Genomic DNA, 134,452 nt, shown 5'->3' with positions numbered 1-134,452 from the left:
AGTGGAAATGAGTATAATCAGACACTCAATCTGTAAACCAGAGCTCCAATCTTTCATTTCCATTTAAGAGTAATAATATCCTTCACTTGTGCTTATTTCAGAGTTCGACAGGAACACAAGTCAGGCAAGCGGTTGATCAGGACTTGAATTTTGGGGGAGTGATCAGGACTTCAATTTTGGGGGTATTTCTCAAATAACATTTTGTGATTAGCGCTGATTCCAACTTAAGACACTTTCCTCCCCTTCATTCTCTAGTTACTCCTTTCTCTAGGAAACATCCCATGCATCCCTCTAAGAAACAACACTGTATCCATTCTTCTAGAAGCTTGAAAAGGGATCACCTGGAAGTCAGTTATACACAGGAGCACCTTAGTGCAAAGTTCAGATCTGTGGAAGCCACAAAAAAAATGTAAGGGTTGGAGGTAACCATCCCGTACAGACAGCTCAGTGGTGGGGGCTGGCATTAAAAACACTAAGATGCCTTAGGAGGACTAGCGATATAAAGCTAATGGCACAACACGGGCATATATGGCTGTCCAGGTGGCACATGCCTGGATGTGAGACCTCATGGGTGCAGTAGAAGCAGAAAATCCCTACCTTTGCTGCTGCTGCTAAGTCCCTTCAGTCGTGTCCGACTCTGTGCGACCCCATAGATGGCAGCCTACCAGGCTCCCCCGTCCCTGGGATTCTCAAGGCAAGAACACTGGAGTGGGTTGCCATTTCCTACTCCAATGCATCAAAGTGAAAAGTGAAAGCGAAGTCACTCAGTTGTGTCCGACTCTTAGTGACCCCATGGACTGCAGCCTACCAGGCTCATCCATCCATGGGATTTTCCAGGCAAGAGTACTGGAGTGGGGTGCCATTGCCTTCTTACCTTTTCTAGAGAAGTGCTCTTCTGAGAACTGTTTGAGCATGTAGGTCCCTAAAAATGATTGGGCCGAAACTGACGCAGGAGTCAGCTCTCCAGATTCAGCGTGGCCTGGGAGGAAGTAACCATAGAAGTGGACTAGGGGGCAGATGAGATGGCTGTTTGAACAACATACACATATACCACCTGAGCACTTCCTTGTGCAAAACACTGCTCTGTTCAGACTCTGGAGCAGCTGGTGTGCATGTTCAGTCACTCAGTTGTATCTGACTGTATGTAGGACTATAACCAACCAGGCTCCTCTATCCATGGGATTCTCCAGGCAAGAATACTGGAGTGGGTTGCCATTTCTGACTCCAGGGCATCTTCCCAACCTGGGATCAAATCCACATCTCTTTCATCTCCGGCATTGGCAGGCGGATTCTTCACCACTAGCGCCACCTGGGAAGCCTGGAGCACCTGGTCCCAGCCCCCAAACCTTGGTTGCCCGCCATCCTGAATGCACCCCCATATAAAGCACAAATTCTGTGGCTTCTTTGGACAAACTAGGGTTTTAGTGAGCTCCAAGAAGCAAATTTTGATGGGGACCCAGGCAGCAACCCTTCAAAGACTCAGTTTTATTCTGAACTTTTCCAGAAGAGATCACCTCAATGCCACCTACCCCAAACCCCAAAAATCTCCTGAAACCCTATCCCTCCCAGAAAAGTGTTGGCAGTTTCACCATCTGGCTTTACCTGCCTACAGTGGAGTGTACATTCCAAGAGAAAGGTCAGCCGCAGAGACGAGTAACCTGCCCCTTCGCCACCCACCTCAGGTTAAGAGCTGGAAGGCAGAAGGCTGATACCTTTAAAACTACCTTCTTGTGAACATTTTACAAGGAGGTTCTTTTAATTGCTGTACAACTGACCATTACGAAGCATGTCCTGCCAAGGGAAGCTTAGAATTAGGGGCAGCAGGGCCTGCCTCTTTCCAGAAGTCTATTACATCAATTCCAGCCTCCTGCTAATTCCACTTTTTCATCACAATGGTAACATAAATGGCAATAAAATGTGTCCAAAGGCCTGATTTTCACTAATGTGTATTTTCTCTCATACTGATAATTCTGGCATTGTGTTTTGAAGATCAGAGCTACCTAAATTTTACAGTTCCTATGGAAGAATGAAGGAAATTACAAGCATTCCATAAAAATTAAGTGGAAAAAAGAAGAAAGCCACAAAGCAATCAGGCAAGAAAAAGAAATAAAAGGTATTCAGATTGGTAGGGAAGAGGCAAAATTGTCATTCAATACAGATGACATAGTATATATAGAAAACTCCAAAGACTCCACACAAAAACTCCTAGAACTGATCAACAAATTCAGCAAGGTAACAGGATATAAGATTAACATACAAAAATTGGTTACATTTCTTTACACAAGCAATGAAATATCAGAAAGGGAATGTGAACAAATAATCCCTTTTAAAATCACATACAAAAAGTAAAAGGAATAAACCTCATCAAGTAGCTAAAAGACTTCCATGCTGAGAACTACAAACATTAATAAAGGAAACTGAAAATGATTCAAAGATACGGAAAGATATCCCATGCTCCTGGACTGGAAGAATTAACCTTGTTAAAATGGCCATCCCACTGAAAGCAATCTACAGATCTAATCTGTTTCCTATCAAATTACCCATGATGCTTTTCACAGAACTGGAAAAAAAATAATCCTGAAATTTATATGGAACCATAAAAGCCCATGATTGCCAAAGCAATCCTGAAGAAAAACGACAAAGCAGGAGGCATAAACTTCCTAGACTTTAGACAACACTACAAATCTACTTTAATCAAAACAACATGGTATTCTACAAACACAAAATACAAATACAAAAACAGACATATAGAACAACAGAACAGAGCCCAGGAATAAACCCACACACTACGGCCAGTTAATCTTCCACAAAGGAAGCAAGAATATACAACGGGGAGAAGACAGTCTCTTCAGCAAGTGGTGTTGGGAAGGTTGGACAGTTGCATGCAAATCAATGGAGTTAGAATACACCCCTCACATTATACACAAAAATAAGTTCAAAATGGCTTAAAGACTTAAATATAAGATATGACACCATAAAATTTCTACAAGAGAACATAGGCAAAACATGCTATGGTTCTTGCTTGGTGGTCCAGTGGTTAAGAATCTGCCTGCCAATGTAGGGAACACAGATTTGATTCTTGGTCCAGAAACTAAGATCCCACATGCCATGGATCAACTAAGCCCATGTGCCACAGCTACTGAGCCCACATGCTGCAACCACTGAAGACCACCCGCCCTACAGCTTATGTTCTGCAACAAGAGGCCCACACACCAAAACTAGTTTCTACTTGCTGCAACTAGAGAAAGCCCGCATGCAGCAATAAAGGCCTAGCACAGCAAAAATTGGTGAAAAAAATTTCTCTGACATAAATCATACCAGCATTTTTTAGCCCAGCCAAAGCAATAGAAATGAAAGCAAAAATAAATGAATGGGATCAAATCAAACTTACAAGCTTTTGCACAACAATGGAGACCATGAACAAAATGAAAAGACAACCTATGGACTGGGAGAAAACATTTGCAAATGATGCAGCTGACAAGGGATTAATTTCCAAAATATACAAACAGCTCACACAACTCATTAACACAAAAGAAACAACCCAACCGAAAAATGGGCTGAAGACCTAAATAGACATTTATCCAAAGGAGACATACATATCCAAAGATACCAATGGGCACATGAAAATATGCCCAACATAGCAAATTATTAGAGAAATGCAAATCAAAACTACAATGAGATATCACTTCACACCAGAATGGCCATCATTACAAAGTCTACGAATTAATTAATGCTGAAGAAAGTGTGAAGAAAAGGGAACTCTGCTATACTGTAGGTAGGAATGTAAATGGGTGCAGCCACTATAGAGAACAGTGCGGTTGTTCCTAAAAAAAACTTATGATCCAGTTAACATATGATCCCACTCCTGGGCATATTTCAGAAGAAAATTTTAATTTGAAAAGATACATGCACCCCCGTGCTCACAGCAACACTCTTTACAGGAGCAGGACATGGAGACAGCCTAAATGCGTGTCAACAGATGGAAGGATGAATAAGACGCGGCAAACACACAGTGGAGCATCTCTGAGCTGTAACGAACAAGACAATGCCACCTGCAGCAACACGGATGGACCCAGAGACTGTACGCCGTGTAAAGTAAGCCATAAAGAGGGAGAGAAATACCACGGGGTATCACTTACATGTGGGATCTAAAATACGACCCAAGTGAACATATCTACGAAACAGACCCACCCACAAATAGAGAGAAAAGACTTGCGGTTGCCAAGGGGAGGGGAGTTGGGGAGGGAAGGATAAGGAGTCTGGGATTGGCAGATGCAAATTATTATTACAGATAAACAACAAGGTCCTACTATATAACACAGGAAATATATTCAATATCCTGTGATAAAACATAATGGAAAAGAGTATGAAAAATAATATATATATATAAAACTAAATAACTCTTTGTACAGCAAAATTAATACACTATTGTAAATTAACTATACTTCGATAGCATTTCTAAAAAAGAAGAAAGCCACTGTACAAACCCATGGCCTTCACTACCATATGGCTTTGGGGAGAACAGAGTTGTGAAAGTAGGAAGAAGCAGATTAGAAACATTTCGCACTGTGTTCCCTTTCATTTTAATATCCATGCTTATAATGAATAGTTTTTATAATGAATACTTTTTAACAATAATAGTTGACCAGAGAAGCTCAGAAAGGGCTGGCATTGCAACTAGCTTCTCATCCCCTAGAAAAGCTGAATCATGGCCCCACACATTTATCAGATGCAAAGACACTTTTGTTCTGTGAATTCAGGCAGAAACCCTTGAAGGCCTGGGTTGAGTATCTCACAGTATCAATCACGTGGCAGGAAACAGGTGAGGATGATAATGTGCCTTAAAATAACTGCAAAGGCCAGCAGGCCTGGGAGGCCTTACCATCTCTCCTGGATACTCAGAAGGGCAAGTGCCTCAAGAGAAGCCCAGCTGGGCAATTCTAAAGGCTGTGTACGGGTCCCAAGCTGCAGGATGAGAGTCTGACACACAGGCCTTCATTTGTGCTGGAACAGGATGATTAGGTAAAGAAGGCCAGAATATTTTCCTACTTAGGAATTCAAATTAAGAGTTGCTTCCTTGGGCCTCATACAGCTCAGCACCACTGAGATGCTTTTCATTTTCCTTATTCCACAGAGCCCCTTCCTTTCATGGGGCAAGATTCGGTCAGTCACCTTGGAGATTGGCCAGTTAGCACATTTCCCACCCTGACCATCAGATCAGAGTGTACTGGTCCTTGATTGCCTAGTCTGTCCTGGCTCTGTTTTAACTAAAAGAAAGTGAAACAGAGAAGAGGCTGTTTGTTCTGCCCAACCTTTAGTCCTACACCCAAAGCTAATAAAACTACTAACTTATCAAAAGCGTTGCACCTTACATACACTGGCGCATTTAATCATCATGATAATCTCTTAACTACTACATTCATTTCCATTTACACATGTCACCGAAGCTCATTAAAGCGCAAGTCGCTCAGTCATGTCTGACTCTTTGCGACCCCATGGACTATACAATCCATGGAATTCTCCAGGCCAGAATACTGGAGTGGGTACTATCCCTTCTCCAGCAGATCTTGCCGACCCAGGAATCAAACTGGGATCTCCTGCACTGCAGGCGGATTCTTTACCAACTGAGCTATCAGGGAAGCTCAGAGATGTGTTTAAAACCATAAGCCCAAGTCTCAGTAAGAAGGAGGAAGTTTAAATCCACATAGTCTGACTGCACAACTGAGTGCTTCCTCTTTAAACCTTTCCAACCAGCTTTCTGAGAGGCCCACAACCTCTCTAGGACTTGATGGTGAGTGTAATACGAGAGTAGGAAGGCGACAAGGAACACAAGATGGTAGGCAGAAGCTGGGGTGATACCACCTGTGGTTTTCTGTTGCCTCCGTGTTTGCAAACAATAATCTAAGGAAATCAAGGTAAAATGAAACAATCCATCAACTAGTGAATACATGAACAAAATATGACCTATCCATATATAACAAATATATAAACAAAATATGTATATACAATAGAATACTAGTAAGCAATAAAAGGGCTTCCCTTGTGGCTCAGCTGGTAAAGAATTCACCTGCAATGTGGGAGACCAGGGTTCAATCCCTGGGTTGGGAAGATCCCCTGGAGAAGGGAAAGGCTACTCACTCCAGTATTCTGGCCTGGAGAATTCCAGAGAGGGTCAAAAGAGACACGACTGAGTGACTTTCACTTCACTTCAAGAAATTAAAAGGAAGGAAATACTGATCAAGCTACAACATAGAGGACGCTCAGAAACATTCTGCAAAGTGGAAGTGGCCATATGCAGAGAAGTACTTACTGTATGCTTCCACTTATATGAACTATCCAGAGAAGGCAAATCGACAGAGATGGAAAGCAGATTAGAGATTGCCTGGGACTAAGGTTGAGAGCAACAATTAACTGTAAATTGGCTCATGGGATCTTACTGAAGTGATGGAAATGCTCCAAAACTGGATCATAGTGCTAGTAACACAGGTCAGTAAATTGACTGAAAATCACTGAATTAATTAAACATTTAAGGAGGGGTGTTTTATGTAATTTGTACCTTAAAGTTTCAGATAAATGAGATATCTCAAAAAAAGTAAGTCTACCTATACAAAACTACATCTACTTAAGAAAAAAATTATTGAATCTACATTATGTCAAAAGCACCATTGTTAACAATCATTGATTATATAGGCACACCATCTTCCCACCAGTGAGCTCCTTTTCAGAGGGTTACTCGCTGGGGTTAGTCTTGTCCTCCGCTGGGGGGAGGGAGTGGTGGCAGGAAAAAGTTTTCCCATGGGACTGGCCTTACTAACCAGACACAAAGGACCATGTGTAAACCAAAGACCAGCATGTTCACAATGACTTATCAGTTCCTCCTCTCTGCTTGGGAAGTCTGTGGGAAGCTGAGCTGAATGAGGTCTGGGAAGTGTAGACTCTACAGGAAAAGTCCACTGGGTCATCTCCATATCACCTCCAAAAGCTGCAGTTGCCTGCAGAATCCTGATTACACCTGGCACTGTGAGATTTTGGAAATCTTATAGGACCTTTCACAACTCAAGTTTCTCACCTGTAAAATAATAAGTGCTTCAGAGTCACGAGGGTAAAATATGGGAAACACCTCACAGAATGCCTGGCCATAGTGAGTTCTCACCTGCTCACAGCTATTGCCACCATTCAACAGATTGGCAGCCCACCAGAACATCCTCAGGCAGTGATCAAAGACACTCAGATACTTCTGCTCTTGCTTGCTGAATCTGTTTTCCAGGCTCTGAGCCAACCACCCCACTTCTGTTCATTAGTCTTTCTTGAGCCATGTAGAAAGTTTCCTCACATTCCCATATAGTTCAACTCCAAAGAAGCCATATCTGTAAGTAAAATTTTATCATCAGTTTTTGGACAGTCAGTATTCTGAATGCCCTTTTGGGGTTTGGGGAACACCCCCCTCTAACTGACACCCCATGAGACAAAGCCATTTCCCTCTATAGAAGCTATGAACACCAACATAACTCTCCCAGTCTTCCTATGACCTGGATGCTGTCAACCAAACACCTACACCTACTTTGAGATGTGGACTGTGACACCACAGAACAGGGGCCACTCCACCCTGGAAGAGGGGGCAGCAGTGTCCAGCATTCACGCCTAGTCGTGTCAGTGCCGCGGGCGGGCTGGGTGCCCAGGCATTGGCAGCTGAGGTTGGACCTTCACAGGACCAGTTCTATATTATTTTTGGCATTGCTTCTGGCTCTAGAACCTCTGAGTTGAATTTTCTGGTCCTCCCAGAGAGTCCTCACTAACAAATTTCTTTTCTTCTTGAATAAGCTAGAGTTGATTTTTCCTAATAAATCTGTACTGGAAGTGGTTGCTGGCAGCAGACCCTCAGGAAAATGGGGGGTAATCTGGATATCAGCTCCTGGGCCCAGCAAGGGCAGAAAACAGTGAAACTCCAGCAGGTATGAAGGGATGGTACCTTTTTATGAATACCATAGTGAATAGTTCATCAGATTATCACCTGTTCTGGACAGAACTGAGTCCCCCCAACCCCCACCAACATTCTTACACTGAAGCCCTAACCCACAATATGGCTATTTGGAAATAGGACTTTTAGGAGTTAATTAAATTAGGTCATTAAGGTTAATTAAGATTAAAATAGGGTGGACCCCTGATGCAGTAGAATTAGTGTCGTCATGAGAAACCGGAGAACTTGTGCACTCTCTCCCCACCTGCACTCCGAGGAAAGGCCACGTAGGACAGAGTAAGAAGGTGGCCGTCTACAGTCCAGGAAGAAGCCTCACCAGAAGCGGGTCGGCTGGCAGCAAAACATTTAAGGGATGGGGCTTCCTCAATGACCCTGACCCCCTCTCAGCAGTAGGAGACTCCCATGGCCTGGTTCCAGGACGGTTTTCTTCCTCTTCCCCATGGGACAAAGATTTTTCTTTTTCTTTCTCCAGCCTCATTTGATCTTCACTTGTAGTCTGGGGTGAAAGGCTGCTCTCCCCAAGCAGACACTGCTTTTCTTACCTAGCAGAGATGAACTTGGGCAGGGCTTGGTTTTTTTTCCATAGCAGCAGTTTCTCAGCTCCCTCTAGCCTGCACTACGAAGAGTCTCATCTCAGTCCTCCACCAGTATTGGATGTTCCTTGTGAGCGCTGACAGAGGACCACATAAGCACCTGCTCCTCCTGTGTGTCTCAGGCACCAGTCTTTATATTTTAGGCCACTGGGTTGGCTCGAGTCGTGAACTCCTTATTTCCAAATTCAGACTGAAATTGAAGAAAGTGGAGAAAACCACGAGACCATTCAGGTATGACCTAAATCAAATCCCTTATGACTATACAGTGGAAGTAAGAAATAGATTTAAGGGACTAGATCTGGTAGACAGAGTGCCTGATGAAATATGGATGGAGGTTCGTGACATTCTACAAGAATCAAGACCATCTCCAAGAAAAAGAAATGCAAAAAAGCAAAATGGCTGTCTGAGGAGGCCTTACAAATAGCTGTGAAAAGAAGCGAAGCGGAAAGCAAAGGAGAAGAGGAAAAATATACCCATTTGAATGCAGAGTTCCAAAGAATAGCAAGGAGAGATAAGAAAGCCTTCCTCAGCGATCAATGCAAAGAAATAGAGGAAAATAATAGAATGGGAAAGACTAGAGATCTCTTCAAGAAAATTAGAGATACCAAGGGAATATTTCATGCAAAGATGGGCTCGATAAAGGACAGAACTGGTAGGGACCTAACAGAAGCAGAAGATATTAAGAAGAGGTGGCAAGAATACACAGAAAGTGAAGTCGCTCAGTTGTGTCCAACTCTGTGACCCAGTGGACTGTAGCCTATTAGGCTCCTCTCTCCAAGGGATTCTCCAGGCAAGAATACTGGAATAGGTTGCCATTTCCTTCTCCAAGGGAGCTTCCCAACCCAGGGATAGAACCCAGGTCTCCCACATTGCAGGCAGACGCTTTCACCTCTGAGCCACCAGGAATACACAGAACTGTACAAAAAAGATCTTCATGACCAAGATAATTACGATGGTGTGATCACTCACCTAGAGCCAGACATCCTGGAATGTGAAGTCAAGTGGGCCTTAGAAAGCATCACTACAAACAAAGCTGGAGGTGATGGAATTCCAGTTGAGCTATTTCAAATTCTGAAATATGCTGCTGTGAATGTGCTGCACTCAATATACCAGCACATTTGGAAAACTCAGCAGTGGCCACAGGACTGGAAAAGGTCAGTTTTCATTCCAATCCCAAAGAAAGGCAATGCCAAAGAATGCTCAAACTACCGCACAATTGCACTCATCTCACATGCTAGTAAAGTAATGCTCAAAATTCTCCAAGCCAGGCTTCAACAGTACATGAACTGTGAACTTCCAGATGTTCAGACTGGTTTTAGAAAAGGCAGAGAAACCAGATCAAATTGCCAACATCCGCTGGATCATGGAAAAAGCAAGAGAGTTCCAGAAAAACATCTATTTCTGCTTTATTGACTATGCCAAAGCCTTTGACTGTGTGGATCACAATAAACTGTGGAAAATTCTGAAAGAGATGGGAATACCAGACCACCTGATCTGCCTCTTGAGAAATTTGTATGCAGATCAGGAAGCAACAGTTCGAACTGGACACGGAACAACAGACTGGTTCCAAATAGGAAAAGGAGTCCGTCAAGGCTGTATATTGTCACCCTGCTTATTTAACTTACATGCAGAGTATATCATGAGAAACGCTGGACTGGAAGAAGCACAAGCTGGAATCAAGATTGCCTGGAGAAATATCAATAACCTCAGATATGCAGATGACACCACCCTTATGGCAGAAAGGGAAGAGGAAATAGAAAGCCTCTTGATGAAAGTGAAAGTGGAGAGTGAAAAAGTTGGCTTAAAGCTCAACACTCAGAAAACGAAGATCATGGCATCCAGTCCCATCACTTCATGGGAAATAGATGGGGAAACAGTGGAAACAGTGTCAGACTTTATTTTTTGGGGCTCCAAAATCACTGCAGATGATGACTGCAGCCATGAAATTAAAAGACGCTTACTCCTTGGAAGGAAAGTTATGGCCAACCTAGACAGCATATTAAAAAGCAGAGACATTACTTGGCCAACAAAGATCCGTCTAGTCAAGGCTATGGTTTTTCCAGTGGTCATGTATCAATGTGGGAGTTGGACTGTGAAGAAAGCTGAGCACTGAAGAATTGATGCTTTTGAACTATGGTGTTGGAGAAGACTCTTGAGAGTCCCTTGGACTGCAAGGAAATCCAACCAGTCCATCCTAAAGGAGATCAGTCCTGGGTGTTCACTGGAAGGACTGATGTTGAGGCTGAAACTCCAGTACTCTGGCCACCTCATGAGAAGAGTTGACTCAATGGAAAAAACTCTGATGCTGGGAGGGATTGGGGGAAGCAGGAGAAGGGGACGACAGAGGATGAGATGGCTGGATGGCATCACCGACTCGATGGACATGGGTTTGGGTAAACTCCGGGAGTTGGTGATGGACAGGGAGGCCTGACGTGCTGCGATTCATGGGGTCACAAAGAGTTGGACACGACTGAGTGACGGAACTGAACTGGCTTACTTCAGTTCTCTGATGGATTCAAGAAAAGTTATGACTTTGTGGATTATCTGCCTTTTCTTATTAGAGTGGGAATCACCCTCTTTATGGCTTTCTACATTCTAGGCAGAAGGCAGAAGCCTGAAGCACTTGGATTTAAAATAATGAAATAAAGAAAGTAAACTTCAATCACAGCAAACTTACCACTTTACAACTTGGAATTTTTGTGTTTTGGTTTTTTTTCTATTCAAGTTGCTAGAATCAATCCTTAAAAGCAAAATGTTGACAGCATTGCAATTTCTGGAATATTCTGTGATATGGGACTTCATGAATTTTTGACACTATCCTTAAATACTTTTCCTATAACTGGTAATCTATTGCTTCATGCAATACTTTTAAAAATTAAAACAAAAAGTTCTTCATTCAACTATGAGTAAGGATAAATAAAAATGAGTAAAATATTTTTTGAACATTAATATGGGCTTCCCTTATACCTTAGTTGATAAAGAATCTGCCTGCGATGCAGGAGACCCTGGTTCGATTCCTGAGTCAGGAAGATCCCCTGGAGAAGGGATAAGCTACCCATTCCAGTATTCTTGGGCTTCCCTTGTGGTTCAGCTGGTAAAGAATCCCCCTGCAATGTGGAAGACCTAGGTTCAATCCCTGGGCTGGGAAGATCCCCTGGAGAAGGGAACAGCTACCCACTCCTGTATTCTGGCCTGGAGAATTCCATGGGCTGTACAGTAAGGATAAATGAAAATCTGGGTATAATCTTTTTGAACATTAATATAGAAAGATCAATTTGGATAATATAACTAAATTTAGAGAAGATTCAAAAGTGGCAATATTCATTATATATTATTCTAATATGGTTTTCTTCTTTCTCAAAAAATATATTAATATAAATTAAAACTATTTACTTTTCCTCATTTGCACTGAGATTTTAAGTAATTTTACATACATGAAGTTCAATAAAAGAAAATTTTCACTGTATTTTATTATTATTTCAATGATTCCTGCAAATAATTCTGTAACATAAAGGGTGTTAAAAAATGATCCACTGCAGGTGCTGAACAGATTGGGTATGTTATTGATAAGGAATCAAAAAGGAACAGTAGTTATTGGAATGATTCCTCTATGTTATTATAACAAATAGGTAAATCAGTTGTTATTGTTCAGTTGCTCAGTCGTGTCCAACTCTTTGTTACTCCATGAGCTGCAGCATGCCAGGCCTCCCTGTCTCTCACTATCTCCTGGAGTTTGTCCAAGTTCACGTCCATTGCATCGGTGATGCCATCCAACCATCTCATCCTGTCACCCTCTTCTTCTGCTGCCCTCAATCTTTCCTAGCATCCGGATCTTTTCCAGTGAGCTGGCTCTTTGCATCAGGTGGCCAAAGTACTGGAGGTTCAGCTTCATCATCAGTCCTTCCAATGTATATTCAGGGTTGATTTCCTTTAGGATTGACTGGTGTGATCTCCTCGCTGTCCAAGGGACTCAAGAGTCTTTGCTCTTGACTCTTTTCTCTTCTTCTTGACCATAATACAATTATGTTGCCATTAATTTATTCTTCTTGTTTTTAAAACTTGCCTCAAATCTATTCTGATACTTGTCAAGGGATAAATGAAAAGGAGTATAGGAAGAAGCTAGAACAGAAACAGACCTTTACAAGAAAAATACAGGACTTCCCTAGTGGTCCAAGGGCTAAGAGTCTGCCTACCAATGTAGGAGACAGGCTCAATCCCTGGTCTGGGAAAAGTTCATATGCCCTGGGGCAACTAAGCTCATATACCACAACAAGAGAAACCACCACAGAGAGAAGAAACACCGAGTAGCCCCTGCTCGTCACGACTACAGACAGCCCACGTGAGCAACAAAGACCCACCACAGTCAAAAATAAATGAATACATTTTAAAGAAAAACAAACAAACATAACAGAGGCCTTTTGAACAGAGCTATTTTACACTCAATCCACTTTCCCTTTCTTCTAAATCATTTCTTAGAATAATGATTTGCCTGATTTTCATAGTGGCTTAGAATATGAGCACTAAGACCTAAAATCACCAAAGTCCTGAGGGACTTTTAAGCTGAGACTTCTGATGGCTATTTAGATGCCTCTTATTTTCAAAACTGTGTCCACAAACATAACCTGCGTGCATATGTTTGGCATGGCATATACGTAACACCTTTGGGACCATTTCCACAGGTCAAAATGATTCATAATAATAATAATTTCCATCTGAAAACATTATTGAACATTCAGTTCAGTTGCTCAGTCCTGTCCAACTCTTTGTGACCCCATGGACTGCAGCACGTCAGGCCTCCCTGTCCATCACCAACTCCTGGAGTTTACTCAAACTCCATCGAGTCAGTGATGCCATCCAACCATCTCATCTTCTGTTGTCCCCTTCTACTCCTGCCCTCAATCTTTCTCAGCATCAGGGTCTTTTCCAATGAGTCAGTTCTTCACATCAGGTGGCCAAAGTACTGGAGTTTCAGCTTCAGCATCAGTCCTTCCAATGAATCTTCAAGACTGATTTCCTTTAGGATGGACTGATTGGATTTCCTCGAAGTCCAAAGGACTCTCAAGAGTCTTCTCCAACACCACAGTTCAAAAGCATCAATTCTTCGGCACTCAGCTTTCTTTATAGTCCAACTCTCACATCCATACATGACTACTGGAAAAACCATAGCCTTGACTAGACGGACCTTTGTTGGCCAAGTAATGTCTCTGCTTTTTAATATGCTGTCTAGGTTGGCCATAACTTTCCTTCCAAGGAACAAGCATCTTTTAATTTCATGGCGGCAGTCACCATCTGCAGTGATTTTGGAGCCCCAAAAATAAAGTCAGCCAGTGTTTCCAATGTTTCCCCATCTATTTGCCATGAAATGATGGGACCAGATGCCATGATCTTAGTTTTCTCAATGTTGAGCTTTAAGCCAACATTTTCACTCTTCTCTTTCACTTTCAAGAGGCCCTTTAGTTCTTCTTCACTTTCTGCCATAAGGGTGGTGTCATCTACATATCTGAGGTTATTGGTATTTCTCCCAGCAATCTTGATTCCAGCTTGTGCTTCCTCCAGCCCAGCGTTTCTCATGATGTATTCTGCATATAAGTTAAATAAGCAGGGTGACAATATACAGCCTTGACGGACTCCTTTTCCTATTTGGAACCAGTCTGTTGTTCCATGTCCAGTTCTAACTGCTGCTTCCTGATCTGCATACATGTTTCTCAAGAGGCAGGTCAGGTGGTCTGGTATTCCCATCTCTTTCAGAATTTTCCACAGTTTATTGTGATCCACACAGTTAAGGGCTTTGGCATAGTCAAGAAAGCAGAGATAGATGTTTTTCTAGAACTCTCTTGCTTTTTCGATGATCCATCAGATGTTGGCAATTTGATCTCTGGTTCCTCTGCCTTTTCTAAATTCAGCTTGAACATCTGGAAGTTCACAGTTCATGTACTGTTGAAGCCTGGCTTGGAGAATTTTGAGCATTACTTTACTAGCATGTGAGATGAGTGCAATTGTGCGGTAGTTTGAGCATTCTTTGGCATTGCCTTTTTATTGAGCATTAGTACTCTGCCAGTCTCTGTGCTGGGGTTACAGGTAAAAAAGATGTGGCTCCAACCCTTAGGGAGTAAAAGACTGACATGAAAACAAACTCTGCTAATACAGTGTGATTATAAGCCTGCTATAATAAACCTTTACACAAAGAAGTTAAAGAGTCTGGAAAAAGTTTATTGTGTTTGAAAGAGAGGGACTTCAGAGAACTTTAAGAGGGAAAGATTCAGAAAAGTGACATTTAGTTAAAAAGGGATTTAATTAGCAGGGAGACAGGATATTTCAGACTGGGTTGGAAGATGTGAAGAACATGGATTTCGAGATAGTCTGAATTCCATACTTGATTAACAATGTATACATGCTGCTGCTGCTGCTAAGTCGCTTCAGTCGTGTCCGACTCTGTGTGACCCCATAGACGGCAGCCCACCAGGTTCCCCGGTCCCTGGGATTCTCCAGGCAGGAACACTGGAGTGGGTTGCCATTTCCTTCTACAATGCATGAAAGTGAAAAGTGAAAGTGAAGTATTCAGTCGTGTCTGACTTAGCGACCCCATGGACTGCAGCCTAGCAGGCTCCTCCGTCCATGGGATTTTCCAGACAAGAGTACTGGAGTGGGTTGCCATTGCTTTCTCCGAATGTATACATGATGCTTAGGCAAGTCACATCTCAATGTGAGTTTCTAATGTGAGTAAAAGCAAGAAAGATTGCCTGAAAGATCTCTATGGCTCTATGTACTTCCTCCAGGATCTATTTACAGCCATCTACACTCTAGCCTTCCCTGGTGGCTCAGCAGTAAATAATTTGCTCACCAACATGGGAGATCCAGGAGATGGGGGTTCGATCACTGGGTCGGGAAGATCCCCTGGAGAAGGAAGTGGCAACCCACTCCAATATTCCTGCCTGGGAAATTCCATGGACAGAGGAGCCTGGTGGGCTACAGACCAAAGTCACAAAGGGTCACACACGATCTAGCAACTAAATAACAACAACGTATTTCTTGATTTCTCGTCCCACCAAAAGATAATTATCTTCCCTCTCCCTAACATCTTTAATTCCTCTCTCCCTTATGGCATTTCTCCTTTGGTCACAAAAAGAGTCTGGGTATGAGTTTATCATACCTTAGAAAGAAAGCAAACCTTCACCTGATTCTACTTGGTAATTGCTTTCAACAGCCCAACTTCTCAAGTTTCAGCTCACCACTGTAACTTGCAGACTAGCTGTTAATCCTATCATGTGACCAAAACTGCTCAGACTGGAAGAAAACTAAGAAAATGCTGAAAATAGTTTCCCTATGAAACAACCAGCTCAAATCAGTTCCATCTTTCTGATGCCATTAATGTTGCTGGTGGTGCCTCCTTAGTCCCATTCAGTTCAGTCGCTCAGTCGTGTCCGATTTTTGCAACCCCATGGACTGCAGCATGCCAGGATTCCTTGTCCATCACCAACTCCCAGAGCTTGCTCAAACTCATGTCCATCGAGTCAGTGATGCCATCCAACCATCTCATCCTCTGTTTTCACTGTTCTCCTCCTGCTTTCAATCCTTCCCAGGATCAGGGTCATTTGCAAAGAGTCAGTTTTTCACATCAGGTGGCCCAAGTATTGGTGTTTCAGCTTCTCATCAGTCCTTCCAATGAATATTCAGGACTGGTCTCCTTTAGGATGGCCTGGTTGCATCTCCTTGCAGTCCAAGGGACTCTCAAGAGTCTTCTCCAACACCACAGTTCAAAAGCATCAATTCTTTGGCACTCAGCTTTCTTTATAGTCCAACTCTCACATCCATTCATGACCACTGGAAAAACCACAGCTTTGACTAGATGGACCTTTGTCAGCAAAGTAATGTCTCTGCTTTTTAATATGCTGTCTAGGTTGGTCATAGCTTTTCTTCCAAGGAGCAAGCATCTTTTAATTTCATGGCTGCAGTCACCATCTGCAGTGATTCTGGAGCCCCTCAAAATAAAGTTTCTCACTGTTTTCATTGTTTCCCCATCTATTTGCCAAGAAGCGACGGGATCGGATTTCATGATCTTTGTTTTCTGAATGTTGAGCTTTAAGCCAACTTTTTCACTCTCCTCTTTCACTTTCATCAAGAGGCTCTTTAGTTCTTCACTTTCTGCCATAAGGGTGGTGTCATCTGCATATCTGAGGTTATTGATATTTCTCCTGGCAATCTTGATTATAGCTTGTTTCATCCAGCCCAGCATTTCACATGATGTACTCTGCATTTAAGTTAAATGAGCAGGGTGACAACATACAGCCTTGACGTACTCCTTTCCCAATTTGGAACCAGTCTGTTGTTCCATGTCTGGTTCTTTTGTTTCCTGACATGTGTACAGATTTCTCAGGAGGCAGGTAAGGCGGTCTAGTATTCCCATCTCTTGAAGAACTTTCCAGTTTGTTGTGATATACACAAAGGCTTTGGTATAATAAATAAACCAGAAGTAGATGTTTTTCTGGAACTCTCTTGCCTTTTCTATGATCCAGTGGATGTTGGCCATTTAATCTCTGGTTCCTCTGGTTCCCATTTCATCTGCCCTTTTTGATACCTTTCTTCAGTACACACATAATTCAATTCAAATGACATTTATTAAGTACCTAGTTTAGGTCATGAGTGGAGAAGGCAATGGCACTCCACTCCAGTACTCTTGCCTGGAAAATCCCATGGACGGAGGAGCCTGGTAGGCTGCAGTCCATGGGGTCACTAAGAGTCGGACACGACTGAGCAACTTCACTTTCACTTTTCACTTTCATGCATTGGAGAAGGAAATGGCAACCCACTCCAGTGTTCTTGCCTGGAGAATCCCAGGAAAGGGGGAGCCTGGTGGGCCGCCGTCTATGGGGTCACACAGGGTCAGACACGACTGAAGCGACTTAGCAGTAGCAGCAGCAGTTAGGTCATGACAGTAACAAGATTGTTATCTAAGGAGTTTACAACTTAAAAAAAAAAAAAAAAGGGAGTTTACAGGGAATTCCCTGGCAGTCCAGTGGTTATGACTCAGCACTTTCACTGCTATGGCCCCAGGTTCAATTCCTGGTAGAGCTTCCCCAGTGGCTCAGCAGTAAAGAATTCACCAGCAATGCAGGAGACACAGGAAATGCAGGTTTGATCCCTTGGAGGAGGAAATGGCAACCCACTCCAGTATTTTTGCCTGAAAAACCCAGAGACAGGAGCCTGCCAGGCTACGGTCCATGGGGTCGCAAAGAGCCAAATGTGACTGAGTGACTGAACATACACAAGGGAAATAAGATCTTGCAGGCAAGGCAGTGACAACAACAAAAAGGAGTTTACAATCAGCTGGGTAAACAACTAACAAGGAAATAAGGTAGAATGCGGACAAGTACTGGAACATTTATGCAGTCCTTTCAGAGATCTGAGGTGGTAGCATTTGGGGGCAGACTTGGAGGAAAATATTTCAATTTGTGGAAATGGAAGCGAATCATATCCAAAAGAAGCAATATTAATTTTAAATGCACTGTGACAGAAAGTACAATGTGTACTTGGAGAAACACTGCTATACAGTGAAAGTGGAAGCTATTTTAGTATAAACTTTTATGAAAAGAAAAAAATAAATGATAGTCAAAGAAACAAAAGACTTACAGTGAAAATAATAGTCTTCTGCCCAGCCTTTTCAGTGTCTGATCCTACTTTTTTTAGATAAGCTTTCTCAACCATTTCTTCAGACACTGGCCATCATAATTTAAAATAATGTGCTTTGAATAATTTCTTAGCTCATAAATTCTGGATATATCTACAATCTGCTCTGAGATGAAAATCTGACATTTTACTTGGGGCTTCCCAGTAAGTAGCTTTACTACTTACTGTAGTAAAGTACTTACTTTACCAGCTTCCCAGAGGGCACTAGTAGTAAGGAACTAGGCTGCCGAGACAGGAGATGTGGGTTCAATCCTGGAGTCAGGAAGATCCCTTGGAGGAGGAAATGGCAACCCACTCCAATATTCTTGCCTGGCAAATCCCATGTACAGAGGAGCCTGGCAGGCTTCAGTCCACAGGATCACAAAAAGCTGGACATGACTTAGCAACTAAGCACACACAAAAGCAGCACCCCCCTCATCTTACAACTCAGATTTATCATTGCATGTGGTTAAATCGATTATCACTGTTTATTGCCTTGCAAATGTTGTTCATGAAGTACCAAGCTGTACAGATGAATTGCTATATTTCTCCTCTTGAAAGGATTATTAGTTAACAGTAACACAGCTCTGCAGCCATATTGGAGTTCAAACCCTGAATAAGGCAGTTCTTAGTTGTATTAACTTTGAGCAAGCTATTTATTTAACCCCTCTGCCATTTCCTCATGTGCAAAATGAGCACAGGACCTCCAGGGCTGTGATAAAATTAAATGAGTTAGTACATGTAAAAGTATGTAGAACAATTGCTGGTACTTAGTATATAGCCAGAAAATGTTAGCTATTCCTATTACTGTGGGTTTTGTACTAGAGTTTTACATTTATCTTTCTCCTGTGCTTTTCCAGTTGCTCCATCCATGTGGAACTGTACACCATGGGGCCCCACTCACATGGAAACAATAAACGTGGTTATAAGGCAATGTCTCCATATCTTAGTATTTTATCAAGTCTTTTCTTCGAAGAGTCCTCCCTCCCAAAACCTTGTCCTGCTCCAATAGTTTTTTGTGTGTGTGCTGTCATCATGGGTCTTTCCTGTATTACTGTTCTGGATTAGATTCAGCTTCTTTGACCCCATGTATCTTTATTTCATGATATACTCCAATTTGCTACAGCTTATCTACAAGTAACTTTCTTTTTAAAACATATTATTATACATTTTAAAATCGCACTTATTTTGGGGCATGCTGGGTCTTTGTTGCTGCATGTGGAGGATTCTAGTACGCTGTGTGGGTTTGCAGGCTTCTCTCTGGAGTAGTTTCTCTTGTGGAGCATGCGCTGTGGAGCACAGGCTCTAGAGTGTGGGCTCAGCAGTTTGCAGGCTTCTCTCTGGGGTTGATTCTCTTGTGGAACATGGGCGCTGGAGTGCAGGCTCAGCAGCTGCAGCACACTGGGCTGATTTGCCCTGCAGCATATGGAATCTTTCCAGACCAGGGATCAAACCTGTGTCCCCTGAATTGACAGGCAGATTCTTAACCACTGGATCACCAGAGAAGTCCTATAACCAACTTCTAAAAATGGTGTATATATGTAAAATTCCTAAGTTTTTGTTTCAAAAAGTTTTATTCCAGCCTAAGAAATGACTGACAACTAAATGAAAATTTAGGTGAAAAGAGTTTTTATCAGTGGTTAAAAACTCCTCCACTGACTCCTTGAAAATAGTGTAGTTTTAAAGAAATCTGACGCTATTGGTCCTTTTCTCTTTCAAGGGGCTTTTAGGATCCTTTCTTCTGCCCAGTGCTCCAAAGTCTGAAAAAGATATGTCTTTTTTTTATTGATTACACTAAGCTACTGTTATCTTTCAACCTGGAAATTTGTGTCCCTCAGCTCTACATTTTTCTTGCACTATTTCTTTGATAATGGAACCCCTTGTTTCTCTATCCTCTCTTGGTGGAGTTTATTCTCTTTCTGGGATCAGTTGTTGAAACATCTGGTTTGGTCCATTCCTCATATTTTTGCTTCTATCTTCTCCATTTTGGTTTCATTTTTTCCATTGACACATCCTCTATTACCTTTCTATTCATTCATTCACTCACTCAACAAGTATTTACTGATGACTAACCTACTAAATTCTTCTACATCCCAGGCAATGTTCTGGCAACTGGAGATAAAGTAATATGTGAGATAATCCCAACCCTTAGGTTGGACAAAATTGAAAAGTAGGTTAATAGTGCCATAAAGTACCATAAGAAAAATTAAGCAGTCAGGAGGAGATATGAATGGAAGTAAAAGCTGTTTTAGGTAGGAGGATCAGGGAAGGCCTGACATTTGAACAGCAATGTAAATGAAATGATTATGCAAGACATGTAAGGATCCGGGAGAAAGCATTTCAAGCATCGTTGACTCAATGGACATGAATTTGAGCAAACTCTGGGAGACAGTGAAGGATAGGGAAGCTGGTGTACTGCAGTCCATGGGGTCGCAGAGTCCAGAGTTGGACACGACTGAGTGACTGAACAACAATTCCAAGCAGAGAGAACAGGCTATCCAGGTTGCAAGAAGCCTGGTGTGTCTGATAAATACCAAGAGGTAGTACATCTACAGTAGAATAAGCAAGGGAGAGAAAGTGATTTCCTTGGAGGAACAGTTAGGAGCAGAAGGGGTGGTAGTCACATTTAGTCACATTATGGACATGGTACGGAACATGGGTTTTATTCTAAATTTAGCCATTGTGAACAGGTAAGCACTACTTTATATGTGATACTGGCTTGGTTAGGTAAGTGGCAGGCAACAATAAGTGGAAATCAGAACCAGAATATATGTAAAGGTCAAGCTAGTAAGAGTTGTTAATGAACATGGGCCATTAGGTGGAAAAAAGGAGTAAAGGATGATTTGGTAAGTTTTTGCTTGAGCAACTGGATTAATGATCTACTATTAAACCCCATGAAGAAAGATGAAGGAAGCAGCAGATTTGGGAGGTAATGGAGAGGGAACAGGACTCTGGTTTTTTGTTGTTGTTTGCTTGCTTGTTTTGGCTCCACCTTAGTTCCCCAACCAGGCATCTAACCTAAGTCCCCTGCAGTGGGAGCATGGAGTCCTAACCACTGAACCACGAGGGAATTCCCAGGATTGTTTCTTAACCATAAGTTTGAAATGTCTTACATAATGGTTAAAAGCAAGGAGGTGAGTTGCATGCATGAGTTCAATTCCTAGACTGGATGGGGTATGGAGCCTACAAAGATTTCCTTTTTTTCTTTAAGATAGAGATATAAGAGGAAGTTTGTATACTGAAGTAAAAGAAAAAAAGAAATAATTCAGGAGCAAGATGTGAGTGAAGTCCTTACATAGACTAGAGGGAAGACAGAGTGTGTTTGTAACACCAGAGCCAGGTTCAGTTCAGTTCAGTCGCTCAGTTGTGTCCGACTCTGTGACTCCATGAACTGCAGCACGCCAGGCCTCCCTGTCCACCAACCCCCAGAGTTTACTCAAACTCATGTCCATGGTGTCGGTGATGCCATCCAACCATCTCATCTTCTGTTGTCCCCTTCTACTCCTGCCCTCAATCTTCCCCAGCATCAGGGTCTTTTCCAATGAGTCAGTTCTTCACATCAGGTGGCCAAAGTACTGGAGTTTCAGCTTCAGCATCAGTTCTTCCAATCAATCTTCAGGACTGATTGCCTTTAGGATGAACTGGGTGGATCTCCTTGCAGTCCAAGGGACTCTCTAGTCTTCTCCAACACCACAGTTCAAAAGTATCAATTCTTTGGTGTTCAGCTTTCTTATATAGTCCAACTCTCACATCCATACATGACTACTGGAAAACCTATAGCCTTGACTAGACAGACTTTTGTTGGCCAAGTAATGTCTCTGCTTTTTAATATGCTGTCTAGGTTGTTCATAACTTTTCTTCCAAGGAACAAGCATCTTTTAATTTCATGGCTGCAGTCACCATCTGCAGTGATTCTGGAGCCCCCAAAAATAAAGTCAGCCAGTGTTTCCACTGTTTCCCCATCTATTTGCCATGAAGTGATGGGACCAGATGCCATGATCTTAATTTTCTGAATGTTGAGCTTTAAGCCAACTTTTCCCTCTCCTCTTTCACTTTCATCAAGAGGCTTTTTACTTCCTCTTCACTTTCTTCCATAAGGCTGGTGTCATCTGCATATCTGAGGTTATTGATATTTCTCCCGGCAATCTTGATTCCAGCTTGTGCTTCATCCAGTGGCAGGTAGGCAGATATATTTGATAATGAAAAGATGTAATGCTCCTGGCTTCTCTCTCAATAATACAAAATTAGTTGATTAGTTATGAGTGATTAGAAGCTGTTGGAAATTTGAGGCAAGTATTGAGTAAGTTGTGCAAAAGTCACCTCAGAGAGTGGAAGATTGAAATGATCAGAGAGATACAAGATTCTAGCTAAGTGCTAAAGGCCCACTTCAAAAAAGTGGTTATCAGTTGACTGTGAGAACAATCAGCACAATTGTGTCTTTCTCCAGGTAAAAATAGCCATGCAGATATATGTAGGAGCTGATTAGTCAGAGATGAGACACTGCGAGCAAACAATAAGGGGATGGTTATACCGATGGGCCATGAAATCTAAACTGGATTGTTTAGATTTCAACAAACTTGTTATCAGTGTATCAGTCTCACCTGCAGGAATATGGGATATGGGATTAAAAGTAGTAACTGAAGGCATTTCCCTGGTGGTCCAGTGGTTGACTCCAAGCTTCCACTGCTGAGGGCATGGATTCAATCCCTCGTGGGAGAATGAGGATGCTTGCAGCAGGATCAAAGGAATAGTTACTGAAGATTTTAAATCATATCACTTTAGATATAAATGATCAAAACACACCAATTAAAAAGGGACTCTCAGAGTGGATTAAAAAGATCAAACTGTATATATGCTAGTGATAAGAAATCTACTTAAAGAAATAAATATATTAAAAGTAAAGGGACAGGGACTTCCCTGGGGGTCCAGCAGCTAGGACTCCTCCCTCCCAGGGCAGGGGCTCTGGGTTCGATTCCTGGTCAGGGAACTAGATCCCACACACCACAAGGTCCTGTATGCAACAACTAAGACCCAGCACAACCAAATAAACAAATGAAAATATATTTTTAAAGTAAAGGGATAAAGATATACCATGCAAACATTATCCAGAAGAAAGCTGGAGTGTTCGTATTAATTTCATATGAAGTTTCAAAACTACAAATACTATCAGAGATAAAGAGGAACACTAGAGAATAACAGAGGTCTCCCCGAGATGCCACAACACTAAATGTGAATGCACCGGAAACAAGTGAGCTTCAACATACATGAGGCGAAAATAATAGATATGAAAAGAAAATATATTATGTCCATAATATAGTTGCAGAAGTCAACATTCCTCTCAGTAATTGATAATACAAGTAGGCAGGAAATTAACAAGGACATTGAGGACCAGAGCAACACTATTAACCACCTTGATTAACTGACATTCAGAATATTCTACTCAACGATGTCAAGTTACACTTGTTTTCAAGTACACATGTAACCTCTCACCAAAACAGACCATATGTTCCATGCTATAGACCAAATCTTAATAAACTTAATAAAGAAAATCTGAAACAATATGTTATCAGATTCTAATAGCAGTAAACTAGGAATCAACAGCACAAATATCTGGAAAACCCCCAAACACCTACTATCTAGGTAACCCTTGAATCAAACAGAAGTCTCAAGAGAATTCAAAAAGTAATTCAGTCTGAAAGAAATGAAAATATAACAGTGAAATTTGTGAGATGCACCTAAAGGAAATCTTTATACTTTTTGTAATATACATAGTAAGTGCTTATGTAAGAAAAAAAAGAAAGCTCTAAAATCAAGAACTTAAACTTCTACCTTAAGAAAAGAGCACATTAAATCTAAAGCAAACAGGAAGAACAATAAAGACTAAAGAAAAATTAATGAAGGTGAAAACAGAAAAACAGTAGAAATATTTAAGGAAAAATACTAAATTTACACAATGTCTTCAAGAAAATGGAAAAAAAGGAAACATTTTCAATTCATTTTATGAAGCCACTAATAAAACCAAAGACATAATAAGAAAAATACAAACCAATACCCCTTATGATCATAAATGAAAAATTCTCAACAAAATATTAGCAAACTAAATTCAGCATCGTATAAAAATGATAATACATCATGACCAACTGGGGTTCATTTCAAAAACGCAAAGCTGGTTCAACATTTGAAAATTAATCATCATTTAAACAGGCTAAGAAAAGCTACATGATCATCTCAATAAATGTAGAAGAATATGACAAAATTCAACATCCATTAAGGTTAGAAGGAAACGTTTCTAAATTAATAAAGAACATCTGTAAAAAATCTAGTTAACATAATGGTTAGAGGCTAAAGGCTTTCCCCCTAAAATTGGGAACAATTCAAGGATGGCTTCTGTCACCACCCGTACTCAACATCACACTTAACAGGTTGAAAATGAAGTAAAACTGTCTCTAGTCACAGATTACATTATTGTCAACATTAAAAAAGTACAGGACCAAACGGGGCTGGGGGCTGGGCAACTTCCCTGGTGCCTCAGCAGTCAAGACCCCGCCTGCAATGCAGGAGACTCAGATTCAATCTTTGTGTTGGGAAGATCCCCTGGAGAAAGAAATGGCAACTCACTCCAGTCTTCTTGCCTGAGAAATCCCATGGACAGAGGAGCCCGGCTGGCTACAGTTCAGGAGGTTACAAGGGTCAGACATGACTTAGCAACTGAACCACCATCACCACCACCACCAATTGAGAAGACTCAGGGAAAAGTGGCCTCATGGAGTAAAGCTTCAATTTCATTATGGCAATTCCAAGAATTAGACATGGTGGAAGGATGTGGAGAAGGGTCAAATAGTAAGACTGAGTCAGAATAGGAAATAAGTTTCTTAGGGTTAAAATCTATGTGCTGTCAAATAACCTTTGAGTCTTTGAAAAAGATGAGGAAGATAAAACAGATGAAGGCATGATGAAATTAGTTTTGAAAAACCTCTAGAAGTTATATTTGGTTATGATTATACCTTCTTTCTCGGGATGGGTCCCTTAGGTTGTTTGTGGTGATAAAGTGTGTGACAGGTCATGGTGGTCTTATAAGTATTACAAGGCATTACTCTGGATCTCCCTTAAATCCTGCCAGGACAGAAATAAATTTGAAAGAATTTTTTCTAACTTAATGGTCATTTTTTAAAAAGCTCTTATTTCTTAAAGATTTTTTCACAGCAACTTGTATCGTATGGATCCAAAGAATTCTTCAACATCAACTAGACCTTTAAACTACTCTTCTGTTCCTTACATTGTTTCTACCAGTTTCTTTTATGTTGTCATTTCTCAAACCTTATATCTTAGCTTTGGCATATGGTTAAGAGTGAGGCACTGCAAGACTGTGATTAAGAGTACTATGACTAGTTTATTAGCTACCATCAGATTATCTATCAGTTCCTCAATTTCATTTTATTAATCTTTCCCCTGATTATTTCATCCTTCTAGTTCTGTCGGTACTAAAATGGCTGCTCAAGGCTGCAACACAGCTCGCATTCTGGACTTCTTCATTCCGGAAATAACTAGCTGATGTTGTACCCGCCTTTCTTTTGCATGGCTTACTCCTCCGTTTTGGTGGAGTGTATCATTCAGGTACTTACCAAGAAAGGGGCAATGGAAGACAAAAAGTTCTTGACACCTTGAATATAGGAAAGCATTCTACACTTGACACCTTAGCTTGAAGTAGAATTGTTAAAAATAATTTTCACTCAGAACTTAGAAGCATCGCTTCCCATTCCTGATGAGAAACTTGATGCCATTCTTATTCCCAACTCATTTTAGGGGCCCAATCTCCACATTCTAATCCCATTTTTTTGGACTTTTTCATCTTGCCTTGTTCTGAAACAAATCATGCCTTATCGTGGATCTTTTTCCATCCACTGGATTCATTTTGCTAAGTGCTCTCGAAGTGGCATAGTGTGTCGTGTCCTTAATTATTTTGATACTTTAAGAAATTTGTTAGATGTTAGATCTTCTTGAGTGATCTTTTTTTTAAAAAATCCATCTTTTTGTATTTTTATTATTTTTCATAATCCTTAAACTTGTTTTAAATATATTAACTTGTACTATATTTTACAAAATCTATTTTCTAAAGCATTCTGTAGCTTTTTCATGGATACAATTTCTTATCTTTGAAAACATTCATTTTCAGGTTTTCATCTCTATATTGATTCTGTTTTGGTTTTTATTAGTGCTGGGTCAATCTTCAAAAATCTGGTTTTTTATTCATATTTTAAAATTCACTTGGTGGGGACTCATCTTTCTCACTGGAAAATCTTCAGATGTCCAGATCTCTTTCCAGGTATTTTGTCTAGGACCACTGAGTTTCTACAGAAAATAATCCTCCCTCTTTTCCCCTGAAACCTAACTGTTACTATTCTAGAAACTATGAATATGCCATCCAAATAGACAGAATTTTAATTTATCTTCATTTTCAATTCATGTCTGGTTATCTGTTTGAAGACTTGTTTCAAATTCACAAAACACCGATTTTCATTCCACAGTAAAAGGTAAACTATCTAGCTACCTAACTGCATAGAATCAGACTTTCAATCACCCCTATTTCCAGCTTAAAATCTGATCGCCACATTCAGCAATAATTCCCCCCCCCCCCCCATTTCTAGGTTGTTCTGAATTTTAAGGAGCGAATCAGCTTGCTTCTAAATAAGCATTCCTTCTGTAGTTAATTAGGTTTACACTTCCTCTACTATATTGAAATCAGTTTCTACTCCTTGGTCCATGGTCCAGCTTCCATTCTCAGGCTCCAGAGTTATACCTTCAGAAATATGTCATTTCAGTGGAGTTCTATCAACAAGGCAGCTAGTACTAAAGCATTTGTGGTATCCATTACGTCAAGTCAAAGTCCAGGCAGCATAATTTGTAACAGATAAAAGTGGTAAACTATCCACACAGCTAATAGGGTAACCAGTAAGTAAAATATGGTAGCCCAACTCAATGACTTATTTATAGCTATTTAAAATAATTACACAAGGAATTTTTTTAAATTTTGGCTTCACCATGTGGCTTGTAGTATCTTAGTTCTGCAACCAAGGACTGAACTCAGGCCCTAATAGTGAAAGCACCACATCCTTATCACTGGATTGCCAATGAATTTTTTTAAAAACTGTGATTATCAGTTTTAAAGTCAAACACTGACAATCACAGAGCATTAACCTGTGTAAAACCATACAGCAAGGAGAGAATATCCAAAAATACTTAATTCTAGGATGCAGGGTTAAAACTTTTTGGAGTCTAAAACAAGAAATATGTGTATAGAAAACCCAAGTTCTCAGTCAGACAAATTTCTTATCATTTCCAGGCAAGTCAAGGCCTCATTTTTTTGTATCTAATTGGAAGTGAAGAGCTATAGGATTTTCAGACCAAATTAAGTATTACGATTAAGGCCAGGCCCAAATAGAGTTAATAAAGAAAAGGTGCAAACTATTCAGGAAGCAGCATTTTGTTAACTGTAATAGGAAGTGGAGTAGGAAAAGGAAATAAAAGTATGAATAATTTTATAAAAAGGGATAGTGTCAAAAAACCTCTAGACCTATAGAAAGAAATAAACAGTGTAAGGAGGTATCCTTGGGAAGAGAAGCTTACTCATAGGACCAGTGAAGAGAGTATCATCACTCTGCTGAATTGAGCTGAAAGGGCTGGGGCTAGAATGTAACTTGAACAAATTAAAGATTACCATTTAGGGCCAAGGTCTTTGCCTAAACTCCCTACATATGTCTTCCCGTACAGGCATTCTTTCCCTTCCTACCCTCCCTTCCAGAGGTTCACAACCTTGATCTTCTACTACATCTTGCCTTCCTTTCCTCATCTCTCCCCATCTCTTCATCTTTTAATTACCCCAATCTAGCTATCAGTTTTCCTTTCAGTTTACTTTTGAACCTTACCTCTACCTCATTTCCAAAGCAGTTTGTTTCCGTGAGTAAATCCTTACCTGTACATTCCCTGCCCCTAAAATCACACTACTTTCTCAATGCTTTTGTGCATTTGACAGCCCTCCCTCAATATAAATTCCATTACTAAATGAAGATAAAGGTTAGGGATATAGAGAGTGAAGAGATACTAGTTATAACTAATGCTACAGAAATGTAATTAACTTACTGTTATAAATAAAACCTAGAGTTAAAAGAGGAGTAAGCGCATTGTTTAGTCACCTGGAGGTAATTAACTTAAAAAAAAAAAAAAAAAAAACCTAAGCAGAGGAATTTAGAAACTATTATCTCTATGGACTAGTAGTAGAGGTAGGAAGAGGATCATAGATTATATACACTGAGGATTCTCTGCTATTACAAATTTTCAAAAATACCTCTTTATTATTTGAAAAAAAAATTTTTAATGGAGAAAATCAACCCTCTAATAATCACCTCAGCAGATGATTCTCCTGAACGTTTATTAAAACTGTGCCCTTTAATTTTACCTCCAGGTCCTATGTGACATCTTAAGGTTAAACCAAGAGGAACTACCTCTTCTCCTCAAATACACAGAAATATGACATTATGAAATCAAGAACTAAAGTATCTGTAATGGAATACAATGACTTTTAGAGCCCATAATCCAAAAACAATGGTATTTCTTCTATTCTTCCAAATATCAGAAAAGTGTTTTGTGCATGTAAAGCAAATTTAGAAGAAGTCAGGACACCCTACAGTTGAACCTAGTTCATCAAAACATGCTGTTCAATTCTCACCACGAGAACTGGTTTGTATATACTTTCCTTGAAGACCTCTCACCTGAACTCTTTTTCCTTTTCATTCACGCTTGCAAATGATCCCTCCACATTTCCTATTTTTAAGGAAAACAAGAATAACCTCTCAGGTCTCAAACACCTACCAGGTTTAGTAGGCAAACATAAATAACAGTATTAGGGCATTTCCCCCTAAAATAATCTATGACTAGGTTCCCTGATAGCTCAGTTGGTAAAGAATCGCTTGCAATGCAGGAGACCCTGCTTGGATACCTGGGTTGGGAAGATCCTCAGGAAAAAGGATAGGCTACCCACTCCAGTATTCTTGGGCTTCCCTTGTGGCTCAGCTGATAAAGAATCCACCTGTAGTGCGGGAGACCTGAGTTCGATCCCTCAGTTAGGAAGATCCTTTGGGAAAGGGAAAGGCTACCCACTCCAGTATTCTGGCCTGGAGAATTCCATGGACTGTCCATGGGGTCACAAAGAGTCGGACATGACTAAGCGACTTTCACTTTCACTGGGTATCCTACTTAAATTGATCTATTTTTAAAAAGCAGACTGACAGATCTCCTTTTCCTTAAAATTCTGCAATCCTATGAACATGGTTTGGAGATACCAGTGGAATGTCATTAATCCTATTCCTCAGTATTAACCAATATAATACAAATAATGAACATATATAGCAATGGAATATATAGTTCACATATTAAAAACGGAGAGCTGAGGATTAAATACAATAATTAGAATGTTAGCTATGTAAAACAAAAGGCACTATCTGTTGCCCTTACATAAAAATTAGGTATATTCTCTACATACTCTAAGGAAGAAACAAAGTACTAAGTATATTAACTCAGCAAGAAATAAAAAATACTTGGGTTTCTGAAATTTTGCCCAGTTTTTTAGTGTTTACCCTGTTTTATCTGTGTTCTTGAAAAAAGGATCTACAAGCATCAAGTATCGTTAACTGATTTTAAAACCGCTTGGCCTTCTTGACTTTGGTCAATATCCTATCAAAAAGTAATTTACTGTAATAGATAAGTAAAATTATAATGTTGTGCTTTAATGTATTTTTACTGAAATTAAATGATGGGAAATGAATTTTACAACATAAATATCTGAGTAGATGGTATATTACTACCGGACATACTCTCAGAAAATTTTAGAGAATTCACGTTAACTCTTTGATGAAACAAAGCACATACCAAGTGTTTACCATCTTTTAGATTTGACCATCCTGTTCTAGGGAATATCATGAGTGGTCTTGAATTCCATTTTTTCCCTTGACTTTAAATACATAAATATATAGCCTGCACCATCCTTAGCCCTTCATCCTGCTACTCCAGTGAGAAGCAATTCCATCTCCAGGCTATAGTAACTCACAGGCCTGCTGAAAGCTGGTTATAAATGTCCTAGAGACACAAAGTAACAATCAGTTTGTCATCTGAAATAATTAATACAAATCCTAACAGCATAGCCTCTTCTAATGATGAGTATCAATAGAGGCAGGAGTAATCCACGTACAGAATAACCCACTTCTGAAACAATTCAGTCCTTTCCATTGTAAGAGGCACCCTTTTCAGAAAGATTTTTGTGCTTATATGAAAATTAAAATTACTACTTTCAGTATCAACTACCTCTGGATTATTCTAAATTTCTGAATCAGAATCTAGCCAAATAATGTTATATTTTCAAATAAATAATCAATTAAAATTAACTCCAATTCACTTTTAATCAATTAAAATTAACTCCGATTCAAAGCACAAATATAATTTACTGCACTTATCAACATACACTCATCACTATAAAGCTGTCTAGTAAAACTATCCACCTGGTTCCTTTCCTTATTTAAAGTAATGTGGGGGCTTAATTGCCGGTCCATTGCTGAGTACCCAGAAAGAAGATATAAACCATTTTCAGGGGAAAACACACATGCATTTATTTTTAAGAATTCCCAGTAAGGGGGGAAAAAAATTCAACATCTTTAAAAATGTGTTTATTTTTTAAAAAATCAGTTGTGTACAAAAGTGTTTCGTAGTTTTTAATTCTCAAGACAAATACCCAGCCCTCCACCCCCGGCCCACCCTGCTTCAATGGTCTTTCTGGTAACCCACCCATTTTCCCCTTACAGGAAGTTAACGGCTCAGAACAGATCCTCCTATAGAATTTATCATCACTAACAGATTGTTTAGAATAGAGATCTAGAGAAGCTAACAAGCAAGATTCTTTCTCGGTGAGGTTAATGAGTATCCCTATAATGGCAGTAGACTTCCAGCAGACACCACAACAAAGCACCATCAATTGCTGAAAGCTAAAAAATAGATATTATTTTCAATAGTATTCCATTTTCTATTGGAAAAGTCTTTAAATTACATTAAATAAGTCTCTTTCCCCCCAAAGAAATAGTCTAGCTTTTATTACGATGCCTGTAAAAAGTAGGTAACAGCAAGCACACAAGGATCATTTAACAGCACAGTGCAAATGATTTCTGAATCCATTCACCCCCAGGACCAAACTGATAAACTGTGCCACATCTGATTATATACAGCAGCATTGAATATATACATATACATATATATTCAATGCCTGGTTGAAATAACCAAGCAAAAGGTGACACATTCACAACTTAACATTTAGGCGATGATCACAGGTTTATGAGGGTAGATCAGTCCCACAGAACAGTAACAGAACAAATGGGACAAGTGAGAGACTGACATTTCCCTAGCCCTATGCCACAAGACTTTTGACCCATATTGCAACAGTGCAAATAGAACATGTGACATAGTATGCAGACAAGGCAGAAAAGTCACACTTTAAGAAAAGGCTATTTATCAGTAAATATTTCAAGTTAACTTCTTCCCCAGTGATAGTAAACAGCTGATGTTAAGCATTTATTTTTAACTAGTACTAAAAGAATGGAAATGCAAATTTTCAAAATCAATGGTTCATACAAGTAAAAAGTGAGTCATACATTATTTTGTAAAAATCCATGAAATAAAGTTAACTGTAAACAGCTTCCTCTTTCCTATCCAAACACTGTTTCCATCTATGTACAAGAAAGTATACATGGCTCCAACTGTCCCATGCCCAAATCTATCTCTAAAACAAAACTAAAAAAACAAAGTTTCTGTTTCCTGTGTTACTAACAAGGATCGTGGACACATTATCACACCCCTATTGCAGAGTTTTAAAAGCTCAAATCAGGCATACACTTAGAGCTAAGAATTGCTTTTCACACTGATAAACTTGTTAAGCAGCAGTAACACAACATGCTGCATTCTGTACTGCAAAAATAAGCAATATGTACTTTATCTGCCAGTTCTTTCTCATACTTTAAAATTATTTTGCATAGTTTTATGCACTATCAGCAATCACAAATGTGAAACACTTCCCCCAAAAAAGAAAAAAACCCAGCCTTTCATTTCACAGAAAATGCTTCTCAAAAGCAAAATGGTCAGAATATAAACACACATATATATACTTGAATGCATTATGTGTTTATGTAAATCACAGCCACAATTCCAAACATTTGGGGGAGCCAGCATGGGGCATCTAATTTAGTACCAAGTTCCTCAAATATTTATATACCTTACCGCATACTTATTTGGATCACAAACTGCTACTTATTCATTCAGTCTGTACTGAAATACTAACACAACTAATTATTTGTTCTTTTAAAAGTCAGACACACACTCAGGAAACAGACCTGATCATCACAGAAGACTATTTGAGTATCAGTGACTTGTAGCAAATTATCTGCCCAGATGGGATAAAACTACACATACATTTAACTATAATTTTTGAAGCCTTTACAACTAACAAATCACAAACCATTGAGAATTATAAAAATAATTTCCAACAGGGTATGCTTTCCCTAGACCTGTACTTTTACTGTTCTTTTTCTAAACATATATAAGACAAGAGAAAAAAGCAAATGCGTTTATTTTTATGTTTGGGGAAATAAATCTACCTGTAGAAAATAGGAAACAAACAAACAAACAAAAAAACCCAGTAAGAAGGCGATAGTGGGAAATGTACCAGAAAACAGATAATCACATTAAATGTAAATGAGGTAAATTTTTGAAATGAAAATCCATTATGGAGAACCTCTCATACCAAATATTGTAGTTTTCCATTTCCTGGACACTGGGGATATTGAATTGCAGCTAGATGAGTATACCCTAAGGGGCTAATGTGCATAAAAGTCATAGGCAAGTTACAGCTGCCGCCAAGAGCAAAGCATACAATGCTTGATCCTTAGTAACTTCTGAGTTCTCTCTCTCATTTGTCAAACCACAGGACAATTAAATATACCCTGATAATACAGGCAAATAGTAAACTGGGTAGAGGTGTTTGATATTTAAAATAACGCAAATATTACTAACATTACCAAGCCACCCTCCACTAAACAAAACAAAAAAAATTAATTCTAAACAACGATGGAACAAAAACTGTCCACATTTTCACACAATTCCAACCTTACCTCAAAATATAAAGAAAAGTACATGGTTTTAGCTATTTAAAATAAATAAAGAAAATCTTGTTTCCTTTGGCATCTTTAGAAAGTAACTAAATTACAATTAAAGACGGTGATTGTATAAAGAAATTTATACTTAGGCAAACAAAGGGGAAAAAACAGCAACTTGTGTTTAGTATGCAATAAAATCAACTACAAGAGTTTTACTACTGATTAGGAAAGCCTTACAAGTTTCTGGAAGAACCTTCACATCTTAACATTACAATATATTTAATAATGGTTCTTTTTATTGCTTCTAAGATTACTGAGAAGTCAAATGAAATTATGCTGAATTTACTGTTCAAAACTATTTTCCAAACACTTAACCATTATAATTTAGGATAAATAACACTTGAAGAAAGCAAACTTTTTATAATATGACTTTCCATATACAGCCTCACTTTAATTCATTCAGATTTCATTACATTTTTGTTATTTCTGCATTGGTCCTGAATATTTAATAAGAACTGTGTTTCTACGTATAGAACTGCCTACACAAATCCATTTCACCCTTCATAAAATGTTCACATTAGTGTTAAAGCTTGCAAAACTAATAATTTTCAAACTTTGAACTTAGAGTGAAGTGTAACTTTAATACGTATAGAAAGTCTGACTATGTACAAGAGAAGGTAAAGTTTTCAATTCCCATATTATCAGAAACATCATAAAGAAAGCTAGATTTATAACACACTTCTATTCCTATGTGCATCTGAAGTATGTACAGTAAAACACCAACACAGCTTTCATGTGTTAACAGGGGGAAGTGCAAGCAATCTCTATAAAGCCAAAATCAGGCTAAAAAACCTGCAAACAGTTGATTTCATCCTTGCAAGTTCTCAAAGAAAAATTCCACCAGTTCAAAAATCGAAAGATGTTAAATTCACTGAAAAATTAAGCTGGGTTCTTTTCATTTAATCTGGGAATACTGCAACATTAAGAATTTACTGTTTTTTAAAAAAAAAAAAAAGAAACAAAATTGGCAGCTCCATTTTTACAACATTATTTACTTATATAGGAAAGTTTTAAGAGTGGAGAATTGTGACAAAACATTCCAAATGGATGACCTAAAATGGAGCAAGGGATACTGTCCTTCAGCACATTTCCCCACCAAATATTGAGAAATTTAATATTAGAATATTAGCTGTGTGTGGAAAGAGGGGAAAAACAGATATGTTGTCATAGTCTGTTGACAAGGACAAAAAAGGCTCTGACTAGGTCACCATCTTCATTTCTGGATAAATCTCATATTGAAGAATTCTCAAATGCTTAAAATGGTGGTCTTTTCAGCTACCCATCCTAAGAAGTCAAGTACAAGCATGCAAGTAAATTCACAGGCACAGAGGATCCATGTTAAAAACAGTTAAGGTAGCTGTGATGCAACACCAACAATTTGAATGGCCCTGACACACTCAAAATATTATCTTAATTATTCAACGAAATCCTGAAGCAAACTCTTGCTAGTCTTGGTATACTGCTAAACACTAAAGTAGCATGTTTTTTCCATGGTTTTAGCTTAGCTCAAAAGAATTTTTACACTATTAAGTAAGAAAAAAATTAAAGTATTTCCCCTTTTTAAATTTACACAGACGTTTAATTAGCTTTATTTACAGAGCAGGGATTTTTTTCAGTCTCCAATGGTGCCTAGATAACATCATTAGGCAAGAATGCCAGTTTAAAAGAAATCTATGCAGAATCCTAAAAATAACAGATGTTGATGCTCCTCCAAGAAGGGGCAAGCTTGACTATATCAGCATCTCTCTTTATGTTTCAGTTACTCAGAAGCAATTCTGTTGCAGTCTCTACATCCCATGATTTTGAAGACAAGGCCACTATTACCGCATTCTGTAGAAAAGAAAAGGGGACAAAATAAAATCTCAAGGAAATATTTTTAAAATACTGTATCACTCACTGTCTTTATATTAAAAAAACCACACCTTGTTTTTTCAAGTTACCTTGCACTTGAAGTGCATTAAAAACTCTAAAACCAACGACTAGAGCTTCTTTGGTGGCTCAGAAGTAAAGAATCCGCCTGCCAATGCAGAAGACACAGGTTTGATTCCTGGCTGGGGAAGATCCCACATGTAGTGAAGCAACTGAGCCCGTGTGCCACCGTTACTGAACCTGTGCTCTACAACCCAGGAAGTCAAGACGATATGTGCCGCAACAAGAGAAGCCATCACAGTAAGAAGCCCGCAGGCCACAACTAGAGAGTAGCCCCAGCTTGCAGTAACTAGAGAAAAAGCCCGAGCAACAGTGAAGACCCAGCACAGCCAAAAATAAATAAATAAAATTATTTTTTAAAATAAAATCAATGACTGAACCAGCCAAAGTTTAAAAAAAAATCACTAGTTTTAATAACAAAGTTTGCTTATCAAAATTAGATTTAGAGTACCGCTGAACCACTTTTGTCAGCCAAGGATTTGCAACAATAATTTAACAAATAAATAAAAATCAACATGCCTTTATGTACTTACCCTATCAAAGCCCATAGCACATAGGTTTTCTATTTTTTTGGTGTACTCTGGACTAGAAACTGGTGCTCCAGCATACACATGTGCCCAAAGTCGAGCTGTCTGTTTGAACATTTCAGGATTTTGTTTGTACTATATGGGGGAAAAATTGATTGATATGACAATGCAGTTATAGTATTAAAAATAGGAACTCATCTCTTAATTGCCTAAAAACCTGATTTTTCTAAATAAATGTAGATTAGATTTTTTAAATGTGACTGATTCACTTTCCATAGCAAACAAACTATGTCACTGAAGAAAAGACTGTTTAACGTGAACCTGCAATTCACAAGTTGCACTGATGAAAGAAAAACAAAGATATATAATATTTATCAACTTTAATCTCCAATTTCAACAAAGTAGTAGAAAACTAACACTAAATGGAGTTATCAGAGATGCCTCTAATCATCGTGCAGTGGCAAACATTACACAGATAAACAGAATTACTAGCTTCTAAAATTAAGTGGACAGTAACTAATAAATGTGACCAATTTTTGTATTAATCACAGCTTGGGCTAGAATACAGAGAGTTGGCTGTTTTGTGAGAGTTCTATTACCGTAGTGATTTAAGGAAACTCCATGTGCAATCCTAACTTATAGCACGTTTTGAGATGATTATGAACTCACGACAGAGCACTTTTTAAAATGTAAGATTCTTCATATGCATTGGAAGAGGTAAATTTATTCTCAAGTATTCTGAGACTACCATTACTTAATAAAGCAAATTATAAATTTAAAATATTAAATTTGCTTTAATATTTCTTAAGATGTTTTATACACAGAGTATTTCTATACATTAAAATTATAAATCTAGTTTCTACCATTATTAACAAGGAAATAAGTGAGACGACCCAACAGAGTCAAAAGAAAACTGAGTCCAATCTCAACCTCTGAGGCTCAGAACTCAACAGGAAATCAAAGCTGAGGTCCAAGCCATGCTTCTATCAAAACTGGAATCAATAGAACATATATAACATGTTAAACCATAATTCTAAGCACTCTATGGCAAATAATAGTAGGACATATTAACAGGAATATACATAAAATAGGGAGTGAACAGTTTTTCAAAGGAAAGGAAGAAGTTTGTAAAAGGAAAAGTTTTCTTAGGCAGGAAACATGACAGACTGGGTGGAATGACATGTAGGAACGACAATCTTGAATAGCGTGAGTTTGAGGAACAGTAAGAATTTAGAACTGTGGTGTTGGAGAAGACTCTTGAGAGTTCCTTGGACTGCAGGGAGATCCAACTGGTCCAACCTAAAGGAGATCAGTCCTGGGTGTTCATTGGAAGGACTGATGCTGAAGCTGAAACTCCAATACTTTGGCCACCTGATGCGAAGAGCTGACTCACTGGAAAAGACCCTGATGCTGGGAAAGATTGAGGGCAGGAGGAAAAGGGGATGACAGAGGATGAGATGGCTGGATGGCATCATTGACTTGATGGACATGGGTTTGGGTGGATTCTGGGAGTTAGTGATGGACAGGGAGGCCTGGTGTGCTGCTGTTCATGGGGTTGCAAAGAGTCAGACATGACTGAGCGACTGAACTGAACTGAAGAATTTAGGACATAGTTCAAATCATGGAGGAACTTTTCAAACTAAGTAATTTGGATTTACCAAGTAGGTGACAGGAGAGGTATTAATAGGTTTTAATAGTAAAATGAAATAGGATTTGAACTTTATAAAGCTAACTGCTATCAGTGTAGAAGGTAAAAAGAAAAGGCTGAAGTAGGAAATTCCATCAGAGCAGTCAAATGAGAATTTTTAAATATGTGAACGAAAGCAGTTAGAGAAGTATTATGACAGACATATTGAGATATGAGAGAAAAGGAGACATAGAGAAGTACTCCATATCTGTGACTTGGATATATAAACAAGCTGTCTGTAGAAGGATGGACAGGTTCACAGGGTTTAAGAGTCTGCTTTCAGTTATGGGAATGTTGCACTAAGGTACTCATGGGATATTCATATAGAGCTCTCTGGTTCCAAACAGGTTTTTGGGTTTAGGAGAAAGGTCAAGCCTGACTATTGTATCAACATACAGGTGGCAACATCAGTGTGGATATGATCATCCAAATAAGAGTATAAAATGGAAAGTGAAAGAAAGGATGTAATAAGAACTGAGGAAGTATATTTAAAAGAGAGGAGAGGGAATTCCCTGGCAGCCCAATGATTAGAACTCCACACTTCCACTGCAGGGGCAAGGGTTCCATTCCTGGTTGGGGAACTAAGATTTTAGAGGGTGGGCAACATGGCAAAAAAAAAAGGGGGGGGCTGAGGGAGTAATGGTAGGAACTAAGAGGGAACAACCACAACTACAAAGACAGGAAGAGAAGTCAAGAGATGAAAAAAACTTCTGGGTTAAAAAAAAAAAACAAAAAATCTTACACGGCTCAATAAATCCTAATGGTTTAGAGTAGGAGCTGGCAAACTTTCTTATAATAATTATTCAGGCTTTCAGACCTTGTGGTCCCTGTCATAATTATTCAATTCTGCCACTTTCTGCTGTAAACAAATGGGGGTGTTCCAATAAAACATTATTTACAAAAACAGCCAGTCTGGTTGTAATTTGCTAACCTCTGCCTTGGAAATCAAAGATCAGAACTGAAAAATATTTATTCCATTTGGCAACAACAAGGTCTTTGATAACCTTCATCATGCCACTTCAGTGCCACAGCTGGAGCTGATTAACAGTATCATCAGGGAAAGATCATCACTGAATTAAAAGACAAATGGACACACACATGAAGTAAAATGTTAAGCACAGAATCAAGACAGTAGGCAGATAAATGGGTGTTCACTATGTAATTCTTGAAAACGGCACAATATATTAGAAAAAAGCAACTGACTGTACTGGGTTTATTTAATACACCCAATTAAACTACTATGTTAAAAAAATCACTAAATTAGGTTTTCACTATTATATGTAATATAATAATCTCACAGCAAGAAAGGAAACCATTTCCAGATTTCGTTTCAATAGACATGCTTATGTTCTAACACTGCAAACCACTAGATAAGGCAGTCTTTCAAAAGTAACTATCTTACCTGATTTGCTACTACTGCATCTTGTGGATCATCCGGTTCTGCAGCTGCCAGCAGAGCTTGTAATGACAACAATACCGTGCGCAGAGTCATTGCTGCTGCCCTAAAATTCAAAACAGGAAGATATCCCAGTTGAAAACAGTTTGCATGACAAAGTAGATGTTTTCTGAAGAAATATGAAAACTGCTGCTGCTGCTGCTAAGTCGCTTCAGTCGTGTCCGACTCTATGCAACCCCATAGACGAAGCCCACCAGACTCCCCCGTCCCTGGGATTCTCCAGGCAAGAACACTGGAGTGGGTTGCCATTTCTTTCTCTAATGCGTGAAAGTGAAAAGTGAAAGGGAAGTCGCTCAGTCGTGTCTGACTCTTAGCGACCCCATGGACTATAGCCTACCGGGCTCCTCCATCCATGGGATTTTCCAGGCAAGAGTACTGGAGTGGGGTGTCATTGCCTTCTCCAATATGAAAACTACTGGAGCTAAAAAAAGATTTTTATCTTAATCATGAAAACTACTGGAGCTAAAAAAGATTTTTATCTCAATCATATAATTAAGTCTTAGAAATTTATAATTATATATCTGCCTACCATACATATATATGGTATGGTAGGCTTAGCCTGACCCCAGGATTAAACCTGGGTCTCCTGCACTGCACGATACTTGATCATCTGAGCCACCAGGGAAGCCCAGGGATGTAAGAAGTACAAATATATATATATATATTAAAACAAGTAAATCTTTCTGTTTCTTAAGATAACTCAAATTGCCTTAGCTCCTTCTGGTCAGCTTTATCTACTGACTTAACTTTCTATCCATTTCTTTAGATATAAACTTAAAGTGACAAAGTAACATGTGAAACTTCCTTTCTGTGTAACTCTAAGAACAAGATACCATCAAGCAAATATCCTTTACTTTCAAGAAAGTATAAAATTACTTGGAGAGCATTATGCTTAAGTGATATGTCACACACACAAAATATAACAACATTTAAATGTGTAATCTAAAAAAGAAAACAAACTAGTGACTATAACAAAAAAGTAAAAACTAGTGGTTAGCAGTGGGAGAGAGGAGAAGGGAGGGGCAATATAGGGGTAGGGATGTGTTAGTGTTAGTTACTCAGTTGTGTCTGACTCTTTGTGACCCCATAAACTAGCCCCTAAGCTCCTCTGTCCATGGAATTCTCTAGGCAAGAATACTGGAATTAGTAGCCATACCCTTCTTCAGGGTAGCTTCCTGACCCCAGGATTAAACCTGGGTCTCCTGCACTGCACGATACTTGATCATCTGAGCCACCAGGGAAGCCCAGGGATGTAAGAAGTACAAATTATTAGGTATAAAATAAGCTGCATGATATATTGTACAACAAATTCCACGGACAGAGGAACGTGGCAGGCTAAAGTCCATGGGGTTGCAAAGCGTCGGACACAACTAAGCACTCAACAGTAATATAGCCAATATTTTATAACTACAAATGGAATACAACCTTTAAAACTTGAAAATCACTACACTGTATACCTGTAACTTAGCAACTACAATAAAAAATTTTAAATGAATGAAAGAAAATAAATCACTCCATAACATTCTGAAAAAAGAAAGCTTTTTGCTTAATATTCATGCTTCTAAATGTTTATAAAGCAAATATTTATCTAGAAAATGCTGCCTACCTAACCAGAAAGGATTCTAAGCATTTGTTAAAAAATTATTTGACCAGTTACTATATAAATATTTATGAATAGTGAAATAACATAATAGTGAACTATTTTAAATGTAGAAGATTATTAAACAACATGTCCATTTTCACCACACATTCAGTTCAGTTCAGTTGCTCAGTCGTGTCCGACTCTTTGCGACCCCATGAATTGCAGCACGCCAGCCCTCCCTGTCCATCACCAACTCCCGGAGTCTACCCAAATCTATGTCCATTGAGTCGGTGATGCCATCCAGCCATCTCATCCTCTGTCATCCCCTTCTCCTCCTGCCCCAAATCCTTCCCAGCATTAGGGTCTTTTCCAATGAGTCAACTCTTCCCATGAGTTGGCCAAAGTACTGGAGTTTCAGCTTCAACATCAGTCCTTCCAATGAACACCCAAGACTGATCTCCTTTAGGATGGACTGGCTGGATCTCCCTGCAGTCCAAGGGACTCTCAAGTCTTCTCCAACACCACAGTTCAAAAGCATCAATTTTTCTGTGCTCAGCTTTCTTCCCTGTCCAACTCTCACATCCATACATGTCTGGAAAAACCATAGCCTTGACTAGACGGACCTTTGTTGGCAAAGTAGTATCTCTGCTTTTAAATATGCTATCTAGGTTGGTCATAACTTTCCTTCCAAGGAGTAAGGGTCTTTTAATTTCATGGCTGCAATTACCACCTGCAGTGATTTTGGAGCCCCCAAAAATAAAGTCTGACATAGATAATTCCAAACCAGTCTTTTTCAACTGGGTTCCCCATTTTAATAAGAGAAGAGAGATAATTAAGTATAGTCTCAATTTCCCTAAGAATGGTTATATAAATAGTACCATCTCATGCTTAGGAAAGTTAATTTATTATCAGCAACAAATTTCTTGATGAAATGTGTTTCATACAGTTTCTACAAACAGTAGCATCAGTATCACCTGGGAACTTGTAAGAAATGAAAATTCTTAGCCTCATCCCAGATCTACTAAATTAGAACCTCTTGGGTGGTTTAACAGATACTCCAGGTGATTCTGATGCAAGTTAATTTCTGAGAAATACTGCTTCAGTGCATACAACTTAAAGCTAATTGAGAAAGGCTGTTCTAAACTAAAATAAAATCAGTGTCACAACATAGGTCTATATTTTATCTCTTAGAAAAAAATTATAATACAAATAGTTTTTTATCTAAATGCTGTTGGAACTGTCATTTATATTAAACTCCATAAAATGCAAACTAATCTATAGTGACAGCAGAGAAGTGGTTGCTGGGAGATGGCGGAGCAGGAAGTGTGGAAGAAGCAATTACAAAGGAACCCACTAGAAAACTCTGGAGTATGTTGATTATGTTCACTATCTTGATTTGTGACAGCTTCATGGACGTATGTGTGTCTAAACTTATCAAACTGTATATTTTTAATGTGCGTAATTTAAGGTCAATTAAAGTTCAGTAAAATTTTCAAAAGTTGTGTTTTACATGAAAAGATGCTCAACATCACTCATTATCAGAGAAATGCAAATCAAAACCACTATGAGGTACCATTTCATGCCAGTCAGAATGGCTGTGATCCAAAAGTCTACAAGCAATAAATGCTGGAGAGGGTGTGGAGAAAAGGGAACCCTCTTACACTGTTGGTGGGAATGCAAACTAGTACAGCCACTATGGAGAACAGTGTGGAGATTCCTTAAAAAACTGGAAATAGAACTGCCTTATGATCCAGCAATCCCACTGCTGGGCATACACACTGAGGAAACCAGAAGGGAAAGAGACACGTGTACCCCAATGTTCATCGCAGCACTGTTTATAATAGCCAGGACATGGAAGCAACCTAGATGTCCATCAGCAGATGAATGGGTAAGAAAGCTATGGTACATATACATAATGGAGTATTACTCAGCCGTTAAAAAGAATACATTTGAATCAGTTCTAATGAGGTGGATGAAACTGGAGCCTATCATACAGAGTGAAGTAAGCCAGAAAGAAAAACACCAATACACTGTACTAACGCATATATATGGAATTTAGAAAGATGGTAATAATAACCCTGTATACAAGACAGCAAAAGAGACACTGATGTATAGAACAGTCTATGGACTCTGTGGGAGAGGGAGAGGGTGGGAAGATTTGGGAGAATGGCATTGAAACATGTATAATATCATGTATGAAACGAGTCACCAGTCCAGGTTTGATGCACGATACTGGATGCTTGGGGCTGGTGCACTGGGACGACCCAGAGGGATGGTCTGGGGAGGGAGGAGGGTTCAGGATAGGGAACACATGTATGCCTGTGGCAGATTCATTTCGATATTTGGCAAAACCAATACAATATTGTAAAGTTTAAAAATAAAATTAAAAATAAAAAAAAATAATAAAAAAAGTTGTATTTTAAAAGCTCCCACCTTGCCTTGTATCCTATATAAAAATTAACACAGAGAACTATGCTCAATATCTTGTAATAACCTACAATGGGAAAGAATCAGAAAAAGAATATGTATGTACAACTGAATCACTTTACATGTGAAACTAACAACATGTTAACCATTCTTCAATTTTTGAAAAATTAGGGGAAAAAAAGAGAAAAAAATGAGTTCAAAATGGATCAAAGTCCTAAAGCTAACACTAAAACTACTTTTGGCTGCTGTGCCTGGCTTGTGGGATCTTAATTGCCAACCAGGGATCAAACCCCACACCCCATAGTAAAAAAAGTGAGTTCTAACTAGTGGACTGCCAGGGAATTCCCAAGACTAAAACTTATTATAAAACTCTCAGAAGGTGAAACATAGGGTGAAAGCTCCATGACAGTGCAGCATGCCATGATTTCCAGCATATCAAAGGACAGGCAAAAGCACAGCTAACAAAATAAAAAATAGAAAAACTGGTCTACAACTATATCAAAATTAAGAACTCCTATGTAAAGAAAAAAAAGTTTTAAAATAAATCTTCCTATGCAGTGAGTATAATCAATAGTGAAAGGCAACTCACACAATGGGGAGAAAATATTTACAAAATCATACATCTGACAAGGGAATTATATACAGGAACTATATATACAACTATGTAAGAATTATATATATATAAGAACTCCTACAACTTGTTAACAACAAAAAAATAAACCTCACACACTACCTTATATCCATTTGGCTGGTTTACTATTAAAAAAACAGAAAATAACATTTGTTGGCGAGGATGTGGAGCAATTGGCATCCTGTACACTGTTGTGGGAATGCAAAGGGACAGTTTGTTCTGAAAACTGAAGGAAAATCTAGAGTTGTAACTGGATTTAATTAATAACAATCTCCATGAGAGAAGTTTTAAGTCTCCTGTATGCTTGAAAACTTTCATAATGTTGGAAAGGTATTCATAAACCATTAAGAATTAACTGGTTTAAAAAGAAACTTAAATGCAAAGTTCTTAAAAGTTGAACACAAAATCAGTGTAAACAACAACAATTTTTTCAAAATTAGTTGTAATAAAATTAACATTAAAACAAAACTTATTCTTCTGGCCCTAAGTACGATAGAAAGTATATACCATCTTTGATGGTATAAAGATATGTGTACATTTTTTGACTGCTCTACATGAAATTTTGAATCTAAACTTGGTAATGTGAGAAAAATATACAACTAAAAATACAATCTTTAGTTTTCATTTATTTTTCTTTTCACAAAGTACTGACTAAATTCATATTACTGATAACTTTGAGATTTTTAGCATATAATGTGTAACATTAGCATAAATCTATTAAAAACAAATCCTAACAGCCAAGCAAGAATATGAAATTTCAAAATGTGTTAGCTAATTTTAATCAGTGGATATAAGTGAGCTGAAACTCCAATACTTTGGTCACCTGATGCAAAGAACTGATTCATTGCAAAAGACCAGATGCTGGGAAAGACTGAAGGCAGAAGTAGGGGACGACAGAGGATGAGATGGTTGAATGGCATCACTGACTCGATGGGCATGAGTTTGAGCAAGCTTTGGGAGTTGGTGATGGACAGGGAAGCCTGGTGTGCTGCAGTCCATGGGGTCACAAAGAGTCAGACACACTGAGCAACTGAACTGATGACTGATGAGTGAGTACCTGATAAACTATCTTCAGTAAATTAACTTTATTCAGATCTCAAACTTGAATAAGCACAGTTAATATGGCTAATTAAATATTCATTCATATGGACTGCTGCTACTACTGCTAAGTCGCTTCAGTCGTATCTGACTGTGTGTGACTCCCATAGATGGCAGCCCACCAGGCTCCCCTGTCCCAGGGATTCTCCAGGCAGAACACTGGAGTGGGTTGCCATTTCCTTCTCCAATGCATGAAAGTGAAAAGTGAAAGTGAAGTTGCTCAGTCGTGTCCGACTTGTTGAGACCCCATGGACTGCAGCCTACCAGGCTCCTCCGTCCATGGGATTTTCCAGGCAAGAGTACTGGAGTGGGTTGCCATTGCCTTCTTCATCATATGGACTAGGTGGGGCCTTTAATATGTACAATAAAAAGCACTGAATTGTTTGTATTATAGACTAACTTGTCTGTCAAGGATCTTCCAGAAGACCATCAATAAATAAATCTATTTTCAGTCAAAACACTGAATGCTACCTAAAGAGCATCTACTTAAAGAGAATGGCAGGTTTTTTGTTATAATTTTTTGTTAAGGTGTACTAAGAGTAAACTGCCTGACAGCTAGATGAATTTTTATATATGTATACATTCATAGCAATCACCATCTAGATTAAAATATAGAGTACTTCTGGCACTCAAAAAGCCTCCCTCTTGCCCCTCTTATTCACGAGCCTTACCTATCCCCACCGCTGTCATGGTTTCTATCACCCAAAATTAGTTTTGACTCATCATGAATTTCATAAAATGAAATCATACAGTATGTACTTCGTTGTGTCTAGCTTTTGTCACTGAACATGTCTATGAGAATCATTCATGTTATTGTGTCAACACGAACATGACTTTTTTTTCTTACTGCTATGTAGTGTTTCAGAGTACAATTAATCCATTATATAGCCATTCTCTTGCTTATAGACATTTGGGTTACTTGCAGTTTGAATAAATCTGCTATGACTATTCTTGTACAAGTCTTCTGGTAGACATACGCACTCATTTCTCTCAGATTTCTCTTACATATAATACTGAGGAGTAGAACTGTTATGCCATATTGAAGGTATATGCTTTGGCAAGAACAGCTGGTTGAGTGGCTGAACCACATTATTACCAGTAATGCATGAGAACCATTTACAAGTGTGTAGTGGTATCATGGGCCTCCTTGGTGGCTTAGTCTATCAAGAATTCACCTGCAATGCAGGAGATCGTCTGTAGCACAGGAGACCTGGGTTCGATCCCTGGGTCTGGAAGTTCCTCTGGAGAAGGAAATGGTAATTCACTCCAATGTTCTTGGCTGGAAAATCCCATGGACAGAGAAGCCAGGTGGGCTATAATCCATGGGGTTCCAAAGAGTCAGATGTGACTTAGTGACTAAACCACCATCACTACAGTGGTATCTAACTATGATTTTAATTTGCACTTCCCTGATGACTAATGGTACTGAGCACAGCTTATCAACCATTCAAATATTCTCTGCCTGTTCATGTCTTTTGAAAGAGCAGTATCAATGAATGCTATTTTTACGTGTTGTCATTTTCTTCCCCAGGTAAACAGACACCTTTAGTCATAAGAGGTGTCAGGGGAAAAACATTAGAAAATAGTTTCAATGTGGGGTTACGTTATGAAGTAAAGAAATAAACCGTACTAACACGTAAGTCATCAAATATTAAAGGTAAATCATCATCCACATATACTAATAAAAGATTCAGATTAACAAACTGTTTTCCAACATAATGATTCCAAATTAGCCTAAATATTGACATTTACAAATACACTGAAGGTCTATTACCTCAGCAAAGCTGGTGGGACAGGGGGAGGGCCAGTAAACCCATGGATATCCAATCTCACCTATTTTATCTAATGTCTCTGATACCTTTTATTATTTGAACAATACAGATATGAAAAAAGACCAAATTCAGCTATTTGACCTGCCTTAGAAAATGAGAATAGCTGACAATAGTGATCTGATAAAAAAATTCAAGTTTTCTGTCTCTGTACACACTATAATCTTTCAACTATTTATAGGAAGATAATCAGAAGTGGTAGTACTGCTGGCTAACTCAGCAAAAAGAGAAGACAGTGAAAAATTTTAGTGTGGAGTTGTGTTTTCAGAGAGGCAGAGGTTTCATTCTGTCTGCTAAGAATAGCCTGACTGAAGTTAAAAGCAGAGGGACAGGCTACTGCCATCATCCAGGCAAGAGGCAATGTAACCTCAACCAGGGCAGTAGTAACAGACTACTAATAAAACGCTGTTGGTTTCTTTTTTTTTTTTTTAAACAACCTTTTGATTTTATTTTATTTATTTATTTTTTTAAATATTTAAAGTGACATTGGGATGCCTGATATACATTGTAAAAAGAGTCCTGCTATCTTGTTAATTAACAAGGCCATCACCTTACATATTTACCTTTTTTAATTTTTTGGGTGAGAACATTTAAGTTTGACACTCTTAAAATTTCAAGTATAGAATTCAATGTTATCAACTATAGTCTTTATGTTATACTTTATGTCCTCAGACCTTATTCATCTTTTTTTTTTTTTTTAATTTATTCCTTTATTTCTCATGTGTTCCCCAAATAACAGGATTTGCAGATGAAGTATAAGAGTACCAAAGAAAGAAGCATCACGGTGAGGTCTGGCCTTAGCAACTCTAAGGATGTTGCTGCCAAAACTTAAGATGGAGCAGAAATAAGTTTTGGGTTGGGGAAATATTATCAACAGTTCAGTTTCAGCATGTTTTAAGTTTGAGATGTCTATTACATAGTCAAGTATAGGTGCTATGCCTGGAATTCAGAAAGATAAATTTGTGAGTTGCTAGTATATAAACGCTGAAGTTATGAAATCAGATGAGCTCACCAAGAAATTGAGTATAGATGGAAAGAAGCAGAGGCCATGACTTAGCCCTGAAGTATTATCATGTGCAAAAGCTCAGGAGATCAGGGAGGAACTAATTAAGTCTGGGAGTGGGAAAAGGAAGGGGAAAACAGAAGAAATGATGTCCTGGCAACCAACTGAAAAAAAATGACAGTGTCTCTAACACTGCAAATTTTCATTAACATCACTGAACAATAAGAGCTACAAGGGACCTTTGAGATGACTTTTAAAGATAAAAACATGGAGGCACAGAAATTCAACAAATTATAAAGTCACAAATCAAAAGAATCACAGAAAATAGTTAGGTCTGTTCCATAATGTTCAATGTTTAAGAGTATGGAAACACAGATCAAGGAACTGGATCTCAAGCAATGATCTACTGAGGAAGAGGCTTTACTCAGATGTGCTATCAGAATGGAAAAACAAAACCAGCAACTCTTGTCTCTTCATCCAGTTTCTAAATATACCAACTGACCCATATGCTAAATGTTGTCATTCCTGTTCTATCTTATTCAGCTTCCATTCTTTCCCTTTCTTGACAAATCAAACACATAACTTGTTTTCTTCCACTCCAATGACTTTTTATCTCTTGTCTGAATTTTTCAATCTGTATTCCCAGGCTTTACTCTAAGAGAAATACATAAAACAACTCACTTAAGCTTCTCACTAGCCCTATGAAATAGATAGCAACCTCATTTTTTTTTTCAGATAAGGAATTAAAGGCATAAAGACCAGGTAATTTACTTAAGACCACACAAGCAAGTAAATGGCAAAGCCACAATTTTAACCTAATGGTTAAACACAATGCTGCTAAGAAATCAGACAAAATATGTGAAAGCACTGTACAAATGAAGACACCACCTATAAAGGTGGTACCTCATAGAATCTTAGAGCCTTAATCGTGTTCAATTAGCACAACTTCTAACATTTTGGTGCCTACACTCCACCCAAGTCAGAGCTGATTACTTCAGTACTTCAATTTTGTCTCTCATAAAAATCTTCCAAAGATTGGTAATTTTTACCAAAACAACAAATAAAATCCAAGACTTTTCAAGATGTCAAGTTAGCATCTGACATTTCCTAATAAATCACTATTTAAATACAGATTCCAATTTCAATTATAACATTTTCTCTAATGTACTTGAGAGATTTCATCAAGTTTTACAATTACTTCCCAAATAAGAGAAAATATAACATGCTTAAGCTTTGAGGCCAAGTACATATTTAACATGCTAACAGACTTAGAATCATATGAGGCTTGAACATGAATTCAAAATCTCTTACCATTGATCTTTCAGGATATCCAAACAAATAGCCCCTGTGACGGAACTAATATTAGGATGCCATATTTTAGTGATAAACCGGACCTAGAATATAAAGCACATTTGAGTTTTTAAGTAACAGGAAAAAAAAAAAACAACCATATAATTTAAGTAAAACTTCAAAAAAAAGAAATCCTCAAGTTGTTGTGTTTTTTTTTTTAAAAAGCCCATACTTAAGATTTCATCATTTTGCCTAGGTCAAGGGATGGGTGTAGAAGACAAAGCATTCAGTAAGTTGAATGCTGTCAATGACGTACATTCTTTTTAATAAATGCTCAAAGAAAGCCATCAATTAACTATAACTAAGGTGTTTATAACTTACCTAGCATAGTGTTAGATGTTAAGAGAAATTTAACATGAATTAAGATCTATTTAGGTAGTACATAAAGTCAATATAGATAGCAAATGATGATTTTTTAGTGTGACAAAGGGTATAGAATAGGTTTGAAGGAAAAAGCAAAATCAATACATGAAAACAGATGTAGTAAGTGATGGCAAGATTGCTTCTGATTTTTCTGTAGCATTTTCTTCTCAAATACTTTAGAAAAATGTAATACTTAAAGGTCTACTATTATTTCCCAGTCACTGAGGCTTAAAGTCTAAGAAATTTATTCAATATCAAATAACTAGTTAGCTATAGAAAATACAAACTCACACAATCTAATCTCAGATTCTAAATGTACCTGTTTGTCTTAGCATGAAAGAGCAAGAAATCAACAAGTGAAAATGCTAACTCTGAAATGAAATGAAGTTCATCAGCTCTGACTTACGAGCTTTAGGAGGAGGAATACAAGATGAAGGAGGCCAAGTACATGTATATGATTTGACAAGTATATGATAGTCACCTAAGTCAAAATTCTTTAACACTTAATAGACTACTACAAGCCAAACTGAAAGTACCTTACAACAATTAATTCATCAATCTATGTTCCAAATCTAAGCTATAAATGGAAAGTAGCTAAAATATTTATGCTTCTGCTTCTCGTGATTTGTCTATGCTGTTGCTGCTAAATCACTTCAGTTGTGTCCGACTCTGTGCGACCCTACAGACAGCAGCCCACCAGGCTCCTCTATCCCTGGGATTCTCCAGGCAAGAATACTGGAGTGGGTTGCCATTTCCTTCTCCAATGCATGTTTGCATGCTAACTTGCTTCAATCGTGTCTGACTGTGCGACCCCATGGACAGCAGTCCACCAGGCTCCTCTGTCCACAGGATTCTCCAGGCAAGAATACTGGAGTGGGCTGCCATTTCCTTCTCCTTGTCTATGCTATCTGTCCCTAATTCCCCACAAACTCACTAACATATATACCATCTGAAAAAGCACTTTAAGTCACCAATGACTTCAAAATACCTAAAACTAATGGAGACTTTCCACTCTAGTTCTTTTATAATTCTTAAAAAATTACACTTACTGCTTTCACTGATACCTACTTCTTTCCATCCACAGAACGCCATTTCCTTAAAGGAGACTATCATTATGCTCCTGGCTTACTCAACAGTTTACTGGCTTTCCTGTTTTCAGTTTTGTTCCTCTAATCCATTTTCTACAATGAAACCAGAGAGCTCTTCAAAACAAACCAGATTCATGACACTACTCACTTAAGGCCCCTTAAGGACTTCTCATTTCCTTTATGTAAGCCCACACTCTTAAACTGGTTCTAGCCTACCTCTCAAACCTCACTATCACCCCACATTCAAAGTAAGTGCTCAATAAGTCCTATTTGCCTCAGGGCCTTCACACATTTCTTCCAATAACACACCTTAATATCTTCTTCTGGCTAACTCATACTGATTCTCCAAGTTTCAACTTCCATAACCACTCTCCCTGACCTGATCCCATAGCACCCTGCACTTTTCTACTTCACAGTACTGATCACACTTCTATAATCTCTCCCACATTTGCCTAGTCTTCCCTAAAATGCATGGTGTCTATTTGCTTAGTAGAGCACTCCAAGCATCTGAAGTGCCTCACACTGAACAAATATACAATTAACATTACGACAAACTTGTTATTAAAAGGCTAAACATTATCCTTCTCAAGTATAGTGAAGATCAAATAAGACAGGCATATAGGGCTCATGTACTAAAAACATTTCTTGGTAACAGATATAACCATGATATTCACATCACAATTTTTACCATTTGAGTTCAAAGCTTTATAATGATGAGATAACAATAAGCCACAATTTCAGTGACACAAGGACAGCAAAGTATTTTGACTTTAAATATTTTCAACAAGATTAGAAAAAAACAGAAAATTTCTGCTCCTTTTTGGCCACACCCACAAGGCATGCAGGATCTTAGTTCCCCTGCTGCTGCTGCTGCTAAGTCACTTCAGTCGTGTCCAACTCTGTGCGACCCCATAGACGGCAGCCCACCAGGCTTCCCCGTCCCTAAGATTCTCCAGGCAAGAACACTGGAGTGGGTTGCCATTTCCTTCTCCAGTGCATGAAAGTAAAAAGTGAAAGGGCAGTCCCTCAATCGTATCCGACTCTTAGCGACCCCATGGACTGCAGCCTACCAGGCTTCTCCGTCCATGGATTTTCCAGGCAAGAGTACTGGAGTGGGGTGCCACTGCCTTCTCCATTAGTTCCCCTACCAGGGAAAAAACCTGTGCCCCATGCAGTGGGAGCTTGAACTCCTAAGCACTGGACCACAAGGGAAGTCCCAAGGAAAACAGAATTTTAAAAATCTACTACTGAAGATGTCAAAAGGTTTATGATTTAGGCTGATGATCTAAGGATGTGTGGATTGTATATTGCTTTTTAAAGAATCTTCAGTACATGATTCTCAGTAGACTCTACATGAAAACTAATATGCATATTATTATTAAACTTTATTTCTTTGTACTACAATCTCCAATTAGGAACAAGTAACTCTGAATTTGGAGATAATAATAAAGAGAATAATTTTCAAAGTCACTCCATTATCTACTAGTACAGATATAACTGTCCTGTAAGTAGTTCTTTGTGTGGTCTTCCACAGTTTTGTTTTTTTTTAATTGGAGGATAATTGCTTTTTCTGCTATACAACAACGTGAATCAGCCATAAGTATACACATAACCTCTCCCTCTTGACTCACCCTCCCTCCCACCCCACCCTACTCCTCTAGGTCTTTACAGAGAGCACCAGGCAGAGCTCCCTGTGTCTGCAGCCACAAACTTAAAAGACTCTTGTTTCTTGGAAGAAAAGCTATGGCAAACCTAGACAGCATATTAAAAAACAAAGACACTATTTTTCCGACAAAGATCCGTATAATCAAAGCTATGGCTTTTCCAGTAGTCATGTAGAAACATGAGAGTTGGACCATGTGCTGAAGGCTAAGCGCTGAAGAACTGATTGATGGATTTGAATTGTGGTGCTAGAGAAGACTTTCAAAAGTGCCATGGACAGCAAGGAGATCAAATGAGTCAATCCTAAAGGAAATTAGTCCTGAATATTCATTGAAAGAACTGATGCTGAAGCTCCAATACTTTGGCCACCTGATGCAAAGAGCCTGATGCTGGGAAAGACTGAGGGCAGGCGGAGAAGAGAGCGACAGAGGATGAGATGGTTGGATGGCATCACCAACTCAATGGACATGAGTCTGAGTCAACTTCAGGAAATAGTGAAGGACAGGGAAGCGTGACATGGTACAGTCCATGGGGCTGCAAAGAATCTGACATGACTGAGTGACTGAACAACAACAAAAACAAATAGTACTAAAATACTTACACAAATAACAAGTCAAGCTTCCTTATTTTCACAAATGAAACCAATAATAGCACCATCTGGGTAACTTGACAACAATCATTAATTTTGAGGAGCTCTTAAAGAATTTAGAAACAAAAATCTTAATACCATGTACATAGTACTCTTGCCTGGAGAGTCCCATGGATGGAGGAGCCTGGTAGGCCGCAGTCCATGGGGTCGCTAGGAGTCCGACAGGACTGAGCGAATTCACTTTCACTTTTCACTTTCATGCACTGGAGAAGGAAATGGCAACCCACTCCAGTGTTCTTGCCTGGAGAACCCCAGGGATGGGGGAGCCTGGTGGGCTGCCGTCTATGGGGTCGCACAGAGTCGGACACGACTGAAGCGACTTAGCAGCAGCAGCAATGTGACCAGACTGAAGTAAAGGAAGGGGACTATTCGTCATTCTCTATATTAGTGCACCATCATCAGTAATCTTATCTCCTCCTACAGGATGTATCCTATTATTTTTACACTCTTTAATTCAACAAAAATTTCACCTTCTACCTCATGGTAGATATGAACTCTATTTCCATCAGGAATTTCCAGTTTCAAGCTTGGAACTCATGGAAGTTACAATATTAAACCTGCTTTAACTAACTTGTACAAAAGAAAATGCTATTTTAAATATGCATATGCAGAAAAGAAGACTCACTAAAGGTTATAAGAGTATATTTGTAACACCAAGGAAAAACAAGAAAATTCACAATCTAATCTCCAACCATCAGCAGGACAAATCACTGAGCTAGTTTTACTAATTTAATGAGTTTTTCATTAATAGAGTATATATTACAATTTACTTTTAGGTATGCATTGAATCAAATTCCTTCTACACTATATTCAGCTGACTCAAAGATTTATCTTCTCTGTCCAGAAGTAAACCTTCTGCTCTTGAGGTCAATAGTTTATTGCAAAAATAAAATGAGCAGAAAATTCTCTGTGACCATGTTAAAATAAATCAACATAAGCTTTCAATGTGGTGCAATTTTAGCTGCACAGCATTGAGAATTTAACAGTTAAACTTCAATACTTTAACCTCATAAAGTTTAAAATTAAATCTAAGGGCTTGCTTGGTGGTGCAGAGGATAAGAATCTACCTACTAATGCAGTGGACACAGGCCCAGGAAGATTCCACATGCCTGGAGCAAATAAGCCCACAAGCAGCAGCTACCAAGCGCCACATGCTAAGCCTACTGAGCTTGTGTGCCACAACTACTGAAGCCTGAGCTCCACAAGAGACGCCACCACAGTGAGAAGCCCCCTCTCACCAACTAGAGAAAGGCCTTGCAAAGCAACAAAGACCCAGCAAAACCAAAAATAAATTACTTTTTAAAAAAAAGACTTCTGGAGAACAGTTTGGCAAGCACCCAAGACACATAAGATGATTATTTTAAAAAAAATGAAACCTGAGGCTACATATTAAACATATGTGAACATAATTATGCAAGAAATTTACACAATTATTCCCCACTCTTTCCATTATATTTACCAAGCAGTAAAAATTCAAATTTAATACAGGAAATACCCAAAACATATTTATCAAACATTAATAAGCATTTACTGCAAAAGCTTAATACCATAAATTAGAGGAGGACCATATTTAAAATGATACTAAATTCCAGCTACAACTAACTGGTTGAAGCCAAAGGAAAGCAAATTTGGGCTGACTGAAGGAAGACTTTTCTAAATCTTGACACTACCTCAATATGGAATGACTGGAATTAAGACATAGTGGCCTGAAAAGCAACATGAGCGATCAACAGTAGCAAAAACATCAGACAGACCTCAGTTCTTATGTTTTTAGTCTATTTTTCTAAGTTTTCTAAAACTGGTGGAAAGAGGAAGGGTTAAAATAGTGATTTTAAAGATTAAATGAAATAATGTATCAAGTGCCTAAAACAGAGCTAGGACTATGACATCACTCTGGATTTATATTTATACACTATATATGGACATCACCAGATGGTCAATACCAAAATCAGATTGATTATATTCTTTGCAGTCAAAGATGGAGAAGCATTACACAGTTAGCAAAAACAATCCCTGGAGCTGAATGTGGCTCAGATCATGAGCTCCTTTATTGCGAAATTCAGATTTAAATTGAAGAACATAGGAAAGCCACCAGGCCATTCAGGTATGATCTAATGAAATCTCTTATGATTACACACTGGAAGTGACAAATAGATTCCAGGAATTAGATCTGTAGACAGAGGGCCTGAAGAACTATGGACAGAAGTTTGTAATACTGCTCAGGAGGCAGTGACTAAAACCATCCCAAAGAAAAAGAAAGGCAAGAAAACAAAACAGTTGTCTGAGGAGGCCTTACAAATAGCTGAGAAAAGAAGAGAAGTGAAATTCAAAGGAGAAAGAGAAAGACATATTCAACTGAATGCAGAGTTTCAGAGAATGGCAAGAGATTCTTAACAGAACAATGCAAAGAAATATATGAAACAACAGAATGGGAAAGACTAGAGATCCCTTCAAGAAAATCAGAGATTCTAAGAACATTTCATGCAAATATAGGCACAATAATAAAGGACAAAAACGACACGGACCTAACAAGCAGAAGAGATTAAAAAAAGGAGGCAAGAATACACAGAACTACACAAAAAAGGTCTTAATGACCTAGATAAACACTATGGTGTGGTCACTCACCTATAGCCAGACATCCTGGAGTGTGAAGTCAATTGGGCCTTAGGAAGCATTACTACGAACAAAGCTATCGGAGGTAATGAAATTCCAGCTGAACTATTTCAAATGTGAAAAGATGATGCTATTAAAGTGCCACACTCAATATACCAGCAAATTTGGAAAACTCAGCAATGGCCACAGGACTGGAAAAGACCAATTTTCATTCCAATCCCAAAGAAAGGCAATGCCAAAGAATGTTCAAACTACTGTACAACTAGACTCCTTTCACATGCTAGCAAGGTAATTCTCAAAATCCTTCAAGCTAGGCTTCAGCAGTACATGAACTGAGAACTTCCAGATGCACAAGCTGGATTTAGAAAAGGCAAAGTAACTGGAGATCAAATTCCCAGCATCTGTTGGATCACAGAGAAAGGGAATTCCAGAAAAACACCTATCTCTGCTTAACTGACTATGCCAAAGCCTTTGACTTTGTGGATCACAACAAACTATGGAAAATTCTTAAAGACATGGGAATATGAGACCATATTACCTGCCTCCCGAGAAACCTGTATGCAGCTCAAGCAGCAGCAGAACAGGATATGGAACAATGGACTGGTTCAAAACTGGGAAAGGAGTTTGTCAAGGCTTTAGACTGCCACCCTGCTTATTTAACTTTCATGCAAAGCGCATCATGCAAAATGCCAGACTGGATGAATCAAGCTGGAATCAAGATTGCCAGGAGAAATACCAACAACCTCAGATGTGCAGATAATTCGACTCTACTGGCAGAAAGCAAAAAAGGAACTAAATAGTGTCTTTATGAGGGTGAAAGAGGAGAGTGAGAAAGCTGGCTTAAAACTCAGCATTCAAAAAACTAAGATCATGGCATCTGGTCCCATCATTTGATGTAAATAGATGTGGAAAAGGGGGAAATAGTGGCAGATTTTATCTTTGTGAGCTCCAAAATCACTGCAGATGTTGACTGCAGCCATGAAATTAAAAGATTCTTGCTCCCTGGAAGAAAAGCTAGGACAAGCCTAGACAGCATATCAAAAAGCAGAGACAATACCTTGGTATATAAAGGTCCATATCCATATAGTCAAAGCTATGGTTTTTCCAGTAATCATGCACAGATGTGAAGAGTTGGACCATAAAGAAGGCTGAGTGCTGAAAGATCAATGTTTTTGAATTGTGGTGCTGGAGAAGACTCTTCAGAGTCCCCTGGACAGCACAGAGAACAAACCCGTTAATCCTAAAGGAAACCCAACACTGAATATGCATCAGAAGGACTGATGCTGAAGCTGAAGCTCCAATATTTGGCCACCTGATGCAAAGAACTGACTCATGGAAAAGACCCTGACACTCAGAAAGATTGAGGGCAGGAGAAGAGAACAGCAGAGGATGAGATGGTTGGATGGCATCATCAACTCAACTGACTTGAGTCTGAGCCAACTCCAAACTCCAGAAGATAGTGAAGGATAGGGAAGCCTGGCATGCTGCAGTCCATGGGGCTGCAAAGAGTCAGACACGACTTAGTGACTGAATGAAAACAACAGAGGGAAATAAACACTTATTGAGACAATAATCCATCCTCATTTAAAACGCACAACTTCTTGGTGTTAAGTATATTCAGAGTTGTGCAACCACCACCAAAATATAATTTTTGACCATTTCAACACCTCAAAAAGAACTATGTAACCACCAGGAGTCACTTCCCATTCCTTCATACTCCTCCAGCCATAAGCAACCAACAAATTACCTTTTTCTCTATGATTTCCCTCTTCTAATGTTCATGTAAATGACATTATACAATGTGTGGCTTTTTATGCCTGGCTTTTTCATTTAGGATGATGTTTTCAAAGTTCATCTATCTTATAGCACATATCAGCACATTCATCATCATAAACAGATGTGGTAAATACACCACATTTAATTTTTCCATTAAGTTGACGGACATTTAGAGAGCTTCCACTTTTTGGCAGTTATGAATTAGTGCTGGTATGAACACTTGTGTACAAGTTGTTGTATGGGCACACTTTCTTCTATTGAGTAGATACCTAGAACTGCTATGTGTTGTACGAAAGGAAAGGTAGCAACTCCACTTGATAAAGACAGAAGAGGCTCTAGGGCCTGACAACATGTATATGGTTAAGGCACTGCCACCTACTTCACTGTATCTAACCATCAAGTTTTTTGGTAAAAAAATAATGCTGGCTAATATTTACAACACGCTGTTCTAAGTACTGTATTTTACTGAACCACGGGTACCATCAAGTACTCAATACACCATTATTTTATATACCATGAGAAAGAAAAAAACTGGGCCAATTAAATTATCTCATCCACTAAAAGATATACCCTGATTTGAGAAATATTAAAAATGTGAAAAAAAGTTTCATAGCATAATTGAAATACTATTTTTTAAATGTACTACTCCTTTGAAAGGATTTTACAAATGAGGAAACACCTTAGACAACTTGCCTAAGATCAAAAAGTCTGTCAAATGCTGTAAGATCTGAACTATGGGTGATTATTCTTGTTCTTGGAAGAGCCACAATCACTGTTTCAGAGATTCGGCCCTTACTCCTTTCGCATTAGGATCAAGGAAGTAGAGCAGCACGGTGGGCCTTACAAATTTAGTTTCTATTTGACCTCTAACCCTCAGTTCCCTCATTCATTAAGACTGTCTTAGGAAGGCATATAAAATTCTTAGCACAATGCAAGTGACATCTTAATAGTAAAAATATAGTGTTTGAGAGCAGTCTCTCTTGAGATCTTTTCTTTCTTCCCTCGTTTCCATTAAAAAAATTATTGCTTAGGCTTGGAGGTCATCCTTATCTCAAAACATTTTAAAATCTTTTCTTAAATTTATAGTATTCTACAATTAATGTAAACTAAACAGACTGCTACTTATTTTAATGATAATATTGACAATCAAGATTACCTAGTAGAGGGTAACTAAGATGAGGATGAATATTATGTCATAGATATAAAATGAAAGTTTAATAGTGGTCACCTCTAAGTGGTCATACTGAAAAGATGTTCTTTTTCAAGAAATACATCACCATTCAAATTTCTACAACAAATACAAACTACTTTTATAACAGGAGGGGGAAAAAAAATCAACCAGGCTTGAAAGGTAGGAACAACCAAAATGCCCATCAATAGATAAATAAAATGCAGTGTTTATGGAATACTATTAAGCCTTAAAAAAGAAAGAAGTTCCAATACAAATTATAACAGAGATGAGCCTTCATTCGAAGAGCTGACTCATTGGAAAAGACTCTGATTCTGGGAGGGACTGGAGGCAGGAGGAGAAGGGGACAACAGAAGATGAGATGGCTGGATGGCATCACTGACTCGATGGACGTGAGTCCGAGTGAACTCCAGGAGTTGGTGATGGACAGGGAGGCCTGGTGTGCTGCGATTCATGGGGTTCCAAAGAGTCGGACACGACTGAGCGACTGAACTGAACTGAACTGAAAGACATTAAGTTAAGTGAAATAAACCAGGTATAAAAGAATACAAATTGAGTGATTCCACTTAAATGAGGTACCTAGGGTAGACCAAAATTCATAAAGTATAACTGGTTACCAGCATGAGGAAACAGGAAGTTATTATTTAGTAGATGAAAAAAGGTTCTGAAGATGGATGGTAGTGATAGATGAAAAACAAACTGAATCTGCTTAATGCCACTAAACTGTACACTTACAATTGGTTAAGGTAATAAGTTTTATGATTACTTACCACAATTAAAAAAATCAAACAGGTTTATCAGAAAATAGATGAACATAAATAACAGAGAAACAGGCACCTCACAATGGCAGGTGACACAACTTTACCCTGGAACTTCCATTACCCTGTCTATTCTTAAACAGGGGACAACCAGTAAGTTGAGTGAATGAATTCTGGAAAGACTAATTTATGCTCAAGGGACACTGTACTTTTAGGAATCAGAGAAAATACAAATGTCTATTAAGCCATGGTCTTTGACCTCAGGAACACAAAAGCTAGAAAAAGATACATATCCCCAAATAATACAGTACATTAATTCATACTATAACTGTGTTAGTCCTATGTAAGTTATATAAAATGCTATTGAGAGTAAAGGGAGAAACATTTTGTCAGGCACAGCTTAATGGAGAAAGTGATACTTTACCCAGACCTCAAAAGAAAACTAGCATTGTCAATGACAGGGATAATGATTCAAGTGAAAATGACAGGGAAGTGTGAAAGAATAAGCATTATACAAACAGAAAATAATCTAGGTTGGAAAATGTTGGAAAATGAAACCAATTTTGTGGGTGAAAGAGGCAGAAGATTAGGATGGAAAAGACCACAGAGGCACGTTATAGGAGATTTTAAATGCCCGTCGCTATAAGGAGTTTAGACTATTAACAAGGAAAGAGAAGAAATGAAACATGATCAAAAATTCACTTTAGGAAGATTTACAGTACAGCACTACAAACAATGAACAAAAATGAAATGGTGATTAAGTAACAGGCAAAACAGGGGAAGTAACAATGCTGAAAGCCTAAACTAAAATAGTGATGATAGTAAAAGCAAAGAGGTAAAGGAAGCAGTTAAGTCAAAATGTAAGTTTAGGTTAGTTCCACTTGTTATACACAATCCTAGGTTATTTTGTTTCCTCTTTTAACATTTATCACAATTGCAGTGTTTGTTCATTTATTTCATCCCACTAGAACATGAGTTCCATGACAGCAAGGACAGTAAAAGCTTTATTTATTGCTATACTGGCACAAAGCATTCAAATAAATGTTGAATAAATCCAGAATACACTATTCCCTAAAAAAAAAAAATATATATATATATATATATATATATATATTTTTATATATATATATTTCTTTGAGGCAAATAAAAATTTGTGTAAGATTCTCTAAATTTGGGACACTGCAAGTTTTACCAGACCTAGAATTTAAGCCATTGTCAGATATAGATCTTGTTCTGTCTAAATACATTACTAGCTGCCTCTAAGTAAGCTTGCTTTTCATTCTAATTCCAGAAGCAAACTGTTTGCCATTACCTGAAACCCTGTCCACACCAAATTTACACAGCAAACACACACACATACAAACTAGAGTATATATTAATTAAATGAACCAAGAAATATAGTTCATACATAAAAATGGGCTTACAATACCTTAGGGGGATTAAATGGATATGTTTCTGGTATTTTAATCTCTAGTTGATATCTTCCTCCTAAAAAATGGGGAAAACAGAAAGTTAAGAATGTTGCTTGCCTCAAATATGTGAAGCCAAATATAGTGATAGAACTTTTCAAAATATATACTATTTTATATTCAATTACAACAGATTCACTTTAAAGTTGAAACCCAAAAAGGAAACAGACAAAATATTACTAGTTTTTAATTTAAAGGTCACTTAAAGCATACAGAATACCCATTTTATACAACTGATATTAGCTTATCAGTGAATAATCAGACTAGAGATGGATGAATACATTAAATCTGTAGACAATCCAATGCCAAAGACTTCACTGGAACAATTACGGAGTACAGGTTCTATCTGCTTTTGCTTCCTTTAGTCCACACTGATAAAAGCTGCTAAATAAGACAAAAAAATGGAAAGAAAAAAGGAAAGACGGTAGGGAAGTATAAAGGCATAGAAGGGACAGAGAATAAAGATACACAGATTATGCCATAAACTGAAAAAATCTGTATCAAGCTGGTTCTCTCAAACGTGAAACTGTCCCAAACTTTTATTTGGGACATAAAATGCCAATATTTCTTGTTAAAATTTAAAAAACAAAATTCAACAATAAGACAAGAGGTAGGCACAAAGACAAAAACCTACTCTCTTCCTCTAAATAGGTATATAAAATGCAAAACTTTACAAAAAGATTGTTCTCAACAGTAATATATACACAGTAGGCAACATACTGGTATGAAGTTATCTTGAGCAACTAGCAGCTAAACAGGGTATTTTTTAAAAAAAGTTTATCTAGCTTTCCATACTAAGATATTAAAAGGGAGGATAACTGTCCCTCAGGAAACTCTGAAGGGGGTGGGGTGTCTTGCACTGGACTTCAGACTGGATTTGAGTCCTAACTCTAAAGAAACTTCTAATTCTAAAATTTTATGTTCCATTAACATAGAGTATTTACCATTCCAAAATATAACAAACAAAACTGTGCCAGTGAAATAGTTATAACTACATCTTGGATTTGCTTCAAAATAATCAAGCAAATTAGATCAAAGACTGGCCATGAATTGATAGTTATTAACACTGGCTGATGAGTACATGGAAGTTTCATTATACCATTTGCCTTCTGTATGTATCTGAAATTTTCCATAATAATAAGTAATAAAATACAAATATTAACTGTGCACTAGGAACACTATCGATTTCAAAATTCTATACACTCAATCCTCAGTATATCCTTCACTTCTTTCACTGTTAGGAATGAATGAATGCCGATCTGAGAATGAAAAGAGTAATTCACTTGGTACCACTTTCTTCGCCCTTTTTGGTTCCAATTCTTCTTTTCTTGCTTATTCTTTTTAATAGAATCTCAGACTGACTGATATACAAGTAGAACTAGATGCCTGAAGCACAGAGGACGTGACAGCAGTGAAACAGGAAGGAAAGAAGCCAAAAAGAAAAGAAAAAGAGCTAAGAGAAGAGGACCTCAGGAAATTTTTGTGTACACAGAGATAACTTTATGTTCAGTTATAAATGTCAGCTTCAAATATAGGTATAATAAATTTGGCCTGAGTAATATGCACAGTCTTCTTTTTCCTTCCTATGAACTTTACTTTTTTCCATTAATTTCAAATTACTGTCTCTATAACCTTTCATATAAGGTTTTTCCTTCTTGAATGTCCAAAACAATCTCTTAGGAGCAGTATGAGAGCCCTGAAATACTACAGAAATAATGCTGGACCCTAGAGTCCCCCAAATCCTATTTCTACTCCATATGCTGTTAGTATGCTCTGTCTTGCATTATTTGACAACTTCAATATACAATCAATACAGCATTAACCAGAACATTATTTGATATACATCAGAACAACATAACTAAGAAAGCTTTATAATATTCAATAACTATATTACTATCGTAACAGCTTTCACTATAAAATATTTACTTCTTGAAGAATAGCTTTTAATATTAAACATCTTTAATCTTTAAATTTAACTTAGTCCAAAGGGAAGCTGGGGTAGCAGTGAGATTTTTTTTTTTTAAACATCAAGAATGACTCTGTAAATTTAAAACAGCTCTTAGGGAGAAAGGCTCAAGAACTAAATTGCTCCTTTGCCACTGAGCCATTAAGGCAAAAGAAGAAAACTGAGGTAACATATACAATAACATGGTCATTTTAACTCAATCTGATTACTTTCTACACTACATAAAATAGCTGCCTGATTTCTTAATGATGGCTATTAACAATTTAACATTCCCATGTAGACTTTTGTCTTAGCTATTGAGATTAAAAAAAAAACACCCTCAAAATTTATCAAGAGCCCTGAGATACACATTATCAAAATATTTTATTCCATTCATGTTGCAAAAAAAGTATTAAGCTAATGCCCTCAAATGATGCTTTTCTTAAACAAAATGAACCTCTCTTCAATAGTTTTATGAGAATACAATTTAATCTACTTCAAATACATATCCAAGAAGCATATTAAAACTAGTGTTATCAAACATTAATGTCTCAGTGGCAGCAGCAGAAATAAGCACTTAAAAATTATCAAGCTTGTTTCTAACTAATGAATGCGGTATAGTTATAACTTAATCATCCTGCAAGTAAGTGTGTATTGTCCAATTTTTAAAAACTTCATGTACCTTTACTAACAGTTGCTAAGAAAGTAACAAACTCTCTGTCTAGTTCAGGAGCTCTCTTGTTTATAAATATCAATTTACTGGAAGAGCTGCAGGGTGATAATGCTACTGTCCTACTATCTTTTAAAAACATATCTAAACAACCTAAAAAAAGTAATTCAAGAATATTTATAGTGTATGCCTTCAGAAGAAGCTAGTATATCATAAATAACATATGCTACTAAGGACGAACTTGATTTTTGCAAGGTAACTCAAGATCTCTTCTCCAGCTAACAACTGTCAAAAGTACTACATGAATAGCCATTCATGAAAGAATCCAGATGAGGCCTGGCATATAGGAGGCACTATAAAAAATTAAGTCTAGAAATGGCTCATATGAACTATACAACAAAAAACAAAATTATATCATTTCAGATTTGGTAGAATGTGCTAAGGATATTTTAGGGACTTTAAAAATTCAAATGAAAACAGAAAAATAGTCTAGGACGCTGAATTTTTCTGAAAAACTTTAAGTTATTGTTCATTACAGAACCACTACATTCAAGAGAGACATCACTGTCACTTCCATCAGTCAGTCAATCCTGTTTTATTCAAGAGCAGAAAGAGATTAGAAAAAAAGGCTTTAGAGTCATAGGCTATTAGGGACTCAAATCCCAGCTGTGCAGCTTAGATGTCTTAAACAGTTACTTAACTTTCCTGAGCTTAAGTTTCTTCATCTATGAAACAGTGATAACTGTACTTACCTCATAAGATATGTTTTAAGGACTGAATGAGAAAAGACACATAAACCTCAAAATAAGTAAGAACTCAATAAATGCTACTACTACAAACAATATTACATGACTTCTATCAAATATGTGAATGCCTCTTATATGCAAGAATCTTGGCTATGCCATATAAACTCAAATATATAATAATATTCACTACTGAAGATCTGCCTAATGAGTGAATAAAAAGCTTACAAAGCTCCTTTCCGTATCTTACCACCCCAATTCCATGGTCTAAAGTATAAAGATTTAGTTTGTCAACAGAGTTCAGGAAAGCTGCCTCCTTTCTTTTCTATATGCCTTGAAATGATCACTTAAAGCTTTCCTGAATAAAGAAAATTAAATATTTGAATACAGCCTGTATACAGACATATGAGTGAATTACATGCTAAATGACAAACAGGGAAGAGGAACTTTGCTTTAAAAAATAAACTTAAGTCAGAAATTTAAGACAAAATTTGTTACAGATACCATATGAAGGGTAACTGAGAGTTCATGTAAGTTAAATGTTTAACATGTAGATGTAAATTTAATTTTACACTGTTAAATTCTAACATAATATAACCTGTAGCTTAGCTCTACTAAATCTGTTTTGGGAAAAGAAAAAAGTTAGCTAAAATTCAGTAAGAAAAATCGGTCTAGGTAAGTATCTAAATTTATTATTTAAAAACTGCTGTATATATCCTTAAGCCAAATGAAGTTACCTTCCATGTAGTTTATAAATGCTTAAGACTTTTCTGATTTAGTGTTTCAGATAAGTTCTAATACGCACAATATTTTGATACAGAAAAAAGTACTTGCCTTCATATGGTGTGTCTGGAGGTCCTGCTATTTCTCCTCTTAATTCTGTAAAATTCTCATCTACAAGATCTACTTTAATTTGATTTTTGCTCGTCTTAAAAATAAACAGAAAATAAATGTTAGTTATATCAGCAAGGAAAAAAACCTATTTTTATTAAAGTATTACCTATAAAAATTTTTTGAAACCCGTTCTTTCATAAGCTTATCTACTCTAGTAAAAATAATATTCTGTAATTTTCAAGAACGTAATGAGCCAATCTGAAGAATACTTAAAACAAAAACACTAACAAAATTTAACTGCAATGTTTTTAACGACATTATGCCATTTTGAATAATAGTACAATGTCCTGTTGACTTTATTATAGGAATGTTTAGAGAAAAATAGCTAACACCTATTTTATACCTGCCAAATTCATGTGTATTAGATCCAAAGTGATAATTCTATTCATCTATAGATGAACACTGCCATTTGATACCCTGGGCTACATGGGTTCGAAAACAAACAGAAAATTCAGGGTCATTATAAACTCATTTAGGCTATACACTCTAATTATATTTCTAGGTGTGTAGGTTAACTGAAAATATTACACCATCAAGCAGGACAATGAAAGCCCTAAGTGTCTAGTTAATCCCTTTCCACACAATTTCCTGAAGCCTAAATGCCTCACTAGAATTTCCAATGCCTTCCTCAATCTGTTTTTCTGCTTAGTTTACTTCAGTGGCAATTACTTACTTTTCAAAACAGATTTTTATATTATATTTATCTACATCTACTATATTTTGTACATTTCTCAAAGTACTGTCATATCAATCTTATCACTTCAATCTCTCAATGATCTTTAACAATCCATTCTCATAGTAAATAATGACTGTGATTCAGAAAACCCTCCAGTGGGATTCACTTCAGTGGTCACATGTACTTGCTTGCAAATGGGCTCTCTACTTAGATTTTGTAACCTTCACTAGTATCTTATTGGTCTGTTCACCTAACACAACAATCCTCCCCTTTTCTCAATTTTTAAAACCGTAATTCCTCAAAATACAGGTTTTGTTTTCATTTTTTGGTTAGGATTTAAATATTTATCTACATTTAGTTATTTTGTGGGGCTTCCCATATGGTAAAGAATCCACCTGCCAAGCAGGAGACTCAAGTTCGATCCCTGGGTCAGGAAGAGTCCCTGGAGAAGGAAACAGCAAGCCACTCCAGTATTCTTGCCTGGGAAATCATCTCATGGACAGAGAAGCCTGACAGGCTACAACCCTGGGGTCACAAAGAGTCAGTTACAACTTAGCGACTGAACAACTTACTTTGTACTTCACACTTTATACCTAAGTGACACATGTACTCTTACAAAAGACAGCCCCATAAGATTTTAAAAGAAAATTTTTGCTTTTCAACATACCTCTTAACCTTGATTACTAGATGGAAAAATGTAAGAATTATTAAAGTCCTTAACTGCCCCCATCCCAAAAGAAGATACCATCATTTTCACTTTTTCTAAACAATTTAGTATTGAATGTTAAGTACAGAAAAAATATAACTTTAAAACCCAAATTTTAAAGATTTTATGTAACTTTTATCTTATTTTTAATAAGAATATAGGATTAAAAATCTTACTTTATGCATTTTAAATAGAATTAGATTCACAACCATTTCTGCATTTGAGATTAAAGTATTTCATATTTTTCTGAAGATAATTTTACCCCCAAATTAGATTTAATTATAAATATGCATAATAGGGAACTTATTCCTATGCCCTAAAAAAAAAAAGTCATTCATTATCATCTTTGATATCTGCAGAAGAGGATGAAATGTACAACTTTAGTAATGGTAAAATACTTTGTTGAGTAAGAACAGGAATGAAGAAGGTTAAAATGAAAATCAGAGGTATTAGATGTTCACTGACCAATTTAAGAAGCCAAAAGTGTAACTTACAGAATCTATTTTTCTCCCTTAAGACTTCTAAGGAAAACAAGAGTAAATGGATCTTGCAAATCATGAATACTTTCAAAGTTCTCTATAGCATCCCACAATATCTGCTTCCCCCAAAGAAGTAAATAACCCTAAAACCGCAGGATATTAAAGGACACTCTTACACTAAAGTTTGAGGAAGGGTAGAAAGCAGTAACAAATTAGAAAAGTTGCCCTGCAAATTGCCCCAATTGTCTGATCAGTAAAATGCTAAAGAATTATTAACTGTCATACCTCTATCCTTATTTCTGCCCTCATTTCCCCCCAAATTATAACTCAGAAAAATGGCTCTTATTTTTTGCACTCCAGGGAAAGAAAACTTTGTGTATAAAAATTTACCACAAAAGCTCAAGAAAATACGTCACCATGATGAATCCCATTATAAAGAAGTACTTGGTTCTAGAGTTGGTTTTTATGGTAAGTTAAAGATGAAGACTTTCCACAGCTTAATTTTTATATCATGCCAATTATTCTTTATTACATTCATACTCTAATGCAAACATCCAGTACTCCACAATCCAAAACTCCAAGACCACTGTCCACACAAACTAATTTAAAATCCCACTTTAAGACTCAGAACTATAAGGGAGAAAGACAGAAAATAGCAAAATGACAGACAATATTTTTAAAAATCATAGCTTTTGGATTCAGACAGAAAGGAGTTTATTTCCAGTTCTGCCAGTTACTTGTGATGTTAATTCAGGTATGTCACTTACCATCTAACTCTCAATTTTATTATAAAATGAGAATATACTTCAGAATTAAATGAAAATTTCCTGGATAGAAGTAGCACACATATCCTTCCCTTAAAAATATTAATTACAAAAACCTTTAGATTTCAAGCCCTGCTTTATAAAATTTATTTCACAGGCCTGTTTTCAAACTAGGAATGGAAACTTTAATTTCTAAAAATAAAATTACATGTTTCTAAATTTTAATGACCAAAACCACCAGAGAGGCTGAGGCTTTCGGATAAAACCTTAAAGAATGCTACTATCGTTATACATTTTTTCTGAGGACAGCTGGAAGGTGCTTTACTATACTTTCTTCTCCCAATTCATCTAAACACACAGTGGAACCTCTAGTTCTCTTGATTTTTCTGACGTTTCCTTATGGCTCCAATACATTTCCAACACATAAAAGGAAAAGAGATGAAAAGAAGCCACAGCTCCTAATAAACAATTTTAAAATAAACTATTTTATTGATATAACATGCATGAAGTATACAAAACAGTACATAATACTGAAGTTAATCTGGAAGTGGTATATAAACGAACATTACTGCTAATAAGCAACAGTGCAGAATTTAAAGCAATTCTGGTAGATTCTCACAACCAAGTCTCTTGATGAACTGACATCATCAAAATCACAAAATCTTTCAAATACTTCCTGGGATCTACTGCATATTATATCTCAAATGTCAGTGAAACAACTAAGTAACAAAACCAAGCCCTTGCCCACTTGGAGCTTACATTCTCCTGTGAAAAACTAAAAACTGAAGGATTTTATCACAAAAGCACAAAGTATAAAGCTACTTTTGTTTAACTTGTTTAAAACTCATTAGCTACCTGAGTCTGAGCCAAGTTAAATAACCACTCTGTACCTCAGTTTCATCTTCAGTCAACTGCAGATTATAATAGGACCTACCATATACAGTCACGGGGGAATTTAATGAATACAGCATTAATAATGCCAAACAAATGCTTAAATGTATAGTAGTCACTTAACACTGCAATATGTTGACTTTTGATGATGATGCTGGAGCAGAAAACTTTGAAACTGTACTTTAAAGGGCTAATTTATCACATTAGCCTCTCTTCTATTTATTCTGGGGAAAGTTTTCTAAAATACAATTTAAATCCAAATTTCAGATAAGCAAATATAATTCTAAATGACCCCTGAAGTTACTGATAATTCTCATATGCTATTTAAAAGTTTGTTCCCTTGACAAATCACAATTACCAAATTCAGGAACACTGCTTATTACTATCATGTAAATAAATGTAAAATTCAATGCTTCCTTATTTGTTGGAAATAAGGCTTAAAAGATTTAACAGTTGCCATTATTTTCTCATAATTTAACATAAATAACATGTTTTCCCCACTATTCCAGGGCTCAAGAAAACACATTTCTACCTTCTAAGCAATTAAAAACCTGAAGCTTAGGACATATCATATTTCCAAAGCAGGGCTGATATGGAAACTTGAGAGACTAGAGAAACTAAGAAACTAAGAAAAATGGGAAATTGAGGCCATGGGGCTGCATTAGTGGTACTTGCAAAAAACAAATTCTAGACAAGGGCTGTCCAACAGAAACAGAACATAAACCACAAATGTACTTTACTTTTTTCCAGTTTTTCATAAGTGACTGTATTTTTTAAAATTGAGGTATATAGTTGGTTTACAATGTTGTGCTAGCTTCTGGTATACAGCAAAATCATCCAGCTATATATATATATTCTTTTTCATATTCTGTCCCATTGTGGCTTATTACAGGATATTTAACATAGTTATTACCTGTGTTAAATGGTAGGACCTTGTTTTATCTTTTTATATGCAGCAGCTTGTATCTACTAATCCCAAACTCCCAATTTATCCACCCCCCTCTTTTGATAACTGTAAGTTTGTACACTATGTCTGAAAGTCTGTTTTTATTTTGTAAATAAGTTCATTTGCCTTTTTTTTTTTTGGCCACGCCATGCATGTTGTGGGATCTTAGTTCCCCAATCAGGTATTGAACTTGGGTCTCCTCAATGAAAGCACAGAGTCCTAACCACTTGACCACTAGGGAATTCAATATTTTTAACTTTTTTTTTTAGGTCCCACCTGTAAGTGGTATAAAATGATATTTCTCTGACTTCATTTAGTATGATAATCTCTAGGTCTATCCATGTTGCTGCAAATGGCATTATTTCATTCTTTTAATTGCTGAGTAGTATTCCATCATGTGTGTGTATGTATACATATATGTATCTCACATCTCTTTTATCCATTCATCTGTTGATGGACAACAAGGCTACTACCAGGTCTTGCATATTGTAAATACTGGGTTGGCTAAAAAGTTCCTTCAATTTTTAAGTAAAAATAAAAGACATTTTTCATCTTCACCAAGAACTTTATTGAACAATGCATTCACCATTTTGTTTCACTACCTTCTGCCATTTTTCAGGCAGCTTCATAATACCATCTTCCCAAAACTTTTTCTTTTTGAACAAAAACTTCCAGGTGCTTTTTACAGTCTCAGGGAACTGTAATATTTATTAAAGAGAATTTTGTAAAGATCAAAATAAATGGAAATCTGAAGGTGAAAGGTCTGGTGAAAATGGCAGATGAACCAGAACTTTCCAGCCAAGCTGTAACCGTTTTTGCCTGGTCAACAAATAAACGAACAGTCTTGTGTTAGTCTGATGAAAGATTATGCATTTTCTGTTAATTAATTTCAGACACTTCTGTTGACTGCTAGTTTCAGTTGGTCTCAATGGTAGAAGTACATGTTGGAATTAATCATTTAGTTTTCCAGAAGGAGCTCAAAACAGAAGACTCCCTTTCCAATCCTAGCATATACATCACCTTCTTTGGATGAAGACTGGCCTTTAATGTGGTTGGTGGTGGTTCATTTCACCTGCCCCACAATCTATTTATGCTTCACATTATTGTACTGTATCTCCTTTTCACCACCCGTCACAATTTGTTTTAAAAATGAAATGTTTTCCTTACAAGTAGAAAATTGCACATGGAAATATGGTCAACAAATTTTTTTTTTGCTTAACTATGCTATACCCCAAACCAAAGTGATTAATACCATAACCAAGCTGTTGTAAATGATTTTTAATGCTTGATTTGGGTATTTTGAATATACTGGCTATCTCCAGCCTGGCATAACGTTGGTTATTCTCAATTAATACCTTGATTTGATCGCTTCAACTGCTCTACCTGACCACTGAGCATTGGCCAGCAAGAAATCTCCAGCCAGAATCTTCACAAGCCACTTTTGACACATTCGATTAGTCACAGCACCTTCTCCATACACTGAACAAATCTTTTTTTCTTTCAGTTGCATTTTTACCTTTCTTGAAATAATAAAGCACAATATATTGAAAATGTTACTTTTTTCTTCCATCTTCAATATTAAAATGACTACACAAAAATTCACCAATTTTGATTTTTTTTAATGCACACTGATATGACAACTGTCACAATACAATCTAAAATGTTTCAAATTAAGTTAAAGAGAACTAAGCGCTACTAGAGCCGCCTTACCCAAAACCGAATCAAATTTTTAGCCAACCCAACAGTGCTGTTATGAACACTGGGGTGCATGGATCTTTTTGTACGATAGTTCTGTCTGGATACATGCCCAGGAATGGGATTGCTAGATCATATGCCATCTCCATTTTCAATTTTTTAAGGAACCTCCATACTGTTCTCTATTGTGGCTGCATCAATTTACATTCACACTAGTAATATAAAGGAGGGTTCTTTTTTCTCCACACCCTCTCCTACAAATTTATAATTTGTAGATTTTTAAATGATGGCCAATTCTAACTGGTGTGAGGTTAAACTTCAGTGCAGTTTTAATTTGTATTTCTCTTAATAATTAACAACGTTGACCATTCCGTGTGCCCACTGGTAATCTGTGTTTTCTTTAGAGAAATGGCTACTTTAGGTTTTCTACCCATTTTTCAAAACTGGGTTTTTGTTGTTGTTGTTAGTGAGCTGTTTGTATATTTTGGAAATTAAGCCCTTGTCAGCTCCATCATTTGCAAATATTTCTCGTAGTCCATAAGTGGTTTTTTTGCTTTCTTTATGGTTTTCTTTGCTATATAAGCTTATAAATTTGATCAGTTCCCACTTGTTTATTTTTGCTCTTATTTCTTTTGCCTTTGGGAGACTGACCTAAGAAAACACTGATATGATTTATGTCAGAGAACGTTTTACCTATGTTCTCTTATAGGAGTTTTATAGTATCGTGTCTTATATTTAAGTCTTTAAGCCATTTTGAGTTTATTTTTGTGTATGCTGTGAGTGTTCCATAAACGCATTTTTAAATTTTGTAGTAATCACATTAACAAGAGTAAAAGGAAACAGGAGAAATTAACTTTAATATTGACTTCCAACATATTAAAAATTATCATTTTAACATGTCATTAAAATTTCGGAAACATTTCACATTTTATAATACTAAGTCTTCAAGATCCAGCGTCTAATTTACAATTACAAAACATTTAGATTTGGAATGGCCACACTTCAAGTGTTCCAAAGCCACATGTGACAGCCAGATTGACAGAAACAGGAAGTAAAATACTGGTTTCTGGGGAAGGACGGGAAAATGAGAAGAACCTATTAATGGGTAATGATCCTTTTGGGGATGATGAGAATATTCTGGACTGGTAATAGATGCACAACCCTATGAATATACTAAAAATCACTGAATTATTCAAAAGAGTAGTTTTTTTTTTTTTAATTTGAAGGAAAAATTGTCACACATAGCTAGTGGGTGCAGTGCAGCTCCAGAGAACCAGGAAGTAGTAGCCTCTCCAATTACAACAGTGTGCCATTAAAATTTTACTTTCTGGACTGTTGTCATCACACTTGACACAATCTAGATGCAGAATAATTAAGGTTCTGAACCTACTAGTTTCATGAATATTTACTGAGTACCCACTATCTACAAAGCAAATAGGTACTGGTGGTAAAAGCATCAACAGCAATGTTCTCTAACATAACCTAAAGCCATAAACAAATTTTCATTCTAAGGTATTACACAGCAAGTTAATTTTTTTGACATAATCACAATAGTAAAAGATGTTTATCAATTTTCACAATCCACAGTCAAAAAATAAGTTATATAATTTTTAAAAGAAGTGTAGGATACTAGGAGAGTCATGAAGAAGATTCTCTGAGGAAACCATCATTAAAGATTAATTTAGGTAAGGCCAGTGATAGCATTTCAGGCAGAAAGTTCATCCTGTAGAAAACAGAGGCAAAGAAGGACTTGACACGTGTAGGAACTGAAACACCACCAATGTGACTAAAATACACAGAATAAAAACGCAGGGGAAAAAAAGAGCAGAAATGAGGAAGGCAATAGCCAGATTATGCAGGGTCATGAAGAACAGTGAGAAAAACAGTTGTGGCATGACAAACAGGTTTGGGTCTTTTAAAACAACTTGTCTGTATTGGGAGGGAAATGCCTGGAGAGAGATTAAAGTAGATACCCAGGAAAAGGTTAGGAATCCAGTGAGAATTATTAGATAGTTCACTGAGATGAAGAGAAGTAGCTCAATTAAGAGAGGCAGGAGATAAAATATATAGGACTTAGCTATTACAAACTGCAAGTGTATGATCTTAAAGAGGGAAACAAGGATCACTCTTATGGTTTTGATTTTCTACTGGGTGGATGGTAAAACAACTAAGATGAGGAAACATGAAATTGAGGGGTCAGACAGAAAATTAAAAAGGGAAAGAGAGAAGAGAAAATAAAAGAAGAGAGGAAGAGAGAAAATAAAAAATTCCATTTTAGACATGCTGAAAAAAGATGTCTACAAAAATCCAAAATGTCAAGTAGACAGATGAAAATTCAGAGTGATCTGGGCTGATGATATGGTGAGCAAGAGGAAAATTCAGGATCATCTGTTATCACTGGCACCAAAGAAAGAAAAATGTTTCAAAGAGTAGCTAATGTTGCTGAGAGATTAATAATAATAATAGCTACTATACCTTATAAGTTGTATCCGGATTTATTTGTAATAATTCATTTAATCCTCATAATAATTTCATGCGTCTACCAATGAGGAAACTAAGACACAAAGAGATCACACAAAGCTAATAATCAGCAAAGGCTGGTTCCAAAAGCGACGGAGGAGCCACAGCACATACTATTTCATTATCATCAATTACATGATGCCCCGCTGTTTGCCAATCAAAAAAAAATTTATACTATGACACAATTTTTATCATTTAGAATTTTTATTTTACACAAATTCAAAGAAACTTTAGATTTTACATACATCACTCTTAAGACTACATAAAGAAAAATAAGCAAACATTATTTTCTTCGCAGTGAAAGCCTAAACATGTACACACACAATTCTGAAAACACACACAAGAAACTGGCAATGAGGGGTAGGAATCCCTTAGGGTAGGAAAAAAAAGAACTATGAATCTGAGATAAATGAGAGGCTATGGTGCTGTCTGAAAGACACACACATATAACTTTTGTTACAGAACACTTTTAAAAGCCTGATGGACAGCAACAGGAAAGTGAAAAGATGAAAGCACCCATTATACCTGGTCGTACATGAAAGGTGAGGGAGTGAAGGGCAGTGATTAGAGAGAACTCTTCCAAACAGAGAACTCTTCCAAACACTGACTGTAAAAGGGGAGTGAGAAACAAGGCAGGAGTTTGGACAGAGAAAGAGGCAGAAGGTTGATTTTCTTCACAACACAGCCATGAGGCAGTATGTTTAAATGCTCAGGGGACAGCTATGGTAGAGGGCTGAGAAATTAAAAATAAGGACAACAGATAATGTAACGAAGAAGGTGGGATGGCTAGAATGGGTGAAATCCTGAATGAGAATAATAAATATCCAAACTGAAAATCAACTACTCTTAAATCCAGAGACTGGAAGTTACAGGCTCAACCATTGGCCCCAAGAATCAAACCAGAACAAAAGATCACAAGCATCTCTTCTTGAACCATTACCAAAGAATGAAAACTTAAATTATAGTTGACGTTGCTGGAGGCACAGTGGGGATAAGGTTAAGAGTGAAAAACTTTCAGAAGACTACCACTTTTTTGAAGTTTTACCTCCAGGATTCCTACAAGGTTTTCTGAGAGAAGATCAGAGAAAACTCCTTTCAAGATTCTGGCAAGGGAAGGGAGAAAGAAGCCATTTTTCTCATTTAGAAATAAACCCAGAGTATTCGGTTCTTCCTAACAAGGCCTGCCCTCCTCAAGAGAAACTATTTTGCCAGAGCGTAACATCAACTGGGGTTTTAACAGATCCAACCCATCTGAGAGAGGGGCAATATCCTCCAGCCCCCTCTAGCCTGACACCTATAGCTACTGCAAATAGTAAATACAGCCCAATTACTAGCCAGATAAAACATAAAAGCTCACACTAAAGGCCTACTTACATAATTCTTTTATCAGATACACATGCCTCACTTTCAAGAAGAAAATTACAAGGTACACTAAAACACAAAAAACACAGTTTAAAAAGGCCGAGCAAGCATCAGAACCAGACTCAGATATGGCAGAAGTGTGGGAATTAGACCTGAAATTTAAAACTATGACTAACATGCTAAGCTCTCTAACAGAAAGAGCTGCTGCTGCTGCTGCTAAGTCGCTTCAGTCATGTCCGACTGTGCGACCCCATAGACGGCAGCCCACCAGGCTCCCCCGTCCCTGGGATTCTCCAGGCAAGAACACTGGAGTGGGTTGCCATTTCCTTCTCCAATGCGTGAAAGTGAAGTCGCTCAGTCGTGTCCGACCCTCAGCAACCTCATGGACTGCAGCCTAGCAGGCTCCTCCGTCCATGGGATTTTCCAGGCAAGAGTACTAGAGTGGGGTGCCATTGCCTTCTCCAAGAAAGAGCTGACAACATCCAAAACAGATAGATAATGTAAGGAGACAGACGGAAACTCTAAGGATTAAAAGTAAATGCTAGAAATCAAAAACATTGTCTAACCAATAAAAAAATGCTTTTGATAAACTCGTTAGTACCTAAACATGGAGAAAGAAACAGTGAGCTAGAAGAAATGTCAATAAATGTCCAAAGCTGAAATAACAGTAATGGGAATACCAGAAGGAGAAGAAAAGAAGAAATATTTGAAGCAATAATAAACTGAGAATTCCCCTAAATTAATGATAGATACCAAATCACAGATTCAGGAAACAAAGAGTTCAAACCAAGCTAAACCTCCCCAAAATCGATACCAAAGTGTACTGTTGTTGTTGTTTAGCTGCTAAGTCGTGTCCAACTCTGAGACCCCACGGACTGTAGCCCACCAGGCTCCTCTGTCCATGGGATTTCCAAGGTAAGAGTAACATTCAAACTGAAGAAAATCAAAACAAAGAAAACATCTTGAAAGAAGCGAAAGGAAAAAAGGCACCTTGCCTACAGAGGACTGCTCTACATTAGAGTTCTCTTTAGAATTCATGAAAACACTGATATATTTCAAATGTTAAAAAAAAAAAAAGCCCCCTAAAATTCAGCACCCATTTATGATAAAAACTCTTCCAAAAATGGGCATAGAAGAAACTTACCTCAACATGATAAAGGCCCTATACAACAAACCCACAGCAAGCAAGCATTATTCTCAACAGTGAAAAACTGAAAGCATTCCCTCTAAGATCAGGAACAAGACAAGGGTGTTGACTCTCTCCACTATTATTCAACATAGGTTTGGAAGTCCTAGCTATGGCAATCAGAGAAGAAAAAGAATTACAAGGAATCCATATTGGAAAAGAAGAAGTAAAATTCTCACTGTACGCAGATGACATGATACTATACATAGAAAACCCTAAAGATACTATCACAAATTTATTAGAGCTAATCAGTGACTTCAGTAAAGTCACAGGTTACAAAACCAATACATAGTAAGTACTTGCATTTCTATAATTAACAATAAAAAATCAGAAAGAGAAATTAAGGAATCAATCCCATTTACCATCACAACAAAAAGAACAAAATACCTAGGAATAAACCTACCTAATGAGACAAAAGTGCTGTAGACAGAAAAACTGTAAGACACTGATGAAAGAAATCAAAGATGACTGTAACAGGTGGAGATATTCCACATTCCTGGGCAGGAAGAATCAATACTGTGGACATGACTATACTACCAGATGTACCCTACAGATTTAATGCAATTCCTATCAAACTACCAACGGCATTTTTCACAGAATCAGAACAAAAAATTTCACAATTCGTATGGAAACACAAAAGACCCCAAATAGCCAAGGCAATCTTGAGAAAAAAGAATGGAACTGGAGGAATCAACTTTCCTAACTTCAGACTATACTACAAAGCTACAGTCATCCACGCAGTATGGTACTGGCACAAAAACAGAAATACAGACCAATGGAACAAGAGAGAAAGCCCAGAGATAAACCCATTCACTTATGGGTACCTTATCTTTGACAAAGGAGGCAAGAATATACGATGGGGAAAAGACAGGCTCTTCAGTAAGTGGTGCTGGGAGAATTGGACAGTTACATGTAAAAGAATGAAACTAGAACACTTCCTAACACCATACACAAAGATAAACTCAAAATGGACTAAAGACCTAAATGTAAGACCAGAAACTATAAACCTCTTAGAGAAAACATAGGCAGAACACGGTATGACATAAACCACAGCAAGATCCTCTATGACCCACCTAACAGAGTAATGGAAATAAAAACAAAAATAAACAAGTGGGACAGAATTAAACATAAAAGCTTTTGCACAGCAAAGGAAACTATAAACAAGGTGAAAAGACAACCCTCAGACTGGGAGAAAATAACAACAAATGAAACAACTGACAAAGGATTAATTTCCAAATTATACAAGCAGCTCATACAACTCAATACCAGATAAACAAACAACTCAATCAAAAATCAGGCAAAAAAAAAAAAAAAAAAAAATCAGGCAAAAGACTTAAACAGATATTTCTCCAAAGAAGACATACACATGGCTAATAGACACATGAAAAGATACTCAACATCGCTCATCACTCAGAGAAATACAAATCAAAACTACAATGAGATATTATTACCTCACCCTGGTCAGAATGACCGTCATCAAAAAATTCACAAACAATAAATGCTGGAGAGGGTGTGGAGGAAAGGGAACCCTCTTCCACTGTTGGTGGCATGTAAACTGATAAGTCACCACGGAAGACAGCATGTAGATTCCTCAAAAACTGGGAGTAGAACTACCATATAACCCAGCAAGCCCACTACCAGGCATATACCTTGAGGAAGTCAAACTCCAAAACGGCACATGTACCCCAATGTTCACTGCAGTACTAGGGTAACAGCTAGGACAAGGAAGCAACCTAGATGTCCGTCAACAGGTGAATGGATAAAGAAACTGTTGTACATACGTACAATGGAATTAAGTCATGAAAAAGAGCACATTTGAATCAGTTCTAATGAGGTGGATGAACCTAGAGCCTATTATACAGACTGAAGTAAGATAGAGGGGGAAACGCACAAGTATCATATACAGGGAATCTAGAAAGATGGCACCAATGAACCTATCATAGGGCAGCAGTGGAGACGCAGCACAGAAAGCAGACTTAGGGAGACAGGAGGGGCGGGGAGGAGGAGAGGGCGGGAGGAATGAAGATACCCACATGGAAGCATATACACTTCCATATGCAAAACAGACAACTAATGAGAATTTGCTATACGATTCAGGGAAGTCAAACTAGGGCTCTGTAACAACCTAGAGGTGGGAAGGCGTGGGAGGTGGGAGGGCAGTTCCAAGGCAGGGGACATATATATACTTATGACTGGCTCACGTTGATGTATAGGGAGGCCAACACAATAATGTGAAGCAAGTATCCTTCAATTAAAAATAAATTTTAAAAAAGAAAGAAGTCCCACAAACCTAGATTTTAATATACAATAAAATTATCCCTCAGAAATCAAGAATAAAGACATTTCAGACAAACATAAAATTGAGGGACTCTGTTGCCAGCAGACCTGCTTTACAAGAAATGTTACAAGAAATTTTTCAGAAAGAAGGGTAATGATATAGATCAGAAACTTTAAATGTATATAAAGAAAGGAACAGCATTATGAAAGGAATAAATGAAGATAAAATAAAACATGTACTACCTATGAAGTAATGTAACATTATTTGGAGGAGCACTTTTTTTTGGCTACACCACACAGCTTGTGGGATCTTAAGTTCCCCACCAGGGATGGAACCCAGGACCCTGGCAGTGGAAGCATGGAGTCCTAATCACTGGACCACTAGGGATTTTCCAGGAGAGCACTTTAAAGTAAGTGTATATGGCACATTCAAGGCTAACCACTAGAAAAGCTTTTTTAAAAAAGCACAATTGCTATGCTAAGAAGAAAAAAGCCAGAATGATATAAAATAATTAAAGCAAGATAAGGTAGAAAAGAATGGAAGGTGAAAGAACAAGGCAAGGAACAGAAAACCATTTAAAAAATACGGTAGGCACTAATCGAACTGAATCAATGATAATCTTAAATGTCAATGGTATAAATATAATAATACAATATACTACTGAAGTGGGTAAAAAAAGATTCAACTTTATGTTGTCCGTAAAAATCACACTTTAAATACAAAGACAAAGATACAATAGCAATAAAGGAAAAAAAAACTGAAAGTCAAAAAACAAAACACAAAAGAAAAGCTTTGCGACAAAGAATTGTCAACGACCTCTTGAATATGACACCAAAACATAGGCAACAAAAGTAAAAATAAAATGGATTACATCAAGATGAAAAACTTCTGTGTATCAAAGGATACAATCAACAGAGTGAAAAGGCAAACTATGGAATGGGAGAAAATATTTGCAAATCATATAAATGACAAGTCATTAGTATCCAAAATACATAAAGAGCTCTTGAACTCAACAACCAAAAACAAACCACCTATTTTAAAAATGGGCAAAGAACTCAAACAGATTATTTCTCCACACAATATACAAATGGTCATCAAGCAAATAAAAAGAGGCTCAACATCACTACATAACTACCGTTAGGAAAATGCAAATCAAAACCACAAGATACTACTTCACATCCACTGAGATGGCCACTATGAAAAACAAAATGGAAATAACAAGAGTTTGCAAGGATGTGAAGAAATTGGAACCCTGAGCACTGCTGGCAGGAACAAAAAATGGTGCAGCCACAATGGAAAACAGTATGGTTCATCAAAAAATTGAAAACAAAACTGCGATGTGATCCAGCAATTCCACTTTTGGGTATATACTCATGAGAAATGAGAAAGGGTCTCAAATAAGAAAATCTGCACACTCTTGTTCACAGCATTATTCAAAAAACCAAAAGGGAGAAGCTACCTGTCTACTGGCAGATGAATAAACAAAATGTGGTCTATAAATACAATGGAATATTATTCAGCTCTAAAAAAATCTGACATGTGCTACAGAATAGATGCACCTTGAGGACATCATACTAAGTGAAATCCATCACAGAAAGATAAATATTGTATGACTTTACTTAGAGTCAGAAAGTAAAATGGTAATTGCCCAGGCTAGGGAAAGAGAGGAAAAAGGGGTTATTATCCACTGGGTACAGAGTTTCAGTTTTGCTAGATGAAAACATTCTGAAGATTGGATACACAGCAATGTGAATGGTTAAGACAGTAAATTTTGTGTGTATTTTATCACAAATTTGGGAAAAAAAATAGAAGGATGGAGAAAAGTATACTATGTTCAGATCAGATAAGTCGCTCAGTCGTGTCCAACTCTTTGCGACCCCATGAATCGCAGCACACCAGGCCTCCCTGTCCATCACCAACTCCCGGAGTTCACCCAGACTCACGTCCATTGAGTCGGTGATGCCATCCAGCCATCTCATCCTCTGTCGTCCCCTTCTCCTCCTGCCCCCAATCCCTCCCAGCATCAGAGTCTTTTCCAATGAGTCAACTCTTCGCATGAGGTGGCCAAAGTACTGGAGTTTCAGCTTTAGCATCAAGCTTTAGCATCCTTCCAAAGAAATCCCAGGGCTGATCTCCTTCAGAATGGACTGGTTGGATCTCCTTGCAGTCCAAGGGACTCTCCAGAGTCTTCTCCAACACCACAGTTCAAAAGCATCAATTCTTCGGCGCTCAGCCTTCTTCACAGTCCAACTCTCACATCCATATATGACCACAGGGAAAACCATAGCCTTGACTAGATGAACCTTTGTTGGCAAAGTAATGTCTCTGCTTTTGAATATGCTATCTAGGTTGGTCATAACTTTCCTTCCAAGGAGTAAGCGTCTTTTAATTTCATGGCTGCAGTCACCATCTGCAGTGATTTTGGAGCCCAAAAAGTCTGACACTGTTTCCACTGTTTGCCCATCTATTTCCCATGAAGTGATGGGGCCGGATGCCATGATCTTCGTTTTCTGAATGTTGAGCTTTAAGCCAACTTTTTCACTCTCCTCTTTCACTTTCATCAAGAGGCTTTTGAGTTCCTCTTCACTTTCTGCCATAAGGGTGGTGTCATCTGCATATCTGAGGTTATTGATATTTCTCCCGGCAATCTTGATTCCAGCTTGTGTTTGTTCCAGTCCAGCGTTTCTCATGATGTACTCTGCATATAAGTTAAATAAACAGGGTGACAATATACAGCCTTGACGAACTCCTTTTCCTATTTGGAACCAGTCTGTTGTTCCATGTCCAGTTCTAACTGTTGCTTCCTGACCTGCATACAGATTTCTCAAGAGGCAGATTAGGTGGTCTGGTATTCCCATCTCTTTCAGAATTTTCCACAGTTTATTGTGATCCACACAGTCGAAGGCTTTGGCATAGTCAATAAAGCAGAAATAGATGCCTTTCTGGAAATCTCTTGCTTTTTCCATGATCCAGTGGATGTTGGCAATTTGATCTCTGGTTCCTCTGCCTTTTCTAAAACCAGCCTGAACATCAGGAAGTTCACGGTTCACATATTGCTGAAGCCTGGCTTGGAGAATTTTGAGCATGTGAGATAAGTGCAATTGTGCACTGGTTTGAGCATTCTTTGGCATTGCCTTTCTTTGGGATTGGAATGAAAACTGACCTTTTCCAGTCCTGTGGCCACTGCTGGGTTTTCCAAATTTGCTGGCATATTGAGTGCAGCACTTTCACAGCATCATCTTCCAGGATTTGAAATAGCTCAACTGGAACTCCATCACCTCCACTAGCTTTGTTCGTAGGGATGCTTTCTAAGGCCCACTTGACTTCACATTCCAGGATGTCTGGCTCTAGATGAGTGATCATATCATTGTGATTATCTGGGTCGTGAAGATCTTTTTTGTACAGTTCTTCTGTGTATTCTTGCCACCTCTTCTTAATATCTTCTGCTTCTGTTAGGTCCATATCATTTGTCCTTTATCGAGCCCACCTTTGCATGAAATATTCCTTTTGTATCTCTGATTTTCTTGAAGAGATCCCTAGTCTTTCCCATTCTGTTGTTTTCCTCTATTTCTTTGCACTGATCGTTGAAGAAGGCTTGCTTATCTCTTCTTGCTATTCTTTGGAACTCTGCATTCAGATGTTTATATCTTTCCTTTTCTCCTTTGCTTTTCACTTCTCTTCTTTTCACAGCTATTTTTAAGGCCTCCCTGGACAGCCATTTTGCTTTTTTGCATTTCTAATCAAAGAAAGCTGTAGTCATTTTAATTTCAGATAAATTCAAAGCACGGAAAATTACTAGAGGGACATCACATAGTGATAAACAGGTCAATTATCCAAGATAATATTAAAAATACTTAAACTGGGAAATTCTCTGGTAGCCCACTGGTTAGGACTTGGTGTATTTACTGCCAGACCCCAGGTTCGAAATCTGGTCAGGGAACTAAGATTCTATAAAACTCAAGGTGTGGCAAAAAAATAAAAATAAAAAACTTAAGCTGTTTGAGCACAAGAGAATTTCAAAATACATAAGGCAAAAGCAATAGAACTACAAGGAAAAATAGATGAGTCCAGTGTTATAGCCAGAGACTTTAACATTCCAGCATCAGTATTTGACAGATCCAGCAGGCAGAAAAACAAAAACAGAGCTGAACGAATCAACACCAACAATCAAATTGGATACGTTATAATTGCTATCTATAGACTGTTTCATCCAACAAAGAGCAAGATTCACACTCTTCTCAAGGTCACATACAATATTCACCAGGGAGACATATCTGGTGCCATAAAACACACTTACAAATTCAAAAGAACAGAAACTATACAAAAACTGCTTTCAGAACACAGTAGAAATAAACTAGAAATCAATGACAGAAAGACAGCAAGAAAACCTCAAAATACTAAACAGAGTTCCAAATAATACATGGGTGAAATAAGACAAACTAAGAGACATTTTAAAATATTTTGAAATTTGAAAACAAAAATACAACAAAATTTGTGGGATTTGGTGAAGTAGTGCTTAGAGCCAACTTTACACTGAATGCATATATTAGAAAAGAAAAAAAATAAAAATCATTAATCTAAGATTCTACCTTATGGAACTAAAAAAAGAAAAAATTAAATACAAAGTAGGCAAAAGAAAAAACAATTTAAAAATTAGAGCAGAAATCAATGAAACTGAGAACACAAAATAAACAAAGGAAAACCAACCAAATCAAAAGCAGGTCCTTTGAAAAATCAAGTAAATTAATAGGTCTCTGCTACTGTTGCTGCTAAGTCGTTTCAATTGTGTCCGACTCTGTGCGACACCATAGACGGCAGCCCACAGGCTCGCTCCCCTGTCCCTGGGATTCTCCAGGCAAGAACACTGGAGTGGGTTGCCATTTCCTTCTCCAATGCAAGAAAGTGAAAAGTGAAAGTGAAGTCGCTCAGTTGTGTCCGACTCCTAGCGACCCCATGGACTGCAGCCTACCAGGCTCCTCTGTCCATGGGATTTTCCAGGCAAGAGTACTGGAGATAGGTCTCTACACAGGTTTAAAAACAGCAAAAGACAAGACACAAATTATTAAATGTAAGAAATGAAAGAAGCCACCTCTACTAATCCCATGGACATCAAAGGAATAAAAGAGTATTACAAATGACTATGCTCACAAATTTGATAATCTAGATGTAGTGGATTGATTCCCTAAAAGACAATCTGTTAAAACCCACAAAGACAAATAGACACTCTGAATAGGACTATATAGATTAAGAAGGCTGAATTAATAATAATTTTTCAAAACAAACAACGCCAGCCCCAGATGTGTCAATGATGAATTCTACCAAACATTTAAGGAAGAGATTCTCTACAATCTCTTTCACAGACTAGTGGTAAAAGGACCATTCCTAATTCACTCTGTGAGGTCAGCATTACCCTAATAGTAAAAGGAGACAAACACAGACAAAAGGAAAGCTAGAGCACCTCTCATGAACAAGGATGTAAAAATTGTCAACAAAATATTAGCAAACTGACTCCAACAATATATAAAAATAATTATACACAACCAAGTGAGACTTAATCCAGGTATACAAGCCTGGTTCAACATTCAAAAATCAGTTAGTGTAACCCATCCCATTTAACAGGCTAAAAAAGAAAAACCAGATGACCATATCAAAAGCTGCAGGAAAATCATCTGATAAAATTCAACACTCATTCACAATAAAAACTCTCAATAAGTAAAAAATAGAGTGGAACTTTCTCAACTTGATAAACAACATCTACAAAAAACCTACAGCTAACATACTGATTTGGTGAGAAACTCAACACTTTCCCACTAGGATCAGGATATACCGTCTCATCACTTGTCAGCATCATCCTTGAAGTTCAGTCCAGTGCAATAAGACAATAAATAGTGTACATATTGGGAAGGAAAAAAACACACTGTTTGTGGGTGCAATCATCTGAAAAAAACTGACAAAATAATTCCTAGAACAAGTTAGTAATGATAGCAAAGTTGCAGGACACAAGGTTAACATACAAAAGTCAATAGCTGTCCTATATATGGGGAGTGAACCAACAGAATTTGAAATTAAAAACATAATACCAATTATATTAACACCAAAAATAAATAAAAATAAATACATATAAAACTAACAAAATATGAAAAAGAACTGTATGAGGAAAACTACAAAACTCTGATGAATGATATAAAAAAAAAACTAAAAAAGTGAAGGACTAATACTACTCAATTTCAAGACTTACTATAAAGCTACAGACCTCAAGACAAAGAAGTATTGAGCAAAGAATTAACAAATAAATCAACAGAACAGAATAACACAGAAATAGACCAATGTAAATACACTCAACTGATCTTTGACAAAAGAGCAAAGGCAATACAATGGAGCAAAGGCAGTCTTCAACAACAACGCTGAAACAATTATGATACACAAACACAGGGAGTTCTCTGGTGGCTAAGAGGTTAGGATTCCAGGCTTTCACTGCTGAGACTGGGGTTCAAACCCTGGTCTGGGAACCGAAATCCCACTAGCCACGTGCCCAAAACAAACAAAACAAAGCACCCTAGACACAGACCTTACATCCTACATAAAAATTAACTCAAAATGGATCACAAATATAAATGCAAGATATAAAAGATATAAAAGCTCCCAAAAAGATAACATGGGAGAAGATCTAAAAACCATGTGAGTGACTGGGGTTTTTTAGGATACAACACCAAAGGCACAATTCATGAAAGAAATAACTAATAAGTAAGACTTCACTAAAGTAAAAAACGAAAACTTTTCAGCATAAGAAAAGATCAAGGAAGTGAAGACTAGACTGGGAGACAGTATCTGCACAAAAAGTATCTGGTTAGAAGGACTGTTTGAGCAAGCTCTGGGAGTTGGTGATGGACAGGGAAGCCTGGAGAGCTGCAGTTCATGGGATCGCAGAGGCGGACACAGCTGAGCGACTGAACTGACTGAAAGGACTGTTATTCAAAATACACAAAGAACGCCTATACTTCAATTTGAAACAAAATTAAAAAATGGACCAAAGACCTAAACAGACACCTCAGCAAAGATGACACACAGATGACAAGCATACGAAAAGATATGCCAGTCAAGTCACAGGGAAATGCAAACTAAAACGGGATATCACTATACACTTATTAGAATGGCCCACATCCAACACACGGACCAGAGCAAACGCTGACAAGGCTTGTGGAGCACCAGGTACTCTCACCCACTGCCAGTAGGAATACAAAATCATGCAGATACTTTGGAAAAGAGTTTGGCAGTTTCTCAAAAAACTAAACATAGTCTTAACGTATGATCTGGCAATAACACTACTTGGTATTTACCAAAAGGATCTGAAAACTTGTGTCCACACAAAAACCTGTAAGCAGATGTTTATAGCAGGTTTATTCATGATTGCCAAAATGTGGAAGCCAATGAGATGTTCATTAGCAACTAAATGAATAAGTTTTACAACCAGACAATAAGACATTATACAGCAATAAAAATCGTTATCAAGCCAAAAGGAGATACGGAAAAAACTTAAACACATAAATGGAGAAAACTTAAAACACGTATAACTAACTGAAACAAGCCAATCTGAAAAGGCTATATATTGTAAAATCCCAACTCTTTAACATTTTGGAAAATCAAACGTATGGAGACAGTTGAAAAATCAGTGGCTAGTAGGATTTTGGGAAGGGAGGGACGAATAGGCAGAGCATAGAGGATTTTTAGGGAAGTGAAAATATACTGTATGATATTATAATGATAAATACATGTCATTATACATTTGTCCAAACAGAGTAAACACCACTAACAGTGAACCCAAAGGTAAACTATGAACTTTGGGTGATTATGATGTATCAACATAGATTCATCCATTATAACAAATGTACATACATGATGGCGGGGGATGTTGATAATAAGGGAGGCTATGCACATGTGGAGGCAGGAGGTTTATGTGAAATCTCTGTATGTTTCTATTTTGTGTGAACCTAAAACTGCTATTTTTAAAAAATCTTTAAAAAAATGAATACTAAATAAACATTCAAAAGTGTTTGTGATATGTAAAGAAAAAAAAACAGAAGCAGAACTGTGATTACCAACTACAAAAATCTGCAGAATAAAAACTAAAAAGGTAGCAAAAATGAAAAAGAGTCTTTGCATGTTTTTGAGACAACTGAAGAAATCTGAATATGGACTTTATTACATGATATCAAGATGTTTTGGTTATTTGTTAGAAGTAATACTGGTACTTCTGTGTAAGAAAATGTTTCTAAATATATTAAAACAAAAAAGATATTAACATAAGCTGAGAATATGGAAGACATTTATACACGAGGCTAAAAAGATAAGATAACCTGCATATGCTTTAAAATTCCTGAATAAAGAAAATGCAAGATGAAAATTATCCTTGGGTCACTAAAGTATTTCTAAGACCTGAAGGATCTGAAACTATCAAACAATTACCATATATGCAGACACAATAGGCTTCAAATACAAAGTCTGAGAGACAAGAATACTAGAATATTAACTGATAAATAAGATATTAATATATCTAAACAACTAGAAATTTCAAATGTGTCACTATATATATATTAAAAACAAAATCCAGTAGTCATTACCTATCATCTAAAAAGCACTGAGAAACAACAAGCACATCAAAAATACTGTAATATTTATTTGGCTAGCATCAAAAAAACAAGCAGAAATACAAAAAGTAAATAAATATAATTTTAATCATAGACTCAACATTTCCTTGCAGGTAAACTAATTAAAAAAAAACTCATCAAATATATTGCTGCTGTTGTTTAGTCACTAAGTTGTTATACAGCTCTTGTGCTACCCTACCCACATGGACTGTAACCTGCCAGGTTCCTCTGTCCATGGGATTTCCCAAGCAAGAACACTTGGAGTGGGGGTTGCCATTTCCTTCTCCACCTAGGAGGAATCTTCTCGACCTAGGTATTGAACCTGAGTCTCCTGCATTGGCAGGCAGATTCTTTACCACTGAGCCACCAGTGAAGCCCTAAAATACTTCTAATGTTGTCTGTACTCTTGTCTGTATTTATAAACATCCAGCAACTTTCATAAGTAATAAATACAGGATGGAAAAAGCAGGATACAGGCCCTAGATAGTTAAAGTGTCAGCCACTCAGTCGTGTCAGACTCTCTGCAACTTCATGGACTGTAGCCAGCCAAGCTCCACCGTCCATGGCATTTTTCTAGGCAAGAATACTGGAGTGGGTTGCCATTTCCTTCTCCAGGGGATCTTCCTGACCCAGGAATCAAACCCGGTCTCCTGCAGTGCAGGCAGACTCTTTCCTCTCTGAGCCACAAGGGAAGCCCCTAGATAGTTAAGGTACATAACAAAGGAATGATTTCATTTAGTCCAGACTCTCACATCTTCCCATACACAGAATAGTGCTTGAGATGTCTGGATTTCTTTAATTGATAGTAACCGTTTCATGTTCTGACTATCTGTAAAACTCCTATAAGCCCTGGCTCCTCCCTTACTTCGAGTCAGTTCCTTAGACCAATCCGAGAGTCTTCCATGCTTAAATCCTCAGAAAACCCATCAAATAAAATAGAATTCTCAACTTATAGGTTGTGCTTTTGCTTTCAGTCGACAAACTAGAAGTTCCTATGTTTTCTGAATATGTAAACACATAAAAAAGTTGTTAAAGGTTCCCTCTGAGAGGGAAGGAAGGAAAGAATGGATGGGTAACGAGAACTTTTACTCTTTATTTCTATAACTGATAATTTTTAACAATGAAATCCTGTAGCCATAAAAAAACAACTTTTTTTTAACCTTCCAAACTTCTGTATCATTTAAAAAGTTTAAAGGGTTCAAAGTACTGACCGTAAAAAAATTAAAAAAGAGAACTGAACCAAACAAAAAAGAAGAAAAACAATGAAACCGTGACTCAATAAAGTGAAACCAAAAGTCACTGGCTCAACTGATAAAACAGAGAATATGTGAACTAAAGGCAGGAGAAAGAAAGGAAACAAAAAAAAGAGATAAACAAACAAAAAAGAAGCTAAACCATATCCTGTGTTTACCACATATTAAAAACAGACCATAATTAATAAATGAAATCTGCTGCTGCTAAGTCGCTTCAGTCGTGTCCGACCCCATAGACGGCAGCCCACCAGGCTCCCGTCCCTGGGATTCTCCAGGCAAGAACACTGGAGTGGGTTGCCATTTCCTTCTCCAATGCATGTAAGTGAAAAGTGAAAGTGAAGTCGCTCAGTCGTGTCCAACTCTTCGCGACCCCATGGACTGCAGCCTACCAGGCTCCTCCGTCCATGGGATTTTCCAGGCAAGAGTACTGGAGTGGGGTGCCATCGCCTTCTCCGAAATGAAATCTAGTACATTTTAAATAAGAGATTTTTTAAAGCCTCAACTGACAAAAATTTAGCAGCCACATTATAAAAAGCCACCTGGTCCTCAAACATACATCCCCCTTTACAAAAAAAAAAAAAAAAAAAAAAACCCACCAAAGATCACACAGTTTCAAAAAAAAAAATGAAAGAGATAGAATGATTATAAACACATTTTATAGGATGAATAATAGTTTTGATCCCCCAAACTTAGCCAGCACAATTCTGAACAAATATTCACTAGTCTCACTTGTGTGTTAGTCACTTAGTCGTGTCTGACTCTTTGTAACCCCATATATAGCCCACCAGGCTCCTCTGTCCACGGAATTCTCTAGGCAAGAATACTGGAGTGTATTGTCATGCCCTTCTCCAGGGAATCTTCCTGACTCAAGGATCAAACCCGTATCTCCGCACTGCAGGCAGATTCTTTACCATCTGAGCCACCAGGGAAGCCATAAAAACATACACAATGCTCAACAAACTCTTGGTTAACACACCATAACAAATGTAAAGTACTATTCACTATGCTGCAGCCCATGGGGTCGCAAAGACTTGGATACAACTGAGCAACTGAACAACAACATTTACTATGACCAAGAGGGTTTTGCTCCAAGAATTCAAGAATATAGTTATGTAAAAATTTTTATCAGAAAGGTATTTGAAAATGCCTTAATTTGACAAATGCAAGTCTTAATTTGAAAAAGAATATATATCTAAAGTTGAGGTAAAATGATATTTTCTTTAAAAAAGGGAAAAGATAAGAATATCTGCCATTACTGCTACCACTTACAGCAATCCTTCCACTTAAACACAAACTCTTTTATAAAATTAAACACAAATTTTGCATAAAATTTATTTTAACCACAAGAATTTTCAAACAGACACCAATCTTAAATTACTTTCAAAGCTGTAACTTTAAGTACCTATCCTTTAGAACTGTGAGAAAATTCATTTCTGTTGTTTATGCCACCCAGTCTACGGTATTTTGCTGGGGCAGCATCGGCTAACACATCCACACTCTGATTAAAAAGGGAAGAAAATCCTCTGTTGCCAATGGAGGTGACTATTGTATCATATCTTGACTCACTTCAGTTTACTTGCTAACTGTAAAAGGAATAAAACATATCTCTTCACAAACAGGTCTTGTGGCTCAAACCTTAATCAAGTTATTACCCAAGTGACCTAACATCACTAACAATGAGAAATATATATTAACATGATTAACACATATATATTAACATGATTCAACATGAATTACACATTACAATTGGAGTCCTGACAAAAATGTTTAATGTGATAATCTAGTCAAACCTTTATACCTTAACTCCCAGTTTATAAGAAATACAAGTTAAAACACCACCATGAGGAAATCTCCAGGATTAAAAATGGAGAGATATGCAGGAGAACCATCATAAAGTTTAAAAGACTAAAAAAACTATATTCAGGGAATTCCCTGGCTAGAACTCAGCGCTTTCACTGCCATTCAGTTCACTTCAGTTGCGTCCGACTCTTTGCAACCCTGTGAATCGCAACACGCCAGGCCTCCCTGTCCATCACCAACTTCTAGAGTCCACCCAAACTCATGGGCATCGAGTCGGTGATGCCATCCAGCCATCTCATCCTCTGTCGTCCCCTTCTCCTCCTGCCCCCAATCCCTCCCAGCATCAGGGTCTTTTCCAATGAGTCAACCCTTCGAATGAGGTGGCCAAAGTACTGGAGTTTCAGCCTCAGCATCAGTCCTTCCAATGAACACCCAGGACTAGTCTCCTTTAGGACTGACTGGTTGGATCTCCTTGCAGTCCAAGGGACTCTCAAGAGTCTTCTCCAACACCACAGTTCAAAGCATCAATTCTTTGGTGCTCAGCTTTCTTCACAGTCCAACTCTCACATCCACACATGACCACTGGAAAAACCATAGCCTTGACTAGACGGACCTTTGTTGGCAAAGTAATGTCTCTGCTTTTAAATATGCTATCTAGGTTGGTCATAACTTTCCTTCCAAGGAGTAAGTGTCTTTTAACTTCATGGCTGCAGTCACCATCTGCAGTGATTTTGGAGCCCAAAAAGATAAAGTCTGACACTGTTTCCACTGTTTCCCCATCTACTTCCCATGAAGTGATGGGTCCAGATGCCATGATCTTAGTTTTCTGGATGTTGAGCTTTAAGCCAACTTTTTCACTCTCCTCTTTCACTTTCATCAAGAGGCCATTACCAGGGTTCAATACGCAAGGTGTAAACTAGTAAACTAGTAAAGTAACGCTCAAAATTCTCCAAGCCAGGCTTCAGCAATACGTGAACCATGAACTTCCAGATGTTCAAGCTGGTTTTAGAAAAGGCAGAGAACCAGAGATCAAATTGCCAAAATCTGCTAGATCATCGAAAAAGCAAGAGAGTTCCAGAAAAACATCTATTTCTGCTTTATTGACTATGCCAAAGTCTTTGACTATGTGGATCACAATAAACTGTGGAAAATTCTGAAAGAGATGGGAGTACCAGACCACCTGACCTGCCTCTTGAGAAATCTGTATGCAGGTCAGGAAGCAACAGTTAGAACTTGACATGGAACAACAGACTGGTTCCAAATAGGAAAAGGAGTACGTCAAGGCTGTATCGGAGAAGGCAATGGCACCCCACTCCAGTACTCTTGCCTGGAAAATCCCATGGACGGAGGAGCCTAGTGGGCTGAAGTCCATGAGGTCGCTGAGAATCAGACACAACTGAGCGACTTCACTTTCACTTTCTACTTTCATGCATTGGAGAAGGAAACGGCAACCCACTCCAGTGTTCTTGCCTGGAGAATCCCAGGGACGGCGGGGCCTGGTGGGCTGCCGTCTATGGGGTCACAGAGTCAGACACGACTGAAGCAACTTAGCAGCAGCAGCAGCAAGGCTGTATATTGTCACCCTGCTTATTTAACTTATATGCAGAGTACATCATGAGAAGTGCTGGACTAGAAGAAGCACAAGCTGGAATCAAGATTGCCTGGAGAAATATCAATAACCTCAGATATGCAGATGACACCACCCTTATGGCAGAAAGGGAAGAGGAACTCAAAAGCCTCTTGATGAAAGTGAAAGAGGAGAGTGAAAAAGTTGGCTTAAAGCTCAACATTCAGAAAACGAAGATCATGGCATCCGGTCCCATCACTTCATGGCAAATAGATGGGGAAACAGTGGCAGACTTTATTTCTAGGGGCTCCAAAATCACTGCAGATGGTGACTGCAGCCATGAAATTAAAAGACGCTTACTCCTTGGAAGGAAAGTTATGACCAACCTAGATAGCATATTCAAAAGCAGAGACATTAGTTTGCCAACAAAGGTCCGTCTAGTCAAGGCTATGGTTTTTCCAGTGGTCATGTATGGGTGTGAGAGGTGGACTGTGAAGAAGGCTGAGCGCAATTTACAACAACCTTTCTAGAAAGCACCTTGGTCCTAAGTTCAAATTCTATGATCTAGTAATTTCTTTCCAGGAATCTATCTTAGGGAAATAAACTCAGATAAAAAGTATTATGTAAAGATATTCCTTTCAGTGGGAAAAAATAGAAACAACATATAAATGTGCAACAAAAAGATGGTTCACTAGGTAGTACTAAATATTAAATATATAAATACTATTTAATTCTAATGCTCAAGTTAAACACTAAATACTTAAAAAGAATACTTAATGTACCAAAGAAAAAACACAAATGTATTAACAGGAAAAAAAAAATATTAAGATTCTGATTTGATTAAAAAACAGAAGGATGTTAATATCAACAGCTATCTATAGTTAAAAGATACTGCTGCCTACTTTGTCATCTTTGTACATTTCTTCTCGATTCTCACAGAAGAGCAAGGAGACAGGATTAGGACTGAGTGGGTTCCAAATACAGATAGACTGTAAGTTCTTTTTTTTTTTTTCTTTTGAACATAAGTTTGTAAAACAACCATTTATTGTCACCCTTCTTATTTAACTTATATTCAGAGTACATCAAGCAAAATGCTGGGCTGGATGAAGCACAAGCTGGAATCAAGACTGCCGGGAGAAATATCAATAACCTCAGACATGCAGATGACACCACATTTATGGCAGAAAGTGAAAAACTAAACAGCCTCTTGATAAAAGAGGAGAGTGAAAAAGCTGGCTTAAAACTCAACATTCAAAAAACTAAGATCATGGCAGTTGGTCCCATCACTTCATGGCAAATAGATGGGGAAACAACAGAAACAGTAACAGACTTGGGCTCCAAAATCACTGCAGATGGTGACTGCAGCCATGAAATTAAACGTTTGCTCTCTGGAAGAAAAGCTATGACCAACCTAGACAGCATATTAAAAAGCAGAGACATTACTTGGCTGCTGCTACTGCTAAGTCGCTTCAGTCGTGTCCGACTCTGTGCGACCCCATAGACGGCAGCCCACCAGGCTCCCCCGTCCCTGGGATTCTCCAGGCAAGAACACTGGAGTGGGTTGCCATTTCCTTCTCCAAGACTGTAAGTTCTTATCTCCACATAATCATACCCTTCATTTTGTTGTTGTTCAGCCATCCAACTATCTCATCCTCTGTCATCGACTTTACCTTCAATCTTTCCCAGCATCACAGTCTTTAAGTCGGTTCTTTGCATAAGGTGGCCAAAGTATTGCAGTTTCAGCTTCAGCATCAGTCCTTCCAAAGAATGTTCAGGACTGATTTAGGACTGACCAGTATGATCTCCTTGTAGTCCCAGGGACTCTCAAAAATCTTCTCCAACACCACAGTTTAAAACCATCAATTCTTTATGTTCAGCCTTCTTTATGGTCCAACTCTCACATCCATACATGACTACAGGAAAAACCATAGCTTTGACTAGACAGACCTTTGTCGGCAATGTCTCTGCTTTTTAACACTCTCTAGGTTTGTCATAGCTTTTCTTTCAAGGAGCAAGTGTCTTAATTTCGTAGTTGCGGTCACCATCTGCAGTGATTTTGGAACCCAAGAAAACAAAGTCTGTCACTGTTTCCATTGTTTCCCCATCTATTTGCCATGAAGTGACAGGACCAGATGTCATGATCTTCATTTTTGAATGCTGAGTTTTAAGCCAACTTTTTCACTCTCCTCTTTCACCTTCATCAAGAGGCTATTTAGTTCCTCTTCACTTTCTGTCGTAAGGGTGGTATCATCTGCATATGTGAGGTTATTGATATTTCCCCCAGCAATCCTGATTCCAGCTTCTGCTTCATCCAGCACAGCATTTCTCACGATGTACTCTGCACAGAAGTTAAATAAGCAGGGTGACAAATATACAGCCTTGATGTACTCCTTTGCCAATTTTGAACCAGTCCATTGTGACATGTCTGGTTCCCAACTGTTGCTTCTTGACGTGCATACAGGTTTCTCAAGAGGCAAGTAAGGTGGTCTGGTATTCCCATCTCTTTAAGAATTTCCCACAGTTTGTTGTGATCCACACAGTCAAAGGCTTTAGCGTAGTCAATGAAGCAGCAGTAGTTGTTTTTCTGTAATTCTCTTGCCTTTTCTATGATCCAACGGCTGTTGCCAATTTCACCTCTGGTTCCTCTGCCTTTTCTAAATCCAGCTTGAACATCTAGATGTTCTTGGTTCACATACTGTTAAAGCCTGGCTTGGAGAATTTTGAGCACTACTTTGAAGTTGGACACGACTGAGCAACTGAACTTGCTAGCATGTGAAATGAGTGCAATTGTGCGGTAGTTTGAACATTCTTTGGCATTGCCTTTCTTTGGGACTGGAATGAAAACTGACCTTTTCCAGTTCTGTGGCCACTGCTGAGTTGTCCAAATTTCCTATCATATTGAGTGCAGCATTTTAACAGCATCCATCTTTTAGGATTTGAAATAGCTCAGCTGGAATTCCATCACCTCCACTAGCTTTGTTCATAGCGATGCTTCCTAAGACCCACTTGACTTCACACTGGCTCTAGGTGAGTGATCACACTATCATGGCTATCTGGGTCATTAGTATCTTTTTTGTATAGTTCTTCTGTGCCTTTTTGTCACCTCTTCTTAATATCTTCTGCTTCAGTTAGGTCCATACTGTTTCTACCCTTTGTTGTGCCCATCTTTGCATGAAGTGTTCCCTTGGTATCTCTAATTTTCTTGAAGAGATCTCTAGTCTTTCCCATTCTATTGTTTTCCTCAATTTCTTTGCAATGATCACTGAAGAAGGCTCTCATCTCTCCTTGCTTTCCTTTGGAACTCTGCATTCAGATGGTTATATCTTTCCTTTTCTCTTTTTCATTTTCTTTTTGCCTTTCACTTCTCTTCTTTTTTTCCTTAGCTCTTTGTAAGACCTCCTCAGACAGACATTTGGCCTTTTTTGCCTTTCAGTTCAGTTGCTCAGTCGTGTCCGACTCTTTGTGACCCCATGAACCGCAGCACACCAGGCCTCCCTGTCCATCACCAACTCCCAGAGCCTACCCAAACTCATGTCCATTGAGTCAGTGATGCCATCCAACCACCTCATCCTCTGTCATCCCCTTCTCCTCCTGCCCTCAATCTTTCCCAACAACAGGGTCTTTTCAAATGAGTCAGCTCTTCGCATCAGGTGACCAAAGTACTGGGAGTTTCAGCTTCAACAGCAGTCCTTCCAATGAACACCCAGGACTGATCTCCTTTAAGATGGACTGGCTGGATCTCCTTGAAGTCCAAGGGACTCTCCAACACCATAGTTCAAAAGCATCAATTTTTCAGTGCTCAGCTTTCTTCATAGTCCAACTTTCACATCCATACACGACCAATGAAAAAACCATAGCCTTGACTAGACGGACCTTTGTTGACAAAGTAATGTCTCTGTTTTTTAATATGCTATCTAGGTTGGTCATAACTTTCCTTCCAAGGAGTAAGCATCTTTTAATTTCATGGCTGCAATCACCATCTGCAGTGATTTTTGAGCCCCCAAAAATAAAATCAGTCACTGTTTCCCCATCTATTTGCGTTTGCCATCACCTAAACCTGCACCTTCTCCAAAACTCATTTTAAGTTCCTCAGATTCCCAACTTCTGTAGATTAAATAAATTCACTTTGATACTTCAAACCCAGCTATTAGCTCACTTCATCAAAACAGAACCACTCTCCCTCATTATCAATCACCTTTACTGTCCTCACTTCCCTCCTTAACCAGTTTTGATTCCTTGGACATTCATTATAATCAATCCTTTGCAAATACTCTTGACAAATGATACTTTCCTTCCTTTAGTGTACTCATATGGCAAAGTCCCAATGCTAATTAAACTCATTCCCCCAATAAACTAAAAAACAAAAAAACTCCTTGCATCTACCCCTAGCAGCTTTGTTGGGGAGGGGCAAAGAACAACCAGCATTAATAAGTCTCCTGTTCAAGTGAAAAACACAAATCCCAAGTGGAAACTTAACACTGTCCTAAGTATCTCTGCTTATATTAAAGATTAATCCTTCCACTTATATTTGGAACACCGCTCCCTGTTCTTCTCCAGGACTTTGCACCCTCAATTACTCCTCCTCTCTCTAGCATAATCAATTTCTCCCATTCATTAATATACAAACATACTGATAAGCTAATAGAAAATTGTTTTAAAGATCTCTGAAGTCATGGTCTTCTCCAGCTCCCTATCTTCTCTCCTTTCCTATCAAAGCAAAACTCCTTTAAAAACCTGACCATCTATGGTTGCCAATTAGTTCCTCATCTCATTCCTCTCACAATCCACTCCGGTGAGACATGCACATCGTTCCAATGAAAATATTCCAGTCAAGGTCACCAACAATCACATTGCAAACTCAACGGTCATTTCCCCTATTCAGCAGCATTACAAAGTTGATCAGTCTATTCTTGGAATTCGGTCTTCTCTTAGCCTCAATGACATCACACTCTCCTTTGTAGGTTCTCATCAATTCAACATATGCCAGGGACCCAAGACAAGTTCAGACTTTGTCCTAGACCCCTCCCTTTCTAATCAAATTCTCCTACTAGAGTTAAGTCATCCAGCCTAAGTTTTAAACTACACCATCTCTATACCTATGATGCCCTGATCTTTCTTCAGCTCTAACCTCCAGATTCACATAATCAACTACTTGTTACTTTCTAGCCTTGAAACCTAACAAGAACAAAACAAAGTTCTCATCTTCCTCAACCTCCAGTGTGCTTTCCCCACTCCTATTTATTTAAATCACTACTGTTTCTTTTGTTATATCCAGCAAAACTCAACCTTTAAATACTAAACCTTTCCTCACATCTTCAGTGTCAATTCATTCTCCACAGCAGTCAAACTGATCTTTAAAAAGACACAAATTCTGTCTGTTGCTTTAAATCCTCAAACGGCTTTCAGAGTCACTTAAAATCCAAACTCCTTACTTTGGGCTTATAAAGTTGTATGTGATCTGGCTCCTGCCTACATCTCCAAATTCATCTTACACCATTCTCCACCTTTACCCACAATACTCAGTCTAAACCTTTTTGGCTGCTGAGACATTGCAAATTCATTCCCAACTTTAGAGACTTTTAACAGTTTCCTCTGATTCGGACTGTTCTTCCCTTAGAGACATGCTGTTATCATTCAGATCTCAATTTAAGTTTACAATTCTAGGAGAGGCCTTTTCTGAACACCCAATCAAAGCCAACTAATTAATTTCATCAATATTATTTTATCAATTTTATTTTCATCAATATTATTATTATAGCTGTACAATATTATTATACTACTCTGCACTGCATTTATTACTTGTCTGTCTTCCCTTGCCCCATTCATTGCTATATCCCCAACACATATCATGATGCCTAGCATAGAGGGAGCCCTCAAGTATCTTTTAAAGAGCTCTTGGTACTAATAATACAAAGATGGATGAGACATGATGCCTACCTGTGAGAAGCTTGGAGTCTCATAGGGAAAAACAGCTTCAAATAATTTTAAAAATTACAGATTTTGGTTTAAAGTCCCATGGGAACTGTATTCAAAGCTTCTCCCAACAACAAATTCAAAATACGCATACATATGTACATACACAGATAAAATGAAAGGAATATCAAAATTAAGATGTATTTCTGTATATATGAAATATTTCATAAACAAAACAAATTTTGCTTTAAAAAAAGAATTATCTCTAGGAGTGAAATTACAGATTATTTTTACTTGAATATGGTTCCCCATATTTATCAAAGTTTAATGTTTGTTACTTTTACATTCACAGAATTTGACTATTTATTTAAAAGAGAAAAGCAATTATATTGTTTACATTCTTCACTATATAATGACTATTAGCTTTCTATGTGCATGTAAGAGTTGATCATCCTAATGTATGACTAAGTTAGTTAATTTTAATTTATCTTCCCAAGTAGTTTAAGAGTTATCTCCAAGAAACTCTTTCCCTGAGTTTAGGTTACCTCATCCTCACAGTTCTCCTTAAACTCAACAAGCACACACAACTACCTTTTCAATGTTTTACTATCTTACTGGGCCATAATTTACTCCATAAGGGCATGGACCATGTCTATCTTATTAACTAACAGAGGTGGCTTTTAATAAATATTTGTTGAATAAATGAAGAAAATGTAGAATTACTAAAGAGTTTAAACCATCAGACTTCCCCAGTGGTCCAATGGTTAAGATGCTCTGCTTCCACTGCAGGGGACACAGGTTTGATCCCTGGTCAGGGAAGTTCTGTGTGCCATGAAGTGCACCAAAAAAAGCTTAAACAATTTAAGTACAGATGATGTCATATATAATACTAAATAGATGCCCCCTGAGATCATGAAAGGAGAACTACAAAAAAAAAAAGCAGAAAAGATTCCCTTCCCACCATCTTATTTCTAAGTTTTAGACTTAGACCTGATATTACCCCAACTCAGAACCTAACTACATTATCAAAAGAAACTCAATTTCACTGGAGGCCATCTTTATCAGCATATTCAACTCTTCCTAGTACCAAAAGTTTCGGAGAAGGCAACGGCAACCCACTCCAGTACTCTTGCCTGGAAAGTCCCATGGACGAAGGAGCCTGGAAGGCTGCAGTCAATGGGTTCGCTAAGAGTCGGGCACCACTGAGCCTTTTCACTTCACTTTTCACTTTCATGCATTGGAGAAGGAAATGGCAACCCACTCCAATATTCTTGCTTGGAGAATCCCAGGGACAGAGGAGCCTAGTGGGCTGCCGTCTATGGTGTCGCACAGAGTCGGACACGACTGAAGAGACTTAGCAGCAGCAGCAGCAGTACCAGAAGTAGGATGAAAGGTATTACTTTCGTAGGGCTTGGGATTAGCTTCCTGGACCTTAAGAAACCTTAAACTCATTCAGGAAAACAAATGCCTCTTGCTTACCAGGCAATGTGTTAAGCAATGGAGAATAGAAAATCAGGACGATAGGTCTCTGTCCTCAATGACTCACACTCAGTTTCATCGGGCAGATGGAGACAAAGCACCTAAGTAAACACCTAAGGATATAATCAAAATATGACCAAGCCAAGAGATATTTTTTAAAAAGTCTGACATACCCACTTAAAATTTCATCCAAATACCCATATACCCTAAACTCTTGCACATACACAACAGCAAGAAACTGGAAACAAACCAAATATCCAATGCATAAACTGTAGTATACTATACACACACACACATTTTAAAAATAAAGGAACTACTCCAAAATCACTGCAGGTGTTGACTGCAGCCATGAAATTATAAGACGCTTACTCCTTGGAAGGAAAGTTATGACCAACCTAGATAGCATATTCAAAAGCAGAGACACTACTTTGCCAACAAAGGTCCGTCTAGTCAAGGCTATGGTTTTTCCAGTGCTCATGTATGGGTGTGAGACTTGGACTGTGAAGAAAGCTGAGTGCCGAAGAATTGATGCTTTTGAACTGTGGTGTTGGAGAAGACTCTTGAGAGTCCCTTGGACTGCAAGGAGATCCAACCAGTCCATTCTGAAGGAGATCAGTCCTGGGTGTTCAATGGAAGGACTGATGCTAAAGCTGAAACTCCAGTACTCTGGCCACCTCATGCGAAGAGCTGACTCACTGGAAAAGACTGTCATGCTGGGAGGGATTGGGGGCAGGAGGAGAAGGGGACGACAGAGGATGAGATGGCTGGATGGCATCACCGACTCGATGGACATGAGTCTGAGTGAACTCCGGGAGTTGGTGATGGACAGGGAGGCCTGGCGTGCTGCAATTCATGGGGCCGCAAAGACTCGGACACGAGTGAGCAAATGAACTGAACTGAACTACTGATGAAGTGAACTGAATGAACTGAAAAATTTAAGAAAAATGAAGCACAAAATATTTTATATCACTGCTGAAAATCACCAGTCTCAGACAACCCACAATTAAGTACACCAATCCCAAACAGGATGGTTCACATAAAACAACAAAACTTGAAAGTAAAGCATCACACGGTCACTTGAGAGAAAATACTACACATGCTAGCTAGCCCTGCATTTGTAATTACTAGAAAAATTCATAATCACACAAAGGCTAAAAATAATGAACAGTAAACAAATCCGTTCTAAACCTAGGTAAAGAGCACTTTAAGCAACAGCTCTAAAAGATTAGACACCTTTTGAAGATTTGGGGCATACTTTAAATGTTACTAAGCTTACTACAATTCAGGCACCATGCTGGATGCTGAAGAGAAAAATATAAAACCCTCAAAGAGCTCAATGATCTAGCAGGAGCAGAAAGACATACATATAATCATTAACAATACAGTAACTGCTCTAAAAAGATCCTGACATGGAGAAGAAAATGGCAACCCACTCCAGTGTTCTTGCCTTGAGAATCCCAGGGACGGGGGAGCCTGGTGGGCTGCTGTCTATGGGGGTCACACAGAGTCGGACACGACTGAAGCGACTTAGCAGCAGCAGCAGAACTCACTGTACCCGGTAGATAAATTACCTTCCGGGTGTGTTGGGGAAGGAGACTGACAGCAGAGGGGCCTGAAGTTTTTGGAGTGAAAAAAATGTTTTATCTACACTGTGGTGATGTCTCCACTGCATTTGTCAAAAAAAACTAACCCAATTGTACTCTATATGTAAATTATACTTTAATAAAGCTTGACATTTTAAAGAAAAAAAGATCCTGACAAAGTGATAACTACAAAAAAAGAGGTAATCTGCGTTCAAGAAAAGCTTATTAGGAATGGCATTTTAGAATGAGTTTTTCGAAAGTAAGAAGATAACGGCTTATTCCATGCAGACAAAACAACTCAACAGCAAGCAATTAATTTAGTTAGCTAAAGGTTGGAGGGAGAGTGAGGGTCTGAGGTATGTTTAGGCATGCAGCTGAGTTGAGACTTGACAGGAAGCAGGTCAGGAAAGGTAGGCTAGAAATGAAAAGGTTGTGACTTCACACAATAAGGGGTAGACAATCTAAAAGAAAATGACAAGATCATGTTTTAAAAATTAAATCCAGGGACCTCCCCAGTGGTCCAGAGGTTTATCCTCCATGTTTCCAATGCAAAGGGGCACAGATTTGATCTGTGGTCAGGGAACTAAGATTCCACGTGCCTCAAGGGAGGGACTAAAATATATTTTTTAAAAATAAATAAATAACCCAGTAGCACGGCACCAGGGGGGTTGAATTAAAAGTTGGGACAGACTAAAGGCAGAGAACTAAATGTAAATTAGCAAACTATCTTAATATAAAGAGTTTATCTAAGAAAGCCTGATCTAAGACAATTTACAAAAAGAACACAAAAGAGGAAACAAAGATTCAGGAGATTATGGAGGATAAGAGATGAAATCAGACTTATAAAGGGTAATAACAGAAGTTAAAGAAAAACCAAAATTTAGCATCAGAGCAACTGAAAGCGGAAAGCTCTAAGAAATGGAAATGCTGAAGAAAGGCATATGCATTTAACAATTTAGAAGATGTTAGTAATGCCTGAAAAAGTAATTTCAGTATGACAAGAAACTGAAGAAGCCTGAGTACAGAAGTTAAAGAATGAACTAGGACTTCGCTAATGGTACAGAGCATAAGAATCCACCTGCCAATGCAGAGACTCGGGTTCAATCCCTGGTCCGAAAGACTCCACATACTGCAGGCAACTAAAGCCTGTGCACAACGCACAGGCTCTAGAGCCCACAAGCCACAACCAATGAACCTGCACGCAGCAACTACTAAAACCTACACGCCCTAGAACTTGTGCTCCGCGACAAGAGACACCACCACAGTGAGAACCCCAAGCGCCATAAGGAAGCGCAGCCCCTGCTCATCACAACGAGAGAGAGCCCGTGCCCATGAAGGAAGACCCAGCACAACCAAAAACAAAAAAGAATGAATTCACTTTTAAGAACCAAATACATGAGAGTATCTTTCTGATAACCAGAGTAGGAAAATATTCCTTAAACAAAATATTGGGTTGGCCAAAATGTTCCTTCAAGTTTTTCCAAAAGATGCTGTGGGAAAACTCGAAAGAACTTTTTAGCCAATCCAATACAAAAAAAAAAGCACACCACACAGGAAAAGGCAGACAAATTTGACTACTTTAAAGGTAAACTCAGTAAGATCAAAGATGTGATAACGTTAAGTGAAATAAGCCAGTAAAACAAACAACGTATAATACAGTAATCAAACTCACAGAGACAAAAAGCAGAGTGCTGACTACAGGAGCTGGGCATGGGAGAAGTAAGGAGTTAAGTGTTTAATGGGTACAGTTTTAATTTTACAAAATGCGGAGTCTTGGAGATGGATGGTGGTATTGATTGTACAACAATGTGAATGTACTTAACACCACTGAAATTGTCTGCTTAAAAATACACAAGGTGTAAAGTTTTATATGAGTTATTTAACACAATTTTTAAAAAGAGCATTTAAAAAAGTAAAAAATGCTTTTCAAAGCACTTAAAAAATTAAGCCACATAATAGAATTAGACAAAATTATAAAGAATTCTTACAAATCAGTAAGAAAAATACAAACCACAAAAATTCTTAAAAATGGGTAAATAATGGAAACACTAAATTTACAAAAGAAAGCCCACAGCCAATAGACACAAAAATATGCTTAATATCTCTATTGACAAAGAAAAATTAAAATAAGCTACCATTTCATATCCATCAGACTGACAAAAATCTAAATTTTGCAGATGTCAGGTCACTAGAATTCTTACAGATTTCTAGAGCGAGTGTAAATTGATACAATCATTGGGAGAACAATAATGCATATCCAATCATGCAGAAGATGCAAATACACTCAGATCCTGCAAATCTACCTCCTAAAAAATACCCAAGAAAACATTTATAATAATGTTCAATGTGTCTTTTTTATAACTATATGCCATCAACAGGAGAAATAATCTATACAGTTGACCTTTAAACAAGGGGGTTAGGGATGCCAAACCTCTGCTCAGACAAAAATCGAAGTATAACTTATAGATGGCCCTCCATATACAGTTTCTCCGCATCTACACATTCAACCAACAGTGAATCATTGTGGACTGCAGTATTTACTACTGAAAAAAATCCACATATAAGTAGATTCATGAAGTTCAAACTCATGTTGGTCAACTGCAGTTTAAAATTGAAGAACTTGAGCAATATATGCGTTGTCACAGATAAACCTTAAAAAACAACACTGAAAAGAAAAGTTGCAGGAGATGCAGAATATTATAACCATCTATGAAGTTCTTCTAAAAATTTTTAAAACACTAAAAAGTGACCTTACACTCAAAAAATACTATGTTTATCAGCAGTAAAAAAATATGTATGGGAGGGATATACTCAACTTCAGCATAATGGTTACTTCCAAGGAGAGTACAGAATAGAGAAAAGGTTGGAAAGTGAGCTTCCTCTGGAGGTTTTATTTCTTGGGGGGTTGCGGAGAGGCTAAAGCCAGTATGAGGATTAAGATCTATTAAATCTGGACCATGGATATAAAAGTTCATATATTATTTCTAAACTTCTAAGTCTAAAATAAAATGGATTTTTAAAAGCATCTTTAGAAATAATGGATTGGAAGCAAGCAGCATATGATTATTCTTTCCATCATAATAAGTTAAATGGAGTCAGAGACCTGGTTTTAAATCCCTGCTTGGACAAAAAACCTGGAGCGCTGCAGTCCACGGGGTCAGAAAGAGTTGGACACCTCTTAGCAACTGAACCACCAACAAGTTACTTGACACTGTGGAAAGTTAATTTCTTCAGAGCTACAACTTTCTAATCTGTAATAGAAGCAACCCATCTCATAAGGCTGTCATAGATATAAAATACCAGATAGTAGGCATTCAACTATAGGTAGTTATTATTTTAAATTTGCAGTAAAAGAAAAGAACTAAATGGAGGGAAATGGCGAGGGTTTTGAATGAAACGAACTTGCCTCACCTTTTCAGATTATGTAGCAGAACTTACCATTGATGTCAGATGTATGTGACTACCACTTTCTAGCTTCCAAGACCCAATTTTAAAATAGGGATTTTACAAAGGAATTCAAAATTACACACCAGAGGATTAGAATCTGGATTCCATGGTCCAGTTAAAGGAGACCAGAGTCATGTGAAGAAATCCAAAATAATCCCACTGTCTCCTTAAGAAAGACTAACCATTTTCAGAACTAAGTCCAATTATACTTTTGTATTCCCCTTGGCCACCAGTCCCCATAGGTTATTTACACACAAAGAAACATTATCAGAAGTATCAATACTTAAGTCATCATCTTAAGCCTTTTCTGGAGTCACATTCACATAGAGCTATCACTGAACCATTGAAGGAAACTTTTATGATCCAAGGACAACAATAAGCAGAATATGAAAGCAGAATATAATTAATTCAGACATCTTTACAAGTATCCACTTACTGAATATTCCTAGCACTGCTCTAAGCACTGAAAAGACTCTCTTGATCTCCTATTTTCAGAGAAGAAAACTGAAATAGTCAGTGCTGTAGGTATTAAGCTGAAAAGCCAGGACTGAAATTCCAATGCCCACACTCTTAATCACTAAGCTAAACGTACTACATTATGCTTGGGAAATAAGTATCTCTGCCTCCTGGCAAACTTTTCTCACACCAAGATAGAAAAGCAGAACATATTTAAAGATTAATGCAATTCTCAACACTGAATGACATGTCATACATTGTTGTAATGATACATCATTTTATTAGCATTCAACTTTTATAGTATTGTTTATGAAAAATATCATCTCATAAAGCAACCATATATAACAGCTGGAGTAAACTGGTATGCAAAAAACCTGGACGAGGGGGCTTCCCTGGTGGCACAGTGGTTAAGTATCTGCCTGCTGATGTAGGGTACACAGGTTCGATCCCTAGTCGGGGAAGATCCCACATGCTACGGGGCAACGTGCCCATGTGCCGCAACTACTGAAGCCTGTGTGCCCAGAATCTGTGCTCCTCAACAAGACAAGCCACTGCAATGAGAAGCCTGGGCCCCACAAGGAAGAGTAGCCCCCGCTCACTACAACTAGAGAAAGCCCACATTGAGTAATGAAGACTCACAACCAAAAAAACAAAAATCTTAAAAAAAAAACAACACACAACCCAGGTGAAGTTCACCATTAACCAGATCTTTGTGTCACTGAGCAACAATCAATCTCTCTAAGCTTCAGTTTCCTGAACTTATAGATGAGGTTTTTCACCTAGATCTAACGTCTCTTTCAACTAAAACATTCAATGCATTTTAACACATTCTCTAGACACTGTTAATGCATTTTCTAAACAAAGACTTTGAAAGACAGCTTTTGAAAAATATTTAAAATTAAATCATATAGTATATGCTCTTATGTCTATCCTTTTACTCAAACATATCCAAAGCTAACCTGTGTTTTTAAAAATCAGGAAATTGACTGGAAAGGGGTGGGTGTGGGGATTCTGATGATGCTGGTAATGTTAACATTCTGTTTGTTTTGGGTGTTGGTCACACTTTTATCATATGTGCTTTGTATATTACCTTTTATTATTTTGATCTGAAAAAGGTGGTTTTCCCCCAAAGATAACTTATGTGTTCTAACTCCACAACTATGTTTGTGTATATTAGAGCTGTGCAACCTTTCTGTTATTAATATATAAATGTTTCTAGCTTAATTTTGTCCACAACTCCTGCTCCCTAATTCCAATTCAGGAGTCTACTGAAGAGATCATTTACTTATAAATTATACAGTATTCTTGTAATTCTTTTAAGACTGTCTCCTGAAATTCAGTCTTCACTTTCCTTTGGAACCGAGCTCAACAACCTCTCTTCCTACATACACACACCCTCAGAATTCCCACAGCTCTGCTTCTCTCCATCTATCATTTTTATCTGTCTCCAACCAGGTAAGTCTTTCAGGGCTGTTTGCAAATATCCTCAATAAATGCTGATAACATATTTACTAAGAAATAAGAAAACACATTCTTTACAAAGGGATGATCTGCAAAGGAATCCCAGATGACTGATGGATAGATCAAAGCCTTTAAAAAATTAAAAAAAGAAATGCACCCCAAGAGCACTACTTGGAAAGGCTTTTAATTTTTTTAACTCAGTCAATAACACACCCAGAGTCAATAACACACTCATAAGGCTAAGCTACACTGAACTAAAAACTTACATAGCTGTAAAAACAAATCGCTTTTCTACTCGTAAAAAATTGTTCAAATTCTAGTTACATTAGTTTATAGCAGGAAATTTCACCTTTGTCTTTAAACTAGAAAGGAAAAACTTTAAAAGAAAAAGATAATAATTGATAAACCAGGGGCAAAGTCTTAAAAACAAAACAGAACACTCAAAGCTAGTAGTAGTCATGCTATAATCAATTTTTTGGTACAGTTACTGTCCATTCATCTTTTAGATAAATTATACTACAAACTCTATATAGTTAACAGTCTTAAATGTTCTTCTAAAGAGTTCTGTCTACAGCAGTGGTTCTCAACGTCTGACAAAGTATGGAGACATTTTTAGTTGATACAATGGCAGGGAAATAGTAGGGAGGTGGGAGGAAGACTGCCTGTGCTATTGGCATCCAGTGCTCTTAGTCAGCGATGGTGCTGAACATCCTACAATGCACAGGAGAACCACCCACAACAAAGCCATTACCTGCCCCACATGTCAACAGTGCCAAGGTTGAGACACCATGGTCAACAGAAATTAAAAGACTTCCCTTTAAAGATCTGTAACTAGTTCTATACAGAATAGTCAAATATATAAAATTTAAAATGACAACAGGTACAAAAATCCATTTAAATACTCAAGGGAAATTTATACAAGAGTAGTTTTCATGAAACCAATTTGTTAATGCCACATATTTAAATATTCCCTATGAGAATCCTAGAAAATGTTAGCAAAGTGCAGTTACAATATGAAAAAAAACTACAGGTACCATACAGGACAAGAACAAACAAGGGTATGTGGACTGATTTACGGGCATTTTACTTCAGTGAACTTCAAATTTAAAAATATTTTGCATACTGAAATGCAAGCAAACCTTTAATTACAGGTAATGCTTAATGTTTAAACAATTAAATTAGGCTTCATTTAAATCTTTTAATCAGTAATACAAACCAGGTTCAATTATTTTTAAATAATTAAAAGTATGCCTACACTTGACAAGTCAGGACAGCATGGTATAATATAAACACAAGCAAACTTAGATCTAAATCCCAAAGGTGTATGTTTGCAGACAAATAATTTAACTTCTCTGAATCTCAATTTTCTCATCTAAGAAATAAAAAATCTAATTCAACAACCTGTTCTTGAGAATTAGCAGTAATATATATAAACAAATGGAGCTGCTAGTTCCTTTACAAATGGTGGTTGTTAATACCAGTAACAATTTATAATAAATAATATAACCTATGAGTACAGATTATAGCTTTACTCTGTCCTCATAAGCTACAATTCACTTACATAATTCAATAAAAAAAAAAACACCTATTAAGTGTACTTTAAATCAATTTTCTATTCCTTGCAACTTTGAAATATTACTTAAACTTACACAGATTTAAGTAAATTAATATCTCAGACAAGTGACAGATTTCCAAACACAGTCTCATGGAAAAAAGGCCTACATGGTTTATTTATTTTTAGTAAATAACATATTAGCAGACTCAAAATTCAAAAGGACTCTTTTGATGCCTGTGGCCCCAGACACCCAATTCTCCTACAGAGAAACAATGTTACCAAGTTCTCATTAATCCTTTCACCTATACAAATACACATACTCCCCTACTTCTGACACTAATGGTGGCCTCCTCTCACTGTTCTGATTCTACCCTGTACTTTTCACATTTATCTTTAGGCTGTATTTTAATTAACAACACACTCCAACAGTGGCCATTTACAACTTCTTAGGCCAGATGTAAGCTATCTTTACAAAGACACTTAAAAAGGGGGAGGGAAAATCCTTAAAATCAATCAAGATTCTTAGTAAACACAAAAATGTGAAATAAACTTTGGTAAAATGAAAATTTACATAGAAAACATGAGGAAATACTTATTATATACCAGCCACTCAAATACTGCATTTACATACATAAAAAGGAAACCTGTGGACTGTATTTCAATGTACTGAAAATAATCAACATAATCCACCTATAGAATTGGACTTAAGTATCAATGAAATAAAATATTGGTGAAAATAAAGCTATTTATTGGTTATATATTCCAATATTAAATTATCTGATCCTTTCCTAAATGTTCTTGCTGGAAAAAGTTTCATTCCAGATAAAAAAATAATTTTCCTGTTTGGATTTTGTTTTCTTCCTCTGAAACACCACGTCACTTACTTGAAACAAGGTTTCATCATTGTTTATATATAAAAAGCTGTATTATTTTAACAATATGCATTACTAGGGCAATACAAGATTTCTTTTAAACTTCAAGTACTAAGAATATCATGGTGAAAAGTCACCTCACATAATGCAGAGACTATACGAATTATGAGAGCAGTGACCACTTTTAAGTAATAGAAAATAAAGCATTAAAGTCTTATATTAAGTTTCAGGCTTGTACAAACGTATTACAGAAGGAATGTTCTAGGCTACTGGCAATAATATTAGCTGCAAACTTTCATTAGGAAGATATATGTCAAGTATCCTGGAAAATATTTTCTTACTAAAGAAAAATTTAGAATCACTGTCTCACTATATATCACAGTGCAGGTATTTATGATTCTTTTTCTGCACTGTACCACAAAAACACAAAGTCATCCTTCCATTCAGAGTTTTGGCACTTGAACAAATACAGAGGTCAGAGTTCATACACATGCTCTGTAAAACCGATCATTACTTATATACTATTATATTCAATAAATCTGCTAGGATTTGGCATTTTTAAATAATTTTAAAGAATCTTTTCCACGTCTAACTGTAAAGACACACAGTCACTTCAGATTCAGTGGCACAAATAAAGTTCAAGTGCTTGCTATCAGACTTGTCAATAACTCATCACATGTTTAGAATGCTGAATTTCACAAATCATTGAGATCATTAAAGTACCAACGTAAGAGAAAAACACAAATAGCAATAATATATTCGATAATGATATTTGACATCTTGAAAATAACCATTCAGTATTTTTAATCTTTGTTGAGTCCAAGAAGAAAAAAAAACTAGCATTCCTGTTGATTTTGGGTGTGAAAAACTGTACTATACTTTCATAATTTTGAGTCAAATTACCCAAACATTTAAAATACATTAACAAATGTGGCCAATATCAGCGTATCTAAAATTTCTACAGGACTCAAGAGTAGCTTGAGACAAAAAAAAAAAATTTAATCATTTCAGATATATGTTGGAATAAACCTACTTAATAAAGAAACGTAACAATATATTAATCTGAAATCTCATGTTTTTAAGTAGGACAGTTTTTCAAAAGTAAGAACTAACTATGGGGACATCATAATGAAGTTTCATGGCACAACACAGTAGTGTCACAGAGGCATTGTCTTAGGACAGACTCTCTCGTCTGTAACTTGTAAACAGGTTTTTTGAAATAAGCTACTCACACACTCCACTATTTTTTCCTAATCCTAGCTAAAAATATTTAAACGTCTCTAATATACCGAACGTGCCTGTATCTAGTCAAAAAGCTTCAGATGTCAACCGAAAAAGAGGCCTAGAATGTCGGAGTAAGTGGAAATGAGATAATAGTCTAATGAGGAATTAATTTTCTATCTCAGGTGAAAATTCCCTTATCGCCCACTCAAATAAGCTAGTACCCTATTATGTCTTCTCATTTCTCCCAACACCCAACCGAGAGGGAGTTAACTCCGAACCTCCTTCTTTCATCAATCACTCCTTCCGTAAGGAAAGGAGGGTGGCCGCCAGACCGGCTATAACCCAGAATACCCTGAAAAGTGTGGGCCTTTGAGCGGCGCGGCTCTCCGGATCCAGTTACCACCTTTCCCCTTCCCCCAACCCACTTCCCGGGTTTTCTCAGGCTTGGCCTGCTACCTCCCCACCCTAGTCACACTTCCAGCTGTTGCCACTGCCGTGGGGCGCTCTCTAGAGCTCACACCCGCCTTTAAGCGCCCTTCCTCCATCTGCCCCCTAAACCTTATTCCTCCCCAGAACCCCCGCCCGCGAGACCGTCCATCCCAGGGCCCGGGGAGGGGAGGGAAAGGCGGCGGAAGGAGGGGGAGACTGCTGCTTCCCCACAGGCAGAAGGGCGGCCGCAAAGAAGGCCAACCGGGGGTTACCAGGGATATTGGGATTGCCACCGGAAGGGCCCTCCCGCCCTGGGCTGATGTGGGGGACGTCCGGGAGTTCATTTCTGACCTCCTCGCTCTTCAGCACCTCCTTGAACTCCCGCTTGATTCGCTGCACCGCGATGTTGGCCATGTCTCCGCCCGCAGCTGATTCGTACCCGCCTCCTCCGCCACCGCTACGACCACCGCCACCGCCGCCACCTCTTCCTCCACCGCCTCCTCCCCCGGCGATTCACACCCGAGCACACGAACGCTGCCACTGCCACCCCGACCGCCGCACTATCTTCAATGTGGAATCACCTCCGCGCCCGGCCACCAAAATGGCGCCGGGTCCGCGCATGCGCACGACGCTGACCCGGCCGGGCGGCGCAGCCGCTCCCGTTGTAGCCCCATACGCCTTAGCCGCGAACCTGCGCCGCGCTGTGCGGCGTGTCTCTGCCTGAGCTGCGGCCGCGTGGCTCCGCCCCGTCGGCGTCTGAAGCCAGGAGGGTGCGGCTTCCGCGCGGGCCAGGGCTGCCCGGGCCTCACGGGTCGTCTCCGGCGCCTCCGCCCCTGTACGAATGTAGGTGGTATGGTGGAGGCTTCCAGACCTTCGCCTCTAACCGAAGGTTCGAGTCCAACCTGATGGGTTCACGCGGCCCCTCTAGGCTTGGAGCGCCGCCCTGACTCAGCCAGACCGAGGGCTTAATGTATCCGGCTGTGTCTAGTGTCGGAAAACACTGTCCGGGAACTCGGTCTGGCCCATTTTCTATTGGTTCTGAAAAGCCACTGCGGTTCGTTCTTGTCCTGCAGCCGTTACAGTTCTACTACTGCAGTCATCCCAGGATCTTTCCAGGTACAACAAATCATTAAATTAAGTATGGTCATTGTTGTATCTCAGTTGTAATTGAGACCAGGTCTCAGTGGAGATGCCTGAGATGGGTTTAGAAGCCAGATGTTGATCTTTGGCCTACTTAGATAATTAATAACAAGCCGTGGAACTAAAACCATAGCTTTAAAACTTGAATGTACATCAGGATCCCTGGAGAGCTTAAGAAAAAACAAAGAGTGCAAGGTGGGCCTAATTTGCATTTGTAGCAAGTTCCCAGGTGCTGCTGCTCGAGCTGCTGGTTCAGAGACCACAGTATGAAAACCACTGAACTAAGATATCTGAACATATAGGGAAAACTGGAGAAACCTATGCTTCTTGGGAAGGAAGGGCAGCTTTACTTCTGTAAGCCTGGAGTCTACAACAGTGGCTGGTGCTAGTAGGCTCTCAATGAATATTGAATGAATAAATGAGTAAAGAGTAAATGTTTTAAGTGGGAAGTAAATTTAAAGGCAATTTAAAAGTGGTTGTTAAGGCTGCCAGTAATATGGTTTTGATACTAAGGGATGCTTTGAGTAGAAAACATTTTGTAATACTATTTATTTAGAAGTTTATATTTCATGCATTTCTTTCACCTAACTAATCAGTAAAGCATCTTGTTAGGAAAATATCACAAATACACCATCTTAGCAAAAATTACCAAAATTGTGGCAGTAAAAAAAAATAAGCCCCTGGGTATGAGTCATTCAGTGGAGGCACATGGCAAAAAAAAAATTTCTTGAACTGCCGCAGGAACCAAGAGGGGATTTTAAATTCCAGCCCTCTTCCATACCAGCTCGCTCTCTTTCAACCTTGGTTTCCTTTTCTGCAAGACAAGGAAGCTGGATGAGATGATCTCTTCCGAGTTTTAAGAGTTTAGAATTCTGAAGCATCATCTGGAAACATTCCCCTAAACGGAAGAACTATAAAAGCCCTTCCAGCAGAGCCCCCTAGTGGTCCTAAGGCGAACCAACTATACATGTGGGTAATGGCACAATAAAATATGGTATAATGTATGTGTTGCAATGCTATGTGTATTTGTGCCAGTACGTTACAAATAATTATTTCAATGTGTGAAAAAACTTTTTGAATACTTTATCTATATCACTTTAATTCAGTCCCCAATATTAATCTTGTCGCTTCAAAGAAATTTAAAACACTCAAATCACAGGGGAACTAATTAGAAGGGTATGCTAATTTATTTGGGGAAGAGAAGTTTGGTAATTTTTAAATGCACATAATCACTGGCCCTGAAATTCCACTTTCACTCCATTTTTACAGTCCTTCCTATTTACAGTCCTATTCAAGTCCTTCGTATTTACAGAATATGAGGCAACTGCCAATTAACTGACATGAGGCAATCCTCAAAATACATTTTAGGGAGAAAAAGAACACTATGCTGAAAGTGATGTTGTATCCTGGATTGGACCCTGGAACCAAAAGGACATAATTAGTGAAATCTGAAAAAATTTTGTAATTTAGTTAATAGTGTAACACTGTTAATTTCTTAGTTTTGACATGATATTATGATTATGTAAGATGCTAACATTAATAGAAGTTAGTATAGGGTATACAAGATTCTCTGAAACAGTTCTGTAAATCCAAAATTATTCCGAAAGGAAAAGTTTACTTAAAAAATCATTATTGGGACTTTCCTGGTGGTCCAGTGGCTAAGGCTGCATGCTCCCAATACAGGGGATCCCTGTTGGGGAACTAGATCACACGTGCCTCAACTAAGTTCATATGCCACAACTGAACATCTTGCATGCTGCAACTAAGACCCAGTGCAGCCAAATAAATAAATAATTGCTGTTTTAAAAAAATTACGATTCTGTCCAGACTGTGTATAATATACCACCATTTGTGTGAGGGAAGAAAGGAATATGTTTGTGTATATGCTTGTGAATCCATAAAGTATCACTGGAAAAATACATCAGAAACTGACAGCAGTGGTAATCTCTGAGATAGCAATTTAAGTTCCTTGGGGAAGGCAAAGTGGGAGACTTTTCATCATGTATCCTATTGTATATTTTACCTATTGAAAACTAAATTTTTAAAAATGAATTTCCAGAATGCATGTTATAATCTCTTCGCTGTTATAAGTTAGTGCTGATTACTTCATTAAATAATTAATTAAATAATTATTGAATGCCTACTGTGTGCCAAGCATGATCTAATCCCTGGAGGCATACCAGTGAACAAGATCAAAAAAACCTTCCAGTCGTAGGATTTACATTCTAGCAAGGATAAGGAAATACTCATCTCAGAGTATAGTCTGCAGTCACGTGGGAAGAGGGATCCCTGAGATGTCTGCAATGCCTAAACTATTATCAAAATAAAACTAAGACATTGTTTTCCTTTTTACTGTGTTCACACATGCACTGATGATGTAAAAGCAGTGTGTATGTTAGTCACATCCGACTCTTTGCAACCCCCAGAGGATCTTCCCAACTCAGGAATCGAGCCCTGGTCTGCTGCATTGCAGGCAGACTCTTCACCATTTGAGCTACAGGGAAGTCTTTTTTAAAAAATGGTGTAATGGTGCTGTAAACGCAGTAGTGAGCAAAAAAATTACTGTGCTAGTAATAATGTTACTGAAGTCATCCACTCACTATTTAAAACTGTTTCACATTAGAATGTCTTCACTGAAGCAGTCGGGATTATTAATTATATTAAACCTCAACTTTCAAGTAAAGTCTTAATGTTTTGTATGATACATGGAAAAGGAGTTTCCCTGGTGGCTAAGACAGTGAAAAATCTGCCTGCAATGCAAGAGACCTGGGTTTGATCCTTGGATTGGGAAGATCCCCTGGAGAAGGGAATGGGTGACCCACTCCAGTATTCTTGCCTGGAGAATTCCATGGACAGAGGAGCCTGGCGGGCTACAGTCCATGGGGTGGCAAGGAGTCGGATATGACTGAGCAACTCTCTCACACACACACAGGCAAAGGATACATAAAGGACTTCTGTATACCAAAGCTCATGGTAAAGCACTTGTACAAAATGGTCGAGCTGCAAGCTGAACTTAATCATTTTTTTCATGGAACACCATTTTCACTTAATGATTGAGACAAACAACTTTTCTTAAGAGTTGGCTATTTGGCAGGTGATTTATCAAAAATGAACAATGTAAGCTATCACATCAAGGAAAATAACTGACAGAATTTGTTAAACATGATAAATTCAAGCTTTCAACTGAAAATTAAAGTTTTACAAAACATGTCTCCCACTGTGACTTGATAGCTTCCCAATATGCTTAAAGACCTTTCTGATTAAATTGGGTGATATTGACAAATGTGATTACTAGAAATTATACAATGGAGTATGTCAACATTTGGAAGATCTGCATAAATTAGTGAGGTAATAACTGATCTAAATACCAATGCATAGTGTTACAAAATCATCATGGGGAAAACATTCATTCAAGGATCAAGACAAAAAGGGTCAAGACAGACTGATGAATTTTAATGTAACAGTACAAAAAGTTCATTCATAACATTTCAGCTAACCTTTGAGAAGTTACCACTTGTCTAGATTTAGTGTAGTGTAAATAATATCCGCAGTTATCTGAAAAGGTTATTAAAATATTCCTTCCCTTTCCAATCTGCATAAGGCTAGATTTTCTTTATGTACTTCAATCAGAGCAACGTGTGCAACATATTGAATGCAAAGGCATATATTAAAATGCAGCTGTGTTCCATTAAGCCAGCATTAAAGAGATTTTGTTTTAGAAAATAGTTATTTTTCACTGAAGTTATACTATTTATATAAGCATATAATGGATTTTATTATTTATTAGTAAATACTTCAGTAATTTCTTAGTTTTAATTTCTAACACAATGCTCTTTAATGCATGTAAACAAATGCTTTTTGGAATCCTCAATATATTCTTTAAGAGTATAATGGAGTACATTTGAGCATACTGTACTACTTCCCAGGTGTCACAGTTGGTAAAGAATACACCTGCCAATGTAGGAGACTCAAGAGATGCTGGTTTGATCCCTGGGTCAGGAAGATCCCCTGGAGTAGGAAATGGCAAGCCACTCCAGTGTTCTTGCCTGCAAAATTCTGTGGTCAGAGAAGCCTGGTGGGCTACAGTCCATGGGGTCACAAAGAGTTGGACACGACTGAGCACACACCACCACTTGGTACCTGGTGCCTGTGACTGTTTAAATGTACTGCTTAAGCATGAGATTTAGATCTAAAAAGTTCTCCACTTTCAGAATATATAAAGTATATAAACATTATTTATTTGAAGTGTGTGAAATTGGTTTTAGATGGATGGAGGAAAGTTCATCTGCTAACTCTCTGTTGTCTCTAACAGAACAATGTGTTTTGATATGTTGATTCACATAAAAAGAAATGTAGCAAGGCATAATCGTGCTTTGCTGGCCATTGATAATACTCCCCTACCTTGGAAACAAGTAAGTCTTCCTTTTTGTAGCTCCTGCTAGTTACTATGACTGCTCTACAGACTCAAATATCCTGTTCTATATGTAGAGGAATTTTTTTTTTCCTACAGCCCTTTCCTGACCTTGTGTTTTATCAGTTTTTTGAGACTTTTTTCCTTTGTCCCTCACCACTGCCTATTCTATCCAAGCCTCTCACTTAACTCTCCTTTTGAAACACCCAGTCATAATTCCAAGGTCAGTTTGCATTTTTTCCCCTCTTTCACTGAGTCCTACCCTTCCCATCTTGTTAGCTCCTCTCCCCTACCCACCCCAGATGGGATGAGGAACTCTAGCAGCAAGAGTGGAAACCAGCATTCAGATCCACAGTTGAACTGCTGAACTTAACTCCAGGCCAGTGGGCACCACAGTATTGATTGTAATGCACACTGTATTATTTCAATATAGAGACTAAATCAGAACCCCCACCATTGTGGCTTTCAGAATATCTGTAGCATGGTGGGGAAAGCTGTTTCAATAGCACAGAATAATGTTTCCTTGCCTTAAATTACCTTTCTTCCTGTCAGACACACAGGCTGTTTAGGTGGGAGCTTTTTAGGAAAGGACCTCATAATTCCACTCCGTCCAGGGAATATGCAGCTACAGCTGGGACATGGCTATAGGACCTTCATAAGTCATAGTCAAGGTATCAGCCACCTTTCCGGTAGACTGCCCTCTGCTGATCATCCCAATTATTTTTGCTGAGTTCGTGAATTCCTTTCTCTCCTCTAAACCAGAGTCCTCTCTTTTAGACCCTAGAATCACTGGGGCTGCAGTGAAAGATCCCAGTCCTCCAGAGGCCACTCTTCAAATTCCTCTTCTTTTAGTTGTCTCAAAGACCATGAACTAGTCAACATGGGACTTCCTGCTAACTAAAATCCACAACTAACTTCTACCTACCTAGTCCCTTGATTGTCAATTACCTATCATTCATTTAGAATACAGATTTTGACAAATCATATAAGCCTCATTAAATTGGCCAGATATTCTTTGTTTGCTCCTCTAAATCCACTCTCCAGTATTCTCTACTCTGTGCCCCTGGATTCTGGAAGTATGGACTGCCAAGGAGTTCACTACATGTACAAAGCTTTCTTACTTTCTGGATTCCAGTTGAACACAGCCAGTGGAATGCTCTGGCAGGAGATGAGGCCATGGGTTAACAATGCTACCTTTCCCTCCCAAAGGCCACAATTTCAATAGTTCTTTCCTTCAGCTGCAGCTACAGCTACTGCTATTGTTCTTTCAAGATTCCAGGAATTACGGGCTCCTATCCTTTCAAGCCCAGAGGCACCAAGAGCTCCCTGCTGTTGTTAGCCTTTGCTAGCTTCCTTTGCCTGATGGGCTGCAGTCCATGGGGTTGCTAAGAGTCAGACAGGACTGGGCAACTTCACTTTCACTTTTCACCTTCATGCATTGGAGAAGGAAATGGCAAACCACTCCAGTGGGTTCTTGCCTGGAGAATCCCAAGGACTTCGGAGCCTGGTGGGCTGCCGTCTGTGGGGTCGCACAGAGTCGGACATGACTGAAGTGATTTAGCAGCAGCAGCAGCAGCAGCAGCAGCTTCCTTTAACATTTGTAAACAGTCTCTTAAACAGATTCTTCTCATTACCACTGACTTCCTGCCAGGACCCTGTCTGATAGACTAAGGTACAACCATAATTCCCTACTCTCCTGAATGTGGTTGCTATTTAGAAAAATTACCAATCAATCTCTCCTGCACTACAGTCTCTAAATCAGAATTATTTTGAGGAACTCAAAGTTACAGTTCTCCCCACTAAGGTGAAACTCTGAAGGGTCAGCTGAGGCATTGCCTTATGAACAGTAGATCAGTATCTTTCCCTTAATTGGTGCTCCCTGGAGTGGAGATTCACACCCGCTTTCCCCTCCCTATAGCTGAGCATTCAGCTGTACTAACCTAAGAAATGACTCCTTTCCAGGGTTAACAATTCAAAAGAATTCCCATTTAGGTCCTGAAGTTAGCAAGCCCCACGACTTAGACACACTAAAGAAACATAAGGAAAATCATAATTTAAAGTAGCAGAAGACATGTTTATTATATAAACATCTCAGCAAAAGCACTGTGCTCAGTAAAAACTACATTTTACTCTCTTTAAAATGATTTTGACGTATTAGCCAGTAGTATGAATTCTTATCCACTTTGGCCCAGCCGCTTCATTCATTCTGGGGCTATTAGCAGTTCTCCTCTGCTCTTCCCCAGTAGTGTATTGGACACTTGCAAAGATGGGGGACTCATCTTTGGGTGTCATATCTTTTTGGCCTTGTATACAATTCATGAGGATCTTACGGCAAGTATACTGAGGTGGTTTGCTTTCCCTCCTCCAGTGGATCATGTTTTGTCAGAGCTCTGCTGTGACCCATCAGTATTGGGTGGCCCTCACGGCATGGCTCATAGCTTCATTGAATTACGTAAGCCCTTCACCACAACAAGGCAGTGATCCATGAAGGGGTTTTTCAGTCAGTATGTCAGCAAATCTGGAAGGGCTAGTAGTGGCCACAGGACTGGAAAAGGTCAATCCTCATCCCAGTCCCCAAGAAGGGTAGTACTAAAACAATGTGCTAACCATCAGAAAATTACACTCATCTCCCATGCTAGTAAGGTCATGCTTAAAATCTTGCATGCTAGGCTTCAGCACTATGCGAACCCAAAACTTCCAGATATACAAACTGGGTTTACAAAAGGAAGAGGAACTAGAGATCAAATTGCCACATTCACTGGATTATAGAGAAAACAACGGAGTTTCAGAAAAACATCTATCTCTGTCTTTATCAACTACGCTAAAGCCTTTGTGTAGATCATGACAAACTGTGAAAGCTCTTAGATAGGAATACCAGACCATCTTACCTGTCTTCTGAGAAACCTGTATGTGGGTCAAGAAGCTACAGTTAGAACCCTGTATGGAACAACTGATTGGTTCAAGATCAAGATAGGAGTATGGCAGGGCTGTCTGCTGTCACCCTGTTTATATAACCTATATCTGAGCACATTGTGAGAAATGCCAGGCTGGATGAGTTACAAGCTGGAATCAAGATACGCAGATGATACCACTCTAATGGCAGAAAGTGAAGAGGAACTAAAGAGCCTCCTGATGAAAGTGACAGAGGAGAGTGAAGAAGCTACCTTAAAACTCAACATTCAAAAAACGAAGATCACTTCACTGCAAATAGATGGGGAAACAATGGAAACAGTGAGAGACTTTATTTTCTTGGGCTCCAAAATCACTGCAGATGGTGACTGCAGCCATGAAATTAAAAGATGCTTGCTCCTTGGAAGAAAAGCTACGACCAACCTAGACAGTATATTAAAAAACAGAGACATCACTTTGCTGACAAAAGGCCCACCTAGTTAAAGCTATGGTTTTTTCTGTAGTCATGTATGGATGTAAGAGTTGGACCATAAAGAAAACTGAGCACAGAAGAATTGATGCTTTTTAACTGTGGTGTTGAAGACTCTTGGAGAGTCCCTTGGACTGCAGGGAGATCAAACCAGTCCATCCTAAAGGAAATCAGTCCTGAATATTCATTGGAAGGACTGATGCTGAAACTCCAATACTTTGGCCACCTGATGCGAAGAACTGACTCATTGGAAAAACCCTGATGCTAGGAAAGATTGAAGGCTGCAGGAGAAGGGAACAACACAAGATGAAATGGTTAGATGGCATCACTGACTCTATGGACATGAGTTTGAGCAAGCTCCGAAAGTTGGTGATGGGCAGGGAAGCATGGTGTGCCACAGTCCGTGGGGTCACAGAGTCAGACACGACTGAGTGACTATAAACTGAACTGACTACACCAATTAGAGTTTCAGATATGTCTAGATTAGTATGTAGACTAAACACATTCACTGATGAATGGAATTTTTTTTTTTTAAAGGCTTGTTCGATATTTTAATATGTATTTATTTGGCTACTCTAGTTGCAGCATGTTGGATCTTCCATCTTCATTGAGGCATGTGAACTCCTAGTTGCAACATGTAGGATCTGGTTCCCTGACCAAGGATCCAGCCTGAGCCAGGAGCACCGAATCTTAGCCACTGGACCACCACAGGAGTCTCCACAATGCCTTATTCTTGACACTGGATAATTAGATTTTTAGATTTCTGCCATTATATAAAACTAAGTACCAAGGGTTTCTATAAAGTCTCTAATTAGATTTCTTTGCAACACTTCATTACAGCTTTTTTTTTTGTTTTGAAATTTTGATTAAAAAAAACATAAAATTTACTATTACTCATTTTTAAGTGTACTTTTCAGTGGCATTAAATACATTCACGTTGTTGTTGTGTAACTATCACCACCATCCATCTCTGAAACTTTTTCATCATCCCGAGTTGAAACTCACATCCATTAAAAAATAACTCTCCATTCCTCCCTCTTTTCAGCCTCCAGTAACCATATTATAATTTTTGTATCTATGAATTTGACTATTCTAGTTACCTTGTGTAAGTAGCATCAGACACTATTTGTCCTTTTGTGTCTGTCTCATTTCACTTAACAATATTTTCAAAGTCCATCCACACTGTAGCATGTTACCAGACTTTTCTTCCTTTTCAAAACAGTAATTTAAGATTCCGTTGTACATATATGCCACATTTAGTTTATTTGTTCATCATCAAAGGACAAATGGATTTTTTTTTTTTGTCTTTTAGCTACTGTGAATAATGCTGCTATGAACATAGGTCTACAAATTCTCTTTGAGACTCTGCTTCAGTTCTTTTGAATATATACCCAGAAGTGAATTTGGTGGATCATTTAGTAATTCTGTTTAATTTTTTGAGGAACCATCATACCGTTATCCACAGTGGTTGCACCATCTTACATTTCTTCCAGCTTCTCTACATCTTTGTCAATACTTTTTTACTTTGTTTTTATATTTTAAACAGTAGCTATCATAATGAGTGTGAGGTGATATCTCATTGTGGTTTTGATATGCGTTTCCCTAGTGATTAATGATGTCAAGCATCTTTTCACGTGCTTATTGGCATTTGTATATCTTATTTAGAGAAGTAAGTGTCTATTCATGTCCTTTACTCATTTTTGAATCAAGTTGTTTGTTTTGTTGTTGAGTTGTTGGAGATTTAAAAATATATATATTCTCAATATTAATCCCTTATTCAGATAGATGCTTTGCAAATATTTTCTCCTATTTTGTGCATGAACTTTTCTCTAACTTGATAGTGTCCTTTGATGCAAAAAAGTATTACGTTTTGATGAAGTCCAATTATTTTGTCACCCATGCTTTTGGTGTCGTATCTAAAACATCATTGTCAAACCGTTGTCATAAGATTTCCCTCTATATTTTATTCCAAGGCTTTTACAGTTTTAGCTGTTGTATAGTTGTAGTTGTTTAGCCGTCTTTGATCCACTTTTAGTTAATTTTGCATTTGGTATAAGAGTCCTCCTACATTCTTTTGCATGTGGATATCTAGTTTTCCCAGCATTATCTGTTGAAGAGACTATCTTTTCTCTCTTGAAGGGTCTTAGCCTTGTCAGAATCACTTGACAGTATATTTGAGGAATCATCTCAAGCTTTTAACCACAGAAGGTTATTCTTATCTTTCTTTCCAGGCAGAGTTTTAAATTTGAATAAATGCCACTATAATTATCAACATTTATGAATGTTCAAGTAACTATGATGCAAGAGATCAAATTAGATGCAAGGGATACATGGAGAAAAAAGATACGGACTCTGGTTATGAAACTACCTATTTATTGGGGGAGATGGAATATCTCATTAAAAAATTACTACAAATATAGGATAGCACATGCTAATTTTAAAACAAATAGCACAGAAATTACATGTCTTGAGAGTTCAGAGCTTGTGGTTTTAGAAATGGATTTTAAGCATTAAAATACCAGTATGTGCACAAATATTCACAGCAATGTTATTCATATTGGGCTTCCCAAGTGGCACAGTGGTGAAGAACCCACCTGCCAATGCAGGAGATGCAAGAGACGCAGGTTGGATCAATCCCTGGGGCCGAGAAGATCCCCTTGAGTAGGAAATGGAAACCCAGTCCAGTATTTTTGCCTGGAAAATTCCATGGACAGAGGAGCCTGGCGGGCTTCAGTCCGTGGGGTCACAAAGAATCAGACAGAACTGAGCGACTAAGCACATTATCTATATCAGCAAAAAAAAAAAGGAAGTTATGCAAATGTCCATCAGCCGATGAGTGGGTAAACCATATGTGATCATATTGAATAATGAAATATTATTCAGCAGTTAAAAGAAAGTGGTGACTGCCACATGGATGAACCTTAAAAACATTATGCTAAGTGGAAGAAACCAGTCACAAAGGGTCGAATATTGTGTTACTCCATTTTTATGAACTATAAGGAAATTCATGCAAACAGTAAATTACTGGTTCCCTAGGTCTGGATGGAAGGGGAGGAAGGGAGGAGGGAGGAATGGAAAGTGACTGCTATGGGCATAGAATTTGTTTTGGGGCTGATGAGAATATTTTGAAACTGATTATGAAGATCATTATGCAACTCTGTAAATGGGTGAATTGTATGGTATGCAAGTTATATTCCAATAAAGATGTTATTTTAAAAATAGCCTCACCAATTCCATCTGTCCAGGTAAAAATGTGAATTTTATCATATGTGAACTACATCTCAACAAAGCAGTTATTACAAATGGAAGAAAAGAGGACTTCCCTGGCACTCCAATGGTTAAGACGCTGGTCTTCCAATACAGGGGGCACAGGTTCAATCCCTGGTTGGGGAACTAAGATCCTGCACAGCGAGGCAAAAAAATTAAAGAGAAAACATACCAAAGATTCCAATAAGTAATCCAGAAAGAGCTATAGTCTGGGCCAGATGACCTGTTTCTCTTAGGTTTATAGAATCCTATCTGAAGCAATGCAAGTGTATGAATTTGTAATATCTGAGACAGTGGGAAATTATTGAATGTTTTTAAGGTAATGATACACTAATATGTTTTAGAAACATTGATACTGGTGCCTCTCATTAGGCTAGACTGGAATGGAGAGGGACTGGAAGAATAAAACCTGCTTCAGTTCTGTTCAGTTCAGTTCAGTCGCTGAGTCAAGTCCGACTCTTTGCAACCCCATGAATCGCAGCACACCAGGCCTCCCTGTCCATCACCAACACCCGGAGTTCACCCAGACTCATGTCCATCGAGTCGGTGATGCCATCCAGCCATCTCATCCTCTGTCGTCCCCTTCTCCTCCTGCCCCCAATCCCTCCCAGCATCAGAGTCTTTTCCAATGAGTCAACTCTTTGCATGAGGTGGCCAAAGTACTGGAGTTTCAGCTTTAGCATCAGTCCTTCCAAAGAAATCCCAGGGTTCATCTCCTTCAGAATGGACTGGTTGGATCTCCTTGCAGTCCAAGGGACTCTCAAGAGTCTTCTCCAACACCACAGTTCAAAAGCATCAATTCTTCGGCGCTCAGACTTCTTCACAGTCCAACTTTCACATCCATACATGACCACAGGAAAAACCATAGCCTTGACTAGACAGACCTTTGTTGGCAAAGTAATGTCTCTGCTTTTGAATATGCTATCTACATTGGACCTAACTTTCCTTCCAAGGAGTAAGCGTCTTTTAATTTCATGGCTGCAATCACCATCTGCAGTGATCTTGGAACCCAGAAAAATAAAGTCTGACACTGTTTCCACTGTTTCCCCATCTATTTCCCATGAAGTGATGGGACCAGCTGCCATGATCTTCGTTTTCTGAATGTTGAGCTTTAAGCCAACTTTTTCACTCTCCACTTTCACTTTCATCAAGAGGCTTTTTAGATCCTCTTCCCTTTCTGCCATAAGGGTGGTGTCATCTGCATATCTGAGGTTATTGATATTTCTCCCAGCAATCTTGATTACAGCTTGTGTTTCTTCCAGTCCAGTCTTTCTCATGATGTTCAGTTCAGTTCAATTCATTCACTCAGTTGTGTCCGACTCTTTCCAACCCCATGAATCACAGCACACCAGGCCTCCCTGTTCATCACTATCTTCCGGAGTCTACCCAAACCCACGTCCATCGAGTTGGTGATGCCATCCAGCCACCTCATCCTCTGTTGTCCCCTTCTCCTCCTGCCCCCAATCCTTCCCAGCATTAGGGTCTTTTCCAGTGAGTCAACTGTCCACATGAGGTGGCCAAAGTATTGGAGTTTCAGCTTCAACATCAGTCCTTCCAATGAACACTGATCTCCTTTAGGATGGACTGGTTGGATCTTCTTGCAGTTCAAGGGACTCTCAAAAGTCTTCTCCAACACCACAGTTCAAAAGCATCAATTCTTCAGCGCTCAGCTTTCTTCACAGTCCAACTCTCATATCCATACATGACTGGAGAAACCATAGTCTTGGCTAGATGGGCCTTGTTGGCAAAGTAATGTCTCTGCTTTTATTATTTTTTTTTTCCTCTGCTTTTAAATATGCTCTCTAGGTTGGTCATAACTTTCCTTCTAAGGAGTAAGTGTCTTTTAATTTCATGGCTGCAGTCACCATCTGCAGTGATTTTGGAGCCCATGTACATTACAGGCTTCAGCAATATGTGAACCGTGAACTTCCTGATGTTCAAGCTGGTTTTAGAAAAGGCAGAGGAACCAGAGATCAAATTGCCAACATCCGCTGGATCATGGAAAAAGCAAGAGTTCCAGAAAGGCATGTATTTCTGCTTTATTGACTATGCCAAAGCCTTTGACTGTGTGGATCACAATAAACTGTGGAAAATTCTGAAAGAGATGGGAATACCAGACCACCTGATCTGCCTCTTGAGAAATCTGTATGCAGGTCAGGAAGCAACAGTTAGAACTGGACATGGAACAACAGACTGGTTCCAAATAGGAAAAGGAGTACGTCAAGGCTGTATATTGTCACCCTGCTTATTTAACTTCTATGCAGAGTACATCATGAGAAATGCTGGACTGGAAGAAGCACAAGCTGGAATCAAGATTGCCAGGAGAAATATCAATAACCCCAGATATGCAGATGACACCACCCTTATGGCAGAAAGGGAAGAGGAACTCAAAGCCTCTTGATGAAAGTGAAAGTGGAGAGTGAAAAAGTTGGCTTAAAGCTCAACATTCAGAAAATGAAGATCATGGCATCCGGTCCCACCACTTCATGGCAAGTAGATGGGGAAACAGTGGAAACAGTGTCAGACTTTATTTTTCTGGGTTCCAAGATCACTGCAGATGGTGACTGCAGCCATGAAATTAAAAGATGCTTACTCCTTGGAAGGAAAGTTATGACCAACCTAGATAGCATATTCAAAAGCAGAGACATTACTTTGCCAACAAAGGTCCGTCTAGTCAAGGCTATGGTTTTTCCTGTGGTCATGTATGGATGTGAGAGTTGGCCTGTGAAGAAGTCTGAGCGCCGAAGAATTGATGCTTTTGTACTGTGGTGTTGGAGAAGACTCTTGAGAGTCCCTTGGACTGCAAGGAGATCCAACCAGTCCATTCTGAAGGAGATCAACCCTGGGATTTCTTTGGAAGGACTGATGCTAAAGCTGAAACTCCAGTACTTTGGCCACCTCATGCGAAGAGTTGACTCATTGGAAAAGACTCTGATGCCGGGAGGGATTGGGGGCAGGAGGAGAAGGGGACGACAGAGGATGAGATGGTTGGATGGCATCAGTGACTCGATGGACATGAGTCTGGGTGAACTCCGGGAGTTGGTGATGGACAGGGAGGCCTGGTGTGCTGCTATTCATGCGGTCACAAACAGTCGGACCCGACTGAATGACTGAACTGAATTGAACTGTACTTTGCATATAACTTAAATAAGCAGGGTGACAATATACAGCCTTGACGTACTCCTTTTCCTATTTGGAACCAGTCTGTTGTTCCATGTCCAGTTCTAACTGTTGCTTCCTGACCTGCATACAGATTTCTCAAGAGGCAGATCAGGTGGTCTGGTATTCCCATCTCTTTCAGAATTTTCCACAGTTTATTGTGATCTACACTCAAAGATTTAGACACAGTCAATAAAGCAGAAATAGATGTTTTTCTGGAACTCTCTTGCTTTTTCGATAATCCAGCAGATCCTCTCCTTAACCTTTCCTATCCTAACCTTTTCTTCTAGTCCCCCGGTCCTGGACACAGATATCTGGTCAAAGGGTCTCAGCCTGAGTTGAGGATTGGAGGCTGATCACCTCTCTTGGCAGAGACTCGAATTCTGGTTCTGTTCTGCTCTGTTTTCTGGTTTGAATTCTGGTTCTGTTCCAGTCTGGTCTGGTTTCTGGTAGGGCCAAGTTCCAATCCTCCCTTCTCTGGAGGTTCAGTGTAAAGTTCCATAACACCTGGTTGTCTGCAGGTGGCAGGAGATGTCTGTAAGGCCATCCCTTTTACCCTCCTCTCCTGCCTCCACCTCACTCTTCTTTCAACCTGGCTTCCTTTCGTCTCTTTGAAATCTTTGAGGACCTGAGATATTTTCTTTTATTCTGTTAGTACTTACATCTGAAGTTCTGTGTCTCTATAGCAGGTTTTCTGAGAGACTAATCTTGTATTTAAGGGAGTGTCTGATTAGGACTGCCAGGTTTGTGTGTTCTGTGTTGTGATTTGTAATGGCCATTTTGCTTTGTGTGGTCACCATTTGGTTTAGACCTGCCGCCATTTTGTTAGAAGTTTATTTTCTTTCCCTGTGCCTTGAGACCACCGCTCTCAGGCTCACTTATCTAGACCATCTCTAACTCCTGAGACTGAGAAAAAATGGGAAGAAGCCTTTAAAATTTTTATTTATTCCAACTGTTATTTATAAACTAGTGAATTTTATATTTTAATATAAAATTACAATATAATTTCTAAACTTAGAAATGTTTAGAAAATGAAGCTAGACCTTGCATTTTGTCTGTCTGAAAATGCGTATGTCTTGGTATGTCTTTGTCTATGGATATTATTTTTAAGATTAATTTGTAAATGAGCTCTATTAAATGTTTACAAATCAAATACTTCTAAATTAAACTAAATGAATTCCAGTTTCATGTGAACTGGGAAATATTCAATATTAAATTGATACCTGGTAACATAGACAAGTCTTCAGAACTATCAGTAAGTATAATACTTCTGCTGTACCTAGGTTTTCTAGAGGTCAAATACGATTGTATTCTGTTACAAATTTGTCAACAAGAAACACATCTCATTGTGGAAAACAGGGAAACTAATATGTGTTTTCAGTAGAAGACGTATATAAAAAAATACTAAAAAGAGTTATGCATGATCAGGATTGGGTTACAATTAGTTAGATAAATAGATTTTGTTAGGAATGACATTACCATAGGAAAACTGGTTAGAGCCAACTAGGTCCAAGGTGGCAGAGTTGACTTTCATTAGACCTTGAGCCTCCAGTATATACACACCCATTGAGACATATCAGCAAGCTAAATGATCCACCCATCAGCATTGACTAAATCTGATGGAATGTTCTAAACTCTTTTGATTGATTTTTTTTGGACACAACTTCCTAAATCAAATTCTGTTGAAATTCTTTTGACCTCTAGCTAACTTTGGAATGCTTCAGAGGGCCCCTGAAACATCCCAAAGAAAGTTATTAAGCTAATTGTGTTTATTTGGTTTGTTAAATTACATGGGAAATATTATCAAATGAGTAATAAATCCTCTCAGGTTAAAATGTATAGTAAATATTACTAATATAGATATCCTAGAAATTATATGGAGTTCCTAATATTCTGATATGTCCTGGTATTCTAATGGGAAAGCTGATGACTTCACAAAAGTTAACAAAGGGGCTGAGTGAACCAGCAAATATGCTTGTAACTTTTATGGTTTCTATCTGAAAAAATTACAGGTTTGAATCTGTGTTTTCCAGAAGTAGGGGAAACCTTCCCCTCAAACTAATTATGACAGTAATTTGGTAAAATTATACATTATAAACAAATTTTAAAAATTATAATTTCTATTTGACTCCTCCAGAGATTGAAAATTCTTAGGTTTCCAGTAACTTTATCAGATGAGTTAGGAAGGTTATCTCACTAACAGGTACAGAAATCTCATGGAATTTTTGAGACCTTGAAAAGGGAAAAATTCACCTAGGATTGTTAGGTGAAATCTGTGATAAGCCTTTGGCATGACTTTCCCACCCCTGTTTTATTTTAAAGGGTCAGTCTGAGACTCTATAAAAGTTTCAACAAAGCAAAAAGTCTATAAGTTATGATTATATAAATTATCAGGCCAAATTTATTGAGAGCAGAACTATTTCGCAAACAAACTAGTCTTAATTTGGTTATATTTGATAAAAATAAGGGTAATTTTAGGGAGAAAAAGATGTTTCAATAAATGTTAAATCTAAGTTTGTTAGTGGAGGTCTGTATCTAGTAAGATTCATTTCCTGGATAGTTCTTTGCTGTTGTGTGGTATTAATGTAAAGTTTAATTAAATTCTTTAAAACCACCCTAAGCTTGTTTCTGAAGCTCATCTCAGTAATCTGTCTTTGGATAAATATCAGATGCCTCATGACTTACAACCAGGACTGAAAAAAGACATAATTTAAGAGACTGTTTCTGACCTGGATGGAAGGACCTTTTATCAAATACTCTTAACTAGCTAATGCACAGGGAAATTGACTCTTAGATTAATTCCCACTTCCAAAGGCCCCTACCCTGGACTGGTCTATAGAGAGAACAGCTGACCTGATCTCACCTTAAAATAACTCGCAAACAGAAGAGAAACTACACTACACTAGGACAAGAAGATGACAACATCAGAGATAGACAGCTTGCCCAAGATGCTGGACCTGATTCATATAATCATTTATAATGTTTTCTTGACTTTTTATACCTTTGCATATAAATCAAATGCTTTTCTATCATAGGTCTGATCCTATGCTTGTCTTAGAAATCAATCCAATTGTTGAGTTTGTGACCAATTACCTGTGTCTAGTTTAGGGTTACCTTGGTGAATTGCTCTACTCCAAGGCTCTAACTAGTTGGCCCTGAAAAACTTTACTTAAAAAGAAAGATTATAGTCATATTCAGATCACTATGGATATTACTAGATGAGATCCCCTCACCTGGCCAATTAATAATGCCTGCTCCTGACCCTGGCCATAAATTTGAGTTTTCTCCTACTATTCAAGCTCAATCAGCAATCAGCAAAGTTTCAACAAAGGAAAAAATCTCCCTCAATTATGGGATAGATTTATATAGATAACACCAGGCTATGGTAATTTAGGTTGAAAGTCTCCTCTATATTGGAAACAATTAAATCATGCTAAGGATAATCAAAATGCAAAAGTAGGAAGTCAAGAAACACATGGAGTAACAGGCAAATTTGCCCTTGGAATATGGAATGAAGCAGGGCAAAGACTAATAGAGTTTTGCCAAGAAAATGCACTGGTCATAGCAAACACCCTCTTCCAACAACACAAGAGAAGACTCTACACATGAACATCACCAGATGGTCAACACTGAAGTCAGATTGATTATATTCTTTGCAGCCAAAGATGGAGAAGCTCTATACAGTCAACAAAAACAAGACCAGGAGCTGACTGTGGCTCAGATCATGAACTCCTTATTACCAAATTCAGACTTAAATTGAAGAAAGTAGGAACAACCACTAGACCATTCAGGTATGACCTAAATCAAATCCCTTATGATTATACAGTGGAAGTGAGAAATAGATTTAAGGGCCTAGATCTGATAGATAGAGTGCCTGATAACTATGGAATGAGGTTCGTGACATTGTACAGGAGACAGGGATCAAGTCCATCCCCATGGAAAAGAAATGCAAAAAAGCAAAATGGCTGTCTGGGGAGGCCTTACAAATAGCTGTGAAAAGAAGAGAAGCAAAAAGCAAAGGAGAAAAGGAAAGATATAAGCATCTGAATGCAGAGTTCCAAAGAATAGCAAGCAGAGATAAGAAAGCCTTCCTCAGTGATCAATGCAAAGAAATAGAGGAAAACAACAGAATGGGAAAGACTAGAGATCTCTTCAAGAAAATTAAAGATACCAAGGGGACATTTCATGCAAAGATGGGCTTGATAAAGCACAGAAATGGTATGGACCTAACAGAAGCAGAAGATATTAAGAAGAGGTGGCAAGAATACACAGAAGAACTGTACAAAAAAGATTTTCATGACCCAGATAATCACAATGATATGATCACTCATCTAGAGCCCGACATCCTGGAATGTGAAGTCAAGTGGGCCTTAGAAAGCATCACTATGAACAAAGCTAGTGGAGGTGATGGAATTTCAGTGAAGCTCTTTCAAATCCTGAAAGATGATGCTGTGAAAGTGCTGCACTCAATATGCCAGCAAATTTGGAAAACTTAGCAGTGGCCACAGGACTGGAAAAGGTCAGTTTTCATTCCAATCCCAAAGAAAGGCAATGCCAAAGAATGCTCAAACCAGTGCACAATTGCACTTATCTCACATGCTAGTAAAGTAATGCCCAAAATTCTGCAAGCCAGGCTTCAGCAATACGTGAACCATGAACTTCCTGATGTTCAAGCTGGTTTTAGAAAAGGCAGAGGAACCAGAGATCAAATTGCCAACATCCGCTGGATCACCAAAAAAGTAAGAGAGTTCCAGAAAGGCATCTATTTCTGCTTTATTGACTATGCCAAAGCCTTTGACTGTGTGGATCACAATAAACTGTGGAAAATTCTGAAAGAGATGGGAATGCCAGACTTCCTGATCTGCCTAGTGAGAAATCTGTATGCAGGTCAGGAAGCAACAGTTAGAACTAGACATGGAACAGCAGACTGGTTCCAAATAGGAAAAGGAGTACGTCAAGGCTGTATATTATCACCCTGCTTGTTTAACTTATATGCAGAGTACATCATGAGAAACGCTGGACTGGAAGAAACACAAGCTGGAATCAAGATTGCCGGGAGAAATATCAATAACCTCAGATATGCAGATGACACCACCCTTATGGCAGAAAGGGAAGAGAACTAAAAAGCCTCTTGATGAAAGTGAAAGTGGAGAGTGAAAAAGTTGGCTTAAAGCTCAACATTCAGAAAACGAAGATCATGGCAGCCGGTCCCCATCTCTTCATGGGAAATAGATAGGGAAACAGTGGAAACAGTGTCAGACTTTACTTTTTTGGGCTCCAAAATCACTGCAGATGGTGACTGCAGCCATGAAATTAAAAGATGCTTACTCCTTGGAAGGAAAGTTATGGCCAACCTAGATAGCATATTGAAAAGCAGAGACATTACTTTGCCAACAAAGGTCCGTCTAGTCAAGGCTATGGTTTTTCCTGTGGTCATGTATGGATGTGAGAGTTGGCCTGTGAAGAAGGCTGAGCGCCAAAGAATTGATGCTTTTGTACTGTGGTGTTGGAGAAGACTCTTGAGAGTCCCTTGGACTGCAAGGAGATCCAACCAGTCCATTCTGAAGGAGATCAGCCCTGGGGTTTCTTTGGAGGGAATGATGCTGAAGCTGAAACTCTAGTACTTTGGCCACCTCATGTGAAGAGTTGACTCATTGGAAAAGACTCTGATGCTGGGAGGGATTGGGGGCAGGAGGAGAAGGGGACGACAGAGGATGAGATGGCTGGATGGCATCACTAACTTGATGGACGTGAGTGTGGGTGAACTCTGGGAGTTGGTGATGGACAGGGAGGCCTGGTGTGCTGCGATTCATCGGGTCGCGAAGAGTCAGACACGACTGAGCGACTGAACTGAACTGAAGGATTATCAGTTTAGTAACACTAGGAAACTGGGTTATATGCCTTATAGACAGTGCCAGTATATAATTTCCCTGGAAGATAAAAATTCTTAGTACAGAATAGACTAAGTCAGATGACCTGGGATATACTGGGCTACATCTAATGGAAGTTCTTAAGTCTTACTTACGACTTTACTAATACTGCTGGGCTATGTTATTTGGACAGGGAAGCCTGGCATACTGCAGTCTATGGGATCACAAAGAGTTGGACACGACAGAGTGACTGAACTGAACTTAGCTGATATTATTTGTATTTTGCCTGTTTTACAGGCAAAATTGCTATTTCTTACACTGCCAAATGTGTGACTGAGGCCTCTGACAAAATAATATGTAGTTCCATATGAGATCAATGATGATAACAGTATAACTCTAGATACGGGAAGAAACAACAAGAGGAAACGTTTTCTTGGACCAAGAAGCTAGTAAGACAGGTGGTCCAGAGAACTTTGGATACTTTTTTATGGCCCAGTCCAGTAACACATTGAGTGGCCTGTCAACAGAATCTTTGCCTGAGACCTGAGAATGAATATTCTCAGCACCATGGGATGACATGGTCATGAAATGCCCCCCACTCAAAATCATGGTCTGGAGAAGGCAATGGCACCCCACTCCAGTACTCTTGCCTGGAAAACCTCATGGACGGAGGAGCCTGGTAGGCTGCAGTCCATGGGGTCGCAAAGAGTCTGACATGACTGAGTGACTTCACTTTTCACTTTCATGCATTGGAGAAGGAAATGGCAACCCACTCCAGTGTTTCTGCCTGGAAAATCCCAGGGACGAGGGAGCCTGGTGGGCTGCTGTCTAAGGGGTCACACAGAGTCGGACACGACTGAAGTGACTTAGCAGCTTAGCAGCAAAATCATGGTCAAGTTTATGACCAAGAAAGGGCCCTGCCAACTGAAAAGGGACACTTGCCATCTACTTCCAGAAAGGTTAAATCATGTCCACTACAGCTGCTGACCTTCAAGACCCCTGAAAAGAGTTTAGGGTGAAAATCAGGAATGAGGCACTCTGTGCTCTGGGAAAAACTGCAGAACAGGCCTTTAGATAGTTAGATCTTTTCAGAATAAGATTTTATGGGTCCCAGTTCTTGTGTCTTCTCATACCTAGAGAAACAATGACATCGTTAATAGTGACATCTGCTTTGGCTATTAAGGAAAATTTTACAATTAAAAGTCAAAATAGAGTAGCTATGGTTCGGACATCCAAGGAAATAACTAGGTGATACTATGGGTGTAATTTCAGACTAGACCTTGTATTGCTAAATACTTGAGTTTTCTGAGTTGTGTCAGGCTTGGATACCACCAGACATTCTCAGAACAATGTCTGCTGGCAGCTAGTAACTTCAACCTTACTTTTTATAAAACTAGGCAGCTGGCTACCTGGCTCCAAGTCTCCCTGAAGTGCCACGTCCAGACTGGGTTTCAGGTCTATTCTTCTGAAAAGAAATGAGATTTGTTTTGTCTATTTAATTTCTAGTTGTCACTCCTCCAATTATTTCTAATTGGGTCTGTTACACCAAAATGCCAGACCAAGGGATTGAGATTTTAATCATACAAGACTCAGATCTAGGACTTGGAACTCAGGAATACTTCTAATTCAGTGTCGGTTCACCAAATTGAGACAGTCCTATGCCCCATTTTGCCAGGAAGTTATCAAAGTCATAGTTGCCCAGTTCCCTGAGTTAAAACTGAGCAGGATTCAGTGGGGCTCTGGAGTATAGATCCATTCTATGTTCTCCGTTTCTTGTTTGTAGGATGTAGGCTTCATTCAGCCTCCTTGACCTTTCCTGAGTCCCAAAGGGCAGATTCAAACAATTGCTGATCAGGGAAGGAAGGGAATACGGAAAGAGAGGAGGAGCAATAAAATAATGGTACACCCTTGAGGCAGGGTCCTGATTTCTACTCAAGAAATACACTTAACAGTGTCTTTGAGTTCTTTTGCAGAACTGGGGTCCCCACCCAAGTGGAGGATCGTAACTTCAGGCTGAGCACAAGATTCCTGGAGCACCACTCTATTGGCTCACAACCAACAACCAATCAGAAGAAAGTCATACACCCTGCAGCCCTTGCCCCAAATGTTGCCTTCTCTTTCTAAGGCCAGTGATGGCCATGGGAAAGATTGAAGGCAGGAGGAGAAGAGGACGACAGAAGATGAGATGGTTGGATGGCATCCCTGACTCAATAGGCATGGTTTGAGCAGGATCCAGGAATTGGTGATGGACAGGAAAGCCTGGCGTGCTGCAGTCCATGGGGCAACAAAGAGTTGAACATGACTGAACAACTGAACTGAACTGATGACCATCCTTTTAGGCCTCCTGTTTGGCCCTGTCTGTTTAATCTCTGTGAGGGGCCAACAATTTCAACCTAAATTGCTGTTTTTACAAGGGTAAATGCTAGTTTCAGGCACAGAATACCTTGAGTTAGATCAGGTAAAGAGAGACTTCTGCTCTGGTAGGCAGGCCTCCACCCATACAGAGCAGAAAGAAGTTACAGAAGAAAGAGAACTCCACCCCAATTCCCAAAAAGTATCTTGAGTATAAAGTCTCTCAAGGAGGGGTTGTTCGGGGAAGCACACTGACTGAAACCGCCCACCCTGGCCAGGCACCATAGTAACCATTTGCATGAGTTATTTTACATCAGGAGGCCCTGGTAAGGAACACGGAACTAATAAGCCACCACCAACTGGAAGAATTCGGGAAAGGTCAAAAGGTGACACCACGTGTCCAACCACCTCCCAGAATCCTTCTCGAAGGCATCCATCTTGGCTGAACAATGCATCTGCCACCAGGAAGGACTCTGAGTCAGAATGATTGACTCAGAATCACCATCATAAAACCTGAGACTTCAAGCCACATGGCAGAGCAGTTCTCCTGGGTTCCCTTACCCTCCTGCTCTCCGTCCAGGCGCCCTTTCCCAATAAAATTGCTTGCTTTGTCAACACATGTTTCTCCTCAGACAATTCATTTCCGAGTGTTAGACGAGCCCACTTTTGGGCCCTAGAAGGGAGTTCCCTTTGCTGCAACATTTCTATGCCACCTGCTGCTGCTAAGTCGCTTCAGTCGTGTCTGACTCTGTGCGACCCCCATGGACAGCAGCCCACCAGGCTCTCCCATCCCTGGGATTCTCCAGGCGAGAATACTGGAGTGGGTTGCCATTTCCTTCTCCAATGCATGAAAGTGAAAGTGAAGCCGCT

The 134,452-nt window shown here is 38.3% G+C and overlaps 1 protein-coding gene, 1 long non-coding RNA gene and 1 other non-coding gene across 6 annotated transcripts; 2 read left to right on the top strand and 1 right to left on the bottom strand.

The window, feature by feature from the left end:
* Positions 1–31,338: 31,338 nt before the first annotated feature.
* UBE2K (ubiquitin conjugating enzyme E2 K) lies at positions 31,339–110,628 on the bottom strand. 3 transcript variants are annotated; one of them, XM_019962612.2, is made up of 7 exons: positions 110,356–110,624; positions 64,758–64,851; positions 60,526–60,584; positions 48,960–49,042; positions 39,025–39,124; positions 35,942–36,070; positions 31,339–35,309 (listed from the first exon to the last, which is right to left on the bottom strand). In XM_019962612.2, exons 1-7 carry the CDS (start codon positions 110,416–110,418, stop codon positions 35,235–35,237), a joined length of 603 nt encoding a protein of 200 aa, XP_019818171.1. In that variant the 5' UTR covers positions 110,419–110,624; the 3' UTR covers positions 31,339–35,234. The 3 variants fall into 3 exon arrangements, with proteins under 3 accessions (XP_019818171.1, XP_070647420.1, XP_019818172.1); XM_070791319.1 differs by lacking the exon at positions 64,758–64,851 and having other exon boundaries at positions 110,356–110,611; XM_019962613.2 differs by lacking the exons at positions 60,526–60,584; positions 64,758–64,851 and having other exon boundaries at positions 110,356–110,628.
* On the top strand, positions 57,432–57,554 carry LOC139183734 (U6atac minor spliceosomal RNA). Its single transcript, XR_011567355.1, has one exon. It is a non-coding gene; the product is annotated as a U6atac minor spliceosomal RNA (small nuclear RNA).
* A 353-nt stretch (positions 110,629–110,981) lies between the features above and the next one.
* On the top strand, positions 110,982–134,199 carry LOC139183617 (uncharacterized). Of its 2 annotated transcripts, none has more exons than XR_011567162.1 (2): positions 110,982–111,120; positions 133,204–134,199. It is a non-coding gene; the product is annotated as an uncharacterized lncRNA (long non-coding RNA). The 2 variants fall into 2 exon arrangements; XR_011567163.1 differs by having other exon boundaries at positions 110,988–111,120; positions 119,514–134,199.
* The last annotated feature ends 253 nt before the right edge of the window (positions 134,200–134,452 follow it).

This window comes from Bos indicus, chromosome 6 (genome assembly GCF_029378745.1).
Source record: "Bos indicus isolate NIAB-ARS_2022 breed Sahiwal x Tharparkar chromosome 6, NIAB-ARS_B.indTharparkar_mat_pri_1.0, whole genome shotgun sequence".
NCBI classification, from domain to species: Eukaryota; Metazoa; Chordata; class Mammalia; order Artiodactyla; family Bovidae; genus Bos; species Bos indicus.
The sequence above is the reverse complement of the archived record's forward strand: the minus strand, read 5'-3'. Positions and strand labels throughout refer to the sequence as shown.

Excerpts from the sequence above, each read along its gene's own strand:
- UBE2K (XM_019962612.2), bottom strand. The coding sequence starts at position 110,418 with ATGGCCAACATCGCGGTGCAGCGAATCAAGCGGGAGTTCAAGGAGGTG. Across the intron at positions 60,585-64,757 it reads TCCAGACACACCATATGAAG|GAGGAAGATATCAACTAGAG; the intron begins GCAAGTACTTTT and ends CCCATTTTTTAG. Across the intron at positions 35,310-35,941 it reads GTGCTATGGGCTTTGATAGG|AATGCGGTAATAGTGGCCTT; the intron begins GTAAGTACATAA and ends TCTTTTCTACAG.